The 122,295-nt window shown below is 43.5% G+C and overlaps 3 protein-coding genes and 1 non-coding gene across 19 annotated transcripts; 1 reads left to right on the top strand and 3 right to left on the bottom strand.

Annotated features, from left to right (window-relative positions):
* The first annotated feature begins 1,369 nt into the window (after positions 1–1,369).
* On the top strand, positions 1,370–38,567 carry C12H19orf12 (chromosome 12 C19orf12 homolog). Of its 7 annotated transcripts, none has more exons than XR_012154495.2 (5): positions 1,370–1,533; positions 15,666–15,842; positions 18,684–18,936; positions 25,862–26,054; positions 35,591–38,567. XR_012154495.2 is itself a non-coding variant. In XM_073307790.2 (5 exons), exons 2-4 carry the CDS (start codon positions 15,683–15,685, stop codon positions 25,941–25,943), a joined length of 495 nt encoding a protein of 164 aa, XP_073163891.1. In that variant the 5' UTR covers positions 1,370–1,533; positions 15,666–15,682; the 3' UTR covers positions 25,944–25,975; positions 35,591–38,567. The 7 variants fall into 7 exon arrangements, 6 of the variants coding, with proteins under 6 accessions (XP_073163891.1, XP_073163890.1, XP_073163896.1 ...); XM_073307790.2 differs by having other exon boundaries at positions 25,862–25,975; XM_073307789.2 differs by lacking the exon at positions 35,591–38,567 and having other exon boundaries at positions 25,862–29,614.
* Positions 38,568–42,365: 3,798 nt separating this feature from the next.
* Positions 42,366–56,684, bottom strand: PLEKHF1 (pleckstrin homology and FYVE domain containing 1). Of its 5 annotated transcripts, none has more exons than XM_073307773.2 (3): positions 56,544–56,684; positions 45,269–45,399; positions 42,366–44,525 (listed from the first exon to the last, which is right to left on the bottom strand). In XM_073307773.2, the coding sequence occupies exon 3, from the start codon at positions 44,518–44,520 to the stop codon at positions 43,693–43,695; it is 828 nt and encodes a 275-aa protein (XP_073163874.1). In that variant the 5' UTR covers positions 44,521–44,525; positions 45,269–45,399; positions 56,544–56,684; the 3' UTR covers positions 42,366–43,692. The 5 variants fall into 5 exon arrangements, with proteins under 5 accessions (XP_073163874.1, XP_073163875.1, XP_073163872.1 ...); XM_073307774.2 differs by lacking the exon at positions 56,544–56,684 and adding an exon at positions 48,950–52,515; XM_073307771.2 differs by lacking the exon at positions 45,269–45,399.
* Positions 56,685–64,165: 7,481 nt separating this feature from the next.
* Positions 64,166–64,238, bottom strand: TRNAV-CAC (transfer RNA valine (anticodon CAC)). Its single transcript has one exon. It is a non-coding gene; the product is annotated as a tRNA-Val (tRNA).
* A 39,554-nt stretch (positions 64,239–103,792) lies between these two features.
* Positions 103,793–109,718, bottom strand: POP4 (POP4 ribonuclease P/MRP subunit). Of its 6 annotated transcripts, XR_012154494.1 has the most exons (8): positions 109,603–109,718; positions 109,149–109,240; positions 106,544–106,767; positions 105,785–105,862; positions 105,504–105,565; positions 104,911–105,012; positions 104,213–104,458; positions 103,793–103,937 (listed from the first exon to the last, which is right to left on the bottom strand). XR_012154494.1 is itself a non-coding variant. In XM_073307783.1 (7 exons), exons 1-7 carry the CDS (start codon positions 109,607–109,609, stop codon positions 104,322–104,324), a joined length of 702 nt encoding a protein of 233 aa, XP_073163884.1. In that variant the 5' UTR covers positions 109,610–109,718; the 3' UTR covers positions 103,793–104,321. The 6 variants fall into 6 exon arrangements, 5 of the variants coding, with proteins under 5 accessions (XP_073163884.1, XP_073163886.1, XP_073163887.1 ...); XM_073307783.1 differs by having other exon boundaries at positions 103,793–104,458; XM_073307785.1 differs by having other exon boundaries at positions 103,793–104,458; positions 109,188–109,240; positions 109,603–109,716.
* Between the last annotated feature and the right edge of the window lie 12,577 nt (positions 109,719–122,295).

Here is a 122,295-nt window from a genome sequence, read left to right as displayed (position 1 = left end):
TGAAGATGTCATCAATATAGCGCAAGTAGAGTAGGGGCTTTAGGGGACGAGAGCTGAGGAAGCGTTGTTCTAAATCAGCCATAAAAATGTTGGCATACTGTGGGGCCATGCGGGTACCCATAGCAGTGCCGCTGATCTGAAGGTATACATTGTCCCCAAATGTGAAATAGTTATGGGTAAGGACAAAGTCACAAAGTTCAGCCACCAGGTTAGCCGTGACATTATCGGGGATAGTGTTCTTGACGGCTTGTAGTCCATCTTTGTGTGGAATGTTGGTGTAGAGGGCTTCTACATCCATAGTAGCCAGGATGGTGTTATCAGGAAGATCACCGATGGATTGAAGTTTCCTCAGGAAGTCAGTGGTGTCTCGAAGGTAGCTGGGAGTGCTGGTAGCGTAGGGCCTGAGGAGGGAGTCTACATAGCCAGACAATCCTGCTGTCAGGGTGCCAATGCCTGAGATGATGGGGCGCCCAGGATTTCCAGGTTTATGGATCTTGGGTAGTAGATAGAATATCCCAGGTCGGGGTTCCAGGGGTGTGTCTGTGCGGATTTGATCTTGTGCTTTTTCAGGAAGTTTCTTGAGCAAATGCTGTAGTTGCTTTTGGTAACTCTCAGTGGGATCATAGGGTAATGGCTTGTAGAAACTCGTGTTGGAGAGCTGCCGAGCAGCCTCTTGTTCATATTCCGACCTATTCATGATGACAACAGCACCTCCTTTGTCAGCCTTTTTGACATTGCAAACCATCTACACCATAGGCTGTAATTCCCACATCTGGATTAGTAGATTAAAGGCTGCCAACAATGTGCGCACACTATCAACACCTGCCCCCTCAGGTGCTGTAGCCTACACAGGTTTCAGAGTAACAGCCGTGTTAGTCTGTATTCGCAGACTACACAGTGATTCATACAGGCTGAAAAAAATGTATGAATGGCCTGCTCCTGGAGTGCTTTGGGGGTGGGGGGATTTAGTCTCTGAAGGCTGAGCAATCCCGGGGGGGGGGGTGGTTCCTCCCTGGGGCTGGGCACCTGTCTGAGCCCAAGCTTTGCAAATCCCTGCATTCCCCGGGGCGCTGGGGCAATACACACAGTAATGCTCAGGATGACAGCCTGAGGGTCCTGCCGCTGGGGCCTCTGTGCCAGGACGCAGGGGGCGAGGAAGGGGGGCTGAGAGCCATTGAACCAAACTGTTAAACCCTTTGTATAATGGCAACTACTTCAAGCCAGGCGATGCCGTAGCACCCCTCCTTCCAGCATCTTCCAGCGGGGAGCAGAAGGCACCCTTGGCGGAACTACTCCCCCGGCCCTTGCAAGAGCGGGAGGGGGCCAGCCCCGCCCACCCGCGCGGCCTCCGTAGCAATCTAGGGCGCTTGGGCGGGGACGAGACACAACCTATCAATACCCCCGCCCACGTGTTTCCCCTCGGCCCCGCGCCGGCCGGCTCCCAGCGGCGGCGCCGTTCGCATGCGGCTGCTCCTGCGCCTGGAACCTCCCGGGCCCTTCCGCGTCCGTGACTCTGCGCCCCAGCGGGCCGAGGTAGGCAGCCGGAGCGGCAGCCAGGGGAGCCGGGCGGCACGGAGGGGGCCCGGGGCTGCGGGGCTGGGCGGCACGGAGGGGGCTGCGGGGCACGGAGGCGGCCCGGGGCTGCAGGGCTGCGGGGCACGGAGGGGGCCCGGGGGGAAGGGGAGGAAGCGCCCTGCGCTGGGGGCTGCGGTTTGCGCGTGTCTGCGGGCGACCTCCGCTCGGGGGCCGGGTGCGGGGGGAGCGGTAGGTCCCAGCTGACGTGCCGCTGAGCACAGCGAAGGGCTCCGGCCCGCCGGGGCAGGGTGCGCTCCGCGTCCCTCCCGTGCCGTGGCCCCAGGGCCTTGCTCAGCCGCGCTCGGGCCTGCCGGAGCCTCCGCCGCCCCCCGGCCGGGAAGGCCGCTTGCGCCCACATGGTGGCGGGCGGGCGGCGACCCCACGTTCCGGGGTGTAAACTGGTGTCACCGCCGGCCAGATGTGTGTGTGCGCCACCGCCCTAGGGAGCGCCGGGTACGGGGGGCCACAGCCCTTGGGCAACCTCTGACTCCAAGAACCAGCCCGGCCGGATCGGCTTTAGCAGCCTCTGGGGCCGTGCGCTTCCCCGTTACTTCGTGGCTGGTGTAGAACAGGGTGTGTCTGGCCTCAATCACCGCTCCAAAGGCTTGGGCGTGGGGAGTTTTTTTCTTTTCACCTGATGAGGGAGATTTCCCTGTTAGACGTTCCCAAGGGCTGGTGAGCTGTAATGTTTGTGTTGGATTTTTTTCATCCTAGGCATGAAAATGTCCTCCTCAAATAGATAAAACCAAAAGCTAATTTTTTGTGGGTGTAGTTATTTGAAATGAAATTATTTATTAACACTTTGTCAAGCCCCAAGAAAGTATTAAAGATCACATTCCAAACGCACTTAAAACCTTAGACTGACTATTAAAGAGAACTTCTTTGATGTATAAGTGCAGTTTTGTGTTCCTTGGCTGTTCAAGAGTGTTGCTTGTTGGGTCCTTAGAGATGTTTTCATTTGCCATTTCACCTACAAGGTTTGTAAACAGATAGCCGTCATTTTGGCTGGTCAAAGGTTGCAAGTTGTTTTAGGTTTATAGCATCCAGAAGACACAAGAAGATGTATTCCCTGACCACAAATAGCTTAGAGTCAGAATTTTAGACACAACATGAGAAGGGAACATGTGGATAAGGAGGATGAGATTTACATTATGATCATGTGGTTTCATAGTTTATGCATGTGCAAGATATTACTCAAACCTCAGAAAAAGTGAGGGATGGACTGGACAAAAGGTTCCATCCCCATCTTGCAGATTATGAAACTGGGGCACAAATAAGTGATGTAACTTTACCAAGGTGTGTCAGCCCAACAGTGGTAGAATTTGGAATGGAACCATGTGTTTTGGCTCCGGAGCTGCTGCCCTAACTACTAGAAAGCACTCCCATTGGACTATATGGATCATTGGTGTGGTGGGGAGGTGAGGATGCAGGACTTAATGGACGTTATTCTGATGTGTTGCAGCAAGGAAAGTCTAACGTTCTCTAGAACAGGTGAGCTTTTTTGGTGGGTTTTTTTTCTTTTGTTTTTAGGCAGTCTCCTGCCTGCTATAATTTTTCTTTTCACCTCCAAATGGATTTGATTGTTTTTAGATGTCTCTGCTGGTTTTCCGTTGACTATTCTGGTATGTGGCAAGGGGAGGCATTAGAACCTTTTATTACATCACTGGTTGATCAGGGAAGCGTGACCTCTCTCTCTTGCCTGAATGAGTCATCCAGATACTGGTGACTAATTTCAGGGTTTAACATGGCTTGTATGGTCACGGTGCAGCGCTGGGAGAGAACTCTCCCAGTGCTCTAGAAAAACCACTTCAACGAGACGCGTAGCTACCATCACTGGTGCACTGTTTACACTGGTCCTTTACAGTGCTGAAACTTGTTTTTCACACCCCTGACCGAGAAAGTTGCAGCGCTGTCAATTTCCAGTGTAGACAAGCCCTTCTACTCCAAGACCATAAAGCATACTTTCAGAATAAATACACTATACTTTAAATGTTACCTGTACATACATCTTGCAATGATTCTGAACCTTGATGAATATCTACAGGCTGTTTGTAGGTATTTTACATGCTACTCTTCATGGATAAATATCCTGTGTGATATGTTTGGTGCAATGAGCGTGTGTGGTCTGAGGTGAGTTATTTGCAAAGAACAGGGACTCTTTGCCAAGGGGTCTCTAGGTTACAGTAAATGATTTAGGAATTTTAGGCATACAAGTCCCACTCAAGGCAGCAGAATGTACCCATGGGTTCTAGAGAGGAAGATCCTCCTTTTGTAGATATGTTTTTACTTCTTGGATTCTTTTATTGGCAGTTTCTGCTACAGCAGTTAGTGGACTTCTGCCCCCACATAACCACGGAGGTTATGTGGACTGCTGAGTCACTGGCTAACAGTCTCTGGGATCATGTGGTGGTTGTGTAACAACCAGGCCAATCATCTACTCAGAGTTACTAGGGGAGATGTCTCAAAAGCTTCTGTAATAACAGCCATTTTATTGGTAGATTATGAAATTAAAATGTCTATGTATACTGGAAATGCATAAAAGGGATATACAGAAATTAGAAATGATCTAATGGAGAGAGCTGTTGAGTTCCCCTGCCTGCCTTTAGTTTTTATTCTTTATTGCAATCAAAATACAATTTGAAGATCACCATAGATCCTTATATATGCTTTCTATTATTTATTGACTTGACAGAAATCTGCTGCAATTGTCCAGAGAGTCTCAGTCCAACTTTTAATGTCACCTTACAGCAGTGGTCTCCAACCTTTTTAAGCCCAGGATCACCTTTTTAATCTAAGGATAACCCAGGATCTAGCCCATCCCTTCCCCGAGGCCCTGCACCTTCTTCCCCCCCCCCCCCCGCTCACACCACACACACACCCTCCCCCATGCTCACTCACTTTCACTGGGCTTGGGCAGGGTTTTGGGGTTCAGGAGGGGGTGTATGCTCTGGGCTGGGGCCAAGAGGTTTGTAGTGTGGGGGGGTCTCTGGGCTGAGCCTGGGGAAGGGGGTTATGGTGTAGGAGGGGGCTCTGGGCTGTAGCAGAGTGTTGGGGTGCAGGAGGGGGTACAGGGTGCTGGCTCTGGGAGGGGGATCAGGGCTGGGGGTTGGGGTGTGGCCTCCCACCAGGCAGCACTTACCTCTGGCAGCTCCCGGTCAGCGCAGCGAGACTAAGGTAGGCTCCCTGCCTATCCTGGCCCCACACTGCTCCCAGAAGGGGCCAGTGTACCCCTTGAGGGGGGTCACGTGGCTCTGTGAGCTGCCCCTCTCTGCAAGCACCGCCCCCGCAGCTCTCCCGGCCAATGGGAGCTGCATGGAGGGAGACCCCCCCCTCCTTGACCCCTCCCTGGGAGCAGCATGGGGCCAGGGTAGGCAGGGAGTCTGCCCTAGCAGCAGCCACAGTGCACTACTGGGAGATCCTCTGCGATCAACTAGTTGGTGACCACTGCCTTATAGTCACAGGAGTAAAGGTGGTTGCTAATTGAGCAGGGGAATCTACTGGCTTATTGTGTACAAATACTTGATTTGAAGACTGTCATGGAGTTGGCTGTGATAACCTCTGAATGCTGTATGATCTGTAGGTTTGTCAAAGTATTGTAAAGCTATTTTCTGAATCCATATGGTGTGTTAATTCAGAATGGGTTTTTGAGGAATGCACCACGGTAATGGGTGTGGAGGGGTGTGTGCGGGGGGGTGAAAGCCCAGGGATGGGGCAGTAGGGGGTGCGGGGGGGGAGGGGGGAAGAGGGGAAACCCAGAGCTGGGACGGCAGGGGGTGTGGGGGGGGGAAGAGCCCAGGGTTGGGGCAACAGGGGAGCCCTGGGGTGGGGGGCAGCGCCAAATGTTTTTGCTTGGTGCGGCAAAAAACCTAGAGCTGGCCCTGTAGATTACCAAAAGGAAGTACCCTATCACAGTAAATTTGGTATTTGTTTGCAAATCAATATGTTTTAATGGTTACCAATGAATGAGAATTAACCTCTCTTTAGGAAAATAACTGGAGAGTACACATGCAACACAAGATTAAAATCACTTATGTAAATCAAGGTTTCCTGTTTGTTGATGTAAATCACGATTAAAATCAGTAGTTTAAATCACTTTGATTTAAAGCAATCCAGCCTGATGCAGACATGCTGTTTGCAGAAGTGTTAATATTTTAACTGGATGGCTTTTCTTGACTATTTTTAAAATAATGTTTGAATTACAATGCAGGTACTGATTAGCTGTTACAAAATCCACTTTTGAAAACTGGTAAGTAAGCAGTTCTGTTAATCTTGTTCCTGAATCACTCCACACGTGCTCACTGACCAGGGACTGAGAGTCTCAGGTGTGGGGATCTAGCATAGTACTGATGAGGTGTCAGAATTAGTTTCAGTTACTAGAATTCACATCTAACTTGGCAGGACAGGTGAGCCTGGGAAGGGAACTGGTGTGTGGAATAGGGAAGGCTTGTGACTCTCAATATGCTACATGTGCACTCAAACCCCATTGTTGATATCTTCACATACGACATTTTCAGAATTAGTACCTTCCTATTTTCATCAGGTGTCCATAGTAATAAAGAATATTGCCAGAAGAGAAGTAATAGGGGCAAATTATTGAAATGTGTCTTCACATGAATAACTTTGTCTATTGAAATACAGTAAATTTCACTTGTAAAGGTTTTTGGATGAGAGAACCAGTTGAGGTGATTGTCTTAGCCATTTTAGGTGTAGATCTTTCAGAACTTCCAGAATCTATCAGTGCATTTTTATAATAAAGTGCCATATTATTATGGTATCGATAGTGTCCTTGGAAGAATTATCTGGCAGTCCTACCTGCCTCTTTCAGGGCATCGTTTTGGTTGTGTAATGGAAATACACCTCTACCCTGATATAATGCGACCCGATATAACACAAATTCGGATATAACACGGTAAAGCAGTGCTCTGGGGGGCAGGGCTGCGTGGGTGTGGTGGATCAAAGCAAGTTTCGATATAACGCGGTTTCACCTATAACGTGGTAAGATTTTTTGGCTCCCAAGGACAGCATTCTGTCAGGGTAGAGGTGTATTTGAATTAGGTATCTTGTTGTAGAAGTGGCTTAAAACCTCTTAGTGAATAATGTTGTGTAATTTAACAACCTGATTTTGAGGCTTCATTAGAGTTTAATATTCAGGACCACACATTTGGTGTTTAACAAAAAAGCTTGTTTGTTTGTTTTTTAAAAGCATAACTTCATTTGTGTGTGAGCTGTCTGCCTTGGCTGTAATGAGCGTGCTTTTTTTGTATTACCTAACCTGCAAAAGCAGCTCGCTACTTCTGTTGAATTAATGTTAGTTAAAAAGTAGAACTTAAATGGGATCAACAGCTGTGGCTCTGGTTATTATGTCTGTAATTGTTCATTGCTCTTCATTCCCAGAGATTACTCCTAAGGCAACTGCCATGTATTTCATGACCCAGATTTTACATACATTTAAAGCTCAACATATACAGGTTATTGGATTTTTTTTTTTTTTTGAGATGGTTGAAGGTTTAAAATCAAATTCTCTAGCTTGGAGTCATTTAGAATTCTTCCTATTGTGTGTAACACCTACACAGAGCAGCAGATTTGCTCTATCTACTTTCTTATCATTTGTCTACTGATGTAGCTGACTGAGATCTACAACACAAGGGCGGGGAGTCTCTGGGTGCTGTTTCTGTTGTTAGAGTATTGCTTTGAGTCTCTCTCTCTGTGAATTGCTTTGAGAACAGACTCTGTCTTAGAATGTACTAACACAATTAGCAGCTTGCAAGTTTCACACACAGAGGGAGAGAAACAGCACCAAAAACCAAGAGACCTCTTAATTAGTAATACCCTGGAATTTAAACTCTGGGGAATCAAACTCATTTGTGGTTTTAATACAGAACTTCTTTAATATGATCCAACAAGCTCCCAGCCACCACGGGTGGCAAGAGGGACCCCCACTGTTCCCAGCCCCTGCTGATGGCAGGGGGGATCCCTGCCACCACAGGCAGCAAGAGGGACTGCTGGAGCTCCTGGCTGCTGTTGGTGGCAGGAGGACCCCAGCAGCTCCCAGCCACAGCGGGGGACCCTGGAGCTCCCAGTGCGCCCTCTTCTCCCCCCCAGCTGCCCAGCCTATCCATTTTGTCTTGGGTATTTTTAGTAAAAGTCACAGACAGGTCACGGCTTCCGTGAATTTTTCATTATTGCCCGTGACCTATCTGTGACAAAAACTTAGCCTTATGGATAACAAATACATTCGCTGGAAACAGCGTCTTCTGCTTCAGCACCCTAATTCTCCAACAGAGTAACAAAGAAAAAAGAAATCAACAATCAGAATGACTTCTGAAGATGTGGCCAGCTATCAAGGTGTACATGCTCTACTGTCAAATACTAATACTAAATATATGTGGCATTCTACAAGTGTGTATATGTAATAGCATATGTGTTTTAATAGGTCCACAGCTCTTACATGTCTGAGTCTTACCAAATAAATCCTGAACTCCATCAGATTTGTGAATAGGGTAGATGGTGCAATATACTCACAAACTAATCTGGTAAGTAGTTTGACAGAGCAGAAATAAGTGCTTTTTTCATAGTACCTTCAAGGATTTCCTTGGGGCCACTAATGCTTAACAGTAAGCACAAGCTTCAGCATTTTGCAGGATTGGGGCCATTGTGCTGATCACCTTGCTCAGTCAAGCCCTAAAAGAGAGAAAACAAGTATTAAAATCCTTTATAATCACAGTCTTACTGTGGAGAGACCAAAGAGCTCCCAAGTTTCACTGAAAAAGAATGTCTAGATTTGCTTGAATTCCATATTTCTTTTCTGCTTCAGACCTTGAGATCTGACCTCTGCTGTCACTGTGCTAACGCTAATATTTTTTACTCAGTCTTTATTATAGCCATGCCTGATAGTACTGCCATATTTGAAGTTTATCAGAGTTTTCATTATTGTCGTACAATTTTTCTGGTTTTGTGAGAGCAGTCTTTCTCTGCACCCTCAATCTCCTCTTTGCTTGGACCTGAGTGTTGGAGCTTCTTTTTCCTTCCATCAGAGAAACCATAGAACTGTGCACCGTCATCTGTACTGCTTGAGGTGTGATAACCATTGTGAGATAACATTGCTCTTAGTGTTACTTGCCTGTGTAGTCTAAAGGATGTCACAGTTCACTTTACAAATTGTAGGCGCTGACCTAGCACACTTGGTCTTATTTTAATTTATTTGGTTTAAGGAACAGTTTAAGAAAGTCAGCCTGTTGACTGACAGACACCTATATAAGTCATATTCTCAGGTGAACTACTGTCTGATTTAAGTAGCTGGTCGTGTATATTATTGGGTCACTTGCTGGGGTGAGGACGTGGTCAGGTCTTGTATTTCTAATTAGATTAGTCAATTCTGTATATTACCCTGGAGACTCAGTCCAATTTTCAAAGACAAATTTCTCAAATTGTGCTTGAAACGTATGCTGGGAATGCCTGCCTGGCCATACCCAATCTTTTAAACCTTTGGTGTTCTGTTAGGAACCACTGGAGCTTTCTTCCACCGTTCATATTTCCTGGAATAAAAAGACATGGTAACAATGGACCTCAAGCCAATATTGCTAACTAGGGCCTGATTTATCTATTTAGATACTTGCATGACCTCTATCACTGTGGTATTAGAGTGCCTAACACATAATTAAAAAGAGAAATAACAATAATGCTCTCCTTTTTTCCCCTTCACAACCTGGAGGAGAAATAGCTTGATTAGTTTATAGAGTTTCTCTTTGCTTGCTTATGTGAGTTGGTTGTGGGCCTGTGAGAAGAAATCGTTGGGGGAATGCTAATTTGAAGAAGTTAGTTTTGCATTTGGCTGCAAAAGTGTGGAGGCTTGTGGTCATTCTGATCTTTTGTGGGAGTGATCTCCATAGCTCAGATCCAGCTCCTGGAAAAGTTCTCTCCTTCACTAACAAGCTTCCACACTTGGTCCACATTGAATGTAGCTCTTTTTGAGACATCAAGATGATGGTGGGAGAGGTGTTTAGCTAGTATGTGTGACATACCCAGGGTACCAGCTGGACTGTTGAACAGCTGGGTCCCCCTCAATTCTCCAACCTGGGGCATCTTTTACACTGCTTCACTGTGAGAGCAACTACTCCTGGTCTGCCCACACACAACCTCCATGCAGATTACTTCCAGCTATACTTGGGCCCTACCACATTCACAGCCATGAAAATGTGTTGCAGACTGTGAAATCTGGTCTCCTCCCATGAAATCTGGTCTTTTGTGTGCCTTTACCCTATCCTATACAGACTTCATGGGGGGAGACCAGCGTTCCTCTAATTGGGGTCCTGAGCCAAAAGGGAGTTGCAGGGAGGTGACAAGGTTATTTTAGGGGGGTCATGGTATTGTCACCCGTACTTCGGTGCTGCCTTCAGAGCTGAGCAGCCCAGAGAGCAGCGGCTGTTGGCTGGGCACCCAGCTCTGAAGGCAACGCCCTGCCAGCAGCAGCTCAAAATGGTGGCAATACCATACCATGCCACCCTTCTGCGCTGCTGCCTTCAGAGCTGGGCAGACGGACAGTGGCAGCCACTGACTGAGGGCCAAATTCTGCAGGGAGCAGCGCAGAAGTAAGTGTGGTAATACCATACCATGCCATCCTTGCTTCTGCTGGTGGCGGCTCTGCCTTCAGAGCTGGGCTCCTGGCCAGCAGCTGCTGCTTCCCAACTGGCTAGCTCTGAAGGCAGCACTGCTGCGAGCAGCAGCGCAGAAGTAAGGGTAGCAGTACCACAAACCCCCCTACAATAACCTTACGACTTCCCCGGCCTTCCCGTCCACTCCCCAACTCCTTTTTGGATCAGGACCCCTACAGTTACAACACTGTGAAATTTCAGATTTAAGTAGCTGAAATAATGAAATTTCTGATTTTTAAAATCCTGTGACCATGAAATTGACCAAAATGGACCATGAATTTGATAGGGCCCTAGCTATGTTGTATGAGTGCTATAGCCAGCCGCTCTTGAATTACACTGCAGAGCAACACCAGCAAATTCCCACGTCCAGACTTTTCCTCAGAAATGTGCATCTTGTACTGCCCAGCCCTCTCCTGAGCTACACAAGCTCATGTGAAGTCCGTCATTTTATTAATAGAAAATGATGTGCACAAATCCTGTTACCCCAGCTGAAGTTTCCCCAAACACTTCAATCCAAGCACACTGGTTGATACAGCAATAAAACAAATTTATCAACTACAGAAGGAGAGATTGCAAGTGACTACAAGTAATGAGGCACAAAAGTTATAATTAGGTACAAGTAAATAAAAGGTAAAATGCAACTAATACCTAACTTAAGTGAATTCAGAACACCACATGTCTCTCAGAAGGCTGAACTCCTTTCAGTCAGGATCTCTATTCCCAGTCCAAGGCTATTTCCTGTATTCAGGTGTTCTCGATGTTGTTAATAGAGATGAAGGGAGAGACCATTTGGGGCATCCCCCATTTTTTTATCTTTTCGTCTTCCTTGAGGATCATCTCCAGTTGGGGTTCAGGAGACAGTCTGTGGGGATGGGAATCTCCAGCTGTTTCTGTGCCAAGATGTCACACCCTTTCTCCTGCCAAAGAATGGCCATTTAATCAGATGATGGTCTATTTGATTTTATTGACACCTAGCTGAGGAAACTGGTTTGTGGCTGCTCTTAGTAATATCCAGGGATCCTAGTTTTCCAAGCTTAAAAAAACCAAAATACTCCGATTTAAAAAAAAAAAAATTTCCTTGATTAAAATGAAATGTTGAACTTTAGTTTCTCTAGCCGCTATATATATGTATCTGTTGAACACAGTGTTTTATTGATATATGGTAGAACCCCATTTATCCATCTCCCCATATTTACTGAACCATTAGCTGACATCTGGAACCCCAGCCACTATCAGCCCTGGGTGGGCTGGGGCTCTGGCTGTCAGCCCTGCTGCACAGGATTGGTCGCCCGAGACACGTTCCTCCCCCCATCTTAAAATAAGGGATAGAATGCTCTTTGCCAATTCTCCTGATTATTCAAAAATTTTATTATCTGATCTGGCCCTGGTCCCAGTTAGATTGGATAAATGGAGTTCATCTGTAAATTTAAAGCTCTTTTTCACAAATCAAGCAAAAGAGGGTGAGGTTGCATGCATTGAACAAGTGGCACTGGTACTTACATTAACTACTAACAATTTTATTGAATGTTTTTATTTTTTCACAAAATGCAAAACCTAAAGATTCTCTGTAAAACTTCAAATTCTGTGTTTTTTCTGTGGCAGATGGATTTCTAGGATTCCTGGTAATATCATACAGTAGAATCTTATAACTTTACATACAGTTTTGCTACACACATTTTACCGGGACAGTAACGATCAGCAAGTTGTGAGGTTTCGAATGATACCTCACAAGGCATACTTTGTACAGAATTTATGATCGCCTTGAAAAAGGAATGAACATAGGGGTTCAGTGTGTCATAGTATGGCCACGCAGGACGGAATCCTTGAGGAGGCCAAAAGGACACCCAAACTGCACATTGGGGGCTGTATGCTGTTTAAATTAGACATAAAGGAGATTTAGAGAGCTGTTTGTTGCAGTTACTTCCTGTCAAGGGGCCTTGTGGGACACCTCAGGGTGAGGGGTTTGGAGTTGGAGGAACAGGTGTCCTCAATAAGTCTCTGGATTTGGGAAGGGGAAGGCCATTTCAAGGAGTTTCCATTCACTCCTGAGGCTTGTTGAGAGTTTGACAGGGCTATTTGATGACTGATAACAGGAGATGCTGCAGGGAGGTCAGCAGGATGTATGTACATGTGCTTCTCTTGTCGATGGGCAGGAGGAAAGCACAGAAACTGGCAATACTTGAGGGTTCTCAGTATCAGTCCAGACTGTATCCCTAATTCTCAGGCCTTCATTCAGGGTGAAATTTGGTTACCTTGAATTCAGCAATCAACTTTCACAAGATGAAGCCTGGTAATTCATATTATTCACCCTGCCAGCCAGGGTGGATTTGATTTCAATCAAATTGATTTAAATAATGATTTAAATCACTAGTCAGGAAGACTCAGTTTAATAATGGATTTCTACACAAAAGTGCATTCTTGTTGGTTGTTATGACCTTAATATATATTCTTCACAACTCAGATAGATGTAGGTTTCATTTTTAGAAGGTACACACTATACACTTTTAAAGTGATTTAATTTGAAAACTTTTCAGATTAGTTTTACAGCTATATCAGAAAATGAATGATTGGTTATTTCATTTACCAAAAGGTAATTGAAGCAGATATTTATGAAGTCACTCAGAGGTAAACTATCTTCAATTCAACAGGTTAATCCTTAATATTTGGAGGATTTTCTTGCCATGCTGTATTAGGAGGAGAACATCACCAGACAGACATTTAAACTGTTTTATTTAACTAAAACAACAACGTTAGGTATTCTGGATATATAATATTTTAACAAAACAAGCATATGAATTTTTGAATTTAGTTAAACATTCAAGTTTTTTAAAATCAGGTTTGTTTTTGTTAAAATAGTTTTTAACTGAAATAGTTAAATGAATTTTTTTTTAAAAGCAACAAAAATTAAATTGACTGTGTCAGCCAGGTCAACATGAGAAACTTAAAACATTGGCTTCTGCAGCTAACTCAGTCGTCTTCACCTTCATTTTCCTGTTTGTTCATAATCTGGAAAAGAAAAACAAGCGTTTCTGCTCTTTCAGGTCCCAAATGATTTCTCAATTTGGAACAAATTAGTCCAAAGGAAGAAAATATTCTTTCTACACCGGCAGAAGAAGCTACAGTTGTTAAAAGTGAGATTACCACTTCAACAGTCTCTGAGTCCAAGTGCTTAAGTGACTTCCACCAGTTTGCTGGTGTGACTTTCTTTGAAACATCATCAGCAAACATATATTTCTTGAATGGTTCTTATTCCCAAACTGGGTGTTTTTTACAGCCTGCTGCCATTATAGGTTTTCCCTTCTAGTGAGAGAATGGTATGGTAGATCTCAAATCAATAAAGGCTGCACTCAGAAAGACCTCAAGACTTCTGGAATATGCTGCTCAAACAGTTCCACTTTTGTTTCCCTCCCTTCTCACATTTATCTCCAGACTTCTTCTCCTTGTCCAGATGTATTCTGTTCCCGACAATAGTCTATTCATTGAACTTTTTGAAACTTTGCACTTTTAGAGGGAGGTAAGGGATTGACTCTGTGTACACAAATTTGCAGATGGACAATAGGGTTGAGGTCTGTTATAGCTCACCTCTATATATTATTTCTTTAAAAACATTTTTGCTGTTAACGAGCATGTTATCTCTGGAGTTGCAAATCCACAGTTTGAGAACTGCAAACCTAAGCATCTCTGATGGTATCTTCTAGACTGAGCACTGAGTCCCATTGGGTAGATAAAGATTAACCTAAATAATCTGTACAGAAGCCCCTAGAACCTCATAAGATTGGGTCCTTAATCCATGAACTATTGGAACTCATTTACAAAACTTTTTTTAAACATTACTTGAATATATTCTCATACTATAGAATTAAAATTTATAATCTTTATTGCATGATGAGAGATCTTTGAGCTATAATGTATCTTAATTAAAACTATCTTTAGATAGGTTTTTTTCCTCAAAGCATTTTATCAAAATCTGTTTTAAATAAAATCATTAATTTTTATCTACCCTGCTGCCAGCTGTTGCTCCTCATCTAGAAACTACTTTTACTGTTTATCACTGCACCAGGATGAAAAGTTCAGTCTTCAGTCTACTTCTCTATGCAACAGTCTCATTGAGAAGACAATTAAGAATATATGTAGATGTAGAAGCAATGTATGTCAGTACAGTGCATCTGAGCAATATATAGAATACAGTAATACAGTAGTGCATGGAAACTTCTTTATTTAGACACAGACAAAGAACACATAGAGAAACAGTAATATTTAAAAATATATATTAAAGTATTTCCCCTGCCTTATACATACCCAGTAGCATCTTGTGGTAAACAGTAGATTTTACATTTGCCTAAAATTGCATAAAGTGCTGCTGGTGGCTCAGTGGCTACCTCCCAAAACTTACAAATGTTAATTATAATGCACCCTGTATGCCCTACATCTGCCCTTGGCCCTCACCCATGTCGATAAATTAGGCACATGCTCCAACCCATGTCATTTCTGTACCTTCCTGGCCTGACATCAATTAATTTCAGCCTCATATCTCACCTACCTCCTAGCCCCCTTTCATTTCCACATCACACCCCTTAACCCCCACCCCATCTACCTCTTTCACCTCCGGTATCCTCCTGCAGCTCTGGGGGCTCCTTTTCACACACTCCCTCACTTGTAGGCTTGGATGAGGCAGCTGCAGTGAATCAACACCTAGATTGTAAAATGCTTTGGGGCAGTGACTGTTTGTTGTTCTGTTTTTACGGCACCAAGCTCAATAAGGTCAAATCCCCTGACTGGGGCTCTTATGTACTAGCATAATATGAACATTTTTCATTGCCCTCGTAAATGTTACAGAAAGGGATCTTCATTATGAAATGGCTTTCAAATTTGAAGTTAAGGTGAAAAAAAAAATCTCACTTCTCTCTGACACTCTTTACTTCCACTTCTACATCTACAGGGCCTGTCTTTACAAGAAAGTAAGGAATTGACTTGTTAAATGTATATTACGCACACACAAACCTTCATTGAAAAATACGCTATTAATGTTGCAAAGTTAGGAAATGCCAGAATTAAGGATGCCTGTAAATTATAATCTTCTGATCATAACTTGATGTAAGACCGAATCATTGCCTGTTTCTTTTCTCACATGTAGCTGTTGGCAACACTGAATGGACATGACAGTTGTTTAAGGCTAAAGACAACACCCTATACAAATAGGCAGAACATTTAAAAATGTTTCGTTACTGTGATTGTGACCAGATTAAAAAATCTGCACAAAACCAAATACGTTTGGAAGTATGCAACACCTGTCACCTGTTTCTTTTGCTTTTCATTGCTGCATTCCTGTTTCATTGCTATTTGCAAAACTTTTGGTCTCTGTTTTCTTTTGGAAGAAGAAATGTTATTCCAAGAGCTGATCCTTTTTTATAAACTTGACCTTAAAATATATCTTTTCAGGGTCCTAACTAGCCAAGATGCCGATCGACGTTCATGATGTGATGCACCTATTGTGCCGTATCTCTGAGGAGAGGAAGATGAAGGCTGCTGTCAGGCATTCTGGACGAGGAGCTCTAGTAGCGGGTGCAACAGCATTTGTTGGGGGCTTAATGGGTGGTCCACCTGGAATAGCTGTAGGTAAATACACTCTACCATACAAGGAAAGATGGTTTGGCTCATAATAAGATGAGGTGTTGAACTAGGGAATTAAAGAATTGATGTGTGATGTGGTTTAACTAGATGGTAAAGCAGGTTTTCATAATACTTTCTGACAGTGAAAAGATACTCTATGCCGAGTGCTTCGGCTTAAATTCATGGCTGATGTGGAGCCCCGTGAAGGAACTGTTGTTAGATCATTTCCTACAGACCTTTGATAAATAGAGAAAAATGGGTTGGAGATTCCCAATTTTACCCCTTAAGGAAATGTATTTTATTTGGGTATAAAGTGAGGGGGAGGAAATCTTCCCAGTCTAACCATATCAAGGGGCATGAGAATCCTTCCTTAATAAAAAATATCCTCCTGACAGTAAGGTTTTATTTATTTAAAATTTTGTAGTGTGCTTGTTATCATGCTGGATATATTTAGTTTTTTCAGAGTCCCATGTTCCCTGTCAATTAGCGTTTCTCTGTATAACAAGAATGATACTAAAGCCCTGAGCTTAGTTGCAATGAGAGATACAGAAGAGAAAATTCCAGATATCTCCTTTATTAATAACCTTTTGTGGCGTTAAAGCTAGATTACTACTGATGTCACTTGTGCCCTAATCCTTCAAACACTTGAGCCACGCGTGTACATTTAGTCGCATGAGCAGTCCCATACACCTCAATGGGAATACTTACATGAGTAAAGTTGTACATCTGCTCGTGTGTTTGAATAATTGGGGCCCAAGTGACTTCATTCATAAACTAGCTTTAATGCCACAAAAGGGCATTGTAGAAATACAAAATAAACATATAACAGCACAGCCGGAGATACAAAGAGAAACTGTAAAGCTACCAACATTACAAACACCCATCTTAATTAATTATCAGAAAAAAGTCTTGTTACAAAGATGCTACTAAACTTTTCAGTAAGAAATAGGTAAAACCAAATGGTTGTAAGAAATTTATAATATCGAGACCAGTAGGAAGTACTAAGAAGAATGTAGCTGTCCAAATACTTAAAAAACTGGAATTATAGAAATCATCAAATGAAACCAACCTGTTACAGCCACAAATAAATTTAAAAAAAAAAAGGGACAGCTACCTTAAAACTAAAAGGTGCATTGTCCTATATACCCCAGTTTAAGTGACTGTCTTCCTGTCATAGCTGCTAGGGACATTGCAACAAGTGCATTGTTTGGAAGGGAGACTGAGTGCTTGTGTGTCCTTGTCTGTATGCAGCTGTAACTGAATCAGAGGACTCTGATTTTATCTAGATTATTACACTGTAGAAGTAAGTGACCTGTGACTGAACATTCTAAAGTTTTAGCTTGATTATGGAGGCACTTTTAGTTAAGTTTTAGCAGGAATATGCACTAATTATGGTGTAGATGGGTCCTTGGCTGCATTATTCTTTTACTGTAAGCTGGACAGGAGAGTTGTCATTATCCCTGGCTGTGAGGAAGTCATATGATGAGTTCCCCTGCTGTATTTGCCCCCTGAGAAATGTGCAGTTTATCTTGCTTTCCAGTGCCTAGATCAGTTGCTTGGATCCCTTTGAGGGGAGTGAATTGGTGAATGTTAACTGAAGAAAACAAATGATTGTGTAAGAAATCTTCCAGTCTAAGAGCCACATCTGTGATTTTTATTTTTATTTTTTTTATTTATTTTTTTCCATGTAGTGCTCCCTAAATCAGGTATTGATGATCTAATAAACGTGTGATGCAGATGAATGCAGCCATTGTAGGCTTTCAAGCATTTCACTAGCATCACCGGAAGAGTTGCAAGCTCAGTAAAATTTGCAAATTAAGAAATTTTTGTCTAGTGAAATGGGTATATAAATGATGATCTAGGAGCAGATCCTGAGAGTGAGGCTTCTGGAAGCTGAGGAGTGTGGTTTTGGAACCCATTTTGGAAACCTGAGGCAGCTAAGCTAACCAGGACATTCCTGGCAGTGGTGTAAATTATTCAAGACTTTACATTTGCTGTTTTATGTTAAAGAGAATTACTTTATAGTTTAGGATTGATTCCCTTTTGAAAGGGAGCACCCATTACAGATCTGTACTATTGAAACTTCCCCCTGGAGTAGGCACAATGATCACCTTGACAGCCGCATAGGATCTCCCACCCCCAGTATTCTTGGGAGGGGACAGATCAGCTCTATACAAAAGAGAAGAGCATGTTTTGGAATCCATGGTACTGCCTGACCAGTGAGAAAGTGCTGATTCAGTAATCAATAGGGTGACTGTCTCTAAATCAGTACTCCCCAAACTGCTGGGTTTGTTTCCTGTTTGGTATCATATAAGCACCAGCCATGCAGGGACTTTATGAAGGAACGAGAGTAATAAGGCCTGTTTAACAGAGGCAGAAAACGTGTACCGTGCTGTGGATTTGTAATGAGAGAGAGAAGTAAATTAATTTTGGCCACCAACGTATGATTTATCTCATGGTTTCCTTGACCAGAGGGCTTTATTTAAAAAATCTGTCTTATCCAGAATCTGTGATCTTCTCTCTTCTCCTGAAGAGACCAGTCAGGGCCATAAAGGATGATTTTTTTTTCACTGATTTAGGGCTTTAAGTTATTAGTACTGATTGTGTTAAGAATTGTTTTGCGATGGGAGCTGACTTAGTCTTGGAAACTCTTTTTGGCCACTTTTAACTTGTTTTATATATAACCATTAAAGTAAATGTGCCCTGGCCACTCAACTCTCTTCGTTAACTTCCGATAGCGACAGCAGCACCAGTGTTGTTTGAAGCCTGGTTATTGTTGGGTAGGGTTTGAAATTTAATAATTAAAAAGTGGAGACTGACTAATTACATCTTCATTGATTTTTCTAGGGGGTGCAGTTGGTGGTTTATTTGGTGCTTGGATGACTGCTGGACAGTTTAAGCCAATCCCTCAGATTATACTGGAACTGCCTCCTGCTGAGCAACAGAAGCTCTATGAAGATACCTTCGCTATTATCAGGAACTTAGACTGGACTGATGCTGCACAGTTGACTGCACTTGTAATGGGAAATGCCGCCCTCCAACAGAAGTTGGCAGCAGTGCTAATAAATTATCTTTCACATGAGCTAAGAGCAGAAATACGGTATGGAGAGTAAACCTTTTCAGAGTGTGTTATTTCACTTTACAGTGAGGGGAATTTTATTTTGACAACTGTGATCTTTTATTTAACATAATGATTACTAGTTAGTGCAGCTAATTATAAAGTTAAGTAAATGCAGTAGGCAGATATAAATACTATTTTGGTTTTTGTGAATCTAGAATTAAATTACTGTATTATCTTAAACTGATTTGCTTTGCCGTTTAAAGTACTGTATATTGAAAACTGAAATCGAGATCATAAAGCATTAAAGGAGCTATGTTTCTCACACCAACTATCATTGGGGAAAATTTTCAGTGTCACTGTAGTAACTTAGGCTCCTAGGTTCCACTTTTAAGAGGGATTTAAGCTCCAAAGTCACTTGGGCACTCTTGAAAATTTTACCCACTATCTACTCATGGACTGTGAAGGTTGCAAGAATGAAGGGACTGCTACTGAGACGTTAAATATCTTCTCAAACTTTTCTTCATTCCCTGCTACAACTTTATCCTAATTATTGAGTCTCTTATTCACATACAAGTCTAACAAATGCCTAGCTGAACCTTATTGCAACAGCTGGACAAAATGTGCACAGCTAGGTTGCTCCTACTATCCTTGTATGGAAAGGCTAGACTCAGAAGGCTGCTAAAATGGTTGTGGCTGGCATCTCCCATCCAATTGCAGAATTGGGGTTGTCATCTCAGCATTGGCTTGTAGAAGAAAAATGCTTTGCTCTGACTGAAATTTGTTGAATCTGAACTGCAGCTGTTAAGTGATACTTTCTTTAAAGTATTTTCAAGGTGTAGTAGTATAATCAACAAATGTTCAAATTAATTCTCTTTAAAGCCAGAGCTAACTTTTTTCTGTGCTGCAGTAGCACAATATATGTATGTCTTATGATAGAAAATAATGTACCCCTGCACCCTGATGGAATATCATGTTTTTATGTATTTTGCTTTAAAACAAATCAGGCACATCAGAACTGTGAACTGAAATATGAGCAAATATGAGGCACGTTGTTTTATTATGTCTAACTATTGAATAATGATTTCGGATGGTTTTCTACACATGTTGAAGCTGCAGTCTCTACATGAAATTATGCTTATCTTCTGATTTTCCACTATTTATATTGAAACGTAAGACAAGCTCACATATACGAAGTGTACAAAGGTGCCTTCTTTTATATGTAAAAATGTACAAGAAGTGAAATGGTTTTTATATTATATTCATTCCCGAGTAGCAAAATCAAAATAAATTTTTTTTTTTGGTCAGGCTTCTAAAATTTGCAATCTGGCTGGGGAAAGGTGTGTTTTATTGACAGTTTACCAAATGTGTTGGGTTTAGCTAATTTACTTTGTACAAATGTAACATGCTATGAGTAAGCCTGTTTTGATTTTCCCCTGCAGAGCTCATGGGCAAGCTTGAGTGTCACTGTCTTTAGTAGTAGTTTCCAGTAAAGTGGAAAGCCGAACAGAAGTGGATTATAACTGGAACAGTCTCAGTGCATAATAATACCAAAGCAGGAGAGTACAGTTTAATTTGCAGGGTGCTTGTAATATAGTTGGCTTTTTCGAAGGTTTTCGAATAAATGTAATCTTACATGTTTTCATACAATCTGGTATCTGTTTTAGAAATATCACTGTGCACAAGTTGGGCAAGCTGTAGAAAACTGTAAATTGAAGTAGTTGCCTTCATAGCCACAACACTTAAAATGAGAGATTGCCAAAGAGGGATAGCAAATGACAATGATTGGATAGTTCATGAGACACCTTTCACACCTTACAGCCTTTCACATCAGGATCATCAATTTAAATCCAGCCAAGATCAGTAGTAACTTGAGGGTAATTTGATATCTGGTTGTAAAGTGGTCCATGTAAAATAAGGTGCTGGCTTCAGTTCTTTTGTTCTAACAAAAATGCGTATGGCTTCAGCGTGCTTTACATTTTACGCATGGGGAAACTGAGGAACGGGTGGAGTGGCTTGTTGAAGGTCACTCAACAGATCAGTGGCAGAACCCACGTCCCCTGAGTCCTAGTCCAGCATGCTATTCACTAGGCCCCGCTGTCTCCTGGAGGCAGGTATCCCCATGATGGCTCTGATTCAGGACAACACTTAAATCATATTAACTTCAGTTGACTGTCGGGAATCAGAACCCGTTAAAAGCATCTTTGCTGGCAGCTGGAAAAGGTCCGTATGTAGACTGGACTACCCACAGGTTCCTCTTTCTCCCATAGACTTGAGGCGTATTGTTGGGGCAGAGTGTGACTATCTTTAATGGATTACTCTGGGCTCCAGGGCTGTCATTTTGCATCTCACAAACTGAAGTTTCCTAAGCACATCACTTTGTTTTATTATGCATTTCAATAATCTCAACCTGTTCTCCATCTCTCTCTGCTCCCAGCACAGTGACCCCACAGTTAGGGAGGTCTAATAGAGGCTCTGTTGTGATGTCAGAGCGTTCAGATGATTGAATGATCCCAATGGCTGAACACCCCCGGGTGTTGCTTATAACTTAATCACAATAACACACTGGGTTGCAGTGAACATAGATGAGTCATTTTTAAATAAGCAGATGACCAAAATCGAAACCTCTTGCAGCGCCAAAAGAAAGTGAGCTGAATTTTCTCAGCACCATCATCTAGTTCGAAGCACTGATGCAGATAAACTCCTGAAGGTAGTGAGACTGTCACTTGCCAAAAACCTAATTTGGCATTCAGAGCATATTATTACTTTTGATAGTGCACAAGAAGCAAAGAATGCAGCTCAATCTCTGTCCAACCTGAGTTTCTGGGGTTGGCAGTGAGAAAAATATCTTTCTACTTGTAAATTGAGAACACTTGATACGGAGAATGGAGTCATCAATGCCAATTTTACAGAGTCCCTTTTAAAAGTAGCCACGCTTAAAAGTTTGTCCCAATCCATGTTGGCAGAACTTCACTGAACATTGCCAGAAGATCCAGTTTCATCCCCTAGGCCTACAATCCTGCAGTTTGAGTTTGCAACTATATTTGTTGTTTGGTCTTGTCAGAGGATTTGGCTGGGTTCAGAACTCCACTGCAAACTTGATCATCTGGAGCAAAAGGGCAGTTGTAAGCTAATTTATTAACATCCATCTGTTGCTGTTCTTTGGCACAGAGAGGTCTGTCCACCACAGCATCCCTTGTAGAGATTGGAAGCAGTCATGGGCAGGAGATAGCAACTTCTAAAATCCATTCCAGCTGCATAATGTCTGGGCTGAGTGTAAGAGACAGTCGTCACCTAGGAAACAAGGTAAAGCAGTGCCAGCAGTTTCAGGAAGCAGCTGAAGAAGAGTCACTATGGGGAGATGAGCATATTTATATAAAGAAACCATCTGCTCCAATGCTGGTTATTAACCTGCTTCATTGTAGATGTGACAGAATCAAGCTAGATTTTTTTCACAGGCAGATGGTGTATTTTTAGCTAAAATTATCTCCCTCCCCCTACCCCCATTTTTTTCTTAAACTGTCTGGCTTTAAAGGGGAAAGCAAACATGATGGAAAACTGTAGCAAAGGGAGGAAGTATCTTGCTTTTTAAAAGGTTGAATTCCAGTGCAGATTAGTAATTGAGACACGCCATCTAGTGGGGGGAAATTGAAGCTTTTCTTAAATCCATGTATATTGTCATATGGACACAGCAATCTCTGGGCTTTCTAATGCTTTACCTCGTGAAACTGGAGTATATCTTATTTGGTTGCTTTAATTCATAAAACTCTTTACGAGGCTAGAAATATTAGCCTACCAATGACTTTCATTGACATGTTTGTGATAAAATTGGTTATTGGTGACTATTAAGGACATAAGAATGGCCATATTGGGTCAGACCAATGGTCCACCTAGCCCAGTATCCTGTCTTCTGACCATGGCCTATGCCCGGTGCTTCAGAGGGAATGAACAGAACAGGCAATCATCAAGTGATCATTCCCTGTCCACTCCCAGCTTCTGGCAATCAGAAGCTAGGGACACTCAGAGCATGGTGTTGTATCCCTACCCATCCTGGCTATTAAGAAATGTATATATCATCTGTAGAGACTGGTGAATGTGTGGTTTTAGTTGGGATAGGAAAATAAATAAATAGCTGCAGGAAGTCAGTTTTACCATTATGATGACTAATACACCCAAGTGGATTTAGCATAGCATTAACATTGCTAAGTAACAGCCAAATAAATAACTGGACTGATCTAAGCTGCTGCCAATTTACAAAGAATCATTGATCATAAGTAGGTTTGGAAGAATTAGGTTTTTATTTTTTATAACTTTTGACAGATATCAGTTTATTTTTAATGCTTTTATTTTCATCAATATAAATTTTTCATAGTGGTACAAAATTATGGATTTTGAGCACTTTTGCTGCTTTTATCAATTTAAATGTTCACAGTTACTGGAAATTGGGAGGGGTGTGACAATTATCTAATGACTGTAGATGTTGAGATTCAAAAACCATTAAAACACAACTTATCAGCATCATATGTCAAAATAGTCAAAGTAAACATCCTTAAATCAAACTCTTAAGTTTTCAAGCAACATTTTTCTTACTTTGTCTATCTGTAAATTTCAGTGATCGTCAAAGGAAACCTTTTTCTTCATTGGTTTGCATGTATATAGTGAAATTATGTTTACTGACAAAATTCAAATCCTTCCAAGCCTAATCATTGAAGCTGGAAAGTCACTAAAAGATAATTGTTCAATCTTTGGTTTTGCCTACATGTATTTCTTGTTCAATTTTCATTGGTTTTAGTGAGCCTAAGGTGTAAGTAAAGTTAACTTACCATTCCTTTACAAGTTTAAAGATTGGGTTACTGACTGAATACACGACTAGTATAACCATAGTCAATCAGCGTAGGTCAGATCTTCACAACTGGTGTTTTTATGGTAAGACGTTACCTCAGAGGAGAGGGAGTCTGTCAAGGATTACAACTGTTATGGGTTTCAAAGTAACATAGAGAAAGTCAGGATCTGACAAAACTGGAAGTATACGCAAACCCTTTAAACCACTGTCCTGGTGCATTGCTGGATCCATCCCTGACAGAGCATTATGGGAGAAAGCTTGTGGGGGAGAGAAATGCTTCTGTCTATTGAATGCTGTTTTCCTTCCACTCCCTCTACAAAGGCTTCAGGAGCAGCAGTGTTGTATAGGCCTTAACCAGCCCTGCTTACTAAACAGTGGGTGCATGAGAACCTTCCCAAAATAATTTCTAGAGCAGATCTGTTAAAAAAAAAAAAAATCCAATCTTTTTTTCATTTAAAAAATTTAAAATCATCAGTGATGGAGAATCCAACATGACCCTTGGTAAATTGTTCCAATGGTTTTACTCTCCCAGTTAAAAATGTACACCTTTATTTGCAGTCTGAATTGGTCTAGCTTCAACTTCTAGCAACTGGTTCTTGTTATACCTTTCTCTGCCAGATTGAAGAAGCAGTTATTCAATGTGTTCCCCACATAGGTACACTTAGACTGTAACCAAGTCACCCCTTAACCTTCTCTTTGTTAAACTAACAAGATGGAGCTCTATCACTGTGAAGCATGTCTTCTAATCCTCTAATCATTCTCATGACTCTTCTCTGAACCTTTTCCAATTCATCAACATCCTGCTTGAATGGTGGGCATCAGAACTGAACATAGTATTCCAGCAGCAGGTCACAGTAGTGCCAAATACAAAGGTAAAATAATCTCTCTACTCTTTCTCAGGATTCCCCAGTTTATGCGTCCCAGGATCGCATTAGCTCTTTTGGCCACAGCGTGACACTTGAAGCTCATGTTCAGCTGATTATCCACCACAACCCCCAAATCTTTTTCAAACTCACTCCTTCCCAGGATAGAGTTCCCCATCCTGAAAGTATCTTTGTTCCCAGCTGTATACATTTACCCTGACCCATATTAAAATACATATTGTTTGCCTGCACCCAGCTTTCTAGTGATCTAGATCTCTGTAGTGTGTTAAGCACCCCCCTCACCCCCCCCCCATTTGTTTAAAAAATAGAAATAACAGGAACAATCGTTTTTTCTTTTCCCACGCTGCAGGGTAAATAGCTGTATTCATTTATAGGGTGGTTGGTGTGCTGACTTGCTTGTCCGTGTTTGTATTAGAAGTCATGGAAGGACACGGAATTCTTAATTTTTTTTGGTGCAGATTTCCCCAGGGGTAGCGTATGGATCTTTCTAGCCAAGCTTGAGCCCCAGAGCACGGGAAGCAATCTCTTGGTAGTGTGCAGAGAGAAGATGGATTCTTTTTTACAGCGTGTCTGTTTGGCCATCAGTACTGTGAAGTAATCCGAGGGTACATGCCCTTGATAATCGGGAATGTTACAGAGGAGGCAGGTTTTTCAAAGGATTTTTTTTCCTATGAACATCGCCTCAGTCTTGATTCAGTGTTAACCAGCGGCTCATCTTTCAGGGGCTGATTTTAGCTAGGCACTGAGAGAGCTGGGAGATGGTGCTGTTTACATTTGACATAAAGGAGATAGAGCTGGGTGTTAAGCTGTGTACTGCTGGCATTTCAGCCTGTGTTGTCTCACCATCTGTCCCAATAACTTTCATATGACTGTTGAATAGTAACATGGGGAGAGAACTGAGCCTCCTGGGGCTACTCAGATTTGGGCTTTGGAGGAACACTTCCCTATAATGACCCTCCCAGTGACTTATTTTTCAAAAGCATCCCAAAGAAATGGTAACTCTGTGTGCACACAGACACACGTGGTGACAAATCATTCCCTCTAATTATGACGCTTACAATCTCAGATTTTGCCTTGGCAGGACTGTGTTTTCAGTGAGAACTGAGCACACTCAACCACTGATACCTAAAAATCTCAAACTGTATAAAGTCCATGGGGGATATTGTAAAAATATATAGTCTGAAATATCAGACTCCTAAGAATTGAAAAGCTGCATTTTTGTCTTATCCCCATTTTATAGGTGGAAAGTAGGTCTCAAAGTTACACTGGGAAAGAACTGGGATTTGAACCCAGGAATCCTGACTCCTGGTCCTGTGCTCTAACCAGTAGACACATGCCCTTCACAAGCAGTAAGGTATGGGTGCTCATAGGACAGTGTGATATGGAAATACCTGCCTGGTGTTAGTCACATCACCATTCATCACCGCTGCTATGTAAGTATGGAAAAACCTCAGAGTCTCAAAGGGAGGAGAGGCAAATGGCTGATTAATTTCACTTTGAACACTTCTGTTTCTTTCTCCCACACCATGTACAAACAGCTTAGTGTGGCTTTGCTGCTGAAAAACATTTGCAGAACTTCTGCATTTATTATCTCCTTCTCCAGATGTTGCACACGTAGGAATTTTTGCTGCCACAGTGGGGCGCTGTCCTCCTATGCTGTTCACCTATTGTAGTGACTGCATGATGAGACCTAATGGAAGTATTTCCTGGAAGTGATGGCTAGCTCATTTTTGCCCCCATGCAGCTTGTATTGCCAATTCCTTCCCTGTTTGAACAGCTGAGCAATTTGGAGGAGTCTTTTGTAATTGTTTTGGGGTAAAGTTTTGAAGGTGGCTAATTGATCTGATGTAGCATAACTTTGCTGTGTGACCTTGGATGAGTGATTTAAATTCCTCATTCCGTTTCCTTATTTGTAAAATGGGGATGATAGCATTGACCTGCTTTGCAGAGGGTTGCGACTGTGATGTTGTGAAGGCCAAAAGTATAACTGGATTCAAAAAGGAATTAGATAAGTTCATGGAGGATAGGTCCATTAGTGGCTATTATTCAGGGTGGTCAGAGACACAACCCCATGCTGTGGGTGTCCCTAAATCTCCAACTGCAAAAATATGGGACTGGATGACATGGGATGGATCACTCAATAAATTGCCCTGATCTTTTCATTTCGTCTGCAGACAGGATACTGAGCTAAATGGACCACTGATCTGACCCAATATGGCCTTCTAATATTCTTATTGTTAATCATTCAGTGCTGGCTATAGAATGCCCGGAGGTCCTGGTTTGGAAGGAGCTATTGAAGGGTACAGTGTTATCACTTTACTATTTAATATTAGATTATTTCCCAGATTATTTTTTAAATGATTCCACTGTTACAGTCTGATTATTAGCACTCTGATTGCTTTACCCTTTAGGAGACTGGCAAATCCTTAGAGGATTTGATTTTCAGTGAGGTCCTACCCCGGTGCAAACATGTGCAGTTTTACATGTGTGCACACTAACACGCTGGGCAGTTGCAACCTTTACACTCTGTTTACCTTTCATAGCTTCTCTTAGGAAAGAACATGCCCATGGCGAAGGACTCTGAAAAATTGGGCCAGCTCCTCTCTTGGCAGAAGGACACAGTGTAGTGCAAGCAGTGCCAAGCTATTAACCCCACTCTCAGCTGACACTTACTTGGCAAATGATGCAGTGACTGGATGAACGTTTTAAACGCACACATGCTTTTGAGACCAGTTTCTGTGGGCCTTGTCTGCACTAGAAAAATTAGTATTCCTGTTCTAGCAATTGCCATCAGCTCTGCAAGGGCACGAGTGCAGCGTTTCTCAAATGTGACCACCAGTGGATTTTTTTGTGGCCACAGCAGCCTCCAAAGCATGAGTGGAGATTGGAGGAGAGGCATGGGGGGCATTGTTGATAGTGGGGAGCACAATTTAAAGGTTCATCTGCCCCTGAATGGCTTCAGTCACAGTCCCGGTCCCCCCCCCTTTACCCTCAGTCTACCCTCCTGGAAAGCAGTGGCCCCTCCCTGCAGTGCCCAGCTGTTGCTCCTGAATCGCTCCCTGCAGTGCCCAGCTGTTGCTCCTGAATCACTGTTACCAAGGGAAGTGAGATGTGCCACCTTTGTGTTTGCACTGGCGCTGCCAGCAGGGATTGGTGCCCTGCACCTTGCAGGCTCCTCAGGAGGTCCAGACAGCAGCTCTGGAGACACTCGGGGCTGGTGTGCACAGCGCCGGAAGTGGCTCATCAGTGGAGGTGGCTGTGGCGTTAGGTTGCTTGGGCGCTCCTCTGGGCAGCTCCCCAGCTCCCACCCAGCTGGGACATGGGGAATCTGGGACTCTGCAGGCAGCCAGTGAGTTCCCAACCCACCTTCCCCCGGGCAGGCTCTCACTGAAGAGCCGTGGGAGGTAGGGACAGAGATGGGTTGGCTCTTGGACATGTCTCTTTATTTGTGTTTCCTAAAGTTAATTATTTTAGGAAAAATTGTGGGAGCAGCCACCGGCAAGAGTTGGTGGCCACACTCTGAGACCACCAAATATTTTGTTGTGAGAACCCCTGCACTAGTGGTAGCAATGGTATCATTATTGCTTTGAATAGGTTGTCCTGACAGAGCAGTGGTAACCCCTGAGCTCTGTCTACACTAACAGCTTAGCACCAGTGCCGCTGTCCCATTGCTGGCTGTTGTAATAATTTTTTTTTTCTACTGTAGGTGCACTCCTGGTGGTAGCACTAGCTGGCTGGGAAGACTGACACTGCTTGATAATAAAGTAGAATGCAGATTTGGGGTATAGCTCAAGTCTAATTTAACAGCAGACTTTCAGCTTGATGATTTTTTTTTTAAACTAATGTCTTTGCATTGCAGTGAACTAAAGCTATTAGCCTTTAATTAGAATAGGAGGTTTCTTCTTTACCTTTCTAGAGATCACAGAAATCCAATACATTTCTCAAGCTGTGAGCCAGAAATCAAACATTCATCACATAATTGCAGTAACTATGTGCTAATACTTCCCATTAAATATGATTTATTAATTCTACAAGAGCATAATAGGAAAAGACATGAATTCCATTCCAAAGTTGGCAAAAATTCCAACATTCCAGTTTAATTTGATGGCTCAAAGATGTCACCAGAACCATGCTGCTGTATGTGAAGAGTTTATACAAAGGTTAGAAAAAGTCTCAAAATTTGGTGAAAACATATTTTACCCTGTATTTGAACTTCTGTGCCTGTGTGATTATTAATGAATAGTGTGGTTTCCGTTTCAATAGGGATCTCTCTCTCCACATTTTGGGCATCATCAAAGGAGATAGCATTGCCTAAGGCACAGGTATTGGACTTGAAAGACCTGGGTTCAATTCCTGCCTTTGTTGATAGTTTGCCAAGTGACTTCCCTTCTTTGTGTACTTTGCTTTAGTTTCCCCATCTGTGAAATGGGGATTATGCTCCTGACCTCTGGAAGGCACTTCAAGATCTCTTGATGAAGATTGCTACGTAAGAACTTCTTGTTCTTTTGCTATTTGCCTCCCTCCAGTTCTACAATGAAGATGTCAAGACACGGAAGAATATTATAAATGTTAGCGTAGGTTCATACTAGTGAAAGGGGTAAAAACTATTAGACCATGAGTCCAGATACTTGCAAAGGCTGGTTATTGTTTCCTGAGAGACTATATCCAATCTTAAACTGATATTATACTTGATCTAAGCTAGTTTGGGGCCCTCTATACTTAAGCCTCAAGGAATCTATATAATGGAATTTGAACGTTTTTAGGTCCTTTCAGTTAACCTTTTTTTCTCCACAGTCTGTATGAAAGAGGTAAAAAGTGCAACCGGTATCTTAAGTTAATGTGTTTCTTCTGAATACGCATATGTCAGATACTCCCTGCTATATAGTTTGATGACAGCATATCATGACCTGCTATTGTATGAAATGATGGGAGTGAATAATCATTGTAATTCTGGCTCAAAACTGATCTAATAAAACTGTCCTTAAGGGATTTATATTTTTATCTCAGCTCTAGTGTATTTCACACAGAAGTTCAATGTCTTGAAAGAAGTTACGGCAAATTAATCATGCAAATTGGGCTGAGTCAACCCGATGAACACTTATAGGTTTAAAGAACAAGGATATTGAAGGTGACCTTTGCTGCAGCTGGCCAATAAGGGCGCCTGGCTCACAACCCTGATACTGCTTCCCTCAGATGACAACATTTTTTAAAAGCTGAAGTTTTGCCAGTCTTATGCTATAGAGCTCACAGAGAGGAGTGTGGATTCTGTCTAAAGGATATCTTCAGAAAAGCAGCACTGTAGGTAATTTTCCCTTACGTGTGTGTGTATGTTCAGCTGAGTTTTCATTTTCACCCAGCTGAAAATGCCAAAGGCCAATGTATATTTAACATTTTATTGCCCTCAATCCAGCTTGCAACTTTTGTTTAATCCTCCTGCGTGGATAGGGCAGCCCATGGCTTCTGCCCCAGGCCCAACTTTTAACTCATGTCCACCACCGTTCTAGCCAACTTCTCCCTTCATCTAAACATTCTACCCTAAGGCCAAAATTTAGGAGTCTCTCCCAAACTTCCTTCCTCACCGTTACAACTATCTCTGTCCTTCAGCCCCATATAATCCAGTCCTTCAAGTTATAAAAAGACACAACCTTGCTCTTCCTAGCATGAATGAGACTTGCTAGGCTGGCTTAAGAGAATCCAGCAATTTCTTACATGCACTCAGGACCAGTTCAGGTAGGCAAACTGCCATGAATCACCTTTCCAAAGTCCTCTCTAGCATCCCACTCCAATCTTGTCTGTTCATTAAACATTGTGTTCAGCAGGGGCCTGATTCTCTGTAGCCCTGCAGCCTTGTGTAGTCACGTCAGTGCAAAGTGGGTATAAAATGTTTCCCATCGGCTCTGGTAATATTGTACATCCCCTTTGCACTCGTGTCAATGATTGCTCAATGAGCAGGATAGTGGAGGACTGGGCCCTTCAGTAACCTGTTTTGGCTGGGTCCCATTGGTAGTCCCATAAAAGGAGTTCGCTTTCTTGTTCTCTAGCTTGAGACCATTCAGTCTGGGAAGCTTGTGCCATAACTGTGGTGACCATCCTTCCATTGCATAGCAGCTGTTTGCATATTTGAGGGTTTTTTCCCCTTCTGAAGTTTGGCTCTGTGGTGCTGCTGAGCCTAATCCCGGTTCAGGCCTTTCATGTCCACAGTCCGGGCCCTGTGGAACTCTGCATGTTGCCAATGGCTGTGGCACATCCCCCTGAAGTAAGGGGTGAAGATTAGACGTTTTGTTCTAATCCTACGACTAGACAGTAACCAGGATAACGGGTACTTTTGTACTGCCTTCCATCTTCAAAGTGTTGTACTGATATTAGCTAATTAATCCGCAAAGCAGCCCTGTGAGGAAGGTAAGTATGTGTTTCTATTATACATAATTTTAGCTTTGTTTTGGAAATAAAATCAGACTGGACCTTTACATAGGTTAATTCATTCCCTGATTTCTATCACGGGTTGCCTGTGTTCATCATACCAGGGCAACTGAACCAACTGTCACGGTTGTTTTGGTTGGTTTTGGCATGTCTTTATAAACCTCAGGTATGTATGTGAAACAGCACAGAGTAAATCTAGCATTCCTAGTCTCTTCCAGGTTTTTATGACAGCCCAGCTTCTGTGTGCATATTCTTTTCCTCCCACTCCCATCCTCAGTTATATAGCACCATTTACCAGGCTCAGATCTAACTGCAGGTACGACTCAAGGCATCCAGATAGGGTGTCAGTGGAGAGGGTTGAACCAGTGACCTTTGGATCTAAAACTATGAACCTCTAGTGCCTGAGCTAAACAACCTGGGTTCTAGAGTTCGAACACTATAGCAGACTCATAAACCTCTGTACAAGTAAACTGACACTTTAGGGAGGTGTGGGAACACTTTTTTGTTTTGACTGCATGACTTCAAACCTTTTCAGCCCCGCCAAGCTTCCTTATCCCTGAAACTACATTCTCCACAATCTTTCCTTCCTCTTCTGGGCAGACTGGCATGTCATGATTTGTGTGTATAAAAACATCTTCTGTATTTTCCACAGTATGCATCCGATGAAGTGAGCTGCAGCTCACGAAAGCTTATGCTCAAATAAATTGGTTAGTCTCTAAGGTGCCACAAGTACTCCTTTTCTTTTTGTGGATACAGACTAACACGGCTGTTACTCTGAAACTTGCATACATGTCACTTCTGGGGTGTTAATATTCCAGCACATCTACTACTGTATGTAAAATGTGACACACCCTGTCCAAAACAATCAAATTACATGAACATTGCAACACATTTGATGTTATGGGAAATGTCTTTCCTGTAAGAAAGGAAAACCCACCCATTGCTTTTGTGCCTGCTCTTCCTCCCTGAAAGTTTTTTCCATTGTACAAGCGTGTAATTAAATAAATGATAGGAAAAATTGACCTCAGTATGTCAGTCACCTGAGACCTCTAATATAAATGTCCTCCAGCTGGATCTCAGAGTCAGCGTACGAAGAAGAATTACATTCAACACCTTTATGGCTTGTTTTAAGTAGACAAGTCCTTTACCCTAATGTTTCCATGCCATCTGAATCCAAATAATTCAGTTGTGAACTACTCTGAAAGCTCATATGACTGTCTCAAGCTCAGATACAATGAACATTACATTGAGAAGCCATCACTGTATGACTCTTTGCTTACGCAAGTCAAAGGAGAGGTTTGTCTTAAAGTGAGATGCTCCCTGGGTCATGTGATTGTTGATATGATCTTTGTGTATTCTTTGAGTAAATCAGCATCTTTAAATCTTTTCACAATGTATGAGATCTAAGTACTGATATCTACAGTGCCCTAAATATCTACTTTTACCAAACTCCGCTTGTTACCTCTCCATGAATGGACAGCGCTAGTGAACCCTCAGATCACACAAATGTTTACAATGCAAGATTCAATCAGTTTTAAGGTAGATGTGTTCTGCCATTCACACGGTTCTTTAGGAAGTTACAAATATTCCACACTCCAGCATAAATGGAAAGAGTTGTGGATGCCCAGCTCCAGGAAAATACAGCCTTTAAAAACTAGAGGCAGAGAGATTTGGGGTGGTAATGGGGGGGAGAAAGGGAAAATTCAAATATTGCAGGAGGGAGAAACAGCCTGACAGGACTACAGTCAAGGTTTCCAGAAGAGACTATTGATTTCAGGTGTCCTGATTTTAGACTCCCAGTTTGAAAAACCTTAAATGGGCTTGATTTTCAGAAAGAGTTAAGCTGTCTGAAAATCAACCCCTTGAATGTGTCTGGAGTTGGACACCTAAAATCATGAATTACCTTTGAAAATCTTGGCCTCCGATTTAAGTCCTAGAACTCGGCAATGGATCTGGGAAGGGAGCGCTTCTCTGTTTAATATTCAGTGTGTGAGTATCACTAAAGTTTTATAAAATATAAAATTATTGGGGCATCATGGTATGTTTCTTTAAGATTTTGGGCTGAAACAAGAATAGCAGTTTTGTCTGAAGACATAACAGGAGTGACCATGCCTGTTTTACCCTGTTACACTTTTATAGAGATAAGGAACAGGATGGGACAGCAATGAGACCCAGTGTGCTAAAACAATGCAATAGAAGGTAGTAGATTTTTAAGCAGGGCTAGGTCACTTTCTACTTCCTCATTAGCATTACATGAATGACAGGAAAAAATGAAGCCCCCTGCTTTCTGAAGCAGCCAGCACTAAGCATTTCTGTTGGGTTTTTCACTTTATTGACACATTGTGCCACAATGGAATAAAAATCCAAGTAAACCAAAGCTATGATGTCGCTCCACTTGGAATGGCTTCTTTTAGTGACTGGATATCAAGTTTTTTTGTTGTAAGATAGCGACCTTCATGTCTGTGATTGTGTGACCAGAGAGATTGAAGTGTTCTCCGACTGGTTTATGAATGTTATAATTCTTGACATCTGATTTGTGTCCATTCATTCTTTTACGTAGAGACTGTCCAGTTTGACCAATGTACATGGCAGAGGGGCATTGCTGGCACATGATGGCATATATCACATTGGTGGATGTGCAGGTGAATGAGCCTCTGATAGTGTGGCTGATGTTATTAGGCCCTGTGATGGTGTCCCCTGAATAGATATATGGGCACAGTTGGCAACGGGCTTTGTTGCAAGGATAGGTTCCTGGGTTAGTGGTTCTGTTGTGTGGTATGTGGTTGCTGGTGAGTATTTGCTTCAGGTTGGGGGGCTGTCTGTAGGCAAGGACTGGCCTGTCTCCCAAGATTTGTGAGAGTGTTGGGTCATCCTTCAGGATAGGTTGTAGATCCTTAATAATGCGTTGGAGGGGTTTTAGTTGGGGGCTGAAGGTGACGGCCAGTGGCGTTCTGTTATTTTCTTTGTTAGGCCTGTCCTGTAGTAGGTGACTTCTGGGAACTCTTCTGGCTCTATCAAAGTTTCTTCACTTCCGCAGGTGGGTATTGTAGTTGTAAGAATGCTTGATAGAGATCTTGTAGGTCTCTGTCTGAGGGGTTGGAGCAAATGCGGTTGTATCGCAGAGCTTGGCTGTAGACGATGGATCGTGTGGTGTGGTCAGGGTGAAAGCTGGAGGCATGTAGGTAGGAATAGCGGTCAGTAGGTTTCCGGTATAGGATGGTGTTTATGTGACCATTGTTTATTAGCACTGTAGTGTCCAGGAAGTGGATCTCTTGTGTGGACTGGACCAGGCTGAGGTTGATGGTGGGATGGAAATTGTTGAAATCATGGTGGAATTACTCAAGGGCTTCTTTTCCATGGGTCCAGATGATGAAGATGTCATCAATATAGCGCAAGTAGAGTAGGGACGTTAGGGGACGAGAGCTGAGGAAGCGTTGTTCTAAGTCAGCCATAAAAATGTTGGCATACTGTGGGGCCATGCGGGTACCCATAGCAGTGCCGCTGATCTGAAGGTATACATTGTCCCCAAATGTAAAATAGTTATGGGTAAGGACAAAGTCACAAAGTTCAGCCACCAGGTTCGCCGTGACATTATCGGGGATAGTGTTCTTGACGGCTTGTAGTCCATCTTTGTGTGGAATGTTGGTGTAGAGGGCTTCTACATCCATAGTGGCCAAGATGGTGTTATCAGGAAGATCACCGATGGATTGTAGTTTCCTCAGGAAGCCAGTGGTGTCTCGAAGGTAGCTGGGAGTGCTGGTAGCGTAGGGCCTGAGGAGGGAGTCTACACAGCCAGACAATCCTGCTGTCAGGGTGCCAATGCCTGAGATGATGGGGTGCCCAGGATTTCCAGGTTTATGGATCTTGGGTAGTAGATAGAATATCCCAGGTCGGGGTTCCAGGGGTGAGAGAGTCTGGATTTGTGCAGGAAATGGCCCACCTTGATTACCATGCACATTGTAGGGAGAGTGGTCACTTTGGATGAGCTATTACCAGCAGGAGAGTGAGTTTGTGTGTGTATGGGGGTGGGGAGGTGGGAAAACCTGGATTTGTGCAGGAAATGGCCCACCTTGATTATCATACACATTGTGAAGAGAGTGGTCACTTTGGATGGGCTATTACCAGCAGGAGAGTGAGTTTGTGTGGGGGGGGGCGGAGGGTGAGAAAACCTGGATTTGTGCTGGAAACGGCCCAACTTGATGATCACTTTAGATAAGCTATTACCAGCAGGACAGTGGGGTGGGGGGAGGTATTGTTTCATGGTCTCTGTGTGTATATAATGTCTTCTGCAGTTTCCACGGTATGCATCCGATGAAGTGAGCTGTAGCTCACAAAAGCTCATGCTCAAATAAATTGGTTAGTCTCTAAGGTGCCACAAGTACTCCTTTTCTTTTTGCGAATACAGACTAACACGGCTGTTACTCTGAAACCTACAGTGTTATATGAACATCAGTGACATCACAGATTACACTTCAAATAGTAGATGAGTGGGCAGGGCAGCTTTAGTCAGGCACCACCCTTGATAAATACTTATACTTTTTCCACACAGATTGTAACGCCTCATATAGGCCCTGGGTCTGCAATCTGACCTATGCTGGTGGACTCCTGCTCTTGTGCAAAGCCTTGATGACAGCGTATCTCCGTAGCTCCATTGCAAAGCTGGTGTTGTGGCTGCACAATTGCTCCCCGTCTTACAACTGACTGCCAGCAGAGTAGCACTGTGGGAATTTACTCCAGAAAAAGGCCTTCTGCAGATAAGGCCACACATGATAAAGGCTTCCTTTGCTGCCTACCTGCCCCGGGAGGATGTTCTACTTAAGTCCCATTGTTTTGAACTGGCTATAAACTTACGTGCCGTTGGAGTGAAGTGTGGCCTTGGAGACTGTGTGGGCTATCTGGAATTTGCTGCAGAATGACTGATTATTCAGAATGGCTGTGTCTGGGGTATTTATTGTTCCAGCATGATCCTGGGCCTGCCAGCCTGCATCTACAGCAGAAAACTCTGTCACTTCCACTGGCACTGCTGCAGCCAAGTCAGTGCAAGCTAGGACAGCATGCTGCTTCTGCCCACAGCACTCGCTGCGTAAGTTTCACAGTGCCTGGTACAGCTCTCTGGAGCAGTATTTAATGCCTGTGGTATATTGTGTATGTTGCACATGCTTGTATTTTGTTTTGTCTGGATGCATCACATAATACTACCCAATGAAGGGCTTTGCATTTGAAAATACTATAGAGGCCAATTACCAGCTGCTCCTTGAGCTGCTACCAGACTGACCTGGCACCAGGGGACGCAGATCTGCCATGGGCACCACCACCTGAGTGTGTTGGTGCTCAAGGAGTTAAGGAGCTTGATTTCATTACTTCAGTCCATTTATTTACGTGGCAAGCTTGGAGCAGAACCCAGATCTAACACCCAATCCAATGCTTTACCACAAGACCAAAGAATCTTCAGCTGCTACTGGAAGATGCATAGTATATGAAAAATACATAGGCGCATTTGTTCTACCTTGGATGTAACTCTTCTGATAACAGCGATGTGAGTAGTTCTTTCCTGTTACGCTGTCAGGAAAAAGAGACGCCTGCCCACCCCTGAGCTAACATTTTCCTTTTTCAAAGCCTGTTTGTGTAAGTGGTCACACCAAAACATTTTGAAATAGTTTTTTCTGGGTAAAAATATAAAAGCAAAACATGTGGTGTGATGAAATAACTATATTTTAACTCCTGTTATTGTAGTTAAGAGGAAAAAAAGGATTTGGCTGCTTTGGAGGATGTGTGCTTTTGATCCCCCCCCCCGGGGTGAGTTACAAAGTGATCTTTGGCAGGGGGGTGAAGCCTAGTGCTGAATAATTAGTATACTGCAGAGAGTGCAGTTTATTCATGAGTCTAAGAGAAGGCACTACATTGGAATAGTCTTTGAAACAACAAAAGTCTGTTTGGTCCTGTTTTTGCCCTCCCCTAGAAATTCGTATTGGATGGAAAATCTTAGTACTCTTGAGAAAGAGGAACATAATTCATTTTGACTAAAATTTGGAAAGTAAAGAAGTTCTTTGAACTTGTGGAAGTGGTACAGAAGCTCGCTAGGACAACCTGCTCACAAGGGTTAACTATTTCCACATTGCAAGAGCAGCTGAACACCCCCACTTACTGCTGAGTTTAATGGGCGTTGCAGCTGCTCATTGTTGTTCAAGCAGTTTCTACTGGAGACCTTATTTTTAGAGCTCTGTGACATTCTTTTTATTTTTTATAATTCATTTTCCTTTATGGGAATTTGTTGTTTTGTTTTTGTCCTGCCCCCTGCGGGGTGGAAGCCCTTGGGTGTGGGGGTTGCAGACCTTGCTTAATTTGTAATGAAAGTGGTGCTAGGGCTCAAGCAATGATTTACTTTTATAATTGATGCGGCAAGCCCAGAGGTGCTGAGGCTAGGAACTGCCAAGCCTACAAGTGCCAGGGCTCAGTCCTGGCACAAATTAAGCACTGGTTGCAGAGCAAGCCTGTCCTGCACTCACCTTACAGCTGCAGCTTTTGTCCAGTGGAGCTTGGCTGCCTGCTCTGGGCACTGTGACCTGGTGCATAGGGGAGCAGTGCTGGCCCAGGGTTGGCCCAGCCACCCCTCCATCATGCTGGGAGCAGGACCCGGCTCTGCGGCATACATTTTTTGATGTTTTGCATTAGCAAAAAACAGAGCACTATTTATGTCCCTTAACTTCCTGTCCTAAGGTGTTGCATTTGTTACTCTTGATTCCCTGTGAAAGTAGTGGCAGCTTCTGGGGGGGAGGAAAACAAAAACACACAGCATACAAACCAGAGACACTTTCCTTTTCATGCTCCTCTACTTGCAGTGTCACCTCAGAGATATCACCAAGCTGTGTGCACAACAAGAGCATATTTGACCATGCTGCTTGTACTCAAAGTGGTTCAGTGGCAGTGTGAAGGTGGGAGCTCTTGCGAGGTCTCCAGGTAACTCAGTTCCCAGTGGTTTGGTATAATCTGACCTGCTGCAGCCTTGCTTAATTCCTTCCACACCCATCTAACAACTGAAAACTGCAGCCTGTGATTGGGCTTAAGCAAACACACCTCTTGCTCTTGCTGAACCGACTGTGGTGGTTTTGGGGAATCACTGTGGTTTTACCAGTGGGTTGCTTGGGCTGGGTGCTGCAGAATGAATAGTATGTAAGGATCCGAGCATCTGCTGCTGAAAGGATGGCCTCTTGCTTATGGACAAAATATTCCCCAGTGTTAATAAGCCCTTCTGAAGGCTGCTTTAGCTTGTGCCAGCTGCCAGTAGGAGCCAGGGATCGCTGGGTTACCTAGCTGCTGTGGGAGGAGAGAAGGGTAGAGCATGGATTTGCCATCTGAGCCCCCCCACATGCCTAGGAAGTCCTTGCAAGGTCAGCTGCTCTAATTGAGTGGAGATGTTTCTTCCATCTGAAACCAAGCTGTTAAGGATAGCTGCTTTTTAGTTATTGCTGGTGCTGACTATAATGTGAAATGATTTGCACTGTTCCCTTAAATAGTATTCCAAGCAGGCTGTTAATGTTGCCCTTGTCATCCACATCAGAAAGCCCCACCCAGTGCAGTGCAAGCAAGTCCTCTGTATCTTTGCTGAGGAAAGCCCCAGGCATTGAATAGCTGGGGTGCTGCAGGACAATTGTGAGGCAGGAGTTAGTACAGAGCCACTCTAGATCATGAGCAGAATATTATTTTTACAGCAACAGGCATTGAGGAATCATAATACGTATTCAGCACTCAGGTCCCAGTTGCAAGGGAATTCCCTGTGGGTTCATGTAGAAAATATACGAGATCTTCTAGTGAATAAGAGAGCAAATTTGGCTTTAGTAAGTTTGTTCTTCTTTACATAGTTAAAAAACCAAAACTTAAACCAAAGAGTCAAACATGCAGAACCAATATTTTTAGGATGAGCCTCAAGGCTCAGTAGAGATTGGCCCTCCGTGCTATAGTTGCCTTCTCTGTTCCTTTGTGTTTTTGTGTTTTTTTTTTTTTTTTAAATATCCCCCATTAAATGAAAGATGGGTTCTTTGCTGCTGCAGAGCCTATGTCTGAGTGGCAGCCAGATTTCCCACTTGGCTACTCAAATACCCATTCTCCAGGGTTGATCTTACTGGGGTGCCCTCACACGCTTGTAAGCTGCGTCCGGTCCGCAGTATGATCACTGTGGCGTACACTGTGTGTTGTCCAGGCAGTACCCTCTAGAATCTAGAAGCTTAGTACGTCTTTAATTGACTGCAGCCCTCTAGAGCCTTTCATTGCACTTTACTCACACCTCAGATGAGTCACTCTTACCTTTCATTCTTTTGCCTTTGTAGCAAGCTGCTACAGTACGAGTTTTGTTCACTTCATTATATGGCTATTGACTTGGGAGAGCTGAAGCTGTGGTTTTCAACATTCCATGAACTTTAGCTCTGTTTTCCTGTCATTTTGCTTGGAAAGCCTCCAACACATTCAGCAAGTCACATGCCCCAGAGCTTGCATGTCTTTGCATTGCTCAACAAATGGAATGTTTCTCTTCGCTCTCAAAAGCTTCAGGGCCACCCCTCACACTGCGGCAGAAAAAAGAAAGGTTACCCCCCCCCTCCACATCAACCAGAAAAGCAGCTCATTTTCATGCCTCGGAGTCTTTTTACATAAGTGCCAAAAATGTCTCCCAACTCTCTCAATGGCTGGATGCCAATTAGTCATTCAGTCTCCACTTCACTTGGCTTGTCACCCCCCTTGCTCCAGGGTCCATTGAAACAGGCATAAACTTCTCTGAGTGCCCAGACTTTACTTCCTGGCCCTGGTACCTTCCCGGCCTGACAACTCTTCTACCTGCAGCTCTCCTATAGCTTGTATTTCTGGTCTTACAGCTCTTGCACCCACTTTAGTCCAGGTGTAGTCAGCTGGCTCTAGTCCTCCCTGCTTTAGCTCATAGTTTGTGTGCGGATCTGGCTGTCACCATTGTAACATTATGTACCCCTTCCAGTGCTCTTCTGAAAGCACTGCAGTGGGTCAGCTGCCTAGTTCAACATCTGGCAATACTTCCCCAAAACTGCTGCAAAATGGGGCATTTGCACTGGAGTTGGATGGGCAGGTAACCCCCTCAGCAAGAGCAGTGTCATTGCATAGGAGCCACCAGCAAGTGCTGCAGGAAGATCTCCCCCAAAAAACAAACCTGGATACTTTCTCCCTCAAGGTCAGTATTTGTGATTAACGTAGGCCCTAGTTATGTTCAGTTGCCATGCAATTAACACACAGAACCTGCACACTGCTTTTCGTCCCTCTTTAAAATTCTGTAATCAAGCCAGCAGTAGGATTTGTTTAATTCCAAAACAGCAAGCCATTTCTAAATGGAGCAAACATAGGATCAGGCCAAAACAAAAACAAAAATTAACAGAAAGCTAGTCATGTGAAAAATACGGGTGATATTGTATTAGTACGAACCCTGCTGTAAAGCCTGTGTGTTCACAGGGCTGGGAGCCAGGGATCCCCAGGCTCTGAACACCCTCCCTTTCTGTGGTCTTAGCCAAGTCACAACTCGCTGGTCAGACAATTAAAAGAAACACGAGTTTTCTGAAATTTCCTGCCCAGCAATGGCTGCAATCTGCTCTGCGTGTAATACTTACCCAAATAAGTGTGTTGCCAGGGCTACTCAGCCTCTCTCTGAACAGTCTCCTCCTTGCTGCCACGAGTTTAGATCCACACGTGGTCGTGAGCACAGGAGACCCGTTGTGAGCACAGCTCCTAGTGTTTTGTGCGCTGTGTATCAAACTCCTGTCTACACTAATGTGCCTACCAATGGTGCTGAATCGGAGTTAGCAGCGGTGAGAAATTTTATAGAAAACAGCCCAAAAAGGCCTAGTGTAGATAAGCACTCGTAGCACATGTAGCATTGAATTTCCATAGAGCTCTCAAATGTAAAGTATATTTCAACCCCAGTATCTTGTTTAGATTCACAGAAATATTAGTGACTGAGACACTAAATCATCAGCCCTTTCCTTAGTGTCTTACAGTTTATTTTTTGCCCACTAACTTTTATTCTCGCCAGTCTCGGGGAAGGGGGAGGAGGGCAGAATAGGTGGATTGTTTCAGCAGTCCAGGAAAGGGCATGCACTGCAGTACACATTTTACAAGCAGTTTGGGTTCCATGTCAGTTGGCTGCCGCAGTTTAGAGGGGGAACTTTTCTGAATCAAAGACGTCTGTTAAGTATAAGCCCCTTTCACTACAGACTCAATCAGTCCATACAGTGATTAGGTCCCATGAACTGCAGCACATGTCTATACATGGGAGGAGGGAAAGCTGATCTCAGAAGGGAAAAAAAAAATTATTAAGGACTCAGCTGAAGGCACTGAGAGCTTTGTCTGACCAGGGCATACAACATCAGGCCTTATATTAGGGAAGTCTGGGGCTTCTGTTCTGGGCTTTTGTATTTGATATATGTAATTAATTACTTAGTTTGGTTTGTTTGACCCTATACTCACTTATGGGAGAGAGGCTTTATAAATGCACATGCCACTGTTCACAATTATGAACTAGAATTTGAAGAGGGATGGGAAAAAATAGGACTCAATGTTCTTTATTACTCTAAAAACCAGAAACGTTTGTTTTGGTCATGAGGTTTGTTGGCCTTTCCTGCACCATCTCCTCTCCCCGCCCCAGAAAATACCACTTCAATTACTGCAAGGGACAGCAAGAGTCTTGGAGAAACAGTCTGCTGAGAAAGAATGAAATAAACAGAAAGGAAGCTGCAGACTTGGATATTTTTCAGTAATATTCACTTTCAAGTAGTAAATAGAAAACCCGGATGTTCAGTTCATGACTGAAGAGTTGCTGCTGAATTCACCCTAGACTGGATGTGTTTGGATCAAAGCATACGACCTAATGCTTGTTTTTTTCTTAAATAACAGCACATTGACTGGGTCAATTTTTCCCCCTCCTTGGCCATATCTTTATTCACAATCAGTTGAATACTACAAACTGCCTGGACATTGGTAGTATATTAAAAAAAGGAAAAAATTAAATCCATGAGAATAATTACTTTGAACTAATTTAAAAAAAACCAAACACCCCGACCTGGTCATTTGGCATGCAATTCAGTGTTTAGATAGACTGGACTATGGTAAGGAAAAAATTATGTTGAAAATTACTTTTAACTAAATTCTTGCTCGAGACTATAAAATACACAATATAAAATACGCAAAAAAGGTAGCAACTGACCTTTTGTTGTACAGTTATTTGCTGCAATACAATTGCTGTTGTCTAATTTTTGCTGATAGTAAATGGTTTTAGTTACGCATGAGACGATGAAAGACTATTTGAATAGACAGTCTCTCACTTGAGATTAACTTTAATGTCAAAGTTCAATTCAAATTAAGCACATACTTTTATGCCCTGAACCTGAAAACACTCACATGTTAACTCTGAAGCCAGCAGGACTGCTCACGCTTGAAGTTATGCAAGTATGTTTGCAGCAAAGGCTTGGGGCCTTAACGAGCAAGTGAGTCACTGGGCATTGAGTATGTTCAGCACCTCAGAATCTGACCTTAGTTTTGACCATCCACCCATCCCTTCACCACCTCTTGCCGTAGCTCTACCGCTGTGTGCTACATCACCCACCAGGCTGGGGTTCTTCCATCCCTGGGGCTGTGGAATAGAAATCTGGCTGGGTTACTGATTTTGAGACCTGTAAATATATATGCATGGGGTGAGTCTGCTGAGTTGAGCCAGCCTCCTCTTTCTCACCTCACCCCTAAGATAAACCTTAACTCCCCCATTACCTTCTGTCATCACAAAGGCTGTTCGCTGGCTGAGAGGGATGACTTCTCCAGTGCTGTACTAATGATGCTCCTGAGAAGTCAGCAGGGTTTGCTCCAGAGCCACACAAGACTTCCCTGTTCCTGAGATCACCATTTCCCCAGGGCTCCCAGCTTCAGGCAACTTGGGGAGCAAAAGGCAGTCTAAAAGTCTAACCCAGGTCTCCTGCTGGTTATTTTTCAGTATCTTACTGTACTGAGGTCAAAGGGCACCAGCCCAGGCTTCCATGTACTTTGGATTTTAGTTCTATCATTTTATATGTATTCAGTGCTCATGAGAAATCCTATCCTTGGAGGCGGAAGTTCTCTCTCCCCTACAGAGGAGGTACACCACAGGCAGTAGCAGCACAAGCTGCCGCATCAATGGGCCTCTAATACCAACACAAAGGTCCACCCCAGGTGAGTAGTATATTGGAGACAACAATAATACTTAGCTCTTGTACAGAGATCAGTAGATCTCAAAGCTCTTAGCAAAAGAGGTTATTAGCAGCCCCGTTTTACAAATAGGGAAACGGGCACAGAGAGGGGAAGTGACTTGCCCATGGTCACCCAGCAGGCCATTGGCAGAGCAGGTAACAAAACCTTGGTTTACTGGTTCCCAGTCCAGTGCTCTGCCCACTAGACCACCCTACCTTGATGTAGGCCATGCCCTGCGAGTGTAATATGACAATAAATCAGTCTCTAGTGATTTAAGAGAACTAGTAATCAGGAAAACACATGAAAGGAAACAAGATAAAGAGGGGCTAAATTTCACCCTCCAATGTACGCTCACCACTGAAAATACTGAGGGCTATGCGCGGGTCAGAATTTGGCTCCTCAAGCTTTAAGCCAAGGGTAAGAAGGTCAGCTATGGAAAGATGACCAAGATACTTCTGAGGCATAAAATTCTGCATCTGCCGGCCACCGTTCCACTTTGTCATCATCGGATTTATCACTGTCATCACCACTAGATGGTTCATAACCAGTCATGGAAGAGTCAATCTGCTCCGGCTGCTTCTGGTCACCTTCTGCTTCCTTCTTCTTTTCTGCCATCAACTGCCTGTAGCATAGGCTACAGACCCTCAGCGGCTTGGGGGACAAGCGTGGCATCAGAAATCTCTGTCTGGAGCAGTCCCCGCACACAACGAAGCCACACTTCCGACAGTGATGCCTGCGAGTGAGCGTGGAGAACTTGGTCTGTGTGCAGCGCATACAGATATCTGTGGCCTTGTCGGGTATCCAGGGGGCAGCATGCTCCATGGAGGGCTGCCTGCCTGTCTTTGTCAGCAGATGCCTAATGCATTCCTCAAGGTGACTAAGCCATTCTTTCCTTTCTGTGAGGGAGGCTGCAGAAACGACAAAGGACTTCTTCAAAGTTTTAATCATCCATCGATTCTTCATTTGTAAGGTATCCGGCAGTGTCTCTAAGGTGACATCTTCAAGAGGTATGATGTGTTGGGAATTGTACTTCCTTTTGTTTATCACTATGCTCCCATACACAAGGATATCATTGAAAAGAAAGAATACCCGAGGCTTAGGCTTCTTGCGGCATTCTTTGGTCAAAATTCCTTCACCCAAAAGGACCCTTCCTGGCACAGCTAAGGGTTGTCCAGATGCCCCAAAGCAGTTTTCCACGGAAGCAATGCGTTGGCTGTTAATTTCAGTGTTAACCAGATGGTCCATCTCCTTCATTCACCCTAGAGGGGGGAGAGGTGGGGGGGAGGAGGAAATAAAGTAATAACTGTGTTCAGCAAACAACTGAATCAATCCTAGCTTCCAAAATGAACAGCAAATTTAAACAGCAGTAAGTAGCTTTTCAAAGAGCCAGGAGATGAGTTTAAGTTTTCCAGGTGGTACTACCCAGCAATGACTTATTAAAGCACTCTTCAAAATGAAAAGGAAAACCCACTGAAGCGTCTGATATATTTTGTAGCAGGCTGATACTGACTATTCTCAGGAATCAGAATTCAGTTACCCATACTTCAGTTACCTTCTATCGCATACTGGATAAGGTATAAAACTCTGTATTGTGGCTACAGTTATACCAGGATAAAAGTACTTATGCCGGTGTAGTTTATTCCCATTCATATAGATTCCAAAGGGACCTGTGACCATCAGAGCCCCCTCCATGCCCACTGGCAAAGGGTTCACTGCCCATGCAACAGCGACTTGTATCAAGCCTGAAACTCACCTCACTTAACTCATTGCTCTCATGATACACAATGTTCTTTATAGATTAGTAAGATATCAAAGGAAATCCAGTGACACACTGGTCATTAATATCATTGTGCAACATATGTGTTAACACTCCATAGCAAATCATGGATACTTACAGACTTTAAAACCATAAAATCAATAACAAAACAAAGGGAAAAAAACAGGTTTTCTTCCAGATAATTATCTTCCCTCCTGGCTCCCTTCTCTAATGTAAACTGCATACCTTGTGTGCAACATCAGCGGAGCCAACAGTGCATTCAGGCTCTTTGAGACAGCAGACGTGGTAATTTCTGTTAGTGTCCAGGGACAGGATACTGCAAAGGGGGTTCGGGAACTGGGGACACCAAGTGCTCCCTGCAAGGCAAAGTAAGGGTAGGGAGAGTCCTAAGGAGTTTGCTTGGCTGGCTGGGAGCTGTCACACAGTTTAGCACCAACAAAGCCTTCTTTTCTAAACATCCAATCTTCATTTAAAAATGGTCAATGATGGAGAATCCACCATGACCCTTGGTATATTGTTCCAATGGTTTATTACTCTGTTAAAAAAAATAAAAATGTACCGCTTAATTGCAGTCTGAATTTGTCTAGCTTCAACTTTCAGCCACTGGATTGTTATCTTTCTCTGCTAGATTGAAGAGCCAATTATTAAATATTTGTTCCTCATGTAGGTGCGAATGGACTGTAATCAAGTCACCTTTTAACCTTGTCTTTGTTAAGCTAAATACACTGAGCTGCTTGAGTCTATTACTATAAAGCATGTTTTCTAATCCTCTGATCATTCTCATGGCTCTTCTCTGAACCCTTTCCAATTGATCAACATCCTGCTTGAATTGTGGGCACCAGAACTGGACACACTATTCCAGCAGCAGTTGCACCCGTGCCAAATACCGAAGTAAAATAACCTCTCTATTCCTTCTCAAGATCCTTCAGTTTATGCACCCCCGCATTGCATTAGTTCTTTTGGCTAAAGCATCATAGGGGGTGCTCATGTTCAGCTTATTATCCACCACAACCCCCAAACCTTTTTCAGAGTCACCGCTTCCCAGGATAGAGTCCCCCCATCCTGGAAGTATGAACTGCATTGTTTGTTCCTGGATGTATAAGTTTACGTTTGATCCTATTAAAATGCATATTATTTGCACCTAGTTTTCCAAGAGCTCCAGATCGCTCTAATTAGTGATCTTTCCTCGTCATTAGTTACCACATCCCCCAATTTGTGCGTCCTGTTCAAACTTTATCTGTGATGATTTTATATTTTCTTCCAGGTCATTGATAAAAATGTTAAATAGCATAGGGCCAAGAACCCATCACTGCGGGACCCCACTGGAAACACACCAGCTCGAGGATGAGTCCCCATTCACTTAAAATTACATGTTGAGACCAAGTAGTTGGTCAGGCTTTAATCCATTTAATGTGCATCATGTTTAGTGTTGTTTGTTGTTGTTTTTTAAATCAAAATGTCATAGTACCAAGTCAAAAATACCTTGAGTTCTAAGTACAGTACATCAGCACTATTATCTTTACCAACCAAACTTGTAATCTCATCAAAATAAGATAAAATTAGTTTGACTAGATCTATTTTCCATAAACCCAGATTGATTTGAATTAATTGCATTACTGTCCTTCAATTCCTTATTAATAGAGTCCCATATCAAGCTGCTCCATTATCTTGCCTGGCACTGATGTCAGACTGATAAACCTATAATTACCGTTTTTATCCTTTTTAAAAATTGGCACAATAATAGTTTTTCTAATTTCCCCAATGCTCTGACTTATTGAAAAATCAACATTAATTGTCCACTGAGCTCAGACAGTTCTTTTAAAACTCTTGGATACAAGTTTTCTGGACTGGTTGATTTAAAACTATGTCTAACTTCGGTAGCTTCTGATGAGCATCCTCCAGAGATTCTAGAGGAATGGAAAGTGTTATCACTATACGATGAGACTGCATCAAGCTTTTCCCCCAAAATACGTAACAGAAATATTTACTGAAGAAGGGTTTTAGAGTAGCAGCCATATTAGTCTGTAGCGACAAAAAGAGTACTTGTGGCACCTTAGAGACTAACAAATTTATTTGAGCATAAGCTTTTGTGAGCTGCAGCTCACTTCATTGGATGCATGTAGTGGAAAATATAGCGGGGAGATTTTATACACACAGAGAACATGAAACAATGGGTGTTACCATACACACTGTAAGGAGAGTGATCAGGTAAGGTGAGCTATTACCAGCAGGAGAGAGAGAGAAAAAAACCCAAAGCCTTTTGTAGTGTTAATCAAGGTGGGCCATTTCCAGCAGTTGACAAGAATGTGTGAGGAACAGTAGGGGGGGGGAAATAAACATGGGGAAATAGTTTTACTTTGTGTAATGACCCATCCACTCCCAGCCTTTATTCGAGCCTAATTTAATGGTGTCCAGTTTGCAAATTAATTCCAATTCAGCAGTCTCTCGTTGGAGTCTGTTTTTGAAGTTTTTTTGTTGAAGAATTGCCACTTTTAGGTCTAATCGAGTGACCAGAGAGATTGAAGTGTTCTCCAACTGGTTTTGAATGTTATAATTCTTAACATTTGATTTGTGTCCATTTATTCTTTTACGTTGCTGGCCACTCTGCCATGTACATTGGCCAAACCGGACAGTCTCTACAGAACACTTCAATCTCTCTGGTCTTGAATAAAGACTGGGAGCGGATGTGTCATTAAACAAAGAAACTATTTCCCCATGTTTTTTTTTCCCCCCTACTGTTCCTCACACATTCTTGTGAACTGCTGGAAATAGCCCACCTTGATTATCACTACAAAAGGCTTTTTGTTTTTCTCTCTCTCCTGCTGGTAATAGCTCACCTTACCTGAAAAAAGAAAAGGAGTACTTGTGGCACCTTAGAGACTAACCAATTTATTAGAGCATAAGCTTTCGTGAGCTACAGCTCACTTCATCAGATGCATATCGTGGAAACTGCAGCAGACTTTATATATACTTTTTGCGAATACAGACTAACACGGCTGTTACTCTGAAACCTGTCACCTTACCTGATCACTCTCCTTACAGTAAAAAGAAAAGGAGTACTTGTGGCACCTTAGAGACTAACCAATTTATTTGAGCATGAGCATACATGTGTATGGTAACACCCATTGTTTCATGTTCTCTGTGTAAATAAAATCTCCCCACTGTATTTTCTACTGCATGCATCCAATGAAGTGAGCTGTAGCTCATGAAAGCTTATGCTTGAATAAATGCATTAGTCTCTAAGGTGCCACAAGTCCTCCTGTTCTTTTTACTGAAGAAGGGGAATTAGCTAAACTGCTCTAAGGCACCTTTATACTGGCAAAACTGCATCCATGTTAGGAGTCGTACCAGGATAACTATATCGGTGTTAAAAACAGAAAAACTACACCCCTAACCAACAATTATATTGATACAAAAAACTGTGTGCAGATCAGTCCGTAGAAGTCAATACAATCTTACAATGCCTTTTTAAATGTCACTCCTGAAAGGTGCTTGATAGACAGGCATAAAAACTAGAGCTCTGTCTGTACAGCAGGGCTGGCTCTGGCAACCCGCTCATCACTGCACCCCTACCCTAAAAGGGGTTGCCTTTGCAGGTGTGTCCACACTAGCGCTTTTTTTTTAAACCTGTTATTAGCAACTGGTTCAGTTGTACTAAGTGCTCGTGTAAACAGAGTGCAATTGTTTTTACCACCATCTACACTCGCATTTATTGCTAACACCAGTGCAGCTGCACTCCCTGCTGCTAATAGGTGGAAAGTCTGCTAGTGCAGCGATCTAAGTGCAGTCTCCACACCCACTCAATTCTTAGCCTCTCTGATGAGACTACCAACTAAGGCTGCATAGACAAACTTTCCTCTAGGCACTGGAATGAAACAATTAATTGAATTCAAGGATACTACTCACCACCCAGATGGTAACAGCTTTGATCACTGCAAACCCAGGCTGGAACCGAAGCAGAATTCCAGAAGTGGAAGGCTGCATGCTCTATTATCAATTCTCTGAGCTATCCCCTGTGAGCCTCCTCTTATTGGACTGACAAGACTGAAAAAAAAACAAACCCCAAACAAGCCAGCCCACACAACCCAACCCCTGCATTTATCACACCAAGTGTTCCTTTTGTTATTTGTGTTTCCAGTTAAAGACACGTCATTCTGAAAACTTTCTGAATAGTACTAAAGGAACTAGATCATAGCATACTCATTCCTCCCTCTCATCTCCACAACGCTACTCCCCTGTTCAACATTTTTTTCTTTTAAAAGTACCAGGTTACATGATGTGAAAGTAACTCCTTTAAGTCCCTAATTTGGGGTCAATTAAATACCTTCATGCTCATGACGTAAAATCTTCCTCCACTTACACATTTAAAATGCTGTGTTACTGGTATTAGCCCCAAGACTCTGGGTCTAGGTGTAATAATCCACAAGAAACCTCATAAGAAACTGAATCACTTCCTTTTAGACAGCAGTAGCTCAGAGTTCACAGGGGATGTGCATAGGTCTTTGTTTGTTAGCATTTCTTATAATGGCTAATACAAAACTACTTGTTATCTCAAAAACTTAGCTTTCAAAAGATCTAAAAGCCACACAGTGCTTAGACTTCTTAGCGTCAGTGATGGAGACTACATGGAGAAAATTCTAGACAATTTACATTCATAGGGCATTCTTCATCTCAACACACCCTTTCGGGGTAGTGATAGGGAAAACACAACCACCTCCAGAGTAGTAGCTTAAACATCATATAGTGACACTAAGCAGTTTCTAAAAACAGCAGCAGCCAATCAAAATTACTGGAGACAATGAATTTAGAATGTGGCCAGAAGACTGCTATTAATAACCATATAATTTACAGGAAGCTTAGGGCCAAGTTTTCAAAAGAGCTCAGCTCCCACTTAGGAACCTAGATGAAGTGGCTGTATTTTCCAAGCACCCATCAGTTGTCATTGAGTAAAATGGGCATCCTTGGGTGCTGAATCTGCCTGACCACAAATGATCAGGGCCATGTCTTTAGCAGACATGTAAATACAGTGCCTTTAGCAGCAAGGTGCCCAAGGCATTGGCTTCTGTATGAATTTAGAGGGAAAGCCAACATTTCTTCCGGAGCACCTGTGTTTTCCTTGGCAATCTTTCTTCCTAATAAATGATGGAACCACAACAGCTACTTTTTGCGTGTTGTTGGGATTATGTCCCACACAGGCATAATGAGGCGAATGCAAGCTATGAGCAACCAAAAAAAGGACAAACCCCTGACCTCCCTTGAATTCAGGGAAGGCCCTAATGACCCTCTGACTCACTTCTGTCAGGATGTACAGTATTTCTTCAAGGCTATGAGACAATAGATTTGATGGATTCAGACTGCATTAAGCACATCTATTCATCAATGTGTAGTGTAGTCTAAATCCAACTGCAACCTCTACCATACACTGATGAATGAGGGAAAGTAGCACAAAAATAGCAGAGATTTTATTCACTCTTCCTCTAAAGGTTACACAGGAAAATATCTGTCTGTCATTGGAAAGTTTCTCTGAAAAATAAAATATTAGCAGACCATGACTTCTGCTCTGTGAAGTTTAAACCAAGGAAAAAGAAAGAGCAATAATTGTGTCAGGGATGTTTAATGGGATACAAATGCCACCAGGCCCATCCCACTAAGAACACAGCTGAAACTCCGCACCCATCTACTCCACTCCCACATAACACAGTTGTGCATCCATTTCCATATAAGAGTGTTGTTGGAGGCAGCCTTTCCTAGTTATTTCATGGTGGTGCTCATGAGCGATATTAGAATGGGACTTACAAGCACCTTATGCCAGAAGGCCTAAAGGAGCAACATTTTCTTAAGTAATGTTCTAGAGACATTTTCCTTTAAATAAAGGAATTTTGAATGTTGCATTATGGGAAAACTGTCTTCCCCTTGTGTTGGGGAGAGTGGAAAGACAGTCTCAGTGTCACCGCTTAGCTGGTTGGAGCAGATGAGACTCCTCCAGCCTAGGTGGTTATCCTGCAGGCATAACAATGCCAGGATTTAACTTCTGCACTTCCCATTACAGCGAGTCTACAATCATTTTTCTCCCTCCTGCCTACACAGACATTGCACAATAAATGGATGAAAGGTTTAAACAGAAGAATGATTGCACACAGAAGGCACAGCATGGCCCTCGGATAAATGCCATGTACACTGATTTTCCAGATCTGGAGTCTCGCCTGCTTTTGGACACGTACAAACAAAACCTTAGGAGAGGAGCTTTGAGCACAAAGGAGATAAGAAAGACACAATGATACCCAGCCAAAAGAGAAATAGAAGTAATAAAGGAGAGACTGAAACAAGGGCAGATTGGTGTGGGGGAATTCAGGAATTTTGGGATTATCAATGCAGAATTGGATAGGTTTTACAGAGATTCTTAATCCTGTTTATGGCAATCTCACTGCATGGTAATATAAGAGCTTGACTCCTGGATTCTATTCCCAGCTCTACAACTGACTCACCATGTGATCACCTCCTCTCTTTCCCATGTTACTTATCTGTACAATAGGTAAAATAAGCCTTAGATCTCTCAGAGGGACTCTGTGAGACTATTAGGGTATAAAGTGATTTTAAAAGGGTTGAGTATGTGTAGTGTGTTTAGTAGCTAATTCGAAAGGTGGAGCAGGGTTCAGGACAATGCTCTGGTGAGAATCCCACCACGCCCCATTCTTTCCCAGATGTTGTGGGGTTGGCTGGCTTCTCATTAGGCATTGGTCCTGGACAGTGGAACCCCAATCTTCCATATTAGTCTGTGACTTTTAGGTCAATCCTCTATTTTAGAAGAATGGTAAAGTTTTGTAGTGAGTGGGAGTGCATGGATGGTCAGGAAAGAGACACAGGGAGAATTCTATATACTTCCTAAACTTCTAAATAAACTGACAATGTAATCCCAGATTAAGGATATGCCGCCAGAAGACATAGGGTAAATTTTCATAAACACCTTACTGCAAGTCAGTGGGACTTAGGCTCCTAAATCATTTAGGAAATTTTTTAACTATCATGCTTATTTTGGCTCTTACACAGCACAGAACACTTGCAAATTTTGTTACACCAGAACAATGGGACAACAGACTGCGTGTAAACACCCTTTCCACTCCCAAATGAGAGAAAAACTAAAGGAACTACCTGTCTAGTGGCTTGGATCTGGAGATTATATTCTTGTACCCCAGTACCCTAACCTGTTACTTTTTGAAAGAAGAACTATTAATTACCCAACGGGGGGGAATCCTCCAAACCACTGCTTGTTAGTGTGTTGCCAGTATGGGGTCAGATGGGCAAAACAGTTTTATTACATATCCCTGGTGTCCCATGATCCCACCCATGGATTTCTGCCTCTACAGTAAAATTTGCTCTGATTTAATCAGTTCAAAAATATGAGAAGTTCACTTCCCACCTTACTCCCCAAGGAATAAATGGTTTATTAAAGTGAGTGTATACTTCTCAGATAAACTGTAAATTACCATTTGTTTATGGATTATGCATCAGGTTGCAAAACCAATTTTTCTTTAATAACATTGTGATTAATTTAAAATGTTATTTAGTTTTCTGTACAAATGGAAGGCACTGCATGAATTTAGGGCTTTTCTTACTGGTAAATAAAACAGACTTCTGGGAATATGCAATATTGTATTCCCTCCCCCCCCACCCATGAAGTGAGACACCATAATTTAGGAATAATAAAGTAACAAGCAAATTAAAAAGTCAGGATGTAATTTCTGATCCAGCCTATTAATTTGGGAAAATATGTCATTTTTGTTCTGCTCGTATCGAAGTCTGCTCAGAGACATCACATTAGTTATTAAAGGAAATGCTATGGAGCTAATTAAATCACTACAGTATATTTACCAATAAACAGTAAAATGTGGGCATGCATATACATACATACACACAGGTGCCAGTCGTGATGGTGGGTTTGTGTAATGTGGTCACCGGTCCATCAACTCATTACAAATAGCCATCAAACGGTAAAAACTTTCTCTCATTACAGAACAAGCCCCAACTGGTGGGAATAGCCATGTGAGAGAAGTATTGTGTACATACAGATTTGTAGGAGGAAGGAAAGGAAAGAAACGGAACGAAGGCACAGCCAAAGCAAAAACGGTGTGGGATGGTTGCATACTAGACTAATTTCCCTGGCATTTGACAAACACCTTTTTTTTTTGGTATTCAACTTGCTCTATAGCTAGTTAATATATATTAGCTAATGAATACTGGTGAAATACACTGAACTCTTTGTTTCCACAATTCGATCATTTGGAGTAGTAAATTATATATTAAAAAATTAAATACTGTAGTTGATTAACATGACAATTAAACACAGTGCACAGCTGTTTCAGTCCTTTAAACTGAAAGGGAGCATGGCTTTGGCGAATGCTGCCTCAGGAACAGTGCAGCCAGGGGTGAAAATAACTTAAAGAACTTACCGGTACTCTGGAGTCCTGAGCAGGGGGCGTGGCTCTCGACTGGAAGAGGCGGGGCCTTTAAATACCCAGACCCTTTAAATCAAGAATTAAAAGCCCAAGGGCTCCGGCTGCGGCTAGGAGCCCTGGGACCTTTAAATCACCCCCAGAGCTACCAGCTGTACAGGCAGCTGGGAGCCCCGGGGCAATTTAAAGAGCCCCAGGCTCTGGCCGCCACTACCGCAGCAGAGCTCCAGGCCCCTTAAATCACCGCCGGAGCCCTGCCGCTGCTACCCCAGGGCTCCAGCAGCGGGGCTCGGATGGCCGCTTTGAAGGGCCTGGGGCTCCCCGCAGCGGCCGGAGCCCTGGGCTCTTTAAAGCACAGCCAGAGCCCTGCCGCTGCTACCCTGGGGCTCCGGCCGCTGCAGGGAGCCCAGGACCCTTTAAAGCGCCAGCCTGGGGAAGCCGGTGCGGCCCGGCACGGCCCGGCGCACTGGCTCTTGCCGGTACACTGTACCGGCTTTCTTTCACCTCTGAGTGCAGCACAGGTATTTTTCACCCTGATTAAAAATGTTGAGCACAGTTTTCAAGCCTATCTATACACAATGACTTACGCAACCTTTAAGTGTTAACCACAGGGGCCTGGTGGGTTTCCTATGGAGAAGTAGAAGCCTCAGCAATGGCACCTCCCCTCAGGTGCTGTAATCAGCTGTGAGTGCAGGCAGGGGATACTCCAAGTGCCCTGGGGAGTCCATGAGAGTTACCACACATCCACTGCCCACTCAGAGACCTCCATGTCATCACTGATATCCTTCCAGTAAAGAGACCTGGGCATGTCTCCCTCTGGAACCCTTCAACAGAGCACCAGCTGGAATCAGGCTACCTTGGCGTGTGATCTTGTCACTAGCTAATGTGACTGCAGCTGATGAAGGTGTAAGTACCTTCATGGGGAGAAAATACTTGGGACTAAAGGACTCCTAACTTAGTGGAGAAAGGCATGAATGGCTGGAACTTAAAGCCAGACAAGTTCAAATAAGAAATAAGGCACACGTTTTTAACAGTGAGGTGATCAACCGCTAGAACAAAGCACGAAGGGAAGGGGTGCAGACTCTCTCCATTTCTTGAAATCTTCAGATCAAGCCTGGATCCGTTTCCAGAAGATACGCTTTAGTCAGACACAAGTTATTGGGCTCACTACAGGAGTAACTGGGTAAAGTTCTATGGCCTGTGGTATACAGATCACACTAGACAACCTAATGGTCTCTTCTGGCCTTAAAAATCTAATCAGATCTAATCTTCTGTATGTAACACCAAGGTTCTAATCTTCTGTATGTAACACCAAGGCTGCAGGAAGTGTTGCTAGTAATCAGTAGTTAGCACTCTTCTTTTTTATCTTGGTATTAAACATATGCCCCAGGATGGTATTACAAACCGCTAAGTTGCTAGAGATGCACACTCTGCAAGAGTAGAGAGATGGAAGGCCATAACTGCAAGTGAAAAAGTAATGTTAATTGCTGACACAGATCAGTTGTTCATGAATACAAACAGAAAGCTGGAGTCCATTTGCATGAACAAATACACAGTTTGCTTGGGTAAACCCAGCAACTGTGCAGGCCAATCAAGCATAAAGCTGTTTTGAAGGAAAAAAAAAATCAAAATATAACTGTAGATGTTGCAATTAAACAGTTTCCTGGTTTCACCTCAAAGCATTTCAAACTATACTGGTTCAGTTATAATACTGATTTCCTGAGTTCCACACAGACCCTGGTCTCCCAGCACCTGAAAGCTGTCTGTGCATATCACAATGCCACATAAAATGCATGATGCATAATTCCTTAGATGGCAAAAAGTTACAAAATTTGCAATTGATATTGAAACATGGTCATGTATTTTAGCGGGACTAAGCCTATTTTTCCAGAAGGGAAAAAAAAAAAGATAGTAAATACTTAGCATATATATAGCTCTTGTTAATCAGGGATCTTAAAGTGCCTTACAAACATGTAAATTAGGTGAGTATTACTATACCATTTAACAGATGAGTACATCACTGCTAATCATATACATTAAGAAAAGAGATTAGAAACAGTGCAATCACATTACAGAGGAGTTATAGAAGGATTATTATTACTGTTATGATTCAGTATTTGTAAAGCACCAACAACATGCTCAGTGTTGTAGAAGACAAAAATACAAAGAGTTTACTGTCTAAAGGATAGTGAGCAGAAAAACAAAGGAAGTCCCAGGAGCTATGCTGGACTAATCATACCCTGAAGGATTCTTGAGCATTTACTGTTATGAATTTTCTCTGCTTAACACTGTTTAAAATGCACTCTGTGCTTCATATTACTGGATCTTGTTTATAGGACAGAGATTTCCAAACATGTTGCTCAATGCAAATATTTCTAAACTGACTCGGGGGAAGGATGACACTGGACTGGGAAGATTTCTGCATGGCCTTGTACCAAACTCTAAGGGCCCAGTCCTGTCACCCTCACTCACAGTGCATAGTACCTTACCATGCAAAAAGTCCCACTGATTTCAGCTGAACTTTTTTGTGGTGCAAGGTGTAACACTGGCAGGGTCTGGCTCACCCTCGCTGTGATTCAATTCCCTAGCTGGGGATAATAATACTTACCTACCTCACAAGGTTGTGAGAAAAAAAATGTATTAAAGTTTACAAGGTGCTCAGATTCTCGCGTGACTAGGAGTAGAGAAGTACCTATATAAATAGACCCGATCCCACTCCTCGTGGGAGCCAGTGAGTACAACCATGTCACCAACGCGGTTGCAGGGACTTAACACCTGCTACCTATTTACTCGCAATAGCTAAGCGCTGGGCGCTCCCATGTGAAATGCAGCCAAGGCGCGATCCCCGGCGTGGCTCTGCCAGTGACACGTGAAAGTCAGCTGGGGTGCGGTAAAGTTCCTGCTGTTCCTGACTCAGCGCCAGCTGCGGGGGACGCGCTGGAGGGGGACACGGGGGGAGCTGAGGCGGGCTGGGGTCCTGCCGCGGGCAGCGAACGCCTCTCCCCCTGCACACGGGCTGGAGCAACCCGCCCCGCCCCTGCGCGCTTTACCTTGTGCCTTTCCCAGCCGGATCCCCTGCCTCGCGACGCGACGCGACCCGTCCCGCCGCCGCCGCCGCCGCCGCCAGGGGCTTCGCAGATCCCCGCTCCCGGGCGCGGCCGAGGCGACTGCGCTCCGGCTTCCCGCGGCCCGCACCCCCCCCAGCCCTGGAACGCACCGCAGCATTCCTCGCTGCCCCTCAGCCAATCAGCGCGCGGCAGCCGGAACAAGACCGTCCGGTTCTGGAACGCTCCGACTCAACATTCCGCTCTGACCACGCCCCTCTGTTGGATCTCGCCCAGTCGCAACGCCAGAGTGAGAGCCCGGCCAGGGGGCTGAATGGAAGCGGGTGGGGCAGATTGCAGGGGCACGGAGGGGCGTAGGGTCCCCAGCCGCGGAGTTCGGGCCCCCGCAGAGTATGGGGAGGTGAGAGGGGAGCGAGGCTTGGGGTAGCCAGCAGGGGGTGAGGGAAGGATCCGGCTGCTGGCGGTGAGGCAGGGCAGGGCACCCAGCTGCTATGAGTAGGCCGGGCAGGAGGAATCATCACGGTACTGGCTGGGGAGCAAGGGAGCCACCTAGCCGCGGAGAAGAGGGACGTTGGGACCTCCAGCTGTCCAGTGGGACTAGGAATAGAAGCAGTTCGTGGGAAGTTTTCTGTGTCAGCCCAGACCCTGCCGGAGCCTTTCTCTGTGCCACGGGCTGTGTGAGAGATGGGGCAAATCATGGCCTGACTTGCTGAGAGGTTCAGAGGGGATGATAAGTGGTTCCGTGCCTGAAGTATGTAGAGGATCTGGAACTTCATGCATTCCAAAGGCTTGTAGAAGTTTGCCTGTTGTGGGGTTGGGCGCTGTTTTAGTTTCTGGATGCAGTGAAAATCATGTCTTGTTGTTGTATCTCTCTTCTGTTTTGCTTTCAACCTCATGGATGAAATCCGGAACCCATTACAGTCCATGGGAATTTTGCCAGGGGACAAGACTCTCACCCTCTTTGTTTCTCCTTGTTTCAATGATGCCCCTCGCCGCTGTCTTTCTCCAGCGCACCACCAGCCTCAGGAGTGCTTTTGTGGATGGTGCACTTCGTACTGCGCTCCTGCTTACTCTCCTGAAGCACAAAGGGCCGCAGTGATGGCAGCTGAGTGTTGTTCAAAAGGCCACTCCCCATGAGAGAGTTTTCAGGCAATGCTCCTCTGAATGGAGCTTGTGGTTTTAGGTACAGGAAGTTCTCCCATACCGACAATGATCTAATACAGCAAAACAGTAAGGGCTGAGTGACTCGGAGGTGGTAGAGGTCGACATTTGCCAGTTTCTCCAGGGCAGCAAAACTCCTAGGTCTGGCCCTGAGAACAGCGTGCATCTGGGGGGTGCTATATAAGTGGAACCTCTGGGCAGGATCCTCGTGAGCAGCACTGCCGCAGTGACAGCTTGCTTTGTTGCAGGGCAATCCCACATGATTTTCTCCTAAACTGTGAGACAGAGCTGGAGAAGTGCAGGCTTTGGAATTTTACAAACACAAAACTTGCTCCTCCTCTTCCCTCAGAGTGCCCTGGTGTCACTTCTCAAGTCTTGCATTTTAGGGTGTGTCTCACTGAAGGGTGGCCCAGACTGCAAACAAGACACATTATAATGCACAAAAATAGGCTTTCAGGATGGATTCATTGTAAAACAATGTATTAACCAGAGGTTATTGAAGTACAATAGGCAACGTGTCATTGGTCCATAGTCAATAGGGACATCCACTTAATTTTAACACATGACCAGGAGCAGATTTCAAGTAATGCATTTAACAGGCTTTAAGAGCTATTTTATTGGGACACTTCTAAAATCTTGTGCAAGATAATTTAACTTCATTGTGTGCTCCTGAGATGGAATTGCAATTGCGGTTTTTAAAGTCTCTTACATAAGAGATGTTATGAAACTATTTATTACTGTTAAAATTTTGAGACACATGAATTATTTTGTACAATGCAGCTTGATTCTTAATATTTACACAGACATGCACTGAAAGTGCTCATGAATGCAATATTGGTAAATTACTGCATGATTTCTTGTATGCAGCATTGTTGTAGCCATATTGGTCCCAGGATATTAGAGAGGCAAGATAGGTGAGGTAATAGCTTTTATTGGACCAACTTCTGCTGGTGAGAGAGACAAGCTTTCCCCAACAGAAATTGGTCCAATAAAAGATATTACATCACCCTGGGCTGGCCTTAGGGAAAATGGTGCCCTGTGCGCACTTGTTTTTAGGTGTTCCTGCCCCCGCATTGTCCTTGGCCCTCATGGGTGCTCCCCATTGCCCCTGGCCCCTGTGGGCTCTCCACCCCCTTCACCCCTAACCCCTGCAGTGTGTCCCCCTGTGTCTCTAACCCCTGCACCTCTACTGTGGGGAAAGTGACCTGGATGCATGGAGCAGCTGGTATTGCTGCTCTCCCCCGCCCCCCCCCCCCCCCCCGGCTCCCAAATGCTGCTCCTCCATGTCCCCCTAGGGGCTGGGACGGGGAGGAGTGAAGAGCAATGCCCAGGTGGGGAAAGCGACCTGGATGCAGGGAGCCCTGATGCCGCTCCCCACTCACAGCTCCGATGGCGGCGCGGAGGAACATTGCGGGGAGCAGTATCTGTGGGTCACTGCTCACTCCCCACCATGTTCCTCCACTGGGAGGAAGCAGGGAGAAATCTGGACACCTCCCTCCCCCACCAGCGCTCCCCTGCCAGCCGGGAGCAGCTTCTGACACTACACTACACAGCGCACCTTTGTGCTGCTGCATGTCGTCCGTCTGACTATGGCTCCCCTGGGCAGTTTCCCGGGTGACTCACCCCTAAGGCCGTCCCTGAGCTCACCCGCCTTGTCTCTACATGATGCCTTGTAATCTTATGTCCATTTATGCTCTCTGAGGCCATTACTGGGTGAAAACCCCACATTGGTTATTAGGGCCATTCATTTCATGGGATCATTGATCTATCCCAGCAGCGTCCTTATTAAAGAAATGTGACTGTATTGAGTATGTGCTGCCTTATGACTATCTTGTGTATAACGACCACAGTAAAATCTAAACTGTCTATAGCCTGACATCCCTAAGTCACTAATCTCTGAGTGCTGTGTTGTTGTTGTTTTTTTAACAAACACCGGCTTCTCTATTTTAGGACACGTGTGCTCACATATAAACCCCAACTTAAAGCTCTTTGAAACATTGACAGTTCACTAATTTATGTTCCAGATGAAGAAGACTGAGGAGAGGACAGAGGAGGGTACTTGACAAGTCAGAGCCAAGACCCTGCTCCAAAAGCCTGCCCAGGGAAGCAGAAGGAGTTCTCTTCCCACCTTCCTTTAGCACCTAGCCTTAAACTCTACATAACAGCCGTGATTTTCTGAGTCCGTGTGAGTGCTGTGGTTGGGGTGCACAATGCAGTTGGTTCAGTGTGACTATTAAAACCTCCATTCTCACAATAGTGTAATGTCCGTGCTCATATACTGATGGCAATACACTGGCATCCCCTCTGCCCTGAACATATTTTGTAATTCCTTCTGTGTTCTGTAAGCCCAGGGATGTCCATGTCAGAGCCCTAAGCATATTTCTCCTGCCACATGCCATTCTCCTCCCTTTACATGCTCTAACCACCACAGACACAGTACCTGTAATAAACAGGCTGCTCAAGATGGAGAGGACATCAGAAACCTGTAATAAGCACAGTCACGGAAAACATACACTTATTTTCCATGTATATGTAGCACTTTACGGTTCTTGAACAAGCATCCATCTTGCAGCTACAGTTCCGGCCAACGAAGCTGAGATGGGCTTCTTCAGAGCCATTAGCAACACTCCTTTGATGAGGGTTGGCAGATGGCCACTCAGATTAGACCAAAAATGGATGCACATTTTCAGTGCCTTATTTGGACACCCAAAGCCTGATTTTCAGAGATGTTTGAGCACCCACAATTTCAGTTAAAGTCAATGAGAATTGTGCATGTTCAGCACCTCTGAAAATCATCCCCCTTTCAGGTGTCTCAAGTTGGGCACTCAAAAATGGAGGCACCCAAAGTTAATGGAAGCATTTGAAAATTGAGATTTACTGTGGTAACGCTGCATAACCCGCATTAGATTAGTGAGCCTGCACTGGTCTATAATTTAGAGACTGGCTCGCTTTCCCAATTTTTAATGAGAACTGATGGATCTCTCAAGATATTAAATGTTTCTTGTCCAAGTTTTAGTTTTCTTTGGTAAGAAGAATATGGAAGTAGCTCTGTATATTTTAAAGCTAAAACATCTGTGTAATCATGGGAACTTACAAGGTCAATTTTTGTCTGTCAGCCCTTACTTCTTGATACTGTTCTTCATACTTCATAGTTGTTTCTGACTGCTGAAAGTGGACTGACTAATTGCGGGTATAAATGGTATGCCATTCCTGCCATCTTTACTCATGCACATAGCCCACTGACGTTTTGTGAGTAAGTGTGGCTGGAATGGGCCTTTGAAGGGCAAATATATTTTTGAAAAATTGGGAGAGGGAAGCGGGCTCAGTTTACAGCAGCACAGAGTAGGCGATGTTGTTGAGCTCAGGTTTTCACTCTTAGAGTTTTATTCTGAGTTTCGTTTTTCTGTGCTGCTGGTGAAGAACGTTAAGGGTGCTGTCCAAATACACTAGAGAAAGAAAAGCACTGAAAAGGCAGACTTCTCTAAACCACAGCTTGTAGGAAACTGATATATTCCTCCCTCCCCAGCCTTTTGACTGGAAATGGGTGTTTAAAAACTATCTCCAAGTTTAACTGCCTTCAGAATGATACCACAGAATTGGATAGATCTCCATGTCTTACAATGTAATACTTAGCTCAGTGCTGTTTGCTTAATACTTGCAGTCAGATATGCAAAGGTTGCAGCAGGCAGAAATCGGTGCACTGACAAATATATCAAAAGCTGTCCTAGGACTCTGTGTAATTCAGGTCTAGCCAGTAATCTTTCATAATGCTTAAGCCTTTCTTTTTCCAGGTGTTAAGCTCGCTTTGAATCCATTGTTAACTTCTCCTATTCATATCCTTTGTCCCAATGACTCAATGTTTTGAATGCGTTTTCTCTGGGATTTCTCGTAATAATTGTAATATGTTCAACCCTTTTGACTTTTCTGAAGTGTGATTAAGAACGGCCATGTTGGGTCAGACCAAAGGCCCATCTAGCCCAGTATCCTGTCTTCCAACAGTGGCCAATGCCAGGTGCCCCAGAGGGAATGAACAGAACAGGTAATCATCAAATGATCCATCCCCTGTCGCCCATTCCCAGCTTCTGGAATGCAGAGGCTAGGGACACCCTCCCTGCCCATCCTGGCTAATAGCCATTGATGGACCCATCTTCCTTGAATTTATCTAGTTCTTTTTGAACCCTGTTATAGTCTTGGCCTTCACAACATCCTCTGGCAAAGAGTTCCACAGGTTGACTGTGTGTTGTGTGAAGAAATACTTCCTTTTGTTTGTTTTAAACCTGCTGCCTATTAATTTCATTTGGTGACCCCTAGTTCTTGTATTATGGAAAGGAGTAAATTATACTTCCTTAATTACTTTCTCCATACCAGTCATGATTTTATAGATCTCTATTGTATCTCCCATTAGTCACCTCTTTTCCAAGCTGAAAAGTCCCAGTCTTATTAATCTCTCCTCATACGGAAGCTGCTCCATACCCCTAATCATTTCTGTTTTGTTAATATTTTTAAGCACTGGACTGTTGAGCAGATCTAGCACCTGGCTTGGCTGAACATTCTGTGACTTATGATTATCTTTATTTTCTCCATCCCCAGTCAAAGTGGAACGGTTCAACCAACTGCTGTACAATGCTAGGGAGGCTGCTGTCTCTGAAAGTGTATATCATTTCTAGTCTGTTAGCCAGTCACACTTGAAAATTGGCTTCCTTTCCTTAGTTCAACTTGGCCCAAGTGCCTCAAGTGGAAAAATAAACTCACAGTTTTACAAAGAATCCTAACGACCACTTGTTAAAGGTCTATGGAGCTAGGACTTTTTCAAGTCCTAAAAATTAAGCATTTGTGAGACCAGTCAGAAAAGCTAAAACTTGAAGTACCAGCTTTTAAAGTTCATTTACCTGTTTGTAGTTGTAGCTATCTAATCTGCTGCCCATTGCATTTTTTCTCCAAAAACAACTGGTTTCTCAAGAGCATAAATATCTTCAGCCCAAGTGAGTTGCAATTATTTCAAAGCAAATAAAGGAAATTGCAGCTGTTCAGGCTGAGTCAGCCAAAGGTAAACTCTGTAGGGGAGAAAAGGGCTCTTTATTATCTTCTAGTGGCAAAGTTATTACAACAGCCTGCAGGAAAAGGATTAGTCTATAATGTTAACAAAAACATCTGTTAAATCCTGAGCTAAGTGTATGTTTAACTGAGCATTTTAAAAACATCAGGCATTGTATAAAACTATTCTGAACACAATTCAGTGGAAAGACTCAACTAACATACTTAGGAGTTCAGAGCCCATAGGGTCTTAAGAACTCCAGTGGGCACTATTTTTTAATCTTCATGAAACGTGATGTTAGACAAAACGAGCTTTAAAAACAATGCCATATAGCGATCTGTCAATCAGGAATTCTGCAGTGTGTAGTGTGATTATAAAGGTTTATTAGCATGAGTTTGGGATGATCATACTACTTATGAGTGGCACAGCCAATGTGTAAGTTATGCACATATCACGAACAACTGCCATTAAAACCTTTATATCATACCATCCTATCTCTTGCATGAGCCTGATCTGGCTCCCACTGGACTCAGTAGAAAGACTCCTATGATGAGAGCTGAATCAATATATTTTAGAGTTTACAGAATTTGTGTTAGGAATATTTATTGTACCCCCTTTGCTAAAAAAGCCTTTGAGTACAATTGTGCAGAGCTCACAGAAATAATAGAGCTAATAAATGTTTAAATCACCTGCAAAATGACCTAAAATAGCATTTCTACATTTAAAAATGTCAGTTTCCAACAGATCATTAATTCAAATAGAGAAGTCTTGATGTTCTGTCAGACACATCTAGTCCATTTGCTGGAAGTAAATTTTGACACAGGTTGACTTTGAAGTTAGCCTCTCATTGTCCCATCTTTCCTGGTGCTATTGTCCGAGTAGCTCTGGCTGACGAATCAACAATACATTCTTCCTCTTAAAAACATTACTATTGTATTTTGCTCATGTACTGAGCTTTATTGTAAGGATCTTAAAAGTGTTTCATAAACCGTAATTAAGCGTAAGCCTGTGAAGAAGGTAGATATTTTATACCCTTTTTTACAAATAGGTAAACTGAGCCACAGAGAAGCAGAGTGACATAGTCAAGGTCATGCAGAGCTTTTGATCACACTTCCACTGAAGATGGGAATAATGGGAGCTTTGCCATTGATTTCAGTGGGGAGTAGAGTCCGATTCAATGAATCACTGGCAGATTCAGGAATAGAACCCCAGAGCCCATAGAATCATAGAATATCAGGGTTGGAAGGGACCTCAGGAGGTCATCTAGTCCAACCCCCTGCTCAAAGCAGGACCAATCCCCAATTTTGCACCAGATCCCTAAATGTCCTCCTCAAGGATTGAACTTGCAATCCTGGGTTTAGCAGGCCAATGCTCAAACCACTGAGCTATCCCTTCCCACCCCACAAGACACTGTTTCTGCCTGGTTTCGAACCGGGGACCTTTCGCATGTGAGGCAAACGTGATAACCACTACGCTACAGAAACCACTTAAAAATTTTCATGGAAAATGCAGGTATCAATCCCGCCACCTCTCACATGTTCAGCGAGTGCTCTACCATTTGAGCTAATTCCCCATCCATGGCTCAAGTTCCATGCTCCTAACTACTTGACCATATTCCATTGCTTGAAGTTGAAATTTTGGAAGCTATATCAAATATGTGGGATCACCCTACATTCATTAAAAAGAAATCTGCAGCTTTCTAGGGTTGCACATTTGGATCATCCTAGTATTACAATTTGTTGTGATTCATCCCTATCCACACCCGGATAAATCAGTATCTTAAAAACTGTCATTTGCTGTATGTTTATACAGTGTTGGCACAATGGGGATCTGACCTGGTTGGTCTTTAGGTGTTGCTGCAACTTACATATTTATTCTTAATTATTATTCATTAATATTTAAATTACACAGGATATTCCTATGTTATATAGAGAAATAACAAATTCTGTTCTTACCGAGGGTTGAATTCTAAGAAAAAATAGGAAAGCAAAGTGTTAAACTATCATAAAACCATTTGTATTTAGCAGCATTTTTGGCAAGGTTTCAAAACACTTTTATTGTTAGGCTCTGAAGAAGTGTTTTGCTTTTGCTAACGTTTGCGCTTAGCATTGGCAGTGTTTTGTGCACTTCCATACTTGGAAAAGTCTAGGAACCATGTGCTTCATTTGTCCCTTGCCAGTTTTGGATGACAAATAGCAATAATGAGGCAGCTAGATGGAGAGAGGCTTTTTAGGGGTTTCCCTAGGAAGTAAATAGCAGCTTTAACAGCTTGTTCTATTCACAGTAGATGATACACTTAACCTCAACAATTATATGAGGCCTGATCCAAGCCCATTGAAATCAAAGGGGGTTTTACTATTGACATCAAGGGGTTTCGGATCCAAGACATAATATATAGTTTAAGCTCTGTGTGTATCTATCTTTTTGACCCTAAAATACGGAGGTTGAACATTCTCCTCAATGAACTGTACTTTATACAATGCCATAAATATGTATAGTACTATATGAAAGGAATGGGTCACAAATAAATAACAGATTCAAAACAGCTTACAATTTAAAGGCATGAACAAGTAAAATCCCCTTATTTATATTTCTCTGGTCAAGTTGAGAATCAGTAGCAGAAGGGTGAGTAGTGTCGGAAGAACATGCAAGAATGCATGCAGAAGTGCAGGGAACGTAACTGAGACAGAACTTGCTCCTTTCGAGATTTTGGACTCGCCCTGCCTCCAGACTGCTCCTGACATCCTGAACTAGATTTCCTACCCTTCCCTTCAAAACTCTGAAGGCAAAGTGTTCAAGTGGTGGTGACCTGGGATCTGTCATTTTCTTATGAACTAGCCAGCTTCAGGATGTCTAGTGTACTTTCCGTCTAAGGAAATGAGTGTATGTCCAAAGCCTCCCCAATGATTTACATTATAGCAAATGTGGAGTGATTGCTGAAGCTCTAGTAACATTGACATCACTGCATAAACACCATAAAGATAAACAAGAAGCCTCCAACTTGTGTCCATTTCAGAGTAACCAGCAGTTCAGAAGTGAGTATTTGCCTAGGTTCTCTGTTTACTCCCACTTTCCGGACATTTAGTTTGTATCCCTATTTGGGAACCCCTTATGAGTTTATACATGGTTTTGTTCACAGGCTTTTCAATGCTGTAATTAATTTCTCCTTACCACACTTCTATGAGATGGGGAAATATATTTATCCCCATTCTGCAGATGAGGATCTGAGGTACAGAGAGACTGCGACTAGCTTGAAGTCAGTGGAGCTATACCAGTTTACACCAGGAGAGGATCTGGCCCATTGATTTCAACAGTGGTGAGGACTTCTACTGACTGGGAAACTATGCCTGCCCTTCTCTGCTGAGCATCAACACACTCTGCCTCACCCTCACCATCTCCAGCTTAGATTATGGGAACTTCATTTATTTTATGCCACAGAGAAGCTACATTTACAGCAGGAAGCAGATTGCTCTTTGAGCAGCAAAGGCAGATGTAAACATAGCTGCAGGTCAGAGGCTTCTTGTTCATTTTCTGACTGGAATCAAAGTTATTGATTTAATCTAGAATGGCCTAAACAGGCTTGAAGCTGGTTATCTCAAATATCCCGTAATCCGCTGAGAGAGCTGAGCTCCACAGGGACAATGCCTCAGAGACTCTCAAAGGTATATAGGTGCCTAACTCCTATTGGTTTCAGTGGAAGTTAGGAGCCAAAATACCTCTGAGGATCTGTGCCAAGGTAACTAGGAAATCCCAGGATAAAACTGTCAGGTGTTTGGGGAAGAATGCCCTTAATTGTGTGAGCCCACTGCTGAGACTGAGCCCTAGACTGACAGTATCCAGCTCCGAATGCCAGGGCTGCCTTTTTGTTGATGCTTCTGCCCAGTAATGACCCTTTCCCATGACCAGCCTCTGCAGAAACACTGAGATGAAAGGGTATAGAAGAGAAAAAGAGTGATGAATTTGCTAGAACTGTGAGATATGATCACTGTGTTCAGTGCTAAATAAACTCAGCATGTAAAATAGGTGTGAGGAAAAGACTAGTGTATAAAAAAGGTTGATACAATTTAGCTGGACTGTCTGCAAGTATATATCTTCTGGCTTTAGTCGCCAAGCTTAGCTAGTGTAATTCTGTGCATGTTCCTGTTCTGAATTCTTTTCCCTCGGTGTTGCTATTTTATTTAAACAGTGATCTCATATTCAGTGTGTGCTTTTATTGCACAAGGTAAATCATGATGAACGATTAGGTATTTCAAACACTAAAACTTGGGTAGATTAGGCATTCAAATATTAAAACTGAAAAAACCCCACAACCCAGAACAGGGTACAAGAGTGCGATAATAATCACTTAATTTAAAAACTTCTAAATGTGTTCACCTGTGATTGACTGATTATTCAGAGACACATAAAAAGTTTCATTCAAAAACCTCACTTTGCCTGTTGATATGCCTTTTACTTATGTGGTGAATGTATTTCTAGTCTCTCTTTACCTCAGTTTACGTCTACACTACAATTAGATACCCATGGCTGGCCCATGCCAGCTGACTCAGGCTCGCAGGGCTTAGGTGAAGGGGCTGTTTAATTACAGGGTAGCCATTAGGGCCTGTGCTGAAGCACAAGCTCTGGGACCCTCCCTCTTCACAGAGTTCCAGCCTAATCCCAACTGTCTACACCGCAATTAAACAGCCCTTAACCCAAGCCCTGTGAGCCTGAGTCAGCTGGCACAGGTCAGCCACAGGTTTTTAATGGCAGCAGTGTAGAAGTTAGAAGAGAGTTAGAGTAAGAGCAGAATTGTGCCATCCATAGGACAGATCGGGGCAACCGCCCCGGGCCCTGTGCTTTGGGACGCGGGGTCCAGAGCAGTCTGGGGGGTTAGCAGGGGCTCTGGCGCCGGCAGTAGAGAGTGACCTGGCCCCAGCCCGTCCTGCCGGCTCTGGGCATCGCTCAGGGGAGGGGACAGAAGCAGGAAAGGGGCGGGGGCTTGGGAAAAGGGGTGGAATGGGGGCAGAGATGGGGCAGAGCAGGGGTGGGAAGAGGTAGGGTGGGGCAGGGGCTGGAAGAGGCTGGGGCTTGGGGGAAGTTGTGGAGCGGTGGTGAGGCCTAGGAAAGAGTAGGGGGTGTCTAAGGCCGTGCACCCTCCCAGGGACAGCACTGAGTAAGAAACTCACACATTGAAGGTAAAATTCATCTCAGGAAGAGGGCCCACACAACGCCCACTTTTCTGTGTTAAGGTGAGGGGAGGGCTGCACATTCCCACAGCACTCAACTGAGTTTTGTGCACACAGCATATGTGCAAAGAGCTCTGACAGGTCCAGAGAGTACAACACAGGAAAAGTGACCACACGCTCAAGGTGCCCTGCTGACATCTTGGTAACCCTAAGAGCAAAGCTCTAGTTGGGTGTGATGCCGCCGGTATAAAATGTGGCACTGCCAAGGTCAAGGAGCACCCCACGATACATCTTTAAAGGTAGGAGGAGATTTGTGGACTCCTGGACAAATGGAATCTCTGTCAGCCTGGCTGAGGAGGTGAGGGGGTGGTAGGTTATGCCGGCTATGGGAGTGTTATGCCGATCTGAGTGAGGAGGAAAGCTATAGAGGATCACATCTTAGTCTCGAGGAGTAAAAGAGCTGCCTGTGAGAGAGGGAAAAGGGATTTCTATAGGCAGGGAAGGTTGGTTAAGGTTTGAAGAAGCAAACTTGTGGGTGTGTATCTGGATTGAACTGAAATTCCAAGCCGTACAAGAGAACCTCAGCACCAATCTTTACACCTAGAATTAAAAGTCTGGTGTAATATTAGAACAGCGGTAATGGAAATGTTTGAATTTTCAGGGCTTCGTATGTTTACAAGAACTGCAACTGATTTTTAGTGCAAAAATAACCCTATGTACCCAAAAGAGTCCCCTGACTCCTTCCTTAAACCACCAACGTTACTATATGCAGAGCCCATTGTAATCTGCTGGGGAAAGGTGAGTAGGTGCAGTAAGGTAACCAGGCATAGTGGACCCTTGGGGCCTGCTTCTCAATTACACTAAGGACCCTTTACACCACTTTGGCAGTGTAAAGGGGCCATAAAGTGAGTGTTAGTTACATTTATGCCCAGTTTAAGACCCATTCATGCTGCTAGAGTGATGTACATAAGAATGGCCATATTGGGTCAGACCACTGATCCACCTAGCCCAGTATCCTGTCTTCTGACCGTGGCCAGTGTCTGGTACTTCAGAGGGAATGAACAGAACAGGGCAGTTTATCGAGTGAGCTGTCTCATGTTGTCCAGTTTCAACTTCTGACAGCCAAGGGGCCTTAGTGTAAATGAGACTAAGGCCCTTAATGTACTGGTGCCTTTATATTATTTTTATAAATTTGGGCGTAGCTCCTTGAGAATTACCTGCTCAGAAGGAAGCCCCTGTATACTGGCTGTTCTGTTCAGCTAGATTCAATAGGAAAGACTACAATGAACTATCCCATTCATCCCCCTCTTCCAGGCAGACAGACCTGTTCTATCAGCAAAGTGAGTATTCTTTGACCCAGGGCCAAATCACCCCCTCTCCTAGAAAAGCATGTGGAAGGGAAAAAGTTTTCTAGGGAGCTCAGCGAGTTCCCATGGCATCCTCTCACTGGATAAGAGGGTATTTTTTGAGACCAAAGATGGGACAGAGAGCATTATCCTGTGACTGTGCATATGTCCCAAGAGCTGGTGGGACATCTTCCCTGCATTCCAGTTCCCAAAGACATGCTGCATGCTCTGTGCATGCTTTAGTATCCTGCCCACCCCCTTGCAGGAGAGGAATGGGGTCTGTGTGAGTTCATGTTTTCAGATATTTCTAATTCTGGTGTATTGAGATGTCCACGAGAGACATCACTTTTGATTCAAAATAAGATGTTTCCTTTTCAAGCCTCCCCACCTCACCCACCTTGCTAATATTTGTAAAGGGCACTCCCATTAGTTTGCCTGTACACATTTTTGGCTGTTGAATTTCTTTAACAGGAGCTTCCTTTAATGCCTTAGGCTCCATACCTCATAATGCACCCAGCTTGGGAGAATTTCTTGCTACTACTGCATGCATTAGCCTTCATTAATACAATTAGCATAATACTGATTAGGATTCATTTATTCTTTGCAAGGGAGTAAAGCCAGTAATACATATCTCAGGATCAAATACCTCAGACCCTTGTTTTGGGATAGCTTTATTTTGGAGATGTTTATCTCTTTGCATCCTTCCACCTTCTGGGGAAAAAAAGTCACTTAATTGTAAATCTGCTTGGATCAAGGGAATGCATTGTGATTGTCTTTCAAGCATATTAAATAGGTGAATTGATCTATGGAAGCCATAGAGCTCAGACATGCTGCTCAACAGTCTAAACTGCCAACTTCATCTTCTTCAAGCACAAAAGCTACTTAGTTCCCCCACATCAAAGCCTTTTTTTATAATAGCAATAAGACAACTCTAGAGAGAACCATGTAATATTAACTCCAGGGAGTAATCATCTAATCACAATCTGGGGGTGATTTGAGGCACTCAGCTGGACCAAATGCCTCACAACACCCCAGGAGTGGTTTTATTGCATGATAGCAGTACCCCATTGAGCCTTATTGCTTAATTAAAAACAAATTCCCAAGTAATTCATTTTTTTTGCCTTCCATAAAAACACAGTAGTACATAGCATGTATAAAACGTCCACTAAATGATGGTAGATGCAAATTTATATTGTGAGATACAATCCATTTCTTCACCACTTGCGGTTGAAGTTAAATGTAAAACCATTTCCTATAATCTGTGTGCTGCTGTGTTTAGAGAGGAATAAATATGGGAAAGTGAGGTTCATTGTAGGATGCCTTGTTTTTATTAAATGATATGTTTGGTCTCCTAACCCAGCGATTTATGTTACAGACATTACAGACACACAAAGTCTATGTGCTTCCTTCGTTATCCTGAGGGTTTCCCATCTGTTTTCACCCATGTCCCTTAAGACACCCCACTGTAACTACCATCCTTTTATTCGGTGCTTTACCACCACCACCACCCCGCAGTGATTTACAAACCTTAGCTAACTCTCACAACAACCCTGTGAGAATGGCAATTATTATCCCTGTTTTACAGAAGGAGAAAATGAGTCAGAGATTTTAAGTGACTTCCCTTAAACCTCAGAAGGGATTTGTGTGAGAGCTGGGATTACAATCCAGGATTCTTAACTACCAAATCTATAATTAGATGACTAGAAATACCACTCTATTAAGGGAAAAGGACAAGATGAAACTGACTTGAAAATTTGTCAGTGCTGCTCCTAAACTAGTTGATAGAGATGCTGCCGAAAATGATGAAGCACCACTCTTTAACTGCTCCCTGACAGTTTATTGGCATGAGAATCCAGAATCAGCAACTTTTAACCTGTGGTTTCCACCTACCAAAACCTAGAACTACCAGGGCATCAATGATTTCTGGATAAAGAAAGACATTGTGACAAAAGCTAACCGGTCAGGGCAATGTTGCACACACATTGACATTTTCATGGATTAAATGCTTGTTCCTCAAGAAGATGTTGTCCACAAGAAAATGAAGTCCATTGCGAAGGAGATAGGGATGTGGTTATATGACAATATGAAGGCAAGTGATGCTGAGGAAAAGAGAAAATCAAAATGGTTAATGATGCTCAGTCTAAAGGGTCAGACAGTTTCAGTCACAAATTTAGATTTCTTCAAAAAAATCTTTCTAAGTTTTATAAGCCACTACACCAGGCCAGAGACTGATAATTCTGTTTCATGGCAACTTTGAAGGTTTGAAATTTGTTTTCATTCCTCACTGGAACAAAGCCAAAACCTTTCCAATGTTTTCATGAAACAGAATTGTGTCAAAACATCCTTTTTCAAGTGAAAAAGTTAGATTTTTTGTTTCTCTCTCTCTCTCTCATTCTCTTTCATCAGATCAATGACCAGAGTGCCTGTACCTAAGAAAACTTTCCATAAAAACATCCCTGAAATCAGTAAGTCTCCATGAAATGTTTCAGCTTCTAACAAATAGCATATTTTGATGAAAACACATTTGGTCATAAATGTTCTGACCACCTGTACACATCATAATGATAGAATGTTTCCTGACTTAATTTTTAAAAATCTAATTAAAATTAAAATGTTGGACAGATTTGAATATTGCTGGGTAGCATTTGCCACCTAAAAAGTCCCCTCATTGGGCTAATGAATGAGAACCAGAAAGTGAGAGTGAGTAGTAAGGAAAGGTGAAACTGACCAGTCTATTTTAATTGTCCAAACTGAATGAAATATAAACAAAAAGAATTACTAAAAATGATTTTTAAAAATTCTTTAAATGTAATTATCGAGGGAATTATTTAGGTGAGAATACGTATTCATAGAAAAATGACTTTAGATAGTGTCCTTTTCAAATAAGTGTTTGTGACTGACAAATATGTACCAGCGTTATCAGGACTCATATTAATCTAGCTTTCATCTAACTCATTGAGACAGGCTACACATAAAATTCAAAGTTGAGTATCCAATAAATGAAAGTTTTAGTAGGCAGATTTTAAAGAAGATGTTTTAATAAATCAGTTAAATGATTTCCTTTCCCTTCTCTCACAATATTTCAGGCATGTTATGACATTTTACAAGATCCTGTATTAATTTATCTTGATCTACTACAATGATGACCACATGAGGTAAAAAGAAAGCTGAGAAAATACTCTATCAGGTAGTGGAGAGGGATTAAATACACACCATTTCAAAACTAAACTTGTCTAGGACTATCACACATCAGGGAGAAGTTTTTATGAGGGGACACAGGTCAGCTCACCATAAATGCTCCCTGACCGCTTCAGCACAGTAACATGCTTTCATCTAAAAAATCATAGAATGGTGAGTTAGGAGACTGAGCCGAAGCTCATAGAGGTCAGGGGGAGTCTTTCAGTTGACTGCAGTGAGCTTTAAATCAGGCCCCCAGGGTTCTGGAGTCATCATGGTGTAGGATTCAGGAGAGAGACTTTGTTTGGCTCCAGTTTGATGGTGCTCTTTGCCTGCTCTTTCTATGTAAGAACTGCCATTGGAAACTTGAAAACTAAATGTATTTGATGGCTGCTTAATGGCATTTGTTAAATGACTTGATGGCTCTCAGACCTATTCCTAGTAGATAAATGTAAAACCCATCATCTCAGCTGATACTAATTGGGCCCTTTGTTTGTAGTCTCAAAAGAGTCCAAGGACTGGATGGGCTTGAAGACTGTATTTCTCTCTCCCCACTAGAAGCAGTCCTGCCTCATCAGAATTGGAACATAATGGGGAGGCAGCAGGAGGAAGGGGACTGAGACTGCCCTAGTAGAAAACTTTCTCTTGGTCCAGTTGGGGACCAGGTTTTGAAACAGAGCAGTGGGTCTATTGGCCTATAGTACAGTCAAATGATGGGGTCCTACTCTAGGAACAACAAGCCCTGCTGAGATGGGCAATAGTGCACTGTTGGTGCATGTCCTGGGTGGTTAAAGGCTCTTGTATCCATTCCATGTATCAATGTCATACCAAAACACGCCTCATTATGAATGAAATTATTGCTCTAATGCCAATAGTTGTTCAGAACATAAACCTCCCAAGCACTGACAAAAGAATAAATTCCTTGGTTTATGAGTTTTCTGATTTTGTTTGTATTTTTAAGCCTGAAAACAAAGAGTAAGCACAATATTATTGTGACACTTTACCCCATATTCTTCATAGTGATATTATTATATGATTATAACATAATTATGATATATTTTATGCAAGATGGGTCATGTAAGGTGTCATTGGAAAAGTTATGATTTGCTGAATATGTTTATCCTATTTGTATGCATGTACCATTTTTGTATCTGAAGTTAAAAATATTGGCAATGTATCTGTACTTCAATTGTAGTTATACCTGGGTAACAGCACTAGACAAGATGCTTTCAGTATAGATAGCTAGTTGGGAAGGGCCTATTCAGGGCAATGAGCCATTGGGGAAACAATAGGCCTTAGAAGAAGTTTATCTCCCACCTGGTGAGCCTTCCTGAGAACACTCCAGACAGCCTGTAAGTAATGGCTGCTATGACTCTACAAGGACATGTGACCAGGCCACAGGATTCTGGACTCCATCTTGGGATGTCAGTATTTTTCCACAAACTGGTCTGGCAATCAAGTTTTGAAACAAAGGGTACCGGCCATATGCTAAAGCTATATAAGGTAAGGAGTGATATCAGTCAACTGTTGTTCTTCACTCCCCACACAAGAAGACTTCTGGAAACACCTAAGGAACAAAGACTGAACTAGGAGGGGAAGTGCTGGATCCAGGCTAAAGGGATTTCTAGTCTGTGTCTGAAAGACCTGGGGATTCCAAGCTGGAAAGCCAGTGCAGCTTGTCCCTTAAGAATCTGCAGCCTGCTTGTATCATCAGCCAGGTTGAGAATTTGCTAATTCATATCCTATCTTTCTAGTATCTTAGACTTAGTTTGCATTTTTGTTTATTTATTAGGTAATCTGCTTTGATCTGTTTGCTATCACTTATAATCTATCTTTTGTAATGAATAAACTTGTTTTTGCTTCATCTAAACCAGTGAGTTGGCGTGAAGTGCTTGGGAATATTAGGTCAGAGAGGCTGTTGCATATTCCTCTCCACTGTATGAGGAGACGAACTGTATGAGCTTGTGCTGTACAATTCCCTATGCAGTGCAAGACGGTACAATTTTGGGTTTATGCTTCGGGGGTGGGGGGTGCCTGTCTGGGGAGCTGAGAGTTATCTTGGCTTTAGCCTTTCGACTGTTGGTTCGTGCCGTGACTAGGCAAAGAGCCTGCATGTAACTGAAAATGCTTGACTTGGTTTGGCTCTGTATCCAATTTTCATATTGATGAGGACAGTGATGTAGAATGGGGGTTCTCAACCTTTTTCTTTCTGAGGCCCCCCCAACATGCTATAAAAACTCTGCGGCCCACCTGGGCCACAATAACTGATTTTCTGCATACAAAAGCCAGGAGCAGAGTTAGGGGCTAGAAAGCAGGACACTTGCCGGGGCCCTCATGCCACAGGAGCCCCCTCGAAGCTACATTGCTCAGACTTCAGCTTCAGCCCTAGGTGGCAGGGCTTGGGCTTCAACCCCATGCAGCAGGGCTTTGGGTTTCTTTCCTGGGCTGCAGCGAGTCTAACGTTGGTCCTGCTTGGTGATCCCCTGAAACCTACTCGTGGCCCTCCAGGGGGCTTCGGACCCCTGGATGAGAACCATTGATTTAGAAAACATATTTGCAATAAGAAAAACTCAATTGTGATAGAAACAGTAAAGAAAAGCAACTGGCAGTAGGATATAACATTCAGCAGACTGGCCATAGATGTAAGTGCAGTAAAGTAGCTAAGTAAGTCCATGTAAGATGATGGAACATTTTTCCTACACTGCAGCAGTGTCTCTCTTCCTCTGTTAGTCTACCAGCTGGGACCCATTTGGGACACTAAAGGGTAACCCATCAGCTGGAAAAATTTCATTGCTACCACATGACACATATCTGGTGATCATCCCCAAGGTGGATGTAGATGCTGAAAGTGGTGCAGGGTTTTTTTTTAATATCATGTAATGTTTAACTAATTTGAAAAAATCATAAAATCACAGAAGGGGCCATAATTTACAGAAATGTGGTTTAATTTTGACCAAAGTTAGCACAAATCTTCTAAATACAATTGATAATGCAATTTGTATACTCAAAATAGGATAATAGGAAAGTTTGGGAAATATATAGCCCCGGGTGATATATTTTATGCATGTTCCCACATTTTTGCCTTCAGTTAAAGCAAAAGATGTAATCACATGATACTATGAGTCTGTAATACATTGAAATATTTGCTATTATTTGTAGAATGGAATGATTTGAGAGGTTTTTCTGTCTACTATTTTTATGAAATTGTGCAGCTAATAAGACCCCTACCCCTAATTATAAAACATATAGTTTGATGTTATCTGCTCCACCGGATACATAGGTCGAAATCACATACAGCACAACTGTAATTATCTTCTTACTATCACTGAATACAATGACAATACCTGTAACCGACTTATATAACAGTCATGACTTTTAGCAGAAGGGCTGTAGAATGTCTTGTATGAATATGTAGTGTGAATAACAAAGTAGAGCTATGTATTGTTATGTAACCCTGCATATAACTGTGAGCTACTGAATATCTAATGCAACACATCTTTCAGCTATATGTACTCTTAAAAACAGTCCGCGTAATTTGCAGATATTTGAAACATTTCTTCTCCCCCCTCAGAATCTGTGTCTAATGTGCTCAACACCCTGTTGCTACACATGCCAGTGTCACAGTTGCAAGTATGGGAGCACACCCCCTCTTCCCTGCACTATTTGCATCTCCCTGTTGCACAGGTTCTCTCACAGCTACACCGCACCAAGGGGCGAACGGCTTCTGGAGCCTGTGACAGCAACGTCATTTTAGGAACAAGACATCCTGTGCTATTTGACACTCATCTGTTATTGATCCATGACACTTGACGCTACTGATCGGTTGCATAATTCCATATGTATGACTGATAATGGGCATGTTTCAGGTGGTGCCTGAAGGACACCATTGTTGGTGGCAGTTTCTCACTTCTTTTGCTCTTCTTAGCAAACAACTCATAACGCACATTAGCCAGAGATGTTTGCTTCTCACGGTAGGCCTGGTTTGACATGAGTAATTGGACATGGATGAGGCCTCATTTCTAGGGAGACAGGATTAGGGAAGTAAATGGATCAGCAAGCTGGAAACAGAATGTCTGCACTAGCTAAAATAATGGGGAACCCTCAGGGAACCATTTACAATGGACAAAATACAATGGCTAAGAGAAATCAGGAATGCAAAGATGGCATAAAAAGTAAGTTGTACATGAACAATGCGTGGACAGAGTATGCTGTACAGGGATTGATTCCTGCAAAGTAACCAAACCAATCCCCAAACATGTGGGGCAATGTACAGTAAATGCAATGCAATGCGTATTGTCCTACCAACTTCACAGTCCAGTTTGGTAAATGTCATGATCATAGGATTTTTAAAATAGTAAATTTAATGAGTTCAGCTATTTAAATCTGAAATTTCATGGTGTTGTAATTGTTGGGGTCCTGGCCCAAAAAGGAGTCGGGGGGGGGGGGTTTGCAAGGTTATTGGGGGGGTTGCAGTACAGCTACCCTTACTTCTGCGCTGCTGCTGGCGGCTGCGCTGTCTTCAGAGCTGGGCAGCTGGAGAGCGGCGGCTGCTGGCCAGGAACCCAGCTCTGAAAGCAGAGCCACCGCCAGCAGCAGCGCAGAAGTCAGGATGGCCTGGCATTGTATCGCCACCCTTACTTCTGTGCTGCTACCTGCAGAGCTGGGCCCTCAGTCAGCAGCTGCCACTGTCTGTCCGCCCAGCTCTGAACGCAGCAGCGCAGAAATGAAGGTGGCCTGGTACGGTTTTGCCACCCTTACTTCTACCCTGCTGCTGGCGGGGTGCTGCACTCAGAGCTGGGCACCCAGCCAACAGCTGCCCCTCTCCTGGACACCCAGCTCTGAAGCCAGCGCAGAAGTAAGGGTGGCAATACCATAACCCCCCTAAAATAACCTTGTGACCCCCTGCAACTCCCTTTTGGATCAGGACCCACAATTTGAGAAACGCTGGTCTCCCCCTAAAAATCTGTATAGTATAGTGTAAAAGCACACAAAAGACCAGATTTCACAGTCCATGATGCATTTCTGCAACTTTCTGCAATTTCAGGTGGGCCCACAGTAGATGTTGCAATGTTCACAAGTGTCTGTTGTCTGGACTTCTTCCAGGTTCAATGATAAAAGGCTTTAGCATTCTTTCAGTCACAACTTTTATACTAGCTGGACAGCAATTTCAGCTGCAGTCAGGCCCTTTGTTGTTGCTGATACAGCTGCCTTAAAATGTATAGTCAGGTAATACTTGGTCAGAGCCTTATCTTTGGTCTTCTCACAGTCTTTGTTGAGAGCTTGCTCGAGATGGCCATATCATGCCATATACCACTGATGTGTCTGGCAGTCCGGTATACTGCTCCCTGACTATCAAGCTTATCCTGTCATGTGACTACAGACATTTGCTTTAACCAAAGGCAAAAAAAGCACTGGGTAAATACATAAACCATATCACCTGGGCCTAAATATTTCCCAAGCATTCCCAAACCCTGCCATTTTGAATACATAGTTGCATTATCAATTGTATTTAGAAGCTTTCTGGTCAAAATTAGATTACGGTTCTTTGAGTTATGGCCTTTTTGGTGATTTTTTTTAATGACTTTTTTCAGATTGGATGCCCAATAATGTTTAAATATTATGTGATGTAGAAAACCTGCACCACATCCAGCAGCTACCTTCACGCTGGGCTTGACCATCAGATGTGTGTCTACTGTGGTAACAAGGAACTGTTTTCTACCTAGTGGGTTACCCTAACTCATTAATAAGACCCCTTTTTAAATCTGGCCTGTAGATTATGTGTGGTTATTGCTAGAGCAAATCACTTTGTGAGGATCTTGCGCCACCTTCTGGTACTAATGCAAGAATGTACCATACTTGTTAAAATATAGATCAGAATAAGCAGAGAAGTAATAGTTATAATGTATAAAGAAAAGGAGGACTTGTGGCACCTTAGAGACTAACCAATTTATTAGAGCATAAGCTTTCGTGAGCTACAGCTCACTTCTTCAGATGCATATCGTGGAAACTGCCTAATAATGTATTTTTCTGTTAGCAAAAAGTTAAAAATGGGACGCCACTGAGAAACCCATACGATCGAAAACATGGTTATAAAACTGTTAGTGTGAGATGATTATACACAGATATTCACAGCCTTGCAGCTTGTGTCATCATTTACACAACTGCAAGGTGAGTGCAAATCAGAATGATAGTTTTCAGAGTAACAGCCGTGTTAGTCTGTATTCGCAAAAAGAAAAGGAGTACTTGTGGCACCTTAGAGACTAACCAATTTATTAGAGCATAAGCTTTCGTGAGCTACAGCTCACTTCCTCAGAATGATAGTGTTATACATACTCTTTGCACATGTACAAATGGCAACACAAGATGAACCAGTGCAGGATGAGGGGCTTATTGCTGACTGAGTCTGTCCTAATATCTTGGTTTAAAAGACTAGGGCTGAAACTTTCAAATTTGGGTACCTAAAGTTGGGCACCTAACATTAGTCACTTGAGTTTGAAAATGTTGGCCCAGGAAGCTGGCTGATTCCGATGTCATGTACATCATTATTACACAGCTCCACTAGCTTCCGATTTCCACTATGCAAAACCAAGACCCAAGTTTTGATATTTGGGTTTCTTGATGCTGCAGCCCAGTCTGCTGCATGTAGGGAAAAATGGCTTTGGGAAGACAAGCATAAAGCGCTGGACCCACTAGATAGCTGAAAAAAAAACCCCAATAGTCTACAAAATCATTTCTTTGGCCACCTTCAATAGAGTACTACCTCCAAACCTAATCCCAGTTCAGGGGCTCATATTGTGTCTGTAATGTAGCCACAGACTTCTCAAATACCTTGGTCCTGCTCCGCCCCTCATGTCCTTTTCTAGGTGTCTTCAGTTTATTGTATCAGGTTTCAGAGTAGCAGCCATGTTAGTCTATATCCGCAAAAAAAACAGGAGTACTTGAGGCACCTTAGAGACTTACAAATTTATTATGTCATCACAAGAACATCAGTGGGAAATTGTAGTAGTGGAAGATGTGGATACTCTGTGAGGCAGACTGGCAGCAATGCAGCTGCCAGACCCCAAAGAAAAAATAAATAGCGGTATTCCCTTACAAAATATTTGAGCACTGTTTCCCTTCACCAGATAATAAATGTCAATCCAGTGTGTATCACTCTTGTTAGTAGCGATTAATCAATATGCTTGATAATTTTGTTCACCTTAGGCATTTATTTTACATTAAGAGTAAGGAAATTCTATCACACACGCATGAAGAGCTTAAATCTGTCTCTGATGCAGTAGCCTCCTCATTTCATTAAGTGGAGCATTACGTTTATCATCTCTAATCAAAGCTCTAGGTTTTCAGTAGGATCCCTAAGATCATAAACAATTGGCCTTTAGTACAATTATAACAGTGGAAACAAAACTAGCTGTATTTTATACACAATATTGTGGAAAATATGTGGTTCTAATCCTATTTGCAAGTGATTACCAACAAGAAATATCACACTGCAAACTATGTGATGAAAAATGTAGAGCGTCTGCTTTACTTACTGGGTTTTTTTTAAAAGACATCTTGTCTGTGTTTTCGCTGGAGATTAGTTTTAGGATATATGGGACCTATTAATTCTAGGATATATGGGATATATACAGAAAAGTAAAAGAACTATGCGAAAGGAGGTGAAGGAACATAAATTTTATGGCTCCAATACTGCTGTCCTTACTTGGGCAAACCGCCCATTGACCAAGATAATGAGCTGTTAAAATGCGGAGCTTTTCTATTAGGGTGGCTGTTTGGAGGCCAATGTGAAAAAAGTATGTTTAGTTCAGCTCAGTTGCCAGGGGGCCAGGCATCCATATCACAAAAATCTCCTTCACAGCAGGCTCCAAGTGGTACCTTTGTTCACAGTCTCAGCAGAGTGGCCATGGACTGAATGAGAATGGAGAGTGAATGACCTTCTTACCCTTTAGTGACAGGTTTCAGAGTAACAGCCGTGTTAGTCTGTATTCGCAAAAAGAAAAGGAGTACTTGTGGCACCCCTTCTAAATCAAGGCTGAGGCTCATTAGTGGGGCAGAAGCTTGGTTTGCCTGTGCTGTTATTGTTCTGTGGGGATAAACAGAGGACGACAGTCTCTAGGTCTTTCATTCTGGCACCTTTCGCTCCCTACTCTGTTTAATACATTCAGGCAGAGTTCTTCTGGGTGGTGTCCAATGTCTCCCTGAACTCCTTCGCAAAGTGCTGGGTATTCTCTGCTCAATGGCCCCTTCCAGGTCCCTCATTTTCAACCTCCAACCTTTCCCCCAGCTCCATTTAGCCATTTGTTGTGGGAAGCAATTACTTGATTTCTGGGCCTATGGAGGTCTTTAGTGCTTGTGGGCTTCATCAACCCTAGCCCAGAATTCAAATAAGCTGGCATCTTTCGCCAACCCTCAAAAATCATTTGGGATGGGGGCGGACTCTACACACGTGAGCTAGAGTGTGTTCGATAAAATCAAACATCACCTGGAGATTTTAATTGAGGAGGTTTTAATTTGCAAACCACTGACCATATTGTCTCATGGACGTTGCTCCAGCAGATCAGAACACTGTTCTGGCATGTTCCGGCTCCACTGAGCAGCTATGTATGAGCACAAAGTGTCTTTGGTAATGGTGTACGTGTGGTGCTCTGTGGCCCCCAAACTGGCTGCTCATGCACGGTCGCGCTTTTAAAAATAAACCCTCATTGAACATTTGCTGTTTTGAGATGCAAATATCAAAGAAATTTTCATACCTGAGCTAGCCCTAGTGGTCTAAAAATACCACCCTTAAAAATAAAGTGCTCAACTATTACAGTAGTGGGTGCTGCATAAGACACTAAACAGAGAGACACTATTATTTAGTAATAGAGATCAAAAAAATATCTAAAATAAGTAAACTTGTATATTTTCAAGCAAGGATTTGTTTTAAGAATGTTAGCTCGTGGGCTGAGCATTCATATGCCACGTTTTAATCTCATCTGAATTTTTATAGCTGCTATAACCTGTGATAGATAAACCTGAAAACAGGGTTTTAGAACAGAAATGTCGAGTCCCTTGACTATAGCCTTGCAAAAAATGTCGCACTAATGAGCTGCAATACCAAGACAAAATAGAATGAGGACAGATGATTGCAAGGCCGACTTAACTCTCAATTTCATCACTTTATTGGGGTTAGGCCAGAACTTGAGAGAGAGAGAGAGTGTGTGTGGGGGTGCGCGTGTGTGCACGCTAGCTTCAAAGCAACAAGTGATTTTTTTTGCGGCTGAATATAATGGGTGAGATCCAGCACTCCTTACTCATTCAGTTCAATGGGAGTTTTTCCCCAGCAAGGCAGGATGGGGCCCAATATTGTGCACGATAAAGAACAATTTAATTTGGTTTTCTATTTTTCCTCTCCTTCTTCATTTCCATACAGAATAAATGAAAATCCGTTCCCGAGCTCCCCAGCCTCCAGAAGGACTCCATGTGCCAATGCTGCTTTCCCCGCTCATTATCATAGTGTTGCAATCAAACTCTAATTTTTGAAATAAAAAAACTGTAGAATCCTTTATTGGCACTATTAAACCTTCCATCTTCATTATTTAGGATGGCTACTTACCTTTTACTCAATGAAGCCATAATGCAACTGCTCCTATAAAACCTATTGAAATGGCTACTGTGGCAGTGAGTAGATTTTCCTCTGTGTAAAATAATCCTCTGTGAGTGAGGCATAACTATCATTTACATTAATTAAGCAGCCATATAATGGGGTGTTCAATAGCTATTACATCATTTAAATTCTTCAATGGACACCTCAACCACCCAAGAACTATCCAGCTGAACGTTTGCAAGCCCATAATTTTAAAATAATCCGTTTGACACAGAACTCACTTAGCAGAGAATGTTGCAGATAATCTTACTGAAAGAAACTCACCATTCATACAGATTTATGTGGCAGTTTTGACACCCAAGACACGGTAATCCCTTCCCCGACACTCCCCCGCCCGACGAACAATGCTATTTAATGAACATTGTCAATGGTCTTGGCATTTTACACACCTTAAAAGAAAGTATTATGCCTACCCCAAGAAGCTCACAGGCTAAGGTCCTGAACCTGCAGTTGGATCCATCCAACCATAAGGGTGTCTGCCCACGTGCATCCTGTTGCAGGATTTAAGGCCTGGGCCTGGATCTGGAGACGCAATTCAAAGGCGTATTTTTTACTCACAAAGTGTTGCTGATAGCATTTCCTGGTGCTTGCTGACTGTCTTACAGTCCCAGCTGCTGCAATGAACAGAGCTTGTGAAAATCTCCACTTCCATGTTTTAAAAAAAGTATGTTTTTAGACCGCACGGTTGGGGAAACAATCTCAGAAACATGACCCAAGTGTCTTTTAGAGGCTCCAGCAGCAGGCAAATAAAACAAACCCACATTTTATTAGTTTTCTTAAAACTCTCATGATTTTTTAAAGCCAGTTATTTGGGGCTTGGGGGGGGGGCAGGGGAGTGTTGGATCATATTAAAGAAGTTCTGTATTAAAATCACAAATGAGTTTGATTCCCCGTAGTTTAATTTCCAGGGTATTACTAATTAAGAGGTCTCTTGGTTTTTGGTGCTGTTTCTCTCCCTCTATGTGTGAAACTTGCAAGCTGCTAATTGCGTTAGTACATTCTAAAACAGAGTCTGTTCTCAAAGCAATTCTTTGTAATAACAACTACTCACAAAGAGAGAAACTCAAAGCAATACTCTGTAACAACAGAAACAGCACCCAGAGATTCCCCGCCCTTTTGGTGTATTCATCTTCCTTTGTTAACAATTGTGATTAAAATAGAGATAGAGGATGTATGTGGATGGATGCTTGGTGTGGGTAATAACTGAATGATCAGGGAGGTGCCAGCCTAGGAATCCAATGTCCATCGGCTAAGGAAGGCGTCAAGTGGAAATAACCAGAAGACCCCCAGAGGGCAGACTGGAATCCACCCAACAGCCTCAAGAATGGGAGAACCAAAGAACAAGATAACATCTAGCAGCACGGAGCCATCAGGAATGTGCCATCTGCTGATTGATTCAGCAACAGCATGATGAAGCAATTCCCATAGACTGGCATCGGAAGAAATTCCTATAAAAATGGACTCTGGAAAGTGAGAACTTTGGGGTCTGATTCTGCAAACCAACTTCCAGGAGCATCAGATGTGCATCTGACCCGGACTCGGCTCCACTCTCGTGTACAGGCTACCTGGCCAGTACTCTGTCACGAGCAACTTCTAGGCTGGTAACTATGATGACAACCTTGCAGAACGTGTGTGTGTGTGTGTATGAATGAATGAATGTGTGAATAAATATGAGATTGAATGGAATGTTATAGCTATAAGTAACTGCTTACTATGATTCTTTCTGTATTCACAATAAATGTGGTATTTTGCCTTTTCCCCTTTAATAAGATCCTGCTGGTTTTTATTTTATTGGTATAACAGGAGGGTGGGCTGACTTTAAATGCTTGGGGTTGGCAATACTGTCATTTGACTAATAATTTCACTGAGGTCAATGGGATTGCATGGAGGTAAGAATTGTAGGAGTCGGGCATAGACAGTCCAAAATGTCAAGTGATGTAGCATAGGTAAGATAGACACTAGTTGGAGGAGTAAACCTAGTGTAACAGACCAGGGCATAGGCAATCTGGCCTAATGGTCATGGCTGGGCTGGGGTCCACAAGTCGAGGGTGGCCATGAGGCAGTAGTCAGCGAGCTGGGATCAGTGAAATCACTAGCGCTAGGCTCAGTAGGCAAGAGGCCAGAGCCGAGACATCAGAGACAGTTACCAGGCAGGAATCAGAGGGAAGAGGCAGGGTCAGAGCCAGGCTGGGGTCAGAGATCAGCGATCATTACCAGGTTTGAGTCACACTAGGATTAGAGAGTGGCGATCAGAAGGTCAAGGCGTGGGAGGGCAGTAAGTACTAAGGGTATAATTTTCAAAACTGTTAAGTGGCTTAGGCACATAAGCCTGGCTCCTCAGAGGGTTTTAGGTCTCTAGCTCACACTGAAGCTCACATTGAAATCACTGAGAGTGAGGTGTCTAAATACCTTTGAAGATCTAGACCTTAGGTGTTGCAAGGCTGAGCAGATCAATGCCTAAATAGCTGTAAAAATCTGGGCCATAGGCACTTTAGAAAATGTTACCTATGGGGGGCTAAGTCAATCAAGTGCTTTAGAAAATGTTACTCTAAAAGCCGACATTAATGCCTACGGTTAGCCCCTCCCCCATATCTACAGACCCCAACCAAAATGCAGAGTAAAAATGACTTAAAGCTGACTATCCAAGTAGTGCTGAGTGATAGTCAGTGGGATTTAATTTTTTTTTTCACTGTAGGCAATACTAGGCCAGGAAGGCACATCACAGGGTGAAGAAAGAAGAAAGGAAAGCAGCCAGCCTTTCTGACTCTCAAGGAGGCAAAGCAAAAGGTGAAATTCCTTTGTATTCCTGTGTCGATTGATTTCTGCCTGACTGCATGAATAAAATCATATTCCTGCTACTGAGAATGTTCTTCAAGTCATTCTTTATTCGGCATATAATGATGCTGGGAGCACATTTTGAGAGTTTAGGGAAACAAGGCTGAGTGCATTACATCACTAAAGACATGATGAGATTTATATTAATTGGTAAGGCTGTGAGTCAGTCAGAGAAGTCATGGATTCTGTGACTTTTCAGGACCTCTGTGACTTCTGCAGAGGTGGATGTGGCTGGCCCGGGAGGCAGAACGGGGGGGTGGCCTGAGCAGCTTGGGTAGTCCCCAGGCCAGCCTCAGCAGCCACTGCTGGGGCAGTCACAGACTGCTGTGCTCTCCCGCTCCGCAGTAGCTGTGGGGGGTGGGGGTCCCTCAGGCTGCCACGCCCCCCCCCACCCTCTCAACAGCAGCAGGGAGGACTCAGGCCACCACGGCCCCCCCCAGACTCTCCAGCAGCAACAGGGGTCTTGGGCCGCCCCCTCCCCCCCGTGCATCTGGGGTCCCAGGCCATTCCCTGTCCCATGGCACCCAAGATTTAGTCAGGGATATATAGTACAAGTTATGGACAGGTCACGGGGCTGTGAATTTTTGTTTACTGCCTATGACCTGTCCATGCTGTTACTAAAACATAGCCTTAATCTCATCAAGCACAGAAGACCCCCCCCGACATTCTACATAATTTTATGAAAATATGGTAATAAATGTGAATACAATGTAACTGGACTATGGTTCAAGCAAAAGGTCTCTTGTAAGGAATCATTACCAAGCTTATAATCTACTGAGTGTGGTCATCCTATTTGTATGTATGTATCATTCTTGTATCGGAAACTAGAAATATAACTCTGAGGGTCTATTGTAATTTTGCAAAGTGTGGACCATTAATGGTAGTTTGGAATCTTGATGGCGCCTGTCAGCCAGGACACTTGACTTTGGCTGGCTCTGTTCGCTTGCAGCCCTGCCTGTGAGTCAGGCTGGGAGGAATGATGACTTTGGCCAGGGGGTCTCACAGGACATGTGACCATGTCACCTGTCACTGAAATCCATCTTAAACATGGTGCTTTTAGAAGTGGGGCGGGAACCCAGAGACACAAAAGATTCCTGCCTTGTGCCAAAGCTATATAAGGGGGTGGAACAGAACAAAGTGGGCTGCAGTCATGCGAAATCCCCTAGCTACCACCTGAGCTAGAACAAGGGCTGGACCCAGGGAAAGGGTTGTGCCCAGACTAGGATGGCATCCAGTCTGTGAAAGAAACATTGAAACATCTCCGACAGTGAGATTTGATCTGTATTCAGTTTTCCCACTGTACTAGGCTTAGACTTGCATGTTTTATTTTATTTTGCTTGGTAATTCACTTTGTTCTGTCTGTTACTACTTGGAACCACTTAAATCCTACCTTCTGTATTTAATAAAATCACTTTTTACTTATTATTTAGCCCAGAGTATGTATTAATACCTGGAGGTGTAGGGGGCAAACAGCTGTGCATCTCTCTCAATCAGTGTTATGGAGGGCGAACAATTTATGAGTTTACCCTGTGTAAGCTTTATACTGGGTAAAAGGGATTTATTTGGGGTTTGGACCCCATTGGGAGTTGGGCATCTGAGTGTTAAAGACAGGAACATTTCTTACGCTGCTTTCAGTTAAGCCTGCAGTTTGGTTCAGACCTAGGTCTGTGTTTGTAGCCAGCAAGCTTGTCTGGCACAGTCAGGCAGGGCTCTGGAGTCCCAAGCTGGCAGGGAAAGCAGGGACAGAAGTAGCCTTCGCATATCAGTTGGCAGCCCCAAGGGGGTCTCTGTGATCCAACCCGTCACACCTCTACTGAATATGTTCAGATGAGTCTACTGCTGTTTTTAAAGTAGATGGAAAGAGAGCACAGGGCATTGCCCAAGCTGTATCTCTTGCCCCACAGCAGGAGGGGGGGTACTCTGGGGGAGGGGAACCTGGGGGCACCATGGGTGCTGGGGGGGCCAAGTGGGGTGCCATAGGTGCGGTGTGGGGGATCAGCCTGGGGGCACCACGGATGCTCGGGGGGTGGGAGGGCAGGGGCAGTGTGCTGCCTGGAACCCTGGCTGCTGCTGGAGTGGGGTAGGCAGCGGCACGCTGCCTGGTACCCCCCACTGCTGCTGAGGTGGTGGGGTCTGGGCTGTGTTGTGTGGTCCAGGATCCCTGCTGATGCTGAGGAGGCAGAGAGGGGGGTGCAATGGCCTGAGACTGCCCCAGCAGTGGCCGGTGCGGTTGGCCCAGAGGCGGCCGAAGCTGCTCGGTTTGCCCCCGGGCCCTGCACTGCTGCAGAAGTCCCAGAGGATCCGGAAAGTCACGGAATCTGTGACTTCTGTGACCAACTTAATGATGATGTCCTATGTACTGTTGAGTTGATGCACAGCTGAGACAACACTAGAAAGGCCCAGTTGGCCAATCAGAACAGCTCTCTGATCAATCAAGGACCTGTTCCTACAACCATTACATAAGTGAAATACCACGGAGCTCCAGAGCCAGACACTAATATAATGACAGCTCATGAAAGGGCTTTTCAGGGGAGAGCACTTACCACCAATACTAATTTTTTCTTTGATACAGGGGCCTTGGGTCTCCATTCTTTTCTGTAATCCATGCTCAGCATGCAGACACTTCAGCGCTAGGTGATTTAGAAATACCTATAGACCCCAGCTACTGTTTGCTTGTTCAGCTGCCCAGTTTGATAGGTTGGATCATAGAAACCCCCTTGGGGCTGCCGACTGATGTGCCAAGACTACTACTGCCCCTGCTTTCCCTGCCAGCTTGGGACTCCAGCACCCTGTCTTGCTGAGCCAGACACGCCCATCTGCTCCAACACAGACCTGAACCACGTGCCCCAAAGCTGCAGACTTAACTAAAAGCAACTTAAGAAGTGTTCCCATCTTTAACACTCAGATGCCCAACTCCCAATGGGGTCCAAACCCCAAATAAATCTGTTTTACTCTGTATAAAGCTCTTGCAGGGTAAACTCATAAATTGTTCTATAACAAACACTGTTCTATAACACTGATAGACAGATATGCACAGCTGTTTGTCCCCTCCCCCCAGGTATTAATACATATTCTGGGTTAATAAGTAAAAAGTGATTTTATTAAATACAGAAGGTAGGATTTAAGTGGTTCCAAGTAGTAACAGACAGAACAAAGTGAGTTACCAAGCAAAATAAAATAGAACACGCAAGTCTATGTCTAAGAAAACCGAATACAGATGAAAAACCTCATCCAATAAGCTTCATTTTACAGACTAGTCTCCTTCTAGTCTGAGTCCAACAATCACTCACACCCCCTGTAGTTACTGTCCTTTGTTCCAGTTTCTTTCAGGTATCCTTGGGGGTGGAGAGGCTCTCTCTTTAGCCAGCTGAAGACAAAACAGAGGGGTCTCCCATGGGCTTAAATAGACTATCTCTTGTGGGTGGAGACCCCTCTCTCCTATGCAAAGTCCAGCTCCAAGATGGAGTTTTGGAGTCACACGGGCAAGTCACATGTCCATGCTTGACTCAGTTTTTACAGGCAGCAGCCATTGCTTACCTGCTACCTTGAATGTCCTCATGTAGACTTCTTATGTGGAATGGAGGCTTCCAAGAGCCATTGTCCCTTAAGTGCTTCTTGATTGGGCATTTAATTTGCACATTCCTTTCTCAAGAAGCTGACCAAATGCTTTACAAAGGCTACTTAAAAATCAAGCCAGTACACAGCCAATATTCATAACTTTGAATACAAAAATGATATATGCATACAAATAGGATTAATAGATTCAGTAGATCATAACCTTTACAGAGATACGTTATACGGCATATGTAGCATAAAATATATTCTAGTTATGTCATATATACATTCATAAGCATATTTCCATAAAGCCTTATGGGGGGGCACCGTCACACCCCGCATATTGGGATTGTCGCTATACAATTGGGACATCTGGTCACCCTTTGTGTGTGGTGGTGGGGCATTGTAGCTACCCACCATGAAATAGGGAGGCTAAAACTTCCACAAAGTTCCATAAAACCAGTGGTTTCTATGTAAGTCCTTTAAAATAGTAATACCATGTAACCCAGCACAAAGGTTCTCAGCATGCTGTGTTGGACTAGTGTGTGGGGCAGCTTTTTTGGGCTGACAAATATGGTTGGAGTTGTGTGTTTCATCATAATTGCTGTTCAGTGCCCTTCATTCTCCCAATGTTAAACAGATGGCTGCAGGTAGCAAGCTGGTAAGATAACTGGGATAAGCATAACCGTGGGTGTCATTGGCTCTGGCTTCACTCCAAAAGCTAGGTGGGGCTTTTACATCACAATAGGGCTCTTGCAGTGAAAAATCCTCATGGCGACAAGGCACAGGCAGATTTTGCTTCAGTATAGCTAGTCACGGTCAACCCATTACCTCCAACCTTTGCGATGGCTGTCTTTTTTCTCCAGTTGTCAGATGCTGGAGGTGAATGGTGATGCCAGAAGGTAACGAGTGTGTCTGGGGTGACCTGGCAATTCAGGGCAGGGCATATAGTGTAGAATAAGGGAACCTGGGGCCAGCTTCTCAATGGTATGTAGGTGCCTCTGAGTGGAAAGCAGGAAAAAAAGGCTAAGGAGACTCATGACAGTGGAGTGACTGGGCCAGATCTGCTGTCCTAGACAGTTGCCTGCCTTGCCTGTAGCTGTAGTGTTCTCTGAGCTCAGTATTGGTTGCTAACTGAACCACTTCTACTAGCCTGTCTACTGGGCTTTAGCGTCATTGCTACAGTAGCGTGGAATTGTTCTTTGTTGCACTAATTTAGTTGAACCTGAGTTAAAGTGCTTGTCCCAACCACATCAAGGAACCAATACTTGTAAAACAGTTGGGACAGCTGCTATGCAAGATGTGTGAATGTTGCTAGCTCAAGGAATTTCAGCCATCATGTTTCTGCAAGGCCTTTTCCCCTACTGTAGCTAGGACCTAAGTGTTCCCTACTTTTACTTCCAGACCCAAGTGCCCACAGGAACATGCAGAGCAGCTGATTTAATGACATTCGCCTCACATCTTCAGTGCTGCCTGTGCTATAGGTTACTGGTTAAACTAAAAATAGAGGGGAAGAAATATGTGAGCTCATTTGTATTAAGGCTCTATGATTTCAGCATTTGCTAAAGCTCGTCTCCAGATGTGAGCGATTAGGAAGCTGCACGTATTGCAAATACTCTATGTAAGGGAGGAGTTATGAACAGAAATACTTTCTACTGATTGTTAACTGTATTAACAGCTTCCTCTAATGCATATTTCCCAGACACAAACACACACATCATATGAGGTATTGCCTTTACTTGGATTATTATAAGAGTTATATCTTAGTCTAGCAGCAGTCAGCGATTGCACTCAGAGACCATATTTCCTGTGGGAAGCGAACACTGCTATTCATTTTATTCACATCCCCAGGACTATGTTATAGTATTTTGTAGTGATTCCTACAACGATTAAAGTTTAGCTTTATGTTTTTTATAAACAAACAAAAGAGAAGTAAAAATGCAAATAAAAACATGTGATGCAAGTCTCTACCCAAATCAGGGTTTTTGTCACAGGTAGATATGACGTTTCTTGTGGGGTTCTCTGCATGAGAGACCGAGCAATGACACTAATGGCAGAACAAAAGCTAAGCTATGCCACGTTTTCAGCTACCAGACCACATTAATATGCCAAGGATGCTTTTCCATCATGCTCCCAACACCTTTGCTGTGATGAGCAGGCAGTGACTTTTTCTACATACCAGGGCTGGGTGAACCCAGGTAAAACTTTTTGTTAGGTTTGCAAAACTTCTTTGTGTCCACAAAACTCTTCTCCTGTACTTTAAACCAACATGGGGATTTGACAATATCATTGTAGTAAAGAGAAGCCTGTGGCTCACAGCTAGATGAACTCCCAAAATCTAGGTTAACACAAGTGGATGTCCTATATTAGGTCTTCTGCTGTTTTTTCCCTCTCTTTGCCCTCGCTATGCCTTCCTCTCCACCACCTCACTCTTTATTTATCACTCTATTCCACTTTTTTCTTTGCCCCATGACACCCTTTTTTTCAGCCTTGCTGAATCAGCTGAGCCCAGTAGTGTGCACAAGTCAAACTTTTCAACCTACAGCGGTCAGCTGGGCTTGACATTAGGCAAAAACTGGTTTGCCCAGCTCATGTGCATACACCTCCTTTTTAATGTGCCACCCCATTCCTAACTCTTTGTTGCTCCAACCCGGGATGTACCATCGCCTTTGCCTTTGTAACACAACAGAAACCTAATTAAAAACAGTCTGCTTCCTTTTATACAGAGGATCTCCTGTTACAATAGGAAGCAAATGGTAGGCTTCCTACTTTGTCCAGCAATGTGCAATAACAGACTACATATAGGGCTATATAGTACCTAGTCAACTAGCAGTTATAACATGTGTAACGTTTTCTTAGCCAGTGTAATTGAAGAGCTTGCTTATAGGCTGTGACACAAATATTCTCTGATGGCCAGAACTCATGAGAACAAAATGTTCCCAGTGACAGGCATGTAAATTGGATGAGCTTTTCCAATGCTGCAGCCTTCTTCTTAAAGACAAGTCTGATCAAGATAGATGTCCAAGGGTTTGGGGCTGGGCGGGAGGATTGGCTTATGCTTTTGTCAAGCTTTCTGTGAGGTTGGTTGACTTAGACCCATAAACACATCATCGTAACTTCCTTCTCTATGTAACCCAGTACTTTATACCAAGATGAAAGTGTGAATGGGCAATGCAGAAGAATTATGGGTAGGCGTCATATGAGCTGTACATCTCCGGGGACAAAAGGTGAGAACAAGGAGTGGCATATTTTAGAAAACAGCATAGATCTCATCTGCTATTTCCCTGCATGTTTGTATAAAATATTTGCAGCAAAATCCAAATTTCTTATTTTGAATTTGCAAGAATGGGCCGGTTCAACAAACCTCCCATTTTCATCCTTATGATGCCAGCTTTGCACATAAGAGCATTTCAAATCTGAAATTTTGTTTCAAAAAAGACATGTTCCTCAACAATACATGCAAAAAATACACTACATGTTTCAGTGTGAAATCAGCCGGCTCTTCTGACTTTCTGAGCACCAAAATGTCTCAGATTGACATTGGAGTGAAATTTAATTTTAAAAAAATCCGTTGTATATACCCTTATATGTAACCAGACTGAGTTCCCCAGGTCAAGAGACGTTAGGCCCATTGGCCCACAATTTTAAGACCTCCAATGTCACTGAAGCTGGCCTAGTGCCGTCATTTTCTGTCTTATGACTACAACAACCACTGTTCAAGCCCCAGCAGAACACCCGCAGTGAGTCTCTTACTAAAAGAGTTGATGAAGAAAGTAGCATTGATGACTCAGTGTATGTGACTCTGCCTGCCAAATCAATGTCCCAATAGTCTAGCAGGACAAGCACAGTGTTGCTGGAGGTGTCTCCTTTTGGATGAAATTTAAAGCCACTTTAGTCATCAACTATCTTGTGCCAGCAAGTAAAACTCTTGTGTCCCACCTGGTTCATTTGGGGTATGGCCTACCTCAAATTACCCTGGCATTTCAAACAGAGATAGCTCTTTTCTTCCCTTACTGTCTTTAACTGTTGTTCACAGGTCAGCTACCAACTTCTGCCTCAGAGGTAGTTACGTTACAGCCGTAGCTGAAGGGATTCCAGAGTATATAATTAAGAAACCGGTTTGAAATTTATATATATTATTATTAATGGGCAAGTAGAAATTTATAAACAATCTGGAAAAAAACCATCGGTTGCAGCTAAGCAAGCCCATTCATTGCCTGACAGATAACACATCCTCAAGAGAGACTAGGTGTAAAAACCTTTAAGAAAAATGTGTTCCTGCCCCATGCAAGTTTGCGTTCCACATATGACAGGGTAGGTGTCTCCAGGGCAGCTGTGATTAATTTTCCTATATTATAGTATTAAATCCATTAAGTTTTAAATATCTCACCTAATGAAGGGAAGGAGAGTAGTCATGAATCAGCAGAGAAGCATTAGTGGGTGATCACGTCTTTCTTCAATGGTACGTAGTGTCTCCTCTTTCACAAACAGTAGGGGGACGTTTACTTTGCTTTTGCTATAGAAGCCCAGATAGGAGTTCAGTTCAAGGAGCTTATTGGTAGACAAGGATGGCTGCTACTGTACAGTAGTTTGTTGTTGCTTAAGTGATTTATGAAAGCTGTTTGGAACACCTCAAAGAGTCATTAAAAAAGGACTCTCTTTAGGTGATTTACCAACTGCAGTAAAGGCTTCTTGAGTGCTTTAGCTGCTCAGATCCCTTATTATGCTTCATTTGTCATCTGTCTTTATGTGCTACTAGCATGTGATTACCTTGAAGAGTCCTTTGAACATCTCTTCAGCACACACCATTGTAAATAATGAAACACCTGGCTATTATTTATCGAAAGGAGCCTGCTATGTGTTTTTCATTTTTGAGTGCTGAAATATAGCTCGAAACAAAATGGAGCCTGTGTTACGGGTAGTAAATTGTGTTTTGTTCCTGTGGCGTGTGCACATACAATAGAGGATGTGCCCTTCACAGCACAATGAAACATGATTGGGCCTAATTCTAATTTGTACAGCATTCTCATTAATGATGTCTATTTAAGACATCCATTAGAGACCCTTAATGTTAATGAACTGGACTGTGCCAATAAAGTTCTATTAGCTTCCCCTCATTAAATTAATATTATAGACATTTAACAGATGTCTTAATTAGATACTACATCAAGGAATATGAGCTACATTAAAATCAGGCCATTGAAAGTTTGTGTGAGATTTATGTTTTCATATAGTTTTGTTTACTGTTCTTTCTACAATCTTGAAGGGAACAAAATGATTTACATTTCCAGAGACCCTTGAGAGAAGTACAGGACATTTCCTGCTTTTTTATCATGTTGGCTTTTAACAGCAAGTCACGCATCCTGTGGCACAGCTCTATATGAAATCAAAGACCTTCCAGTATTTTATTTTCTAAAAACATTTTCTGGTTTTAATATCTTTCCCATTACTTACACCTCACTAATAGTGACATTATTTTAAAGTGATTCTTGTTTTTTTCTGTACCTTTCTTCCCATAAACCACACTTTAAATTTCCCCTCTTGCTGGTGAGGCATCCCCATGGTGGCACTTTAACTTATTGAGATGAAAGCTAATACCACATGGCCTCACCTTAAAAGAAACGAAACAACTAGTTAATTCTCTTGAGAAATGATTGAGCCACTGGTGGTGTGCTTGTCAGTAACTGAGTCCAGGGGGGCATCAGGGGGATAATTGAGGCTGAAGCTGGTTTGGTCAGGAGGAGCCTGCTCAATCTCCTTACTCCTATCCCAAGAGGTAAGGGCTCCTGTTGCATTCAGTGAGTCCATGAACTGCTGTGGCCAGGTGCTGGGTCTGGAGAGGTGGCTGGATGATGCCCAGCACAGCTCTAGCCTTCACCTTAGAGGATTTTCTGCTCATTGTGGTGCCCTCAGTGCAGGTGGATTGCGTATGGGGGCTATGTACTCCGGTTCTCTCTCCCACCTCGACCCCTCCACTAGATCTGCTGCAGCCACTCCCAGCTGTTCCCAGTACAGCGTGCGCTGCTGCGGCAATGGAGCAGGCACGGCTCCTGGGAACATTTGTTTTAGTTATGACTGACATACTGCCACCATTTTCCTGAGGAACAAAGGTGAAAGAAGGGAAACGGCGATTTTCAACAGTTTGTAACTCAGCTAAATGTGAATGGAATTGCAAGTGAAAGACATCTAAGGTCCAGCCTTCGACTTTCTCCCTGACAAATTTCAAAGGCCTGGTGCCAACAAGCTTCTTAAAAAAAAAAAAAGAAAAGAAAGAAAAAGGGTAGGGATGGGGCATAAGAATCTTTGTAAAGGATAATGATAGGCAACCTATGTATAGGGGTCACCACCAGCTCTCTCTAGAATAAAATCCAACTTACCTCACAGAAGGATGATATGAAGAGAGATATGAAGAGGCAGAGACTGGAGTCTAGGTGGTCAAGTAGCGAGTGGAAGAAGAAAGGAGTCGCGGGAAGAGGTGACAATGGGGCCTGAGTTGTGCTGCAAGTGGACGACAACAATTATAAGTGAACTCACGGAAAATTCAACTACATTCAAATGGGAAATTATTGTAGACTTGGGCTTTTCCATTACAAGTGTTGCCGTGGACTGCTCTCAAAAACAAATATTTATAAAAGATTTGAATGGTAGAAGCCTTTTAAAAAGCAGTGCAGGTATAAAAGGCTAGTAATCTGAGGGTTATTTACAAAAGGACGCTACCTAACATTGTGTAAGTTTTAATGACATAGGGCTATGAAAGACAGCAATTAGGCAATGCAAACTGCAAATAATGTAGGATGAAAGATTTTTATTCTACGTCTATGAAAGAGGGTATTAGTTATCATTAAAATCTTATTTATTTTAGGACATACTGGATATTCAGATAAAGGCAGGGCAATGCAAAGAAGGGTTATACATTGTTAGCCATATTATATACAAATGCAGGAGAGAAGACACAAACATGATACTGAGACAATCTAAAAACTTTTATTGACAGGAATGTAATACCACCAAAACCACAAGCAAGTTTTGAAGGTCCTCCCAAACTGAAGGCCAGTAAAGCTTTAAACAATGCCACTTCTGCATGTCAACAAACTTTGACCAAAACTTTTAGAAACATTGCTTACAAATAGATATTTTTTCATACCTTTTACCTCCAAAGCCAGAGGCTCTTAATAACATAACTCCAATTGTACAGGCCTTAGAAGTGGAAAAAGTATCTAATTATTGTTGTAGTATCTGACTACCTGCCTAAAAAGAAGCACACAGGGCCATGAAATAGAAATCAAGTCATCTCATTAGGCCCCATCTTATGCTAATTCTTTACAGACAGGACTAAGAGACAATGCTGATGGGCATCAGATAAGAAACTAGATAGATACACCAATGTTTGAGGGCTGTTCCTTATTGGAAAACTGGGATTATTGCCTTCTGATGAAATATCTACATTAGATGCTATATTGGTACTGGCAGAAGTTGAGGACTATGAGTATTCTATTGTGTGTGTGTGGGGGGGGGGGGGGGGGAGAGAAGCGGTGGAAAGGGGAAGAATTCATCATTTGGGGTATAAAGAAAATATTTTTTCTGATAGCTGCCATTTAAAAAAAAACCAAAAAAAAAAAAACCCACCTCTCTGAAACTAGTCAATTGTACCCAAGGCAGAGAGAGAAAAGGGAAATAAAGTAGGGTCAAGGTGGCTAGAACGGTCCATGAAAGTACAATTTATTACAATGATATTACTGCAGACTATGAATAAATATATTAAATCAACATTCTTAAAGTGAATTTTGTGCTCATTAAAAAGTACCAGATAGCACTGTAGTCCAAACTTCTTGATAACAGTTCTATTAGAATTTACAGGGCCTGGTAGGTATTCATGCTCCACTCCCATGCATTAAATACTGAATTAAAATTACCATTGATACTCAAAGTGCAGTAGTTTTATATATACAGTAGCTTAAGCTTTGCATATTTCAGACCAGCTTTCAAACACAGTCTGGTTTTCCAGTAACAAAACCAGCTTAAACACTATTTACTTATTTTCACGATTAGTCTTAACTAATTTTATAAATACATTTATGCTGTGGGATACTTTTAAATCAGGATATTACCAGTTTAAACTTCAAGTGGTTTATTAGTAAAAACCCAAGGTAGTCTTGCTTCATGAAAACACAGTTCATAGGTTACAGCTTGTACGCAAATCAAATTTAGAACACAGACAGAGGAGTAACAATTACCTTGTGTATATTTTTTAAGAAGCCTATGGTATGCATTAGTTGTGAATGTTAAAAAGCTGCTTGTGAAGACTGTGGGAGCTATTAATATAATTTTATGAATGCTGTGCATCTCTCTACTTGTTTGAGTATTATGATGGGGCTGGCTCTATAGAATCCTCGGCTTAAATTGTGGCTGGACTCTGATCAGATCTTCAGGAACCCAGCAATTACTAGAATTCAATTGCCTAGCACTCATGTGGACAATACAGTGAATCTACTATTAGGAGACTACTTTTGACCCCCTCTCAAGAAACATTTAAATCAGTTTTCACCAATGCAGCAGCCCTGCTGGAAACCTAAGGAGAGTGTTGCTACAAATGTATCTAGTTGTTTCACTATACTTGTGGTTCATTATGAAACGTGTTCAAGAGACCAATTAACCAAACCTAGCCAATTTACTGCTGAAAATCAATAGTATAGCACAGGAAGGAGTTATTATGCTACTGATCCTTCCAGGAACCTGTTTCTAGCAGTGTGTCAGTTTGCCACACACAAGTGCGCTTCCCAAAATACACCCCCAAACCCACTTCTATAGCACAGTTGCTTATAAGTTAGAAAGCACTTTATAAGATGCAACCTACCATTTCCTTAACTTCTTGTTCTGTACCTTTTCTTATCTGTTTTGGCTACTACATTTTAAATAAGTTGACTGTGAAGGAACCTGTACTTAGACATAGAGCAAATGTATCTTTTCTTTAGTCAGAATTTATATTTGTTAATGCCAAAAGCTACGTTTTGCTGTGCAGAGGGTTGTGGGATATATAATCTCTCGACATAAGTGAGGAATGTGGCAGAACTGTGGAAAAGTTAACATAACTGCCCACATGCTGGGTATAATACAACATTAATATGGTATGCCCTATGCCTAATCTATATGTACTGGCTAACAATATCTGCAAGCAGGAACTCTGAAACAAAGGAACTTTGAAATAAGTAAGCCTATGACCTGAGGAACAGATTCAGAGTGGTGGGTGGGAGCAGATTGTCCAAGAGGCAGAAGTTGTAGGATGCAGCCTGTCTCATAGGCCCAATGATGGGGAATGGGGCACCAAAGCCCAGTCAGACTGGAACAGGTTCAGAGAAGGGTTACTATGATGGATCAGGGGAATGGAGACCCTATTTTATGAGAAGACTAGAAGAGCTTTTGCTAGGCTGAACAAGCCAGGAAGGCTGAGTGTGGATATGACTGCTCTCTATAAATACATGAGGGGTTAAGCACTAGGGAGGCAGAAGAGCTATTTAAGCTAAAGGACAATGTGGCAGAAGAAGAAATGAGTAAAAACTGGCCCTGAATAAATTCAGGCTAGAAATTAGGCTTCTAATGACCAGAGAACTGAGGCTGTGGAACAGTCTTCCAATAAGAGCAATGGGGACAAAGCGCCTAACTCGTTTTAAAGTGGAGCATGATAAAGTTTATGAATGGGATTATCTGACTGGGTTTCCTGCACCCAGGAAGTCCCTGCCAGTGCTATGTCCTACGTTCCAGACCGACAAACTGGCAAGGAAGGGCTAAGTTTAGCTTAGCCAATATGTTTTTAGGCTTTTGTTGTTTTAACCCTTTTCTCTGTTATGTTCCCATAGCCAAATAACACTTATTCTGAAAGGAAAGATTTTATGCATTGAGAATTCTACCTACAAGGATATTTTCTGTTTTCAGACATGCTACCTTTATAATCCTGACCAAATTAATGCCTTCTTCCTTTTTACTACAACATAAGCCTGCATTTGAAATTTTTTTTATTTCAGCACAGTAATTTTTGAAACACATTTTGCCCAAGAATTGCAGTTTCTATAAAAGATATTCCCTTAATTTCCTCAACACAGGCAGGGTGCAATGATAAAGAACCTTTGCACTACACAGCTTAATATGAGCATTCTTTTTAGGAGTGTTAAAAGCATTTTCCCCCCCTCTGTTTAATATTCTTTGAACAACCTTAAAAGGCACTCAGGAGCAGCCACGGACTAGGCCTTCTTGTTTGCCATACTAGAATACTAGTATTCAAATGCTCTTCCCTCTCAGCCTGCCTTGATCTAATAATTGTCAGAGTTTCAAAACAGAGGGACCTCCATATAATATGCAAATAATTTAAAAAAAAATCAGAAAGATTGGAGGAAAGTGGAAAAAGGATTGAGCAAACCTCAAATTAATAAATAGCCAGAGCTTCGCGAACCAGCTGAGCAGCGGCGAACCAGCTGAGCAGCGGGGGACAGCAGAGCAGCTCACAGCAGGAGTTTGCCTGGGACTGGTAAGTATCCTTGTGTGTGTGTGTTTGCTTGCTGAGGAAGTATCAGAGTGTGTTTTTGCTGGGAGGGCAGTGTGAGAGCCTGAGTGAGTGTCTGATTGGCTGCTAGCCTGCAGGGGGCGGGCATTAGGGTGTCCGTTTGTTTGTGTCAGGGAAGCCTGGCTGTTTAAAAATAGCCAGAGCTTCGCGAACCAGCTGAGCGGCGGGGGACAGCAGAGCAGCTCACAGCAGGAGTTTGCCTGGGAGTTCGCCTGGAGTGAGCCCAGTGAGGCTTACGTCTTGCAAACTGCTCTGAGGAAGCTCATAGTAGGAAGGGGATATGGAAGTGGGGGGGTTCAGCTGTTGTGACCTGCACTGGATGTGCCATGTTTGTCTTTCTTCCACAGGACAGAAGCGACTTTGTCTGTACAAAGTGCAAGCTGGTCTCCATATTGGAAGAGAAGATTGAAGGTCTGGAGCAACAGACAACAACCCTGCGTTGCATACGAGAAACTGAGGATTTTCTGGACAAAACTCAGGATATGCTTCTAGGGGCACAAAGCTCTAAAGATATAGAGCAGGTTGCACAGAGGAGCCAAGAGGCCAGTGAAGAAGCTTGGCAACATGTGACCTCCAGAAGAGGAAAGCGGAATGTCTGGGTTCCAGTAACACAGACACAGGTAACTAACCGCTTTCATGTTCTCTCCACAGGTATCGTTGCGGAGAGTGGACCAGATGATATGTCTGGGGCAAGAAAGCAGAAGGAGACTCCGCTGGTTGGAAGGCATGAGATGCAATGTCCTGAGGCTGGGGGTTCCACGACCACCACTCCCAAGAGGAGAAGGCGGGTGGTGGTGGTTGGGGACTCTCTCCTCCAGGGGACTGAGTCATCTATCTGCCGCCCTGACCGGGAAAACCGAGAAGTCTGCTGCTTGCCAGGGGCTAAGATTCGCGATGTGACGGAGAGACTGCCGAGACTCATCAAGCCCTCGGATCACTACTCCTTCCTGCTTCTCCATGTGGGCACCAATGATACTGCCAAGAATGACCTTGAGCGGATCACTGCGGACTACGTGGCTCTGGGAAGAAGGATAAAGGAGTTGGAGGCGCAAGTGGTGTTCTCGTCCATCCTTCCCGTGGAAGGAAAAGGCCTGGGTAGGGACCGTCGAATCGTCGAAGTCAACGAATGGCTACGCAGGTGGTGTCGGAGAGAAGGCTTTGGATTCTTTGACCATGGGATGGTGTTCCATGAAGGAGGAGTGCTGGGCAGAGACGGGCTCCATCTTACGAAGAGAGGGAAGAGCATCTTTGCCAGCAGGCTGGCTAACCTAGTGAGGAGGGCTTTAAACTAGGTTCACCGGGGGAAGGAGACCAAAGCCCTGAGGTAAGTGGGAAAGCGGGATACCGGGAGGAAGCACAGGCAGGAATGTCTGTGAGGGGACGGCTCCTGCCTCATACTGGGAATGAGGGGCGATCAACAGGTTATCTCAAGTGCTTATATACGAATGCACAAAGCCTTGGAAACAAGCAGGGAGAACTGGAGGTCCTGGTGATGTCAAGGAACTATGACGTGATTGGAATAACAGAGACTTGGTGGGATAACTCACATGACTGGAGTACTGTAATGGATGGTTATAAACTGTTCAGGAAGGACAGGCAGGGCAGAAAAGGTGGGGGAGTAGCACTGTATGTAAGGCAGCAGTATGACTGCTCAGAGCTCCGGTACGAAACTGTAGAAAAACCTGAGTATCTCTGGATTAAGTTTAGAAGTGTGTGCAACAAGAGTGATGTAGTGGTGGGAGTCTGCTATAGACCACCGGACCAGGGGGATGAGGTAGATGAGGCTTTCTTCTGGCAGCTCACGGAAGCTACTAGATCGCATGCCCTGATTCTCATGGGTGACTTTAATTTTCCTGATATCTGCTGGGAGAGCAATACAGCAGTGCATAGACAATCCAGGAAGTTTTTGGAAAGCGTAGGAGACAATTTCCTGGCGCAAGTGCTAGAGGAGCCAACTGGGGGGGCGCTTTTCTTGACCTGCTGCTCACAAACCGGGTAGAATTAGTGGGGGAAGCAAAAGTGGATGGGAATCTGGGAGGCAGTGACCGTGAGTTGGTTGAGTTCAGGATCCTGACGCAGGGAAGAAAGGTAAGCAGCAGGATACGGACACTGGACTTCAGGAAAGCAGACTTCGACTCCCTCAGGGAACGGATGGCCAGGATCCCCTGGGGGACTCACATGAAGGGGAAAGGAGTCCAGGAGAGCTGGCTGTATTTCAAGGAATCCCTGTTGAGGTTACAGGGACAAACCATCCCGCTGAGTCGAAAGAATAGTAAATATGGCAGGCGACCAGCTTGGCTTAATGGTGAAATCCTAGCGGATCTCAAACATAAAAAAGAAGCTTACAAGAAGTGGAAGGTTGGACATATGACCAGGGGAGAGTATAAAAATATTGCTCAGGCATGTAGGAATGATATCAGGAGGGCCAAATCGCACCTGGAGCTGCAGCTAGCGAGAGATGTCAAGAGTAACAAGAAGGGTTTCTTCAGGTATGTTGGCAACAAGAAGAAAGCCAAGGAAAGTGTGGGCCCCTTACTGAATGAGGGAGGCAACCTAGTGACAGAGGATGTGGAAAAAGCTAATGTACTCAATGCTTTTTTTGCCTCTGTCTTCACTAACGAGGTCAGCTCCCAGACTGCTGCGCTGGGCATCACAAAATGGGGAAGAGATGGCCAGCCCTCTGTGGAGATAGAGGTGGTTAGGGACTATTTAGAAAAGCTGGACATGCACAAGTCCATGGGGCCGGACGAGTTGCATCCGAGAGTGCTGAAGGAATTGGCGGCTGTGATTGCAGAGCCATTGGCCATTATCTTTGAAAACTCGTGGCGAACGGGGGAAGTCCCGGATGACTGGAAAGAGGCTAATGTAGTGCCAATCTTTAAAAAAGGGAAGGAGGAGGATCCTGGGAACTACAGGCCAGTCAGCCTCACCTCAGTCCCTGGAAAAATCATGGAGCAGGTCCTCAAGGACTCAATTCTGAAGCACTTGTATGAGAGGAAAGTGATCAGGAACAGCCAGCATGGATTCACCAAGGGAAGGTCATGCCTGACTAATCTAATCGCCTTTTATGATGAGATTACTGGTTCTGTGGATGAAGGGAAAGCAGTGGATGTATTGTTTCTTGACTTTAGCAAAGCTTTTGACACTGTCTCCCACAGTATTCTTGTCAGCAAGTTAAGGAAGTATGGGCTGGATGAATGCACTATAAGGTGGGTAGAAAGTTGGCTAGATTGTCGGGCTCAACGGGTAGTGATCAATGGCTCCATGTCTAGTTGGGAGCCAGTGTCAAGTGGAGTGCCCCAGGGGTCGGTCCTGGGGCCGGTTTTGTTCAATATCTTCATAAATGATCTGGAGGATGGTGTGGATTGCACTCTCAGCAAATTTGCGGATGATACTAAACTGGGAGGAGTGGTAGATACGCTGGAGGGGAGGGATAGGATACAGAAGGACCTAGACAAATTGGAGGATTGGGCCAAAAGAAATCTGACGAGGTTCAATAAGGATAAGTGCAGGGTCCTGCACTTAGGATGGAAGAATCCAATGCACCGCTACAGACTAGGGACTGAATGGCTAGGCAGCAGTTCTGCGGAAAAGGACCTAGGGGTGACAGTGGATGAGAAGCTGGATATGAGTTAGCAGTGTGCCCTTGTTGCCAAGAAGGCCAATGGCATTTTGGGATGTATAAGTAGGGGCATAGCGAGCAGATCGAGGGACGTGATCGTCCCCCTCTATTCGACATTGGTGAGGCCTCATCTGGAGTACTGTGTCCATTTTTGGGCCCCACACTACAAGGAGGATGTGGATAAATTGGAGAGAGTGCAGCGAAGGGCAACAAAAATGATTAGGGGTCTAGAACACATGACTTATGAGGAGAGGCTGAGGGAGCTGGGATTGTTTAGTCTGCAGAAGAGAAGAATGAGGGGGGATTTGATAGCTGCTTTCAACTACCTGAAAGGGGGTTCCAAAGAGGATGGCTCTAGACTGTTCTCAATGGTAGCAGATGACAGAACGAGGAGTAATGGTCTCAAGTTGCAGTGGGGGAGGTTTAGATTGGATATTAGGAAAAACTTTTTCACTAAGAGGGTGGTGAAACACTGGAATGCGTTACCTAGGGAGGTGGTAGAATCTCCTTCCTTAGAGGTTTTTAAGATCAGGCTTGACAAAGCCCTGGCTGGGATGATTTAACTGGGAATTGGTCTGGCTTCGAGCAGGGGGTTGGACTAGATGACCTTCTGGGGTCCCTTCCAACCCTGATATTCTGTGATTAAACCTCTCCCCTGTGAAAACACTATTTTCTATTCCACAGTGAAATCTACAAGTGTCCTATTATTTTAAAGGGATCATTGCAGAGTTAGCCCTTCCAATGCAAGACAGCCAGAATGGGTGATCTGGCAGAGTAGACAAGAAATTTAATGAAGTGACAAGTCATACCACAGTGAGAAGACACAGGCTATAGTGATATCCTTGGCAGCTAGAAAGACTGCGCTAAACTTATCTATGCATTTATACTTCCCTCATCTGTATATTGTTTGTAAGCACTGGTATGTGTCACAGATAGGTCAAAATAAAACTGAGCAGATGAAACAGTTGCTCCTGCTTCTAGGAGAAAATAGTTTACACAAAGCAAGTGTATAAAATTTAAGTCATAAAAAATTATTTTGTGTTTACACCACCAAGTGGTGATTATACTGTAAAAGCCTTAAGTCTTTTACAGTCTTCTTACAAGCACTGTAATATGTATGGAAGCCAAAACACAGAATTTAAAAACAAGTTGTAAACAAGATTTAATTCATTTTCAGTACGTAAATTCCTCCATATAAGCCTGTCTGTCCACGAAACACATCAGAGAGAGAACTTTTAACATCAGGAATTAGAATTCATACATGTTCCACCGTATGATTTACCTGAAAATATGTAAATTGAGACATCTATTATATACACTAAACCAACACAATTAAAGTTATATTAAGTCAAAAAATAATTGGGAAAAGGATTTTATTTTTAAAAACAAAGTGATGTGAATCACAAATGTTAGTTTACTATTTAAAAAAAAGACCAAAATGTGATACACTATATTTTCAGGAAATGAAATAATGACATTTACTGCAATCTGAGGATTCTGGGAGACCACCTAGTACATAAAAACAGATGTAACATAAATGTGTCTTGTAACTCATACTTCTGTATAAAGAAACACTTTAGAGGACGTAGAATTCCATATGTTCTTGTTTTTTAACTTGATTTTCAGTTTATGAATGAATCCCCAATATCTTTGAATTTCCTTAAAATCACAGGTCAATAGTTCCTTTTGCTTTGAACTTCTTTGCAGAACGCTCACTTGCTCTAAGCTGGAACTTGCTACCATAGATGTGGGAAATAAAGCCATCAACCTCCAGGCTAAATACATTGTTAAGCTTGGGAATAACTGAAAGAGAAGTTGAAGAGGAAAAAACAAAACAAAACTATTAGTAATGTACTAATGTAATTCTCTGTCCTTCAAGGTTCTGGTACTTTGGCATGACTAAGTCTTAGAAGGCCTGTCTTCTTCAAGAATTCTAATGTTTGAAAGCATCCAATGTTTTGAAACATCCGATTAGTATGTCACAAAGAGCATCAAAACTGACAATCAGATCAACACAATCAATCTGATTCTGGCATATCTTTTGCTATTTTCCATGAAGCCAATCTGTCCATAGGTGTTCTGCTCTGGTGAGAATTCTGTTCAACAAGAACATGGCTGCATGATTTTTATTAATAAGTACTATGCGGCCTGCATTGCCACTTGGGCTTACAAAGAACGTATCAGATGAATAATGTGCAGAAGTAATATTTTGACTACTCAAAATGTGAAAGATAGAGAAAACTTGTAGTACATACCTTTTAATTTATCTTCTTTAGTGATAATTTTGAAAATATGCTTCATTTCCTGTAGAATAATTCCCGTGATCCCAACATAAGAGGGACATTTTGATTTAGTTACTAAAAAAACCAAAAACCAACAACAAACAGATGTATCAGTAGAAGAATTTGCAAATGATCTATATTGTAGCTTCATAATTTTAAAAAGGTAGCTTGTAGTAATTCAGAATAAATATATCTAATTCTACTAAGAAGTCATACTAATACTAGTAGCAATCACATAGCTATTGGTGGCTGTGCATATTAACAATGAATTCTAACAAAGGAGGGTTTCCACAAGTACTTAAATGAAGTACCGGGGTAAGTCTGATCAGGGGGGAGTAGGTCAAATAATAATTAGGTCTCAATATGTGACCCCAAAGTAGGTAACATTTGGAGAGTTTACACAAGTACTAAGACTACAGAAAGAACAGTTAAATGTGTTTGTGGCAGAAGTTAAGGGAAAGGAACATGTGGGTTTAGAAACAGGAAGTGTAGGGTGACTGCCACCCCTTTGGGAGGACTTTGAAAGAAGCCCTCAAAAAAAAAAAAAGGAAAGGAAAAAGTAATACCTGTAACAATAGCTCCATGGAGATCAGCTTTTAGCAATTTGGCCTGAATCATCTGTGGTTGTCTTAAAAAAAAACAAAGAAAAACATTAAAAAAAAAAATCTATATTTACAATAAATTTTGTCTGTGGTGTTAAAGTCAGTACACTTTTGTATTTACAAAAATATAGAAATACATGCTTGTTTAAAAACATTATGCAAAATGTTTATACTTATGGTAATAAGATGATAGTCTTTGAAAGATCAATCTAGACCCTACATATTTTTAAATAAACTGAACTTACGCATCTGGTCTGAGTCCATTACACAGATCCCTGATGTATTGTTTCCAGAGTTCATGTAATGGTAGAAACAACTCATATCTTCAATAGTCAGCAAGAGACAAAAAAGATTATACAGTATCTTTTCAGAAGTCTGTATGATACAAAACAACAGCTTAACTACTAACCAACCTATAATTTACATACAAAGTTAGAACTTGTTTCTTTGGAGTATCTCATGAAGTCATTAGCTATACAATACAACATTCCAAGCTGTAAGATTACTTACTCTAAAAAGAGGTTTCTAATGTACATCACATAAGATGTTGCATTTTGTGTGCTTAGAAACTCCTACTCTTGTATTCTCTCTGTCTACTTCATTTTCCAACTATGCAAAGAGGATGCATTTTAATAAAATCATTTAATGCACTGTGAGATACTAAGTCTGGTCACTGTCATTCTAACCTTTTAAACTAGGGACCTGTGGCTCCGTATAGTAATTTGATACTGACTTCTCACCATATTTAGATTTACAAGCACAAAAAGAAGGCAATGTCAGTGATATTCACAATATATACTTCTAAAATAAAAAAATAAAGAACTGTCCTTACATAGCCAAATGTTATGAGCAGCACAGAACTGACCTAACTCAGCAAAAGGTTAAGAGTACTAATTAATAACTGTTAGCACCAATACATACATGCTGCTGCACGTATGCTGCTTTCAACAAGCTTTCAACTTTTACTTGATAACTCACAAAAAGAAAGCCTTTTAAGTTCTTACTTTTGCTGTTCTGGTTTAATTTCAAAGAGACGCATTTCTCTCCTCTGCTTGGCAGAAAACCCTTTTGTTTTCTTCCTTTTGTCCTTTTTCCTTCTTTTAGGACAATGCTCAAGAACTACAGCTTTTCGGGTTAGCTTATCCTGGATGGCTTCATCTTTCAGTCGTGGCATACTACGCTTCAGAAAGGCATTTACAAAAGCTTCAGCCTCTTTTGATCCTTGAAGCTCCAAAATAAAAGTTGTTAAAAGTTAAGAATATCCACTGACTAGTAATCTCATCAGTGTTTGGTACCACTGATATTAAATACATGTTAATATACCATGAAAAACTGATAATATTCTAGATACTTAAGTTATTTATATTTCCATGAAACATTTCCACACTGACCCATCAAAGTGCCTCAAAATCCTTAAGTGAGGGGACTAACTTTAGAGATGTGATGGTAGTTTAGTTTCCATAGCCATTCCATCATCCTTTTATCTGTGAAGGCTGAACGGGTTCTATGATGTGGAAGTCTATTCATTAGACATTAGCTATGAGAAGAAACTGATTGCAGAGAGGCTTGTTTACAACAGATAACTTAAAGAAGTGAAGCCAGACTCATTGCAAATAAGTAGGGACCTACCAAATTCACGGTCATGAAAAACACGTCATGGACCGTGAAACCTAGTCTTTTGTGTGCTTTTTACCCTACACTATACAGATTTCACAGGGGAGACCAGCGTTTCTCAAATTGGGGGTCCTGACCCAGAAGGGAGTTAATGGGGGGGAGGGGGTCACAAGGTTATTTTGAAAGAGTGGGTAATGATATTGCCACCCTTACTACTGCAATGCCTTCAGCGCCCCGCCAGCAACAGCACAGAAGGGTGGCAATACCACATCATGCCACCCTTACTTCTGCACTGCTGCTTTCCGAGCTGGGTAGCCGAAGAGTGGGCAGCTGCTGACTAAAGGCCCAGCTTTGCAGGTAGCAGTGCAAAACTAAGGGTGGCAATACTGTACCAGGCCATCCTTACTTCTGTGCTGCGGCTGGCGATGGCTCTGCCTTCAGACCAGGGCTCCCGGCCAGTAACCACCTCTCTCCAGCTGTCAAGCTCTAAAGGCAGCACCGCCACCAGCAGCGGTGCAGAAGTAATGGCAGCAATACTGCAATACCCCCTACAATAACCTTGTGAACACCCCTACAATAACCTTGTGAACACCCCCCCCCCAACCAACAACTCCTTTTTGGGTCAGGGCCCCTTCAGTTACAATACTGTGAAATTTCAGATTCAAATAGCTGAAATCATGAAATTTACAATTTTTAAAATCCTATGATCATGATATTGACCAAAATGGACTGTGAATTTGGTAGGGACCTACAGATAAGCCATCTATCAGTTATCAGACAAATCTGACTTTGTTACTGACTTTAAACAGGTGACAAAGCAAAAGAGTTCATATTCCACTAAGAATTCTGGGCTATCTAGTTCCAAACTCACTCTTAAGAGCCAACATTCCCATTTTCATACAAACATCCTAATAATTATAAAAAGAAAAATACAGATAAGACAGCAATTTGTGCAGGAAGAGTGTTGTCCAAGTTTCTCCACTGAAGTCACCACAGATTTTTAAGAATCTGTTTCAAACAGAAACTGTTATTTTCAGGGTTATGTAAAACAGCTGTTTCAAGCTATATCCCAGGGGTTCTCAAACTGGGGGTTGGGACCCCTCAGGGGGTTGCAAGGTTATTTACATGGGGGGTCACGAGCTGCCAGCCTCCACCCCAAATCCTGCCTTTCCTCCAGCATTTATAATGGTGTAAAATATATTAAAATATGTTTTTAATTTATAAGGGGGGGGGTCGCACTCAGAGGCTTACTGTGACAGGTGTCACCACTACAAAAGTTTGAAAACCACTGCTATATCCACTTGAAAGTTTCCATGTAAAACATAAAACACCAGCTATTGTTATGAAAAAAGGTAAGCCAGTTTAGCCAACATCGCTATGATACATTATTTGCTAAGACTTTATGAAGTTTAAGAGGCTCCAAATTTGAGTCTTAGAAAACAGGTAGGGGAAAAGACAGTAACAGTCAAAACATTCAGGCAAAATTATTCAGGACCCCACTACACACAGTGAGTATATGTATAAAAAAGAAAAACAGTTAGGGCCCTGCACCTGTGTTGAGAACCATTGTCTCTAATTGGGCTCCACATAGGTGCAGGGTCCTGCCTGCATAGATCAAGTTGGAGCACTGAGTCCTTGAGAATGAACAAGTTGCTAGAAAAACTTTATGGAAAAATAGTTAAAAAAATTCTAAATACCATCTTCAGCCACATGTAGTCAGGTTTCTGAACCTGTGTTTTTAAACTGGCTCATAACTCTAAAATGATCAAAATGACCTTTGCTAAGCCAAAGTGGAAACAATATTTAGTGCTTGCTGAATGACTCTGACCAAAATGCCAAGACTAGAATTCAATTCTAACATTATCTTGATTAACCTCCCTGTATCAGATGAAAATGATCATGACCAAGGTTTTAGATAAAATGGACAATCTGAATAAGAAACAAACAGCATTAACTCACGTTACCAGCTACAAAAGAGGTGAGTCCAACTCACACCATTTTCTTTATGAGAACAGCAATTAAAGTCGCTGATACCTGGAGATCCAATAGCTTTGCAGCCTGCGGCGGTAGCGTACTATAAATCACACCTGCAACACACATTAACACAATTCCCTGTGATCAGGGGCATCACCTTTCCCCACACGACTTTAGCGAGTCTGCTTCCCCGCCCGGGGGCCCACCGGGGCCACGCAGCGAGGAGCGCTGGAGAGCACGATGGGACATGCCGCTCGCCCCTCAGCGGGGCCGGGCTGCCGGCAAACGCGGGGGGTGACCCCACCCCAGCAGGGGGAGGCGCTGGTCGCTGGGCGAGCCCGCGGAGCCGCCGCTGTCTGCGACACGTACAACTAGGAGCCGGGGGGGGGGGTGGGATGGGACCCCGGCCCACGATATGGGGGGCGAGAACGGGGCGATAGAAGCCTCTCAACGGCCCAGCCCCCCAAGCACTTACTCTCCATCTTGGTAACTAGGCAGCGCTTCCGGCTCCGACCAACGAAGTCAGCACGCTGCGACCTAGCCCGAGGCGCGTCACAGCCAGGCTCCCAAAGGAACGCGCATGCGTAGCAGCGAGGAGGCGGGGCCGTACCAACTGGCGCGCGCACAAATATCCACAAGGAGTTCGCCCCCTGCAGCGCAACAGCTTCCGGGGGCTTTGTCCCCTCAGCCAACCAAAGCCAAGCGCATGCGTCCGTGTACCTCGACCTATCCCCACCCCCAGGGAACGCACGCTCTGCAACCTGGGAGCGCTTGTTAGCAAACGCAAAAAGAAAAGGAGGACTTGTGGCATCTTAGAGACTAGCCAATTTATTTGAGCATGAGCTTTCGTGAGCTACAGCTCACTTCATCGGATGCATACTGGGGAAACTGCAGAAGACACTATATACACACAGAGACCATGAAACAATACCTCCTCCCACCCCACTCTCCTGCTGGTAATAGCTTATCTAAAGTGATCATCAAGTTGGGCCATTTCCAGCACAAATCCAGGTTTTCTCACGCCCCCCGCCCCAACTCACTCTCCTGCTGGTAATAGCCCATCCAAAGTGACCACTCTCTTTAAAACGTGCATGATAATCAAGTTGGGCCATTTCCAGCACAAATCCAGGTTTTCTCACCCCCACCCCCATACACACACAAACTCACTCTCCTGCTGGCAATAGCTCATCCAAACTGACCACTCTCCCTACAATGTGCATGGTAATCAAGGTGGGCCATTTCCAGCACAAATCCAAGTTTAACCAGAACGTCGGTGGGGGGCAGTTAGAAAAAAACAAGGGGAAATAGGCTACCTTGCATAATGACTTAGCCACTCCCAGTCTCTATTTAAGCCTAAATTAATAGTATCCAATTAGCAAACGATTACTGAAGGAGGACGCATGTGCATTGAGCTGCGCTGAACGGGCTTTCGGAGAAGAGCACATGTGCAACAGCCCCGCCCCGAAAAGGCCGAAGTAAAAGGAGATGAGGCGGGCTCTATAGCCTCGGCCGCCGTCACTCTGCGCCCAGCCGGCCCTGCCGTTGCTGCCCCAGGAGCCGGCCTGGCGGGCGGAACCCGCGAGATGTCCGTTACCAGGGAGGCTGCCCTGGCCGCGCCGAGCCCACTGGCTCGCAGGAGGCTGGATTAATGCAAGGGCTTTAGGGGCTGCAGCCTCGGGCTGAGGGGCGGCCACAAAAATAAATCCGTAATTATATGCAATTCGGTGGTCACCAACCCATCAATCGTGATTGACTGGTCGCTCCTGGAGCCTCTGCCAGTCGATGGCGATCTCCAGGCTGCTAAAAGTCCAGCCGCGCAGCAAGGCTCAGGCAGGCTGCCTGCCATGGCCCCAGGCCGCTCCCGCTGCCGGCACGTCTCTGTGGCTCCTGGCGGGGGGGGGGGGGGGCGGAGGTGGCTCTGCATGCTGCCCCGCCCCCAGCACCGTCCCCGCAGCTCCCATTGGCCAGTTCCCGGCCAATGGGAGCTGCGTGGGCGGTGTTTGTGGGTGTGGGCAGTGCACAGAGACATGCTGTCCCCCTCCCCACGGGGGTGTGCAGAGATGTGCCAGCAGCCAGCCACTTCCAGGAGCAGTGGGGGGCGATCCCTGAACCCTGCTACGCTACTGGCCCGGAGCCACCTGTGGTAAGCGCCTCCTGGCCGGAGCCTACACTGCACCTCAACCCCACCCCCAGGTCAGAATCCCCTCCTGCACCAAACTCCCTCCCTCCCAGAGCCTGCAGCCCTCGCCCCCATCCTGCACCCAAATTCCCTCCCAGAAAGAAACTAATATAACAGCTCTTCTAAGGTAAGAAGTAGGCTATTTTGAATTAACTTAACTATAGTCTACATGTTTTGAGACTGAACTGTAACCACAGAATGGCTTTATGTTAATTAAAAGTCAAGTTTAGTATAGCGTTAATAGCCTCGATGCCATAATTGTGACAATTTTGTTTTAAATTAGGAAGAAGACTTATATACAGGGGCTTCACAAAACCTAATAGCCGTGGGCCCACAGGAGAATTAATCTGGCCCTGCTGCAGGGGCTTCGAGAACAACATCCAACAGCAACAGCGTGGCAATAAAGTCAGGACAGGAGGCAACCCCCAGTCTCCTCCAAGACACCCAGTCTCACTCCCACCCCACCAACACACCACTGGTACCACCTGTACATCCACTATCACCCAGGCCCTCACCAGTACACCCAGCGTCACCCAGCCCTCTGCCAACACGCCCACTTAGCCAGCTCCTCACCAGTACACCCAGCGTCACCCAGCCCTCTGCCAACACGCCCACTTAGCCAGCTCCTCACCAGTACACCCAGCGTCACCCAGCCCTCTGCCAACACGCCCACTTAGCCAGCTCCTCACCAGTACACCCAGCGTCACCCAGCCCTCTGCCAACACGCCCACTTAGCCAGCTCCTCACCAGTACACCCAGCGTCACCCAGCCCTCTGCCAACACGCCCACTTAGCCAGCTCCTCACCAATACACCCAGCGTCACCCAGCCCTCTGCCAACACGCCCACTTAGCCAGCTCCTCACCAGTACACCCAGCGTCACCCAGCCCTCTGCCAACACGCCCACTTAGCCAGCTCCTCACCAATACACCCAGCGTCACCCAGCCCTCTGCCAACACGCCCACTTAGCCAGCTCCTCACCAGTACACCCAGCGTCACCCAGCCCTCTGCCAACACGCCCACTTAGCCAGCTCCTCACCAGTACACCCAGCGTCACCCAGCCCTCTGCCAACACGCCCACTTAGCCAGCTCCTCACCAGTACACCCAGCGTCACCCAGCCCTCTGCCAACACGCCCACTTAGCCAGCTCCTCACCAGTACACCCAGCGTCACCCAGCCCTCTGCCAACACGCCCACTTAGCCAGCTCCTCACCAGTACACCCAGCGTCACCCAGCCCTCTGCCAACACGCCCACTTAGCCAGCTCCTCACCAATACACCCAGCGTCACCCAGCCCTCTGCCAACACGCCCACTTAGCCAGCTCCTCACCAGTACACCCAGCGTCACCCAGCCCTCTGCCAACACGCCCACTTAGCCAGCTCCTCACCAGTACACCCAGCGTCACCCAGCCCTCTGCCAACACGCCCACTTAGCCAGCTCCTCACCAGTACACCCAGCGTCACCCAGCCCTCTGCCAACACGCCCACTTAGCCAGCTCCTCACCAGTACACCCAGCGTCACCCAGCCCTCTGCCAACACGCCCACTTAGCCAGCTCCTCACCAGTACACCCAGCGTCACCCAGCCCTCTGCCAACACGCCCACTTAGCCAGCTCCTCACCAGTACACCCAGCGTCACCCAGCCCTCTGCCAACACGCCCACTTAGCCAGCTCCTCACCAGTACACCCAGCGTCACCCAGCCCTCTGCCAACACGCCCACTTAGCCAGCTCCTCACCAGTACACCCAGCGTCACCCAGCCCTCTGCCAACACGCCCACTTAGCCAGCTCCTCACCAGTACACCCAGCGTCACCCAGCCCTCTGCCAACACGCCCACTTAGCCAGCTCCTCACCAGTACACCCAGCGTCACCCAGCCCTCTGCCAACACGCCCACTTAGCCAGCTCCTCACCAGTACACCCAGCGTCACCCAGCCCTCTGCCAACACGCCCACTTAGCCAGCTCCTCACCAATACACCCAGCGTCACCCAGCCCTCTGCCAACACGCCCACTTAGCCAGCTCCTCACCAATACACCCAGCGTCACCCAGCCCTCTGCCAACACGCCCACTTAGCCAGCTCCTCACCAGTACACCCAGCGTCACCCAGCCCTCTGCCAACACGCCCACTTAGCCAGCTCCTCACCCAGCGTCACCCAGCCCTCTGCCAACACGCCCACTTAGCCAGCTCCTCACCAATACACCCAGCGTCACCCAGCCCTCTGCCAACACGCCCACTTAGCCAGCTCCTCACCAATACACCCAGCGTCACCCAGCCCTCTGCCAACACGCCCACTTAGCCAGCTCCTCACCAGTACACCCAGCGTCACCCAGCCCTCTGCCAACACGCCCACTTAGCCAGCTCCTCACCAGTACACCCAGCGTCACCCAGCCCTCTGCCAACACGCCCACTTAGCCAGCTCCTCACCAGTACACCCAGCGTCACCCAGCCCTCTGCCAACACGCCCACTTAGCCAGCTCCTCACCAGTACACCCAGCGTCACCCAGCCCTCTGCCAACACGCCCACTTAGCCAGCTCCTCACCAATACACCCAGCGTCACCCAGCCCTCTGCCAACACGCCCACTTAGCCAGCTCCTCACCAGTACACCCAGCGTCACCCAGCCCTCTGCCAACACGCCCACTTAGCCAGCTCCTCACCAATACACCCAGCGTCACCCAGCCCTCTGCCAACACGCCCACTTAGCCAGCTCCTCACCAGTACACCCAGCGTCACCCAGCCCTCTGCCAACACGCCCACTTAGCCAGCTCCTCACCAGTACACCCAGCGTCACCCAGCCCTCTGCCAACACGCCCACTTAGCCAGCTCCTCACCAGTACACCCAGCGTCACCCAGCCCTCTGCCAACACGCCCACTTAGCCAGCTCCTCACCAATACACCCAGCGTCACCCAGCCCTCTGCCAACACGCCCACTTAGCCAGCTCCTCACCAATACACCCAGCGTCACCCAGCCCTCTGCCAACACGCCCACTTAGCCAGCTCCTCACCAGTACACCCAGCGTCACCCAGCCCTCTGCCAACACGCCCACTTAGCCAGCTCCTCACCAGTACACCCAGCGTCACCCAGCCCTCTGCCAACACGCCCACTTAGCCAGCTCCTCACCAGTACACCCAGCGTCACCCAGCCCTCTGCCAACACGCCCACTTAGCCAGCTCCTCACCAGTACACCCAGCGTCACCCAGCCCTCTGCCAACACGCCCACTTAGCCAGCTCCTCACCAGTACACCCAGTGTCACCAAACCCCACATCCACTCTCACTAACCCCCACCAGTATATCCAGTGTCACCCATCAACACACCTGTTAGGATATAGATATTCAGGCCTGCCTGCAAAGGCCTGTACTTTAAGAATTTAGGTGTATTCTTATCACTTGGCTAGTTAGAGGTATAAAAGAAAGAATCAAAATCACTGTAAGGTCCAATGTAAGGTCCTTCTCTTACTGTGACAGTCTGGGGCCCTGTTCTTAGGCTAAGGCCTTTGGCTAAGCGACAGAGGCAGCCATAAGCTGGGAAGCGACCGGTCACATCCTCACATTCCAAAGTAGTCACATGGAAAGAAGGTGCTATTGGGCTGTTAGGAATACAATCCTGTCCTGATAGTGCCTATCAGCTCCAGAGAAAGGGAAGTGCCTAGAAAATGTAAAAGAAAACTTAGTTTGATAGCATCCTGTCTGGCAAGAACTCACTTATCAATACTGGGATGTGAAATCCTCACTTCTGTATTGTCTTGCCATTATAGTTCCCACTTTGCTATTGTTTGTCTGTATAATCTCTGTCTGGTTCTGTGATTGTTCCTGTCTGCTGTATAATTAATCTTGCTGGGTGTAAACTAATTAAGGTGGTGGGATATAATTGGTCACATAATCATGTTACAATATGTTAGGATTGGTTAGTTAAATTTTAGTAGAATGATTGGTTAAGGTATAGCTAAGAATATTACTATATAAATTAGGGGCAAACAGGAAGTAAGTTGGGATTCAGAAATAAGGAAAAGGAACTTGTATTTAAGCTTGCTGGAAGTTCACCCCAATAAACATCGAATTGTTTGCACCTTCGGACTTCGGGTATTGTTGCTCTCTGTTCATGTGAGAAGGACCAGGGAAGTGGGAGAGTGAAGGAATAAGCTCTCTAACAACACCCAGTGTCAGACCCACCACTCACTCATACATCCCGTGCCAGCCTAGCTTCTCACCAATACACCTAGTGCCAGCCCCTGCACTCACCAATACAGACACTGTTCACTCACCAGTACAGCAACTTTTAGCCCACGTACCAGTTCAGCTACTGATAGCCCCCCCAATACCTCCCTCCTATCCCTACTCCAGACCTTAACCTCCCGGTGTTACCCTGTCCCAATAAGTTAACCTTTCTCATACCAACCCTCCCTGATACCACCTTTTACCCCGGTAGTACTCACTCCCTGATACTACCCCCTTGCCATATCCCCAGTACCCTTCCTGCCTGATACTTCTCTGATATCAACCCTTTGTCAATACCGCATACTTATCATTGCCTCCTTGATGCTTCCCAGTTCCAATCTCCTTGATTTCACTCACTCCTGATATTACTCCCTGCTTGATACTATCCCCTTCCCAATACCACCCTGAAAGCACTCCTCTCCGGTACTATCCCTTTGTCACTAGCACATGCTTATCGATACCTCCCTGATACATCCCAATCCCACCCCTTTCCTGATTTCAGTAACTCCCTGATTCTAACCTTCCCAATACTTTCATCCCTTTGTCTCTACAATACCATGATGTCCCTAATACCACCTTGCTGCTGCCATCCTCTCCCCGATATCTTCCCAATACTAACCGCTCACCAAATACTTCCTTGATTTCAGCCATTTGCTCATATGACCCTGATACCATCCTCTCCTCAGTACTTCACCAATACCATCCCTTCATTCATACCACTCACTCCCTAATACCATTCTCTTACTGATACCTCCCTCATACCACCCTCTGATAACCTCTTGATATCAGCCACCTACCAGTGCCACTGCAATACCATCCATTCTCTATACTACCCGCTCTATGTTATGTTTTTAACACAGTTCTCTCCACCCTATCAACCCATTACCACTTCAGAAGTTATTTTTCCTCCTTTGGTATCCTGCTGTCAATTGAATTGTCTCATTAGACTAACCTCACACTTGGTAAGGCAATTCACATCTTTTCAAGTATTTATACCTGCTCCCGTATTTTCCACTCCCTGCATCTGATGAAATGGGTTCTAGCCCACAAAAGCTTATGCCCAAATAAATTTTTTAGTCTTTAAGGTGCCACACGGACTCCTCATTGTTTTTCCAGTGTCATCTGTGACTTGATACCACAGGAGATACTATTCCTATCCTGATATCTCCCTGATACCATTGAATCCCCAGTATCATTCCCTGGTATCACCACCCTGATACCATCCAAACCAGCCAGATACTAATAACTCCCCAGTATCCTCCCAATACCCCATACACCCTGATGCCACAGCTACCATCCTGGTACATATTCCCTAAACCCTAAAATTCTAAATCTACAGAGATTTACAAAAAGAAAAGGAGTACTTGTGGCACCTTAGAGACTAACAAATTTATTTGAGCATAAGCTTTCATGAGCTACAGCTCACTTCATCGGATGCATGCAGTGGACAATACAGTTGGGAGATTTATATACACAGAGAACATGAAACAATGGGGGTTACTATACACACTGTAACGAGAATGATCAGGTAAGGTGAGCTATTACCAGCAGGAGAGCGGGGGGGACGGGACCTTTTGTAGTGATAATCAAGGTGGGCCATTTCCAGCAGTTGACAAGAACATGTGAGGAACAGTAGGGAAAATAAACATGGGGAAATAGTTTTACTTTGTGTAATGACCCATCCACTCCCAGTCTTTATTCAAGCCTAAGTTAATTGTATCCAGTTTGCAAATTAATTCCAATTCAGCAGTCTCTTGTTGGAGTCTGTTTTTGAAGTTTTTTTGTTGAAGAATTGCCACTTTTAGGTCTGTAATCGAGTGACCAAAGAGATTGAAGTGTTCTCCGACTGGTTTTTGAATGCTATAATTCTTGACGATTTAGGTTCACTAAAGGAAGAGGATTTAGGTTCACTAAAGGAAGAAGAATGCTAAAGTCATGTCACAGGGATAGATATGGAGTTGGTGCATAATGAATTGCTCTTTGGTAGAGGAACAGATAGTTATGAGAGACAGTTACTTACTGAGGCAGTGTATAAAAAAGATGGCTACTCTGTTGAGTGCTATTCTGGAGCTGTAAAGCACTGGCTCGGTACCTGATAGCAGTGAATGCAACTGCAAGTTTGAGTGAAAGCAAGAAATGGGCTGGTGGCGAATTCAAATCTCTGTGGATGTAAATATGGGTATCCACTGAATCATCCTAAATATCTTCCCAGGATTCAGCACCACCACAACTGCAAGCAGATCTCTCTGTTTTAAAAAGATTTAACTCTTTGAATTGTCACCGCTATTCAGTTTTCCTGAACAGGAATATCAGGATAAGCACTATAGGTCTTTAGAGCCATATGAGTGCTCCTTCACTGGATTTATGCTGCAGTTCCTGAGGCACTTAAGGGATTAATAGTCAAATCAGTGTTGGCTGTGCTGGTGTTGTAAATCCAATGATCCAGGCTAAACTAGTGCCTGGGGAAGCCAGTCTCTTCCAGCAGTTCCATGTCTTCATCCTCCAATTTACCTTTAAGTCTAATGTAGTGAGGGAGGAATGCATATATGAGTGTGCATGTCCCAACAAAAAAATTCTGAGAAGCAGGAGTTGAAAATTTAATCCAATAAATATGAGGAAGAATAAGAAAAGAAACAGAAAGTATAAAGTACAAGTGAGATTATGGAAATGAAAACCAATAAGTGAAATGTAGACAGAAAAAAATCGAAGTGAAACAATGTGGACATAATTACAATACATTTCCATCAATACCTAGAACCATCAAATGGGTTTCACAATGCATTTGAAGGGATGAAGTAATTTAGGGGTTGAGAAACAGATATAGTGATACAACCCCCCCTGTTATATGGTATAAAGGTGCTTATATTGGTTTAATTTATTCCCCTAAATGTAAATATATATTTATTATCCTCCCTAAATTTAGGGGAGTAAACTATACTGATAAAAGCACCTTTATACCAATATAACTTTATACAGTAGGTGGTTGTATTACTTTAATAGTATCTGTTTCTAAACCAATATTCTTAAAGTAGTACAAAAACTATGTGTAGTCCAAGTTTAGGGAGTCTTTTGGGAAATTGCATATAGATGTGGAAGCAATGAAAGGATGACCTAACTGTGGAGAGTCATAAAAAGGGGAGAGAGTGGCTTCTTCTCTTTCCATTTCAAAGGGCTAAAATTAGAGGAGCAAAGTGAACATTTTGAAAAATAGGGGGAAATTATCAATTGAATTTGGAGATGGATGGGACACAAATTAAGTTGATGGCTATGTGTAAAACAAGCCTAGGTTATATCAAAGTGTACCCTACACTGGTGCTAATAGAAACTGTTACCAGCAATAAATATAAATAATACATAGAGGGAACATATCCAGCTATTTTAATCTCTCATGACTGACATACTTCTGTTCCTCTAGGCCAAATTATATTAGGGGTATTGTGTTTTAGGGTACTTTGGTTTGGTGAAAACAATTTTTTCTGAAATTCACGTGATCTGATTTCCTCCATCTAAATGCCAGTCCTCCTGGCAAATCCTCCACCCAACCTTGTTCACTACCAAACCACCACCATCAGTAGCACTTCTTGGATAAATCAATGGCGTTCTTCTTACCTAGAAGAAATCATTTGGGGATGGATGTGTGGCCCAATCCCTTTCTTCATATCCCTTCCACTTCTCAACTCTATCAAGTATTTTCCTCCTAGGACCGTCTATCCCTTATTCCTTCTCCTGACATTTCCCCTCAGACTCTCCTCCCTGGAACAGGAAGTCATCTCTGAGTTTAGTGCACATGTTGGTTTTGTGCCTGTATTTCTGGAGCACTTAGGCTGATGATATTGAAATATGAACTCTGACTCTCAGCCTAGCACATGCATGGAGTACATTAATAGGAAGCCTGAAGATGTTCACCTATTTTGTGCAGGAGTCCACCACAATTACTGTAATGTTATTTTTTGTATAATTCACCTGTAGTGTGCCAGGCTCTGCCTTTGACCCTAATATCCTATTAGTATTTCTAACCAATTTGGTTTCAGATTGTCTCATTTTGCCTTTAAAGCACAGAATATTAAACAGGAATACACGTGGTTAAAAAAACAATGTTGTTATCTCCCCCCATTTTATTGTGACACTTACAGTTTGATTGGTTTCTTAAAACCCCAAGTCCTGGAATCCTGTGAATACATCAGAATCTAAACTTTCATTCAAAAGAAAAAGTAAGTTACTGGCCCTCATCGTTTTGGAGAAAAGTTTGTACACATGACTCAGGTGCAACCTAAAAGAAAAAAAGATAAGGCAAATACCCAAAGTGCATTTTTTAAAAAAATTGCTAGATTTTAAAGCCAATATGATTATTTGCAGGGTCTGACTCATGATTTTTGAAAGCTTGTGTTTGGAAATACTGAAAAAATAAAAACTTAGCATGAGCCAAATGCACAGTGTGACGAGTATCTTTTTCACTAGATGGCAGCCTAAGATAAGAATTAAAGTGAAAAAGTCTTAGATACCAGTTACTGTGGTTCTACTGAAGAGAGTCTTTTTATCATGTCTTGCAGGCACTTTGTTCAAGTGTGGCAGCAATACCTACCTGCTATTGAAACATATAGTGCACCTCATTAAAAGGATTTTGCGTATTGCACATTTGCAGCTTCTCTCAACACATAGGGGCCAGATTCTCATTTACACTCAGGCCCCTTTGTACCACTCCAGCTCTGTAAAAGGACAGTAATAAATAATTTACCCAGAGCAGTGTAAAGAAGCCTTGGTATAGATGGGAATTGGGCCCATAAAAAGCATTTAATTAGTAACAGCTAAGAACCAATCAAATTCCCATCAAATACCTTAGAGTAGGTTTTAATAAAATATAGACAGCAAAAAAATCTGATGTTTACCACATTTACAGTATTGAAAATTGTTCGTGTGGAGAAGTGTGCTGGACATTCCTATTTGGGAAAAAGGGGTTTTGGAGGGAGATAAATTTGCCTGTTTTTCAAGGAAACCAATCATAAGAGCAGTGTTGCAATTGTGAACCCCAATATCCTGTCCCAATTCCAGTGTGAATAATTGGATTTTGCCATTTGAATTCTTCCTGCAGTTTCATTCAGAAAAGGTCATCTTTATTTTCTGTGCCAAACTGTTGTGTAGCATTTCTGTTTGCTGTTAAACAGTCATTCCTGTAGAAAGGATTAAGTTTTGAGATCCTCTTTACTATATACAGGAACATCACTGCCGCACTAGTTTGGTTTTTCACTCAGCTTTTGATGCTGTCAAATGGCAACTTCTCAACTGTCTCCTTTGCTATCAGTGGTGATTTGTTCTGTACATGGCCAATTCCCATCCTATTTGAATTTCCATTCGTTCTCTTGATGAATAACCTGATATGCTGTGACTGCTATAGACTGGTAGATTAGGAACCAATAGTTATGGTGGTTGTTACCTGCAGGTACATGAAGAATCAGAATTGTGGTCACATCTGTGTCTTTTGGGGTATTCTCTGTTGATATTTCAGGTAAACAGAGACGGTGTACAATCAGTGCTTCTCTGTAGAATCTAATTCTACACAGCCCACTTCCAACCAGGAGTTAATATTATTTGGCCACCTTTTGTTCTAGCATTACAGGTTTCCTATAGATCTTGATAGTGATAATTAACCTAACAGCAGTACAGTACCTTTCACGTGTATAGCAGAAATTGGGACAAGAAAAGGAGAATTAAAAGCAGTACTGTGTTACTAGGATGACCATAATTCCCAAAGTGAGAAATAGGGCCATGTGTTGTAGATGATGGTGGTAGGGGTGAAGTTCATGGAATAGTTTTGGTCAGGGTTGGGATGTGTGCACAGAAGGGCCCGGATAGGTGAGGGAAGAAGGAAAAAGCATGTCCAGGTCTCCCTTTCCCACTCTTCAGTTAAGATAACACCCTTCCCCTTTTGGAATAAAACCCTAGACATGCTATAGTAAAGGGCAGAATAGGGGAAAATAGTATTGACACTTGTGTTCCCTTTCATCTAAGGTCCAGCTCCTTTACTCTATTTTTATCTCGTGTCTGCAGGCACAATCCTTCCCCAATTTCTCCTTCTCTTATTGTTTCTCTGTCTTCTGCTCCTCCTGGCTTTTTCCCCTCTGTTCATTCCTTTTTTCTTCCTCCCTGTTTTAATCTACTCCTTTATTCTTTCCTCCCTATCTCACTGCTGCACTCCTCCTGTTTCCCTCTCTCTTTTTCTACCAGATTTGGTTTGTCAGTTTTTTGCCTTCTTTCTATTACTCCCTAGAAACAGATACCTTTTTCACTTCATACCTTGCATACCCATACAATCCAGGAAAGGGCTGATGAATAGGAGGGCAGATATCAACCAGGCTCTATCAGTAGCCACTTGCAATTGGTGGTTACATGGCAGAGCTCCCTGGAGCCTTGTTACTTCCAAGGTTGCCTAATCACAGTGAGTCTTACTCTCAAGGACTCATGAAGAGTGAAGACTTACCAAGAGATCTGTTGTGGGGGGTGTCAGGGCAGCAACAAAAAACAAGCCTGGTGGGTACTGTTGGTCCTTGAGCACACATGCTGTCAACGAGCATGCTGTCAGTTTAATCAGCTCAGCTGGCCCCTTGCTTCTCAGGTGGAACCAGGTGCCAGTTTTATAAAACTCATAGATACTAGGAGAGTCCCTGAAAATAGGGACAGTCCCATTTGCCAGGCACACATGATCACCTGTATGTCAGTGCATTTAGATAAGTGAGCATAAATAGTCCCTTTGTAGGAAGTGTTTCTCTTCTCTGTAGGCA

This window comes from Lepidochelys kempii, chromosome 12 (genome assembly GCF_965140285.1).
Source record: "Lepidochelys kempii isolate rLepKem1 chromosome 12, rLepKem1.hap1, whole genome shotgun sequence".
Taxonomy (NCBI): Eukaryota; Metazoa; Chordata; order Testudines; family Cheloniidae; genus Lepidochelys; species Lepidochelys kempii.
This window is presented reverse-complemented; position numbering and strand designations above follow the sequence as displayed.

What these genes read in the sequence shown, in the direction of transcription:
- C12H19orf12 (XM_073307790.2), top strand. Translation starts at nt 15,683, where the DNA reads ATGCCGATCGACGTTCATGATGTGATGCACCTATTGTGCCGTATCTCT. An exon ending in TCCACCTGGAATAGCTGTAG is followed by an intron (nt 15,843 to 18,683) that starts GTAAATACACTC and finishes TGATTTTTCTAG; the next exon opens with GGGGTGCAGTTGGTGGTTTA. An exon ending in GAGCTAAGAGCAGAAATACG is followed by an intron (nt 18,937 to 25,861) that starts GTATGGAGAGTA and finishes CCCATTTTATAG; the next exon opens with GTGGAAAGTAGGTCTCAAAG.
- PLEKHF1 (XM_073307773.2), bottom strand. Translation starts at nt 44,520, where the DNA reads ATGAAGGAGATGGACCATCTGGTTAACACTGAAATTAACAGCCAACGC.
- POP4 (XM_073307783.1), bottom strand. An exon ending in CTGTTCTCATAAAGAAAATG is followed by an intron (nt 106,768 to 109,148) that starts GTGTGAGTTGGA and finishes TTTATTTTGGAG; the next exon opens with CTTCAAGGATCAAAAGAGGC. An exon ending in ATTAAACCAGAACAGCAAAA is followed by an intron (nt 105,863 to 106,543) that starts GTAAGAACTTAA and finishes TGACTATTGAAG; the next exon opens with ATATGAGTTGTTTCTACCAT.